Below are 144,179 nucleotides of genomic sequence, written 5' to 3' on the forward strand. Positions count from 1 at the left end.
TTGCTATATCAGAATTGGGACAAAGCTTTCTAAATCGTTCTTAAGGTTGAATTCTAAAGATCTAACGAAAGGAATTCAGAGTTGTATGGGATTTTTTTATGTACTTACAAGCTCAGTATTTTTTATATATTGGAAAAAATCAATTAAGACTTCAATTTTTACCAATGTAGTAATGATAACATCCACAGTTTGATAAAGTATCTGAAAAAATAGGAATAGATAGATACTTTCAATCTATAATAATTCTAGATTTAATTTAGAAACAAGAAACTAGATTTAATATAGACACAGTTGTAATTACGAAGTTTCCTGAAGATAATACTTACCGGTATTTGGAATATATTCTTATACACATCATAACAGCTTAATATTTGTCCATAAGCTCGAAACATCCTATCACAACGCATCTCACGATGATCAGTTTTCGAAGACATTAAAAGCTCCGAATTCCACAAAAACACTTTTTCTGTCAACAGCTTAATTACACCAATCGCATAAATAGGATTTGTGTCACGAGTACATAAGATGAACACATAATACATGACATACCAATTAGGCATATAGTAAACGTAAATATAAATACACGCAAAGATGTTGAAGAAGAAGTAAGAAAAAACACTGATCCAGTTATCAATAATGATCTTACAATTGTCAGTCTTATGAATGAATCTGTGGATCTCTTGAAAAGTTAAAATGAAAGTGATGTTTTGTTTGACCTCAATAATGGGAAGGATAAAGTTCATGATGTAACCAGTACTGTTGAAAGAGGCATCAATGAGAGTGGCGAAGTTAAGAAACTTGATAGGAGTGTATCGTTGCATGTTCTCGTCAGTAACCAGCTCCCAAATTCTGTACATACTCACACCGACATACGAGATCAGTCCACAGAATGATAGAAGAATAATTTTAACATTGTTTGGTTTGATAAAACCGGCTTTGATTTGATATTTCGGATTTAAGGTAAGTTGCTGCATCAGATTTAAAGGTTGGTACATTTTTTGAACATCTTTGTCTATATAAGTGCACATGAACTCTTTTGGATGAGCTGTAGGCTTCATTTTGATAGATATTTTTGAATGATACTAGGCAAGGTGTCATGTTTTACCAATATTAATTATAAGCCTTAATTAATGGATTCTGTAATTGTTTACATTACGTTGGTGTTTTAATTACGAATACGTTATGTGTTTACATTTACTCATATTTGGTATAGAATGTCAATCGGAGTACGTAAAGGTAGTACATAAGAGAGAACATACGAGAGTACATAAGAGAAGCATATAAGAGGAGTATATGAGAGAGTACATTAGATGAGTACATAAGAGGAGTATATTAGAGAAGCATATAAAAGGAGTACATAAGAGGAGTACACAAGAGGAAACCATAAGAGAGTTCATAAGAGGAGTACATAAGAGAGTTCATAAGATGAGTATATAAGAGGAATATACAAGAGGAGTATATAAGAGTACTTTTGCTTTACTTGTTTCAAGGTTATCAATATAACTTTTTTCAGCCCTGAACTTGATGAAACTTACCAACAGACAAGCATGTATACTGTCTTCTATAACCCCATTTCACTTGTCCAAATTCAACCTTTCTTATTAATATACCTTCCACTGATTGTATACATTATAACTCAGAGCAGATTTAAGACGTAGTTATTATTACATTAAACACGTTCTAACTCCCTTAAAACTAACAAATGACAGTAGCACTAATACAAAATAATACTCAACATAAAATTAGCTTTCTATTGATGTATCACTTTCTTAATGCTAGGAGGTAGTAGAGGTAGCCCAAAACGCTCATTCTCCTTTATTTTCTTCTAATGTCATATTTAAAGACGAGTGCTAAAAGCTCAAGATATTATACTTAGAAGATAAAAGAAATCGTTCATGTTGTGCAACAAAGGGGCAGATGCTTATCCATTAGGCCACCGTGACGTATACTTATACTATTGGTTGAAATTGTACCTTGAAATATATCCCATGCTGCATGATTCGGATATACGTAAACATTATAATCTCAAGGATCATCGTCCAGACTCTAACTTTCTATTTTTCCTATCATTATCTTTATCTGAGGTTCTGATCTGTTTCTTTTGTTGAGTCTGACATTGAGACTATTTATCATGTTTAATGACAGGACTCATTATACATTTTATTTTTTCCTCACTCCAAGTCGGATTGAGTCACCGGGCACATTTTGACCTATTTAGGCATATTTTTGTTGACAACTTATTTCGTGTCTTTTAGTCCTAAAGCACAATTGCAATAATTTGATTGCTTTTTTTAAAGAAAATGATAAACGTTCAAAAGATATTTCTTCATGACTGTTTATGGAAAATTTGTTACCCCTTCTACGTAATAAGAACTATCATAGGAGTCAGAAATTACAACATCAACAGAGACTGCATCGAAACAGTTTCTCGCAAGAATCTCATCATCGTTATTTTTGGAAATTGTGTTATGATTTACCTTTTCTTTTATACAATGTTCCATACAACATTTGTCATGAAATCCTTATCCATCTATGCACTTTTGTACTTCCAACGTTTTTTGTCTTTCACCGTTGTCTCGATCGTCAATTTTTGCTACAGTGACTCAAGTGTGCGCTTGCTATCTCTCATGTGTGACATCAAGCAGTATTTGCCTAGTTACAACGATTCTAAGAAATTCGTGCTTATAACCAGAACCATAGTTATTTCAATTGTCTTATGTAGTATCACATTCTTTTGTTTGAAAATTTCTATTGATTCCCGTTGGACGTGGCCAAGGAGTATATTCATGGCTGTTATCCTGCTAGTAGATTTGGAAATAATAGAAATTGTGATATTCGTCTATGTGTTAACAAAAAAGATGAAGAAACTGAACGATTATGTAGAAACAATGAATGTTGCGTGTGATGATGATGAGGTGGAAATTGAAATGGATTCAATTCTGGATGATGTTGTTCATGTATTTTCTAAAGTGATTGAATGTTGGAATCTGGTGGTTGGAGTTTCTGGAGCTAAAGTTCGTAATAATTATTTTATCCTTTAAAACCATTTTTAATTCGACGGAGTCTGAACATAATGAAATATCTATATCTAGTAGACATCTTGGTTCATCAGCGTAGAATTGAAGCAATTGTCATCTTAATAATTAGTGTTTTATTTGTCAAGACTCTGCCAAAATCGAATTATTTCTAAGTAACTGTTATAATTCCAGATCCTGGTACATTTCATCGCTACATTTACGCACAGTTTAAGTTTTGTATCACTTTTCACATTATGGATGAAAAAAGAAATAGTAAGTACATCATTATCATAATCCTTTGTTTCATTCATTATATATTTTAAAGGCTTTAAATATCTTACCTACGAGTACAGAGATCTTTCTCTAGAGCTACAGTCATCATTAACTGACTAATTTAACATCGAGTCTCTTAACATTTTTCAAATCAGTCTTCATATATTTTTTTCTTAATCTTGCCTAAATCCTAAAGTATGTTTTTAGGTTTCCGTACCCAAAGGGTAAAACGGGACCCTACTATTTTCGCTCCTCTGTCCGTCCGTCCGTCACCAGGCTATATCTCATCTCAAAAAATCACGCTTGTTGTACAAGCGTGATTTTTTTGTCCGTTTTATAAATAATTGTACGGAACCCTTCGTGCGCGAGTCCAACTCGCACTTGGCCGGTTTTTACTTTACTTTCTCCAGGTGCGGATCAGCTTTGTAGTCATAATTTTTTTTACTTATTTCAGTCTGGTATCAACCTGGCTATATCTCATTCTCTAGGATTGCTATTAATGATGCCAAAAATGATGTGTGGGGAAGTAGCGCTAAGTAGGATTTGTGAAGAATTTTATTCTGAAGTAGCAAGAGCGAAAACGAACATTATTTGGAAATTATCTCATGATAGTGAGTAATATTTTGTATTAATAGAACAATAACTTTGAAGCTAAGCTTTAACATCGTCATCTGCTTTGTCTTTTCCCAACTATATTCCGGGAGAAAGCAGGAGTCGGCTTCCAGTCCAACTACTACTATGATTCAGATGTGTATGTTTTGCATGGAACAAATGCCTAACTAACCTCCTCAACGCAATTACGGGAAATCTCATACATACCGATAAGACTGGTTGTCAGACTTTCCAATCATCCTAGAGGAAATCATCTATCTATACCATTCCAAAAAATTAATACTCTACAAACAAATAGATTTTGAAGTGCTTATTTTTCATAAACCTAATAAAAATATATATGTTTTAATTTCAGAGATCTCAAAACGGAAATGGAAGAACATCCTGCGGCTTTTGGACACGAATTTCCAAAATATGTCTGCATCTAGAATATTTCCTATCAACGCATCGTTAATAGTACAGTTCTTCAAAACTATTACTACATACACTATTATAGTATTACAGTTTAGGTTCCTTTAGATTTTAGGTTCCTCTGGAAGTTGATGGTTCTTATATTATAACCGCACTAGACGGCATCAAGACCTATATAATGAACAGACATTGATGCACTCTCCATTCCGTGATCCGTCACTCTCCTAGCTCAATGAGACAATTTGACAGATCTCTGTTAACTATTACTCTGATGGTATATTGATTTTAAATAAAACAATGGAAACATAATATAATTTATTTTATTTATCTCAATATACGCTTCATAGATCACCTAGCCAAGCACCTTTCAGCTTCGTTTAACCAAGTTTTATCAGCAACTTTTTACAGATTTTACACATTTTCAAATGTATATGTACTTTATGACACAGGCAATAAAGTTCAAATTTGATTGGTTACAGTAATGCGAATTGTATTAGTACAATGGTATAGTTGCTGAGTAATTCCATGATGCTCAATGGCAATGTAGCGTCTACATAGAACATACAGCAAATATTCAATTTCTTGAACTTCGCTCGACTAAGGCGTTTTGTATTCTTGCATAGTCTCTTTTCAGCATCTGTAATTTTTAAAATAATAATAAACATAACTTGTTAAAAATAAATAATGGGTAACGATTAGTATCTCGCGTCTTCTTAGATGTGGCAGTACCTATTTCTATGTACCATAAGGTTAAAAATAATATTTTTGTTTCATCGGATATCATAAAGTGACGGTTATGGGAGAAGCAAAAGGAGGTGTCAAATTCTTACTACCTAAACACCGTGTCTTTCTGAAGCTGTTCTTTGTCAAAGACCACAGAAACTTTCAAATAGACCTACAGCTCCCGCAGTATTTTTATTTATAAACCTACTAGCTTCCGCCATCAGTTCAGTGAACGCGAAAGCGTAACTGACAGACAGACAGACTGAGTTACTTTCGAATTTATAATATTAGTAGGGATTTTACAAATAACTCAGGCCATCTATCTTCAGGCTTAGGTAGATAGTTTTCCTTGTTATTTTTTATTGGTATTACAATAATTGTTTATTCTTTCAATATTAGAAAAAAATTATAATGATAAGTACCTGTACATGGAAAGTTCAAAGCGTATGCACATGAGTCTTGGATATTATCCATGGCAATATAGAATTTTTCACAGTAAACGCTTAATGTAAGTTCAAGTATAAAACTTTTTGCCACCCATATGAACATTGACAAAAATTGAGCAAAAAACTGAAAAGCAAGAAGTGTTATTATGTACAAAAATTGAGCAAAAAACTGAAAAGCAAGAAGTGTTATTATGTATAAATGAAAATCACAATTATATCATTATCATCTGCTTTGATAAAGAACTATAATTATGAAACGTAGTAACTATAGACTATGGTCATCATCATCATTCTCTAGCTCTCTAGTCTGACGTTATATTATTTCTAGCCGTATCTTCAGTAGCAATCAAGAAAAATGGAAAATTGTTGAGATTGTTTAGGCTTAATTTCATTAGTTATTTTAATTTAGAGCAAAATGTATACTTACAATATCATAATTAAAAGCATTTGATTTCAAAGAATCTAGTATTATTTTTAAGTGATTAAAATTGTTGCATAGCAGCTTTATGACGTGAAATAGAATCTGAAAAGAAAAATACTAAAGGTACAAGAATTCCAAATATTCGTAAGTAAAAATATACTTATAAAAACACCTGATGAAAAGTGAATAGCATTAATCCAAACTAATATCCAAACTAATATTATAAATGCGAAAGTAACTCTGTCTGTCTGTCTGTCTGTCTGTCTGTCTGTCTGTCTGTCTGTCCGTCTGTCTGTCTGTCTTTTCTTCACGCCTAAACTACTGAACCGATTTGTGTGAAATTTGGTACAGACATAGTTTGAAACTTGAGAAAGGACATAGGATAGTTTTTATTACAAAAAAAAAATATTATTTTTATAATTAAAATTATTCCGGACATATAGCGCCATCTATTAGTCAAATCAAAAATCTGCTGGTAGTCACTATTCCACGCGAACGAAGTTGCGGGCAAAAGCTAGTAATGATATAAAATGAAAATGCAGAAGTAGTTTAAACTTACAAGTTGCTGGAAAACAGTCTTGTAAAGATCAAGGCAGTCCAAAATATCTTTGTAGGCTTCCAACATTTTATTACAACAAATTACTTTTTCATCCTGATCCAATTTTTGCAATTGTCCAATTTGAATGTTCCACAAATCAACTTTACTTTTTAATAACTTCATCATTCTGATAGCGTAAACGTAATTTGTATCGAAACATATTAAACTTATAGCACAAATACAATCCATAACAGTTACACTATGCCTTAAAAAACTATAAAGAATAATGCCAGTAAAGAAAATCGGAATAATAACGACACTAATGCGATTGAAAATGATAAAACGTATAAAACCTCTCTTTTCATTCAAAAATCTGTGGAGATTTTGAAATTTCAAGACAAACAAGACGTTGTATTTCATATGAAATATATTGACGATGTGAACGATAAAAAATCCGAAACTGAACAGAACAAAATCGACGTAAGCCATAATGTACTTGATGTTGTTAAAATTCCTAGTGAAATAGTCGAAATGGAGATTATAGATACGGTATAAACGTAAGCTTTCACATATTATGAAACCAATCACTGACACTAAGATACACGTGAGACTGTTGAACTTAATAATGTTATTTTTGATGCAATATTTAGGACACAATAATATATTTTCAATCAAGTTTAGAGGCCACAGCATAGTTTGAACATCTTTATCAACAAAATTATGGATTTCAAAAGTAACATGATTAATTTTATCATTTCTTAAGCCGACTGATGTATCAAGCGTCATGTCGTGAAAGTTAAATGTTTACAAATGGCTTTATCAGGTTCGTAGTAATTAACTAATGGCGACAATGAATGTTCGATTTTATGGAGGTAGACATGTCAATTAAATAATATTGCTAATATTTTTTTTTCTAGGCTTGAATTAAAAAAGTTATCAAAGAGTCAGTTTTAACTTTTTTAATTTGGAACGTTCTCTAGAAAAAGGAGAAGATACAAATAGACAGTAAAACATAATGCTGTCAAATAGTAAAGGATTTAAAGAAAAATTAATCTTTTCAATAATATCAAAATTATAATTAAGTACAAGCGACTATATATATTATAACAATAACATGTTCCCAAATCATGAAAATGCTCTCTCTTCTTGACATGTCATGACACCTGGTACCTGGTCCTTCATATCTTTCGCCACTACATCACCGTCATTTAGTTTTGATGCCAAATTATTTAAAATCATTCCACAAACGCAAATTGCAGTTGAATGATGATGTAACTGGTGATCAACGCTACCAGCTTTAATGGGAAAGTAGCGTCAATGTAAAACATTCCACAGGCATGAATCTTCTCAAAGCTGGCTCGATGCAGACGTTGTATGTTCTTGCAGAAGATTTTTCTTTCATCTGCAATATGTGTATTTACATGTCTTTACATCATACTATGTGCTTTATAACTCAGGTTCATGGTTATGGTTCCTTCCAAAGAAAACGCATTTTTAATCACATATAACTGTATACAAGTGCGAGAGAAAACTTCGATTAGGCAAACGTCATGAGCAGGTCATAAATGAGGTAAAACAAATCTAAAAAAGTTTTGGGCGGTGTAATAAGTAAAACAAGATAGTCTTGCTAATTATAAGAGAAATAGGATTGCAAAATCAGATCTTGGTAATCAAAAACTAACCTGAATAATTTGATTTCAAAATGAGCATGCAAGAGCATAGAATACTATTCATAGAAGCGTAGAACTTCTCACAAGTCACAGTTAATATTACTGCTAACGCCACACTCTTCATTGTCCAGTAAAATGATATTACTGTCAAAGGGATCTGTAACAATAATCATATACATATAAATCATATCAATAAATAAGTTCATTTGTTTTTGATAGACCCAGAAACGCAAGAAAAAATAGAAGGAACATAAAGTCCATGTTGTTTTGAAAAAGAAGAGGATGGAAACAATGAGTTTTTGTGAAAGACGATAAGGCTGAAAAAAAATTTGGGCCAATTAAAGAAAATTGTATGTAACACTTACATGTGTATAGTCGTGAATGAAATCACAAAGTTTGAGAAAGTCTAGAGTCAGTTTTAATCTCATCAGAGTAAGAAAAAATACTTCTATAGTGTGAAATGCGATCTGTAAATAATTGCATAGTAATGTTATCAATAGTTTTAATACACAAATACCTATTACTCTTTGATGATTCAAATGACATACATTTTGCTGAAAATAATCCTTGTACATTTCATAACATTTCAAAATATTGTCGTAAGCTTCAAACATACTTCTGCAAAACGATTCAGCGTTACTTTGACCGGAGAAATTTTTGAGCCGAATATTCCACAATTCGGCTTGGTTTCTCAACAGTTTTAAAAATATGATGGCGTAAATGAAATTAATATCAAAACAGATAACAGAGACACCACAAATTAAATTGTACAACCGAAGTTCAAGTTTAACCCAAGCGTAGATGATGATGGTAAAATCAAAACTGAAGATAAGAATAACACTGATCCAGTTACACACGATAAGGCTTTTGAGATAAATGCCATCGTTGACAAATCTGTGGATATCTTGAACTTTTAAGATAAACAATACGTTTTTGATAGACCGTAACACACTGAAGTAGTTGATGACGAATCCTGTGGAGTATAAGACGAGTTCTATCTTAGATACAATGTAGAGTGAACTGTAGTATTGTTTAATGGCTTCACTAGTCAAGTAGATGCGCAAAAGGAAAGCGAAAATGGATATCATGACGCCACAAAAGGACACCAGAATTGTCGTAAGACTGTTTGTTTTTATTAAATTGTCTTTTATACGGTATTGGGGGCTCAGTAAAATATTTTGCATTAAGTTTATTGGCAAAAGCATCGACTGAAAGTCTTTGTCAATCAGTTTCTTCTTCACGGGTTTAGAAAAATATTTTTTTATGTTATTACAAATAATTTTCATTTTCCAAAATATTTAAAGTATTTTTAAATAAAAAAAATAGACTAGAAGATGTTAAAAGTACTTAAAGTTCTAATGTTTATTTTCATACAGAATTTCAGAAAATGAATCACCCATTATGAATATTAGCCTGTAAGTATACGATTAATCATATTTAACAACAACGCCTATAGGAAGTTATTTATGTTGTTATGGAAGAAGACTGAAGTCTCATAATTAAAGATAAAAGAACACGAATGGGAATGAATAAATGAAACAGTTTATAACTAATACACAGTTTCTCAAAAGCCACTATGTAAGAAATGAAGAAGAATGTCTTGTCTGTTTGTCACGATTTTACACCAATCACGAACAATCGATTTAAAATAAGTTAAGTTTAATTAAGACATTTTAGAGAGGACATAACCTACTTTTTATATAGCAGCGGGAATCAGTTTCGTCAGAACAGGGGTGAACCCACGAAGAAGAGCTAGTTAGATATGCTATCTAAATATATGACAGAACTATTAACATGGACATGTTGACAATAAATGTATAGTGTAAAAAAATGTTTACCATTCATCATACTTTAATGTTTTTGGAATACTTCCATTACTACCTACTTTAATAATGTAATTTTCATAATACACTCGTGGGCGAAAAGACGAATTTTCTTACCAAATGTCGCAAACATGATAGCTAGTCAAAGAATCTTGGTACACGACGATATTTTAAACATTTGTTACCCTTTCCATTTACTAAGGACTATCTTGTGCGTCAGAAACTATCATATTGAAGGCAACTGGGTCCAAAGACTTACTACAAAAGACATTGCTTGCATTATCTTCGTCAACATCGGAATGACTTGCTTGTTCATCATGACTCTCATTTACAGCAATTTTAGAATCATCGAAGCTTACTTTGTGTACTTCTTCATGTACGCTGAATATTATTTGTACTTCGTTTTAATTTCTTTTATTAACGTGTATAAGAGTGACGAGAGCGTTCGTTTGTTGTCTATCCTTCATGATGTTAATAGATGTTTGTCTTCCTATAAAGATGCAAAGAGATTCAGTAGAATAGCTAGAGCATCAGTTTGGATTATAGCTTTCTGTAGTCTTATCTTCTTTCTATTCAAACTAACATATGATAATCACTGGCCATGGATGCGCAGTATATTCACATCTATCACCCTACTACTAGATTTGGAAATAGCTGAAACAACAATATTCATTCATATGTTATGTACGAAAACTAGAAGATGGAATGATGATGTTGAAAAAATGAATTTTGGAAATTACGTAGATGATGTTGCAGTTGATATTGATTGGATTCTAGAAGATTTGTATCGTGTTTTGAATTTGCTGATAAAGGGTTGGATACAAATAAAAAGAGCTTCGGAAGGAAAAGTAAATAGAATTCTTACTGTGGAGATGGATAAATTTTTGCGGTCTTATGTATAATAACTGTGTTTACAGGTTCTGTTGCATTTTATCACGACGTTCTGCATGACTTTAATATACGTTACTGTTATGGCCCACTGGGCGAAGAGAGCAATCGTCAGTACCTACCTATTTTCTTTTATTTGATCTGTTTTTCCTATTACTACTTTGAGATAGTACCCTTGGCTTAATTAAATCAAAATCTACATTTACTTCTCTTCTGGACTTTTCTTTCCCTAATTTCAGAGTCGTCATTTATTTATTTTCGTTTGTTTTCAGTTCAATCAAGATTTGATAATAACTCACTCGGTTGGCTTAATCCTGATTTTACCGAAGATGATCATCATAGAACTTGCGTTATCATTCAACTGTGAAGCATTTTACACTGAAGTAGCAAGAGCTAAGTATAATATTATACTGAAATCTGCACAGAACTGTAAGTTATTTATTGAATAGTCTTTGCTTATATTATAAAACTGAACTACTGGCAGAAACTGGTTATAACAAACGCTAAGAGACCTCTTGAACAATAGTCGCCTTATGCGACCCGTAAACCAACGAGGTATAGGTACTATGGACGAGGCACGATCTATCTGCGACAAAGGAGAAGGGCTGATATTAAAAGAAAATAATTATACACACATTGTTTTAATAACGAACTTTTATTCATTTCAGCACCATCAAAAACAAGATGGAAAAATATAGAACGAATAATTGAATCAGATTTCTACAAAATGACTGCATGCGGGGGATTCCCAATCGACGCTGCGTTAATGGTGCAATTCCTTAAAACTATCACTATGTATACCATCGTTTTGCTGCAGTTTTCTTTTCTTTGAGTGATTATTATCTATCATCGGCTCTCATTTTAACATCTTTCTTCGTGTCAGACTATCAGGCTTATTACTACTGAAACTTCGCCCTATGAAATTATCTTTCACTGTTTAGTATGCTTGTTAAGTTGTAAATAGTGTGTTGTACCTATAGCTTAGTTACTAATATTATCTATATGTACCTGTATCTGTGTATGTTTTTTTACTGTAAAAATTTAAACCAACTGGATTTCTTTTCGACTTTTATTAATTCTCGCTAGCTGATATACTAATTGGTAGGTATACACTTAATTGCGAGTTAATGAAAGTTAATGAAAATAATTATAGAAATACAAAAGTGTATACCTATATATTTTATTCCAAAAGTATGTACATGAGCATGGAGATATAAATTAAAAACAGTTTTGTCAAGTTATTTATCGTAAGAAATCGTTTCATCAATCTATTATTTCTACAGAAACACACACAAATACACTAATAACTATAGGAAAGATCCATTTAGAAATATTACAAAAATGCAAATTGTAGCATTACAATAGTATAAGTGGCTACTAAGTTACAGAAATTCAGTAACGTCGCCGCGTCGACAGAGAAGAGACCACACGCAGACATCTTGTCGAAATCACTGTGTAGCACTCTGAATATGTTCTTCCACACCTTTTTTGATGGCACTGAAATAAAAGGAAGGATAATAATATCACGCCCTAACTTTCACTGAAAATGAAATGATGACTATGGGGGCACAGTAGGTGGATTGGTAGTCAAGTTGGTGGCCAAGACACATATAGTCTATCTGGAGTGTAAAAAGGATATAGACTACTTTTATGCGGTAAATGAAGGAAGTGGTTCTTCCAGGATGCAGGTAAATACCACATTGAACAGCTAGCTTTTTATTAAATCATCTCTATTAATCAAGTGATACTTTTAATGCTCTCTTAACTCCGTTGAGTAATGAAAAGTCGGTGGGGGAGGTAATATACTCACATTCATGAGATAGCTTGATCACTACATTACTCCTAGCTCTCTTAAGTTCTTTATAAAACGCTTCACAAGCTAAACAGAGACCTAGTTCCACGCTCGCCACCTTGGTTAACCAAATCAGAACTCCAATGGAATGACTTATGATGGCGTCGTAATTTTCCTGAAAGATATTTTCATCATTCATCATTATCAACATTGATATAATTCTAGTCAAACTTTTTCTCGTCACATGTCGTCAAATGTAGGTATAGTTTTGCTTGGAATAAATTTACTTTCGGCTGGCTATTGAATTTTGTGTATTCTTATCAATATTTGATACTCACAAAATGCATTTTGGACCATATTATAAGGACTCCTACGTACACCAAAGTTTGTACAAATGTTGTCGTAAAGTGAAAGAAAATCTGCAAAGAAGAAATAACAAATTGTATCATGAAGAAGTCTCTTCCATTACGTCATAACAATGAAATTAAAAAAGTAGTATAATTACAAACAACCCAGAAGTCTTCAGTACTAAATTCCAAGCTTCATTCACAGATTCTATAACATTTTCTACATCATCCAACAACTTTTCTCTATCCACTGTTACATCATCATTATTATTTCCAAAATTAATTTTATTAAGGTATTCATTCCATCGATAAGTATAACAAGTCAACATATAAGTTAAAAGCATGATTTGAACCAATTCTAAATCTAGGAGCGCTGATGTTGATACGTAGAATCCTCTAAAGAATGTCCAGTTTGGATCATAACATATTTTGAAGGTTACCAGGGAAACACAAGCCATTAAGAGCCCAGTGATCCAAAAGTTTGTTAAATATTTGAATTTTTTTACATCACTGGTGTTGTATAAGACTCGGTTGATATTCTGAAGAGTTGATAGTAAACGCACAGCTTCAGCACTGTAGATTATATTAATGATGCACAAGCTAGCTGTGTTGAAAACATATTCAAAATACACAATATTGTATACACATCTATAAGTAACCAAGCTGAAAGCGGTATACTTCATGATCAAGTAATAGTAGCAAAACATAATACAGATGATAATAACAGAGCACACAGTGTTTTTCCTCGAAACGTGTTTGACAAAATTGTAATGAATATTATACTTTCGCATACAGAAAATAGTGTTGATGAAGTAAAAAGGGTAGAAAATGCTTATCAAGGTTTTGCTAATAATTAATTTTCGTTGCATAATGAATAATTTTGTTTTGTTTAACCGCACTGTTATGATATTGTGACTACGAACGACAATATTGTGAATGTAAGTGAAAAATGTGATATCTTAATGAATAAAGTTGATTCGTATTGATATAAGAGTTACCTTGAATGTCATGTTAGAATTAATGTAAAGTAGGGTCATATTTTAATCAATTACTTAATTGAAATTCATTGTTGTAGCACTTTTTGGTCGTACCTTTTTAAAATAACATCTACACCTAATGTACCTACTTGGAAAATTATCGTATTTACTAATTTTATTACGTTTTTGAAATGGGTAAATTCCACGATCAATATTTTAGGTTTATAAATATTGTTTCTTATAACTTTTACATTTACATGGATTATAAAAGAAAATGCATTCTACCTTAAAAGATTTTTTATTATCAACCTTATATCCTATCTTTGCTTTAAACATCTACTTTAGCGGCCTCAATAGCCATCATCTGTTCTCTCTCCATCTTCTTTTCTTTCTTCGTCTTCAAGTCTTCATAGATCTCTTCAAGGATCCTCTGCTTCGTCTCCGGCACTTTAAGGATGACGTAGATGGAAGTCACTATGCAGACTGCCCCGAAGAAGTAGAATGCCACGTGAGCGCCTACTGCGTTCACCAGGGGCTTGAAGAAGAGTGTCTGTACGAAGGCTGCGAATGATGCTGCTGACATTGTTATCGCCATTACTGAGCCTCGGTACTGGAAATGAGATTAGGTTAGGTATTAGTTTTGATTGTATTGAGGATTTTAATAAAGTTACTGACTAGGTTAGGTAGTCAATAGGTTATTCGAATATTTCTAAGAAATTATCGTTCTTTCAAGAGCTTTAGTAAGTGCTGCATTTTGTTTGTAAATGCAATTTGTAGATGCAATAATAAAAATGTTGAAATATAAATACTTTGTTTTACATGTACATTGTTTTGCAATCCCAACTAGTATCATCAAACTATTGTAGAATAAATTATGAACAGCGCATTACCTACATTACTAATTTATAAGCAAAATTCTTTCATATTTCAAAAATCCCATCTATCATAATCATTTTATTGATCAACAGAAAATTATTAATGTTCTCAATATCAATAACTCGAATGCTCACCTTAAACGAAAATATCTCCCCAGTAACAATGACAGACACGGGCTGCAATCCCAGTGCATCACAAAAGATGCACAAACAGAGAGCCACTACCGGTATCCAGGCTGGAGTGAAGACCGCGTACTCTCTAGCCACGAACCAGGATGCTAGGGCGCACATGCTTAGACCTGACACGAATGCTGTACCCACGAAGAGTGGCTGTTGAGGAGAAGAAAGATTTTATAAAAGAAAATGCATTTTTTTTTCTGAAAATGCATATAAAAAACCTTATTCTAGTTAAAACTTAAGCATTTGCCTTTATTTATTTGTGTTGGATAGCAAGATACAGAACCTGCAATCAAATGACTGGTAATAAAATAAATAAAATAAAATAAATCATACTGGTTGTTATAATGTAATGATTAAAAATTCTGGAAGTTGCTGGGTAGAGGAGTCACTATGAGCAACCTAAGCACGGACCTAATTCTTGGGTACCAATTAGGCTTAATAATAATATTTCAAACGCAGGTTCATTCGCTTCAGAACTTTATAAACAAACATAAATGTAGATTAGGATATTGAAGTAATGTCTTCTCTGAGCAATCAAAACTAGACCTCATTACAATACCAGAAGAGTCTTTTATCTATGTCAAATTTTAAAGACACAATAATCTTACCTTTCTACCAGCCTTCTCGACCGGAAAAGACGCCATGGAAGCTCCTATAACCTGCACGGCACCCAAAGCCATGGCTTGCTGGTTAGGAGTCAGGACTAACCCTGAACCTTCTGAGGACATGGAGAATATCTCCCCAGCGAAGTTCAGCACTGGGATGGAACCGCATACTTCTCTTGCTAATGCCAATACTATGGCTATGATGAAAGCTCGGACGAGGATTTTATCTTGACCTGTGAATTAGAAAATAGAACACATAGTAAAAATTGGTTTATTCGTTCGGGAGCTACGATGCCACTTACACATATACAGATGCGTCAAAGAAATGACATAGCTTAGATAAAAAGGAGTCCATGTATAAATTGCTTTCCTAAGCAATGTGTGATTATTTCAAAAACAGCTGTTCCATTGGCTTTCATTTTAAACATAACACAAAAAATGTGAACAAAGAAAAACGTCAATAGGAATATAAACAAATCATTAACAAACGTGATTTCGTCTGTCACATGAATCTTAAAATATTTAAATAAACAATCATAAAATATTTGCACACGCTCACTAATATTTTACACTACTAATTAAACAAATTAAATTACTAGACAAACATTATAAATCGCTTTCTTATACAAACGCAAAAAATAAACACAGGTGCACTCGAATGAGGTATTACAAGATACGCCTAAAATAGTAGTAAGTCAAATAAACTCAGTTTATACTACAGTTGAGATATCATATTTGTGAATGATTTAGATTTTATTACTATAGGAGTAATTTTAATGAGTACCTGCTCACTGGAAACTAAACAGTGGCCGACAGTAATGATCCAATAGTTGACAGTTTTTTTTTTTTTTGAGGAAGATTGATTGCAAATCAAAGTTTTCAATCGGTCAGTGGTACTGGCTGAATACCTGATCTTTGTAATGTGCGTACTACAATTCAATTCAATGTATTTATTTGTGAGCTTAGGTAGGTATACTGAAAGGTCTTAAAATTAAACATGTTAGAGCCCTATTTTCTACCAAATGGAATTGGTGTGCAAATAATTTTAAACCTATTGAGTTTATATAAAAATCATCGTTTCATCTTCGTAAATTGATTTATGAGCCCAAACAAATTATCGACTGACTAAAAGTTTACAGACTGCGGGCACACTTAGTTTATACTACTGTTAAGCTATCTTATTTGTTAATAAATTAGATTTTATTACGAGAAGATTAATCTTGTATAATGGAAAAACCGCAGTTGACGAGTATTTGAATTACTTTATGGTGTGTGCAGTATCAGAAACGTGCTTCAAAGGGGGGTTGGCACCACGTTATGTTTTCTTTCTTTGTTTATTTTTAAACCTCAAAGTGTAGGGGGAAAGAGTGTCTACCTACATTTTTACGACAACTATTAGATAACAGCAGATCCATATTATACCGGAGCCACAAAATACAAGCTGCGCTTAGTTTGTGGTTCAATGACAATGTAAGCTATGTAAGGTTACTTTCTGTCAATAAACATTATTTTATTTATTTATTGAATGTTTAATGGTTAAGTGCGTTTATCATGCTTTCACGGTAAAGCCGCTGATTGAGATAGAAAGTTGGGATCCTCAAGATTTTTGTAGCCTATTTGAACCCCGGTCTATGAATTGTCGCTTGAGACGCAATGTAACAGCAACTAGTAAGCTATTAGATATAAAATAAAGGTAAAATTTGTCCAACCTAATGCTGTTTCTTTATAAAACAGTTCTATAGTCGCAATGAGGAACAATTGGTCAGCGTGTTTGAGTGTTCAGCGCTCAATGAGCTTAATTGCTATTATTAGCGACTGTGACCAAAATAATATCATTGACTGAATCAAGGCAACAGAGATCCATGATTTAGATTTTGCAGATTGTGAACCACAATGTTTTTATATCTCTTACAAGACTGCCAACTCCATAATGAAGTTAAGCCTACGGAGGGATTACTCTTCATCAAGTTGGTTCAATGACGTTCGACAGAGGTATGGTAGAAGAAGACAAACAGATCTGACCCCTAAAAAAATTGGGATCAAGACAGGTGGGTAATGAAGTTATGCAATTTGGTCTATAAAATACTATTTTTGTTGATAAGTGGATCGAAGGATATGATTATGATTTTTCCAATTAAAGAATACCTGACAGTATAATTCAAATAGTCTGGTTAGTTAAGGCTAATAAAAACTTACAAATAGCTTTTAAAACAAAGCCGTTGCTCTCTTCGTCCTTCAGTTGTTCCTTCTTGATCTGGTTCACTTCACTGACAACTAAAGGATCATCTTCTTTCCTGCATCTGAGCCATGCCATTACTCTGATGGCTTCCTGCAAAGAAAGTAAAAGTCTTCTGTAAGTCTCAATAGGATTTACAATACCTAAATAGGCGGAGTTGAAGCTTTCTTGTCATGACACAAAGATTTTTTCATAAGAAATAGTTGTCTTACCAAATTTTTTTTGTTATAAAGGTGTTATTGCTTTTTTGGAGAATTTTTACTTATATTTGTTCCATATCTTATAAAGGTAATACTTAATAAGTATAGGGATAGTACTCAAGTAACAACTATTGATACATACAACAGAGAAACTCTAAATGTAATTTTCCACATTGGTCTCAGTCCAAGCACAACTTACGTCCAGGCTACTATTTACTGCCAACCAAACTACATAGATTGCACAACTTACCTCAGTCTCTCCTCTCTTAATAAGATACGAAGGTGACTCAGGCATCATGAGGAAGAGGATCAGGTGTAACGTCGGCAGCGTCAGACAGATCCACAGGATCGTGCGGTAGCTCAGTATGTCCCCGATGATGTAGAGGAACAGGTTCCCTGATGTGTGGGACATGATTAGCTGGAAAGAGATTGAAAAGAAATTAAGTAGGATACGCCAATGTAAATCTGATCTTAGATGACTAAGGAAAACTGTGACTTAGAATGTTTTAAATGAAACTCGGCAGACTTTAGTACAACAAGCAATTATCCTTTTGTAGCTGTTATTTCCCGCAAAGTTTTTGATTACTTGCAACTTTATCTATTTGGCAGTTGAACCCCAGAAATAATTCCGAGAGATTCATTGATTCAGGTATCTAGCCCAATGATCGGGAAGTGAAAATTTACAATTTTTTGTAGCAAGAGATGCCGTCATATACTATGGAAGAAATAGATACGCTACGAGGACCCCAAATAACTATTTAGGATAATGCCAGGGGAATGACGATGTCTCAAAAATATAATGAAAAACTTACCAAAGTCCCCAACATGCCTCTAACGTTAGCTGAGCTGATCTCCTTCGTGTACAAGGGACATGTGACGTACGCTCCTGCCATCGTTATACCAAACATGGCTCTCGCTAAGATGAAGGCCCAGACTTCCATGGAAGACAGTTTTATTGTCCAGCAAGCCTGTGAATTCGACGACAATTTGTTAAGATGGGTTCATCATGGGGTTTGGAAATGAGTATTTCAATCGAAAAAGCAGTAGAATAACAAATTTTAATACATGGTTAAAGTCACAGCTGTGATTACTAACACAAAATCTGGCCACTCTAAATATTCCATGCATTGTGCTTAAAGAAGCTGCGGCAAAGTTGTATTTGATGAAAACCGTAACTATGGGTGAATTGCATGGTTTAGAGGTTTTCTCCTTTGGAATTTAGGTCTTTGCCAACAGTTTTAAGATTATGTATCGCGTTTTAGTAGCTGTTATTGTAGGTACTTACAAATGATACAGCAGACATGAAGAATAGAGTATGTTTTCTTCCGAACTTGTCACTCAGGATCGCCATGAGATAATCAGCTGGTATACATGTTAAGTACGGCGCCGAAGCTATCCAGGATATCTGACAAGGGAATAAACAATGTGAAAGAAGTGCAGCGAACCTGGAAGGAGGCCTTTGTCCAGCAGTGGAAGTCTTTAACGACAGTCGAAAAAGATCTTTAGGACTGGTGGACTTAGCAATAGATTTTACTTTAGTGAAGATGATGAACAATAAATGAATGAATTTGACTTAACTATTTCACAATAAATTCCAAAATTACGTAACAAAATATGGATGCTTTTGCTCAACAGTGAGACAATTTGGGCTAGGAAAGAAACAGCTTTAGCTTTGAACACAAACCTCGAAATCAGTAAGTGGTGTGCCTCTAGGCGAGTCCTTAGATTGCAACAGGAGCCCCATTGGTGACATCCAGCCGATGCAGGCCCCGTATGCAAACACTGGCAGGTTTACTGCTCCAAACAGAAGAATGTTTTAGATTTTAATAATAACCCTTTTATTCAGAACTCGAAACAATTTACGAGAATTATCATCCCCTGCCTCTAATCACAATTTTTTAGAGGTCGACGTAGAATTCTATCTGCCGTCATCTCACAAGTAACGTTCTTTCTAGCCATGTCAACTTTCACACAATCCATCCATCGTTTCTTTGGTCGTCCCTTTCTACTATATCCTTCCACATTTTTTTATGCTCTTGCCATGTCCATACTATGACATAGAAAAATACTAAATCATAATCATAAAAGCACTTACTTAGCACCGCACAAATTATTTGGTTGATTTTGCTTCCTTCACTAAAGATTAAGTAGTATTTCTTCATTTTGAATTACTATTAAAACTAATAACTACAGCAAAATTTTATAAAACAATGAAAACACTATTTTATAGCAACTTCAAAGTTGCCTAAAAGATCACAACAAAAAATTACATTTTAACATTTATTTCTATATAATTCAGTTTTTGTTGTTAAATAATTGAATTAAATTGAAACTGAAGCTTTTTAATTGAATTGAATTTAACTATTATAAACCCATTATTAATGACAACTTTTAAAAATAAAACACGCGACGCCCGTCATTTGGTTCTCGCGCTCACTTATACACTGAATTCATGGAGCATCGTTATACTCCTTCATATATTATAACAACATACATATGTGTATCAAAGATTAATTAACTTATCTATTCTGCTAATATTATAATGCTGAAGCGTTTGTTTGTTTGATGCGAATAGGCTCTGTATCTACTGAACCTATTTGAATAAGTTTTTCACTGTTAGAAAGTTTGCTTTACCCGTGTAATGGAAGAAGTTTCCTCGGGACGGGGGTGATAAGTCGAAAACCGGCTTACAGAATGCGACTGAACCAAAAAATTGAAGTACTAGGACAGCATAAACCACCAGACTAAATACCAATCACAGAATTTTGATGCAACTGATCTCCCCATATGCCAGGACAGGACGCAACTGCTCACCAAGTACCAGGATAGCATAAGTTACAGGAGCTTACCAGTACTCAAGTATCGCTATTGCTCACCTTGTCCTTCGGGATGCGGGTGAAACTGCGTAGAACAACTAGTCTTGCAATAATTTCTGATGTAAGTTAGCAATTACATGTAAAATTGAGTAAAACAAACACTACTATTTGCTAACAGACCAACTTTTGTTTGATTCCTTCATGTCATAATATAAATTATAGATTAGGATGCTAAGATTTTTATGAGTTAACATGTGACAAGATATACATACTTAGACAGTGGCGTGAGTGAGGTATTAGTTTATAGTTTGTTCATAGTTTGATTAAATAATGTAATTAAAATGGGTGTGTTTTATATTGTACTAACGATTTAATCTGCATCCCCTGGGAACTTTTTCTAGGGACGTGAAACTTTTCCCCCTTGTTACTCAGAGATAGTGTAGCTTTCCAAAAGTGAAAGATTTTTCAAATCACTTCATTAGTTTCAAACAAAGAAACGTTTCCCCTTTATAAATAGGTCTGTATAGCTTTCGCCAGTAGTTTAATAAGTGTCCTGTGAAAACTATTTCGCGCACCGGAATAAAAATCAGGCCAAGTATACATATATAGCCATCCTTTATACATGGGCTACATAAAATATACTGAAATATTTTTTAGTCATAGTTATTAACGAGAACTGACACCCTAAATACCTAAATAGAGTAGATATAATAGACACTCATCAAAAACCCCCGACCCAAAAAAAGTACGCAATAATTATGACAAAAGGTTAAAAACGATAAACCCTATAAAAAGCAAAAAATAACTTTTAACACTACGTAAACTAAATTTTGTCGTGTCGGGGGACCGCTCTAATTCATTACTTTAGATACGTGTTTTTTTTTTAAACGAATGTTGTAATTAGGTAGGTATCATTTGATTTATTTAAGTATATATGAAGGTAAAAAGCGGTCCCCCGACACGTCAAAATTTAGTTTACGTAGTGTTAAAAGTTATTTTTTGCTTTTTATAGGGTTTATCGTTTTTAACCTTTTGTCATAATTATTGCGTACTTTTTTTGGGTCGGGGGTTTTTTTAAATTTATAATTTAATTTTATTTCATGCTTTTTAAAGGAGCTCCTTAATTTTTCCTTCTTTCATTTATTTTATTTTATCTTAAGATGGCGTCGCTATATGCGATCTCGGCCAAAGGAAGCTGTTTAACAATCCTCATGACAAAGTGGCTTTGGGAGAATTGCACAGATTGAGAAACAATAAAGATTAATCTTTGGAAATTCTAGATATTCAGCAAAAATATAAATCGGTTTAACCGTTTCATTCCGGCATTCCAGGGTTTCATCCGCCACATCCCATTTCCAGCATCAGGTTCTCGTCAGTTAGAAACATGAAGAGAACTCGTCAAGACAAATTCAACGAGCCCAAACTCGATGGGTTTACTAAAAGGCAGTTCAGGGTTACGTCTCCTACCTTCGTGCCCTAACAGCAGACCAGCTCAGTGGTTCCAAAAGACATTAGTGTTTCAAATTTCAGATCCCACATATACTTGCAAGTAAACTGAGCGTGTGACATTCCTATCACATCTAGCAAACGACCTGATGACCTTGAAGACCTGAACCGATTTCCACCAAACATAGCTAAGAACACTCCCGACTAACATACCTTTTAAACAAAAAAAACCGCATTACAATCGGATCATCCGTTTGGGAGCTACGATGCCACATACACACACACACACACACACACACACACACACACACACACACACACACACACACACACAGACACGTCAAACTTATAACACCCCGTCGTTTTTGCGTCGGGGGTTAAAAAGGATTAAAAGCATTTATCAAACATGTATTTTTTAATTAAATATTTATAAAGTTTAAATTAAATATTTGTCGATAAGAATATCTTCACTGGTAATAACGGGATTGTCGGAAATGACTTTGTAAATAAATTAAGACTTGCTAATGGTCAAGTGTGAGTCGGGTACCATGAAGTGTAGTGTTACGTAATAAAGATAATGGAAGGTAAACGCCATTAAGTTGAAGTAGTTTTCCATTTAATTTCTTTATGCTAATGTTCTTAATTTATCATATGAAAAGGAACATCACTATCTATACATAATAGATACTATTTTATACTAATTAATAAAGAGGAAACAGTTTTTCGTTTGTATGTGTCACCGTAAGATTACAAACATCGTTAGATTACAATCTATCTCGAGAGATTGTGAACTGTCGAATTATTGTGAAAAGTAACATCTGATTGCAATTTAACGTATTATTTTTCGCTATATTATAATCTATCAATGTAAAGCGGTCAAATTGTCAACTGGCGTAGAACGGAATGCATCTTGCGCGCTGATTGGTAGAACGTAATGTGCCCACGCCGCTCCGGCATTCGCCATTTTTTGTTTGTTTATTTCGTTTGTTGTCGATTGTGTAAACAACTGTGTTTTCGTGATTATAAATTGATTTCCTGTTGAAAATAACTTATATCTTTAGAATTAGTTATACAAAAGTACACGGGAACTCCATGGAAACAGAACGGCTGGTCGTAATTGGTCGATCTTACAAAAAGACTGACCAATCAGGGAGAGCTTTCGGACAGTTGACAATTTGACAATTTCTCATCGATAGATTATAATATAGCGAAAAATAATGCGTTAAATTGCAATCAGATGTTACGGTTCACAATAATTCGACAGTTTACAATCTCTCGAGATAGATTGTAATCTAACGATGTGTTTGATACGCATATATTCGTTTTACTTTAAATCGTTTATTAATCGTTTACAATTTATTGAGACAAATAAAATTGGGAAAAGAAAAATTTTCTTCCATGACAAAAGATGACAGAATGTGACAGACAAAAGTCCCGCGGCGCACGCAGCACGTCGCTGGTTGACATGCCGTCGTTTACATGGCGCTAACATGGCCCCGGCCTTGGAAACAGCCGGTTCCAACATTTTCAGCATTCCGAATTAGCAGACACATCGTCTGCTATGGTGATACTGGCAGGGGGCATATTTTCGAGAATGCCCTACGTGTGATGCCCGATGACGTCAGTAGGTCGGCCACCCTTGAGATCCCATCGGTTCCAGGATACATTCGTATGATTCTCCCTAACTTCCATTTTAGTGGCGGCAGGTTGTCGTCTTTTATCAAAGCCAGTTGATTGATAGCAAGAGAATCTTGACGAGTTTTCCACTTAGTGCGCGTCTGCAACTCCGCCACATATTCCTTCGCCCATCGTTTCCAGAACGTTTGCCTCATCTGCTCAATAACGTCGTAGCGCATTAATCGATGAATCGATATTTCAGTCAGATCTCTGCAGGCTGGAGCAGTCAATGGCCGGCCGATAAGGAAATGGGCTGGTGTGAGGGGTTGGAGGTCGTTAGGGTCGGTGGACAGGGCAGTTAAGGGTCGGGAATTGAGGATGGCTTCAATTTGTGCCAATACCGTACTGAGTTCCTCGTAAGTGAGATTAGCTGAACCGATTACGCGTCGCAGGTGGTGCTTACACGATTTCACCCCTGCTTCCCACAAACCGCCAAAGTGAGGAGCATACGGAGGAATGAAACTAAATTTAATGTTGTTATTTGAAGTAAAATCATCAATATCGCTACTGTTACTTTCAATGAATGAAACAAATTCTCGTTCAGCACCTACAAAATTTGTTGCGTTATCCGACATAATCTCAGCTGGTTTACCCCTACGGGATATAAAACGTTTCAAAGCAAGTATATAATCTTTCGTTGATAGACTAATTCGGGCAATTTTTCATTATCTATGACAACATTATTTGACCATTCAATGTCATGGCTCTGTAAAAAGGCTGGCCCGTGCCACCACAGATCATTGTCTTGGAGTTCGTTTAAGTGGAGGCCCCTCGACACAATGTCTGCAGGATTATCTGTGCCTTTAATATGCAACCAAATCGCGTCTCCCGTAAGACGTTTATTTGGGACACTCGATTTTGGACAAACGTTTTTAAATTATGAGGAGGCATTCTAATCCAGCCCATGACTATGGTGGAATCTGTCCAAAAGCAAACTTTTGTAAACGTAAGCCTTAATGAACTTAAAATTTTACGATATAGCCGCGCGCCGAGCAAAGCACCACAAAGTTCAAGCCGCGGAATAGTACACACTGTTTTTACGGGGGCCACTTTGCTCTTTGCACATAATAATTTGACTGATACCGATGATTGATCCGAGTACGTGCGTATGTACGCACAAGCCCCATACGCATTTTGTGACGCATCAGTGAAAATATGTAATTCGCAATTAAGTACATGTTCACTCATGACGTAACGAGGGACCCGGATGTTCTGTAAAGACGACAGGTTTTGAATAAATCGGTTCCACAAACATTCAATATCGGTTGGAACCGCATCATCCCAATCGATTTTACAAAGCCATAACTTCTGTAGCAATACCTTTGCTATAATAATTGTCGGCGCTAAAAGACCTAACGGATCATAGATTTGTGATATCACAGACATCATTGTTCGTTTCGTGACCTTTGACGTATTTTCTACGTTGGTGGTGAAATAAAGCATATCTTTATCTACTTGCCATCCTAAACCAAGTGTTTTATTCTGACAGTGTTCACCGCTCGATAACTCCTTAAATACTTCTTTGTTAACATTAAAATTGAATGTCCATTTTCGTAACGGAAAGCAAGCAGACTTTAAAATCTCTGACGTTTTTTCGCATATATTCAACAACACTTGAGGGTCGTCTTCTCCTGTTATTAAATCGTCGACGAAGAAATCCTCATTTATTACTCTGGCAATAATTTTATCATCCGTGTCTAGTGCTAGTTGACGCAAACAGCGCATACTTAAGTACGGAGCAGACGCCGTTCCGTATGTCACAGTATTAAGTCTATATACGCTTAATTCATCCGATGCGGTTTCCCGCCATAAAATCAGTTGTAGGTCACGCTGATCGGGCTGAACCAGCACTTGCCTATACATCTTCTCCACGTCAGCACTGGCAACATATTTATACTGCCGAAAACGAAGTAAAATGGAAAAGATGTCGTTTAGGAGAGGAGGGCCTATCATCTGTATGTCATTTAACGAATTATTAGAGGTGGTTGCGGCACTAGCATCAAACACTACACGAAGTTTTGTTGTAGTGCTGTGCTCGCGGAATACCCCATGATGTGGTAGGAAATAATGCGGCCATGCGTATTCGTTTATTTTAGACATATGCCCTAGGTCATTATACTCCCGTAAAAAGTCACTGTATAACCTTTTATACGAAGGGGATTTATCTAATTTCCGCTCTAATGACAAGAAACGTGATTTTGCCCTCTCGTATGAATCACCAAGAACATCAGCTGATTCCTTCAATGGTATTCGAACTGAGAACCTGCCACTATTATCTCGTGTAGTGGTTTTAATAAAATATTCCTCACACTGACGTTCTTCTTCGGTTAATACCGAACCCGAATTTACAACTTCTTCTAGCTCCCAAAATTTACGTAAGTGTGTATCAACATTCGACTGTTGTGTAAAATGACAATGAACCTTATTAGCGCGTAAATTGGTTGTAAATATAGGACCTGAAATTAGCCAACCCACCTTCGAGTTTTGTAGGTATGGACCGTTTGATAATCGAATTCTATCCGCTTCCAATAAATCCCCATAAACGTCAGCACCAATCAGCAAATCGATTTCTGATGGGATGTTGAACGTGGGGTCCGCGAGACATACGTTGTCCGGGATGAGGAGAGTGTCGCAATAAATATGAGATGCCGGCAAACTCGTTGTAATGCTCGGCAAAACATAACATTGCAATTGAATGTTAAAGTTATTCGTTTTTGATCGCATGGTAATATCGCATAATTTATTACAGTGTGAAACCGACTTTCCCACACCTGCAATTTGTATAGTGGACTGTATTAATGATACGTTTAAACGTTGGCAGAGCCTTTCCGAAATGAAAGAATTCTGACTACCACCGTCTATTAATGCGCGAGCCGTATAGTATTTGTTATCACTACCAAGAACCTCAACTATCGCGGTCGACAATAACACTTGTGGTACTGAGACACAAGACGCATTTTCGATTGGCGAGGCACTGGTGTTGTCTACAAAATTCAAAGCACATGAGACGACAGAAACCGGCTCCCTATCAACACTCGCCGTTGAAGCTGCCGGCACCGATGCAATAACATGGCTTTTATCCTTATGTAATAAAGTATTGTGTTTGTCCTTGCATTGCTTGCATGGCCCAAACAAACACTCTGAAATCGTGTGACCTGTACGTAAACAATTACGACACAAATCCCTCGTATTATCAACAAATTTAATTCTGTCAGGAACTGTTAAATTAAGGAATTTAAAACATATAAACAATGCGTGCTTTTCTCCGCACATAACACAAACATTCTTAGATTTTTCGGGTTTAATCGTATTGTTATTGTTACGCGTGGACACAAAACTATGTAACTGCGGTATATGGGCGGCACTAGTATGTTTCTTGACTTCAGACGTATTGCTAGGCTTGTTATTCGTATTTCGAGTATGATTGTTATGAATCATGTCCAACATGTCAGCCCGATTACGTAAGAAATTCAACAAATCATCTAACTTTATTTTAGTTTTGAAATCCGATGATATCGTGCCCTTAAAGTTCTCCCATTCACGCTCAGTAGCCGAATCGAGTTTTGATACAATAATATATATAACTAAAGTATCCCAGGTGTCCGTGGGTTCGTCAAGGGATTTGAGCGCTCGCAAGTTACGTAACACTAAATCGATTAACTTCCTAATTAACAAAGGAGATTCTTTATTGATAGATTGTGCAGTAAACAACGCTTTGACATGGTTGTGAATAAGCAATCGGTTATTATGGTACCTATTTTCTAAAAGCTCCCATGCGTGAGTATAATTGGCTGCAGTGAACTCTAATGCACTTATTATTTGGAGTGCGGAACCCGTAAGCGAAGACTTTAGGTAATGGAACTTCTGAATTGAATCTAAATCGGTCCGCTTATGTATCATAGATAAATATGAATTTTTATACTCGAGCCAGTGATCATACGAACCGTCGAATGAGGGGAGGATAATTTGAGGTAGTTTAATTGAACTTTTATTTTGCATAGACTGTAAATTATCGCATTTACCTGAAACTTTTGCAACATCGGTTAAACATTTGGCAATTGCCATAATACCAAAATATTGGTCCTCAAAAGCTTCTCTATACTCAATTTGTTTGTCTAAGTCAACCTCATCTATTAATTGCTCGATTTTATCTTGAATTCTATTAAAAGACGTAAGAACATTTGTAACCGATTCCATTCGTAAACTAAGCTCAGCTTGCTGTCGTTCGGATAATGTTACATTTTCGTACTTGCTAACATACTTTTCAAATAACGTTAATCGCCTTTTTAAAGAACCCCTTTGTTTTTTGAGATCACCTACATTTGAACAATTACTTTCACCGTATTCCTCGTCACTCATCTTGGCGGTTCACAAAGAGACGGTTACTCACGTATAAACACCAACAGCGAAATACAAGTTGACAGGCACCACGTACTGCACATATTGGTAGGTTTACGAACTGCAATTCTGAAATACAGCACGATATTAGACACAAACGGAAAGGATAGGAAGAACAGGAACGACCGGCCTGACCGTTTCTTGCTGATTCGATGCTCGATTCGATGCGAGGCTTCATGTGGCTCGATGGTCCATGTTTGATACGCATATATTCGTTTTACTTTAAATCGTTTATTAATCGTTTACAATTTATTGAGACAAATAAAATTGGGAAAAGAAAAATTTTCTTCCATGACAAAAGATGACAGAATGTGACAGACAAAAGTCCCGCGGCGCACGCAGCACGTCGCTGGTTGACATGCCGTCGTTTACATGGCGCTAACACGATGTTTGTAATCTAACGGTGACATATGTACACCAAAGGCTCCTAAACTACTAAACCGATTTGAAAAGTTCTTTCACTGGTGGAAAGATGCACACAAAGATATTTTAGAATTTTTACTCAAGTGCGGGACTTAGCTCTCTCGAGAGCAAAATTTAGTACTTAATATACAAAGCCAATGAGAAGTAAAGAATATTCCACCGTCTCGTATCCATCTCAATAAATACTTATTTAATTCCAAACTATTCTTACTTTCTTTTTCATAAATCTGATTGACTGTCACTTCTTTACAAAATTCAAAATTCTGCTGTCAGTAAATTCTAAAATGTAGGCTCAATAAATTTCTTAATCCATAGTTGGGGTAAAAATTAATAGCGTGATGATAGAGTGCAACAAAATGAATCAACACGGACAGGAGACACAGGTGGATCTTTTCTGGGTATGATCATCCATCATCAGCTCTTTTTTTTTACCAACTCCCCAAAGAAAAGGAGCGTTATTTCAGTCCCACTGCAGAGCACAGGCATGAGACATCTCTTCACATACAGACACACTTCACATGGCAGACAGACTCTTCTCATACAGAAGAGGAATGAGCGTTAATCACCACGCTTGCAGATACAGTGACGATTTTAGACTTCATGGTCAAGACGTTTTCCGTCACCTTTGTTCAGTCAATGTTGTCAAAAATATTCTTAGAAAGTACAAACAGCTTAGGAGTTACATTTGTGAAATAGAACCCGCACATGTCCTTTCGAGGCAGTCAGCTACATCTCGTAAGACTGGAGCTAACCCCAATATAAGTCTGAAGTAGACAGATGATTACAATATTTTCACTGATTAGGTACAATATTTTACTATTTTTCCTTCATCAGGACAAAGTCAAGAATTGGTGGCGCAACCTGAAATGGCATGCTGGATGTGGATAGCTACTTATGCTCTGATCACAGGTAATTTGAGACATTTTTTGTTTGCTCTAGTTTGATATTGACCCATTTCAGCTATTCAGTCATATTATTAGCTTAGTTAGAATTTTACTTCGTCGTCATAGCTGAAGAAAGACCACTGCTAGACAAAGGCCTCCCCGCACGCTAGGGATTTTCCTATAGATAATCGTACTCACCTCTCTGCGTTAGCCATGCGTGTTGGTGAACGCAGTTTCATATTTTCAGTTTCATACTTTCGACTATGGAGATCCTAAATTCAACCAGGTTGCTAATAATATAAGTGGCAACTTATACTACTTACCAAAATGTTTTTCCCACAGTCGCGATCCTCGCCTGGCACGACGACCTGAGGTTGGAAGCCCTCGATGAGTTCTCGTCAAATTTCAAGAGTCTGGTGGATGAACTGGCTCTGTACTTCGAACCCGTGGGCTTCCCCATCGAGCTGGTCGCGAGGTTGTGTATGGAAAAATTGCCGAAATTGAATCAATGGTAATCGTTTGTATCGCGGACTTCGGGGCGAAAGAATACGCATGACATGGCCTTGATCAAAGGTCATGGCTGTCTTTTTCTTTAACTTTACCTTTTTGAGGAAGTTTTAAAGGTTTTTTTTTGAAAGATGATATGCCTGGGTTCGAATCCTGGGTTGTCCATCAAAGTTTTAATTGTGAGTTGGTTTTTAGGAGGCACCTTCGCGGCGTCACGGTACTTATGCCTTTTTGTCTTCGATATGAAATGATCTAGTTTTCTGATGTTGAGCTGAGTTTCATTCAAGGCTTTTTTAAAAGAAAGGCGAGACAATGTCGGATTTTTGCTAATAACAGCTACATGCGTATCTAGACAGGTGGAATAATTAATTGCCTTGATGTATAAATCTACTAAATTCGTGACCAATTTTGAATAATTTAGCTGTCCTTTGACACGACTGAGTTATTTTAATTAGTTTATCTTAATAAGTTTGTTTAATTATTGAAATAATTTTGAACTGGTGCATGATGTGGCTCATTCTTGCTTCTATTTGGATTATTGCAAGTTTCTGTGAATGTAGGATACATAAATATATCTAAAAAAGACTCAAACTTATAGCATCGGCTAAAATGCAACAGCATATTTTAACGTTTAGTTTGCGCTATATAAATATTTATTACATAAGAAATTAAACAATTACTGACGTAAACATAAAGATTACTTTGTAAATAATACAATGTTAGGTATGCGACCGTCGATTTAAATCATTGCGATGTTTACTGTGGTCTGAACTTTGAATAACTTTCAAAATTCTGAATAAACAGCTGTAGTGCTTGAATAAATCTTAAAAAATAGGTATATAAATAAAACGCTGTTGCCCATTTTATAAAAAAGTAAGAAAAAATATTGATTGGGAAGTAAAATGCCTACTAAAATGCTACGAAATAATTCATAATTTTGTTCTGGCTTTAGTTCTTTGTTCCTTCGGTGGAAATATTTTTTTCTTCAAATTCATCTCAAGATTGATAATTTTTCATGCATTTTGTTCCGATGCTAAAAGTTTTGTCTGAACAATAAATCATTTTACAACTATTCTATAAGAATGGGCAACAGCATCACCAGGGTATCAGAAGTGATGACAGTTCATTTTATTCACTTTCAATATGTATGGCGTTGTCCTAATGTAAAACAATTGACACATTAATATTGGTCCACGAATGTATTACCTACAAGGCTATAGTCATTAGAGGTCTAGATACCAAAATATTTTTTTTTTCGTCTATCAATTTGTTTCTATGATTCGATTATTCTCAAAAGTGCTATTTTAGAGAAGTTTTAAAGTTCTAAAGTAGGGCACTTTCAAGGTCAGAATGATCACTAGATATCAAATTCTGGTACTAAGCTGCAGCCGGTTAGACGGGAAGCCAACCCCAAAATAGTTCGGAAAAGGCTAGGCACATGATTATTCAATTTTCCATATTTTTAAGAGTATATTTATTTACAGTTTTTATCCGATAGATAGTTGATGAAAATGATTTTTAGACAAAATTTAGCATATGGTACCTAGGCAAGGTACTAAGGCCTCATAAACTATGAAGGACCTGCCAAAATAAGGTTTATCTTTATCAGCAAACCTAGGACAGCGCCATATTATTGCTAAACTTATGAGTAAATTATTATTTTTTAGGTTTGACACCAATAATAGAAGACGGTTGCAAACAATGTGAATGAAAAAAGTTAGAAGACCATAGTGAACTCTTTTGAAGTAAATATCTATTTTATTATTACTTTTACTCTTAGCAGGAGATTTCTTTTATAAATTATCAAGTGTATAGAAACATTTTGATAATATTATTCTTAAAATTTTGACAAAAATCAAAATCAAAAGTCATTTATTCAAAGTAGGCTGAAAATCAGCACTTTTTGAACGTCAAATCTACAAAAGACAGCCCCCAAAACGCCCGCCCTTCACCACTTCCTATGTGTTTTTGCTGGGAAGAAGAAGTGGTGGAACAAACTCCCCAGCAAATAAATAAAATAAATTGTCGTAAATAAAGGTCCATTTCATAGAAAAAGTGGTGCCCACAACCGAAACACCATGGGAGTGTTACTATCGAATTTACTATCGGTTCGTAGTAGACAAAAACTAAAATAATAGCTACAAAATAAATAGGAAAAGTAACAAATAAAATGAAGTAAAATTGTAAAATCTTTTTAATGGTTTGTTATTACACGGTAGACTATGATTATAGAGTATAAAAAACGATATTGAAAATGTAGTACATTAAATATTGAAAAATGTGGTGTCACATGACTAAAAGTACAACTATTTGTTCAGTTATTATTTAAGGCTAAAAATAAATACGTAAATCTATCAAAAATGTTATGGAATGTCATTAATGTTTTTTTATGGGCCAATGAGCAGATTTTTTCAGTTTTATCAAAAAGTTACAAGCTTATTTCCAATTTCCCGTAAATAGGCGGAAAACACATAAAAATGTTTCGCAATTCGATCGATATTTCTTATTGTCATAATCGTTAAATAATAAGTCTTCTTCTAAATGCATCGATTCTTATGAAAAAACAATAAATATGACGAAAATTCACTAATTATTTACAAAAAATAATGATCTTACACTACACACAGATAATAAATAGAATAAATAAAACAGTCAAAAATTAATTCTAAAATCACTAAAAATTATCTAAAAAGGTTTTTAGTAAGGTTGGCCATTTTGTTTCGCCATAGCGAATTGGAATTCGAATGTTTGTACTGATCTATTTTATAAAGTAAAATTCTCGATTTGCATAGTTTAACCGATTCGATAACTCGATATGAGTCGTATAAGAATTACCACACTGACTCGAAGCAGAAAGATCCAAATACCGTTTTTTAAAACCCAATGTGAAGAAGTATTTGCGATTGATTAGTGTGAAACCCTTCTCGATTTTTAATCGATTAAACTATGGACATGAATTAAGTAATACTTAAATATATCGATTACTGGAAGACGAAGATTGGTCGCTTACATTATTTAACAGTATATTTTTACTTAAAAAAAGTTGGCACTAATAAGTGGGACTCCTCCCGAGAGCTTGATTATGGAAAGAAAGCGATATGATTATATCGATATGACTGTTATTCGATTAGTTTATCGATAAAGATAGTTTTTCGGTTCTTCCGCGATGGGCTCCGTGCATGTGCCGAGATGTTTTAGTTGCACCAGGCTCCTGAAAAAAAATTAGTCACTTTTGAAATATTTTTTCCAAAACAATATTAAAATTTTCCTAAGCATGTCGTACAGTCAACTTCAGGTCAGTGGTAACAGTTTTATAGGAAAATCGTACTTATTACTATTGAGTTAAGGTGCATGACAGTTACCACTGACTTGCGGTCTACCGTACTATTGTCAATTTATTTGTATTCATGGAATTATTGAGAGCATAGCTACCTACACACAAACTTATGTTTGTATTAGAATTTTGAATGCCGCATAGCCAATCATTGAAATGCCATTTACAATACTTAAACCTAAATAGATACTACCGTAGTAGGGTAAATACAGTAAAACTACAATGGCTGTGGAAATATCTGAAATTATTTACAAAGTAATCTGTGTTTTACGTCGATTATTAACCGTATCATATTGCAAATAAGTGTCATCAAGATTTAAATTGTTTATTTAAATGATAGTAGAGTTTGAGTCGTAACAGGTGGCAGGAAAAATGCATATTTTTTAACAACAAATATTGATCAGACTACATTTCTGAAGGAAAATACATATTTGAAAACGAAAAAAGTATATTTACGCACCTACGTAATGTTTAGGATACTGCATTATTTAAGGCGAGGAAGTGGTCAACAATAATTCCATAAACGGCACGCGCATCTAAGGCGCCAAAAGGGGTCGGAGCGTCTGAGCGGGGCGAGGATAACAATACGCGCGCTAGCTTATAACTAAAAGTCGTAAGCGACAAAATGGTTTTGTAATTTTAATATTTAGAAATGATAATTTAATAAAAATTCCTACTACCATTTTAAAGAGTATGTATATACTCAACTACTAAAAAAGTTAAGAGGCTTAAATCGGTCCCGTTTGCCCATAATATGTGAATCTCTTTTTAAAAAGAGGTATGTTTGATATATTTTTCTCTGTTATAAAAGTTACCTAATCATGTTTCTACAACTAACAAAATAAGGCTTATATCATGAACTTTCAGGTAACCAAGTTGTATTTTGATCCGTTTTGTATTTACTGAGAAAAATTGACATCCTTGGCGCCAAAAATTCCAATTCGTCCTCTTAAATAGAGACTTTTTTCGGTGTTTATTGTGATTTGTTCCTACAGTCTTACTACAATGATAGATGATAGTCAGATTTTTTCCATGACGTTGTAATTAATCAAAATGAGGAGTCTTTCTTTCTGTATTATTTCACAGTTATTTATTTTTCTTACACTTCTTTGGATTTTATTTGTAGGATCTCCCCTCCCCCCAATGGAAAATTTACTAATGTATTTCAACAAGTACTAGGCTCCCATAATTCTGAAGAGAACTTACCTAGACCGACAGTTCTCCATTTCCAAGAAGCATTCGTTGGATAGGATAATCCCTTGTCCCCCCAATAGAAAATGACTAAAACAATTCTACAAGTACTAGGCTCCCATAATTCCAAAGAGAACTTACCTAGACCGGCAGTTCTCCATCTCCAAGAAGCATTTGTTAGAGTAGGTCTTGTTGTCGGTGCCGCAGACGGGGTCGTACTCAGGCGGACACACGCGAGCGCACCCCGAGTACTGGAAGCGCGCCAGGCAGCGCTTCAGAGGCACCACGAACACGTGCTTGCTGTGAATTGAACTCCTTGTTAGTTATGCACGCCTGGTATCTTGGTTGGTGTTATTAGTGGGATATTAAAAAAAGGATAATTAATTAAATTATGAGAATAATAGCTTGCTGTGAATCTCTTTGCTTGTGATGTGCTCCTGGTATTTTATTCAACTTTATAATTTATCTTTTTCGTAGCAAATAGTTTTTAGGATCGAATGTTCCTAGAAAGCACAGCTTGCTAAGAATTTTTAAATTCTCTTTGCTTGTCATGTGCTCCTGGTAATTTTTGAAACCTTTATTTCCTAATCAAAATTAACCCCCTCCCCCTTTTTAGTTTTTCGTTCCTTTCCTTCTCCAAGGTTCCTCATTTCGCAACTCACCCGCAATTCTCCTTCTTCATGAGACACTCGTTCTTGTAGAACCGGTTGTCTGACCCGCAGATGAAGGCCGGGGTGTCAGGACACTCTTCATGGCAGAGAGCAGTGGTGCGGCAGTGGGAGGCAGCTACTGGGACCACGTGTTGCCCACATGTTGCTAGGCGGAGCTCGCATTCTGATCTGTTGAATACAAAGTTGAGTTGTAAATAGATTTCGATGTCTATGTTGTATATTAGGTCCTATATTGGTCTGGTCGCAAATTGGTCCATATAAACCCTTATTTCGCCTTCAAATGATATTCTGCACAACGAAAATATAATGCTTTATATTTTTTTAAGAGTAAATAAATGATGCAACCAAGGCCACCTAGGCACATAATCAAATAAACTGGTATTGCTTTCTGTTGCTGAACAATTGTTACTCAATTCTATTTACTTGGATTATATTTTTTATAAGAATTGGATAGCAAAATTAAGTAACTAAACAGACGTTATAAAGGTGTAATATGAAATGAAAGTCATGTTACTATTTAATTACCACGTTAGGAGATTCTTCTTGTGTTAGCCTTCTTGTGTAGTTAGGTACCAACCAGGCAACAGAAAAATCTAAATAAATAATTAATAAAAATAACAAAATCTTACTTGTAAACATTTCCATCGGATCCGCAGACGGGTTGCTCGACAACGTTCTCGCAGGTATCAGGACAGTCCTCCTTGAAGCGCGGCAGAAGCGTGCAGTTGCCAAAGTGGGCCAACTGGACTCCCTTGCTGTAATCAATTTCAGAACGATTTACAATGGAGGAAAATTATGTATAAAAAAATCTATGTAAGAAATATGTTTAGCCGAGTGAGTTTGTCGATGTTATTGAGTTGGCCAAGTTTTGCAAACTAAAAATTCAAAAACTATTTTAATTATCCTTAAGCACACATACCAGGATAGCATCAAACTAAGAAACTCTTTTGCCAACAGCGACCAAGATCCCAAAAAGTATGTACCTATCACAAAATATTTTTTTTCAAAAGTGCAAACAAAATCAAAAATCTTCAAACCGAACTACCAGGACAACATAAAACCGAGAAACTTTTTGTTACATGAGACCAAGATTACTACTATAAAGCATTCGAATAAAATAAAAATGTCCTTTAACTTTTTACAAATAAAACAAATAATTCCAAAAAACCTATATCCAAAATCCAAAATATTCAAACCGACCTACCAGGACAGCATTAAAACCAAGATACTCACAGGCACGTAGCGACCTTCAAGAAGCAAGGGTTAGTATACACCTTCTGGTCGGTACCGCAGACTGGGTCTACATCAGCTGGACACTTGACCTTCATGCACCGGTTCATCTTGCCTCGGCATTTCTCCATGTCCACTTTCTTTACTATCTTTCGGTTGCTGACACTTCTGTAGAAAAAAACCAAACTAAAATTAATAAATGTAAAAAAAAAATGTTTACATAAATACTCAATACTCAATTCTCGAAATGTTATTTAGAAGAATCCCCATAAGTCAAGAGAATAATTACATTATGATATCGGTAGTAAATAAATATGTGGATTTGTGGAATGTCATTTATATCTACAACGAATGTTTCTATGTTCTAGATTGCCCTTACATCCTTGTTGCTCAATGCCATATGAGTGGGCTGATCGTAGGTAAGTAACCCCCTATCATTACTGTTTTACAAGAACTACACTAATTAAATCCTAAACACTATCTTCTATCAAAGGTTTCACCCGCATCCCCTAGGTACTACTACGCGCGCCCTATAAAAAGTAGCGTAGTGCTTTCCTCAATAAATAAGCTATTTATAACAATGAAATAATTTTTATTATCAGACCAGTGTAATAGCTGTCCGTTCATACAAACTAACTCTCTCTTTAGCTTTAAAATATAGTATAGATTTCTAGATCCCGCAGTTTTATTCGGATAATCCAAAAAATCTCGCTATCTTTTGGGGCCTGTTCCGTATTGGTATACCATTGAGAAGGTATTGTCTCGGTTTCGGTGTCCTCCTATCTCTACAACTCACCCGCAATTCAGCATCTTCATCTCACACTCGTTCCTGTACACCATCTCGTCGGAGCCGCAGACCAGCTTCTCTTTCTGTCCCAAGCAGTCCTTAGGGCACGACTCGCCTCCAGAAGTTCTCTCTTGTGACACGCAGAACGCCATTGGTACTTCAAATACGTGTTTTCTGAAATCAACAATTGTGGATATTTATTTCGAGTTTCTTTTTTCCTTCATTTTTAAATGTCTTCGAAGCCAGTGTTTATTTGATTTTTCAAGGAACCTTTGTTTCCGGATTGTTTGTCCTATTTAATATTATGTATAATATTTCAATATAATCCTATTGAAACAGAAACAGGTTTACCTGTTTCTTTATAAGTGAGTGTATAGGATTGTATTGAAATATTATACCTGCACCGATCGGTACCTACCCGTACAGATTTGTCTGTACCGGTAACCTGTTTCTTTATGTAAGCACCCTATGTCCCTATGGTCCCTATTTCTAATGTACGTTACAAAATAGTAGCTTCTTAAATTTTCTATCGAACCTTACACTCTTGGTATCAGCTGCATCGTCGATACATTCAGGTGTAATGCATTACTTAACGCCCTAAAGTTACAAATACACATACCCGCAGTTACTGGCCTTCATCCTGCAAGCGTTAGCATACAGCTTGCCGTCAGATCCACAGGTTGGTCTGGCAACCCGCCAGCACGACTCGCGACAGTGCCGGGTAGTCTGACAATGTTTCTTGTTAGTTCGTACTACTCCTTGCCTGAAATGTTTTGATATAGGATTAATTTACCATATTGCGAAGTTAACTTTACAAAACAACAAACAACATTACATTCTCTTTTCATTCATGTAAAATAAGATAAATATTATATTTTGGTTTCTAATATTTATTTGTCAACTCCAATAATCCTTCTTGTTTAAGAAACTATAAGTATTATTTTAGTTCGTGTATCGTACGATACTAGGGGATCATAAAACAAAAGCACACTCACCCACAAGTCAGCAGCTTCATTTGACAGGTGCTCTTATACACGTTTCCATCAGATCCACAGATGGGTCCATCGAGCGGAGCTTGGGAGCAATCGACGGGGCAGTTCTCCCTATGAGCACTGATATTGTTGCACGCTCCCAAGTGGGACAGTCCGATGCCGACCCTAAAACATACGGAGATCAAATAGATATTAAATCCGAAGAAACCAAAGAATTGGCAGAAAACACAGAAGTACCTGAAACCATAATCAAAACTTATCAAGTAACAGACGATGCAGATGATGCTAGGAAAAATAAACTGATTAATGATGATGAAGACGATGAAATTGATTCGGTAACATGTGACTGCTATTGAAGTAAAATAAATTTCATTTAATCTGCAGACATTTTTTTTTCTTACGCATTATTTCAACTCTATTCAGCTATAATTATATAAGCCTGAATTTGATAGCTCTCTTAAAAAATATGGTGAGTTATACTTTATATTTTTTTGCTTTGCTATCGTTACTTGCTCTTTATAAATTACATATTTACTTTAAAAGAGTTTCTTACCTGCAAATTTCGACCTGCAGCATGCATCTATTTAGATAGGTCCTGCCGTTGGTACCGCAAACAGGGTCCCTCTCAGAGGTACACCGATGTTCACACTTAGACCCTTGAGCTCGGGAACATGAGGTCTGATCTTGAGCCAGACGTACTCCTGGAATTATATAGGGTATTTTGTTAATTACGGTAAAATGAAGATGTCGTAGTTTTAGTAGCTATATCTTGAGAGAGTAAGAGAGAAGTCATAGGCACTTTTATGCTGAATACGATGAAGTGTTTCTTCCTTTCTGTTTTAAATTATCCTAGATTTTTTCTCGTAGGTATTTAACACGGACCTCATCTTTGCCCCCAACTTATCGTATTTCTGTTGCATTTGTGTTTTTTTTTCCTTTACAATATCCATCTAGTTCGGGGCAACATCTTAATATAGAATTCCAGCAATTGTAACTGTGAGCAGATTGAAATTACATTCTTACTGTACATCACTTGGAAAAGAGCTATGAACGAACAATTAGAAAGTACTTTTTTAAATCTTTTCATAAACTCTCGTATAGCTAAAAATCCTTCACCCCACCTTTCCCACAAGTCTTCTTCCTCATCTCACAGAGCGAGGGATAGATGTAGCCGTCAGTAGCGCAGACTGGTTCACTCTGCAGCGATGGGCCGCAGATCCTGGGGCAGGTGGCATCACGAGCAGCCTCGCACCATGATGATGCTGGAATGAGAAAAGGAAGGAAGGTTAGCTTGATAATTTGAGCTGGTGCATCTTAAATGGATGATGGTGACCATCGTCTGATCGACAGGATAGTAGTAGGCTAAAAAGGGTATGCTTTTAAACACTACGATTTTTGAAGCTAATCGCTTTGTTGGTAGAATGGTCAATAAGAAAAAGCCTTTGTCCAGGTATATGGCGGTAAACAGGTCTACAATGACTAGGCTATGAACAAAATCCTTATCAGTTATTTGTGTTCTTGGTCTTGATAGTTTTCTTGCTCATTCTACTTTGCTTTTTATACATCCTATTTATTTTAGTTCAAAAGACCTTAGCTGCGCGGTTTCTTCGAGATATTTTTTTTACATAAAAGATCTCCTTGTTAGAAAATCTTAGCATAAAGATTCGTCTAGAAATCTAACAAGACAAAGTTTAGTCTGGAATTTAGTGTTTACAAAATAAAATAAAGGCTCGTTGCGAATTCCGTGGACACTGCGACTAAACTGAATCTCAACAATACAACACTCCGATAAGATGCAGCGAATATAAAATACGCGGTGTCGCGTGGGGCTGTGAAATAAGCGAGATTAAATAGTCACAGAATTTGTTATTATGTAAAAGAGGAAAGATGTATCTTCAGATCATAGTAAATCCTTATCAATATTATAAATGTGAAGGTAATTGTCTGTCTGTAGCGTTTTTACGACAAAACTACTTGAATATCCATGGCCTGTGAAATGACATAGACTAGTATTTACCCGGTTACGAGAAGTGATAATCTCGGGGGGTGGGCGAAACCCTGAGGCCTAGCTAGTTCAATGTAAACCAGTGAATATAAGGGTTTCTTTGTGTTCGAAGCTTAAACTCCATCAAGGAAGTTTTATGAGGTTTTTGTTTTTTTTTTCAAAATATTATTTAACTGTGATTTTCTCAAATACTCGATGCAAATAATTATTTGAGAATGTGAAAAATCATTAAAAACCTAATTTTACACCTACGTTTGTTTTGTCTTTTTTTACAAAAAAAATACATCCAAAAAACCCTAAAAACTCACTCTTCTTCCACAAAACCCGCTAACTTCACAGCCCCAACCACCACTAGCGGGTCGCCGCGGGCTCGCCCGTGACTAGGGAAGTCCATTAGCAGACACCACGGACCGACACCCGCACTTATCTTACTAGATAAACCGCGTGCATAAAAATGTACCGATAAGTTTTTTTTTATTGTTGTTGTGCTAATTTATGTGATACAAAGTGTAATGGGTGATAGATTTTTTCTATTGGTTTAGAGGAGATTTTTTTGTTATATTATGGTTTTGATTTTTAGATTTACCTAAATGTGTTAGGAAATACACAGATATTACATGTAATGACAGCTCTAAAGGCTCATACATTCGCAATTCCGGTGACTTCAATCTTACCTTCGACAAAGAGGTTCCAGACCAATATTTTGACCAGATGTTTTATAAAAGTAACGATTTGTTTTGCTTATAGATTTTGTGTTTATTCTACGAAATCTCATCTCCCTATGTCATTATTTGTAGGAATTTATATATTTATTTTGATTTTGAAACATTTCTTATTATACCGGCAATAGAACACCATTTGTGAATATTTAATGATATATGCGTTAGTGACGGACAGACGAACAAAAAAGTCTCAATAATAGGGTCCCGTTTTAATATTGGACATGGATTGATAGTACAGAACCCTAAAAAAAACCGTTTTAAATACGCAGCTTCAGAACTTATAAGTATAGCCTATACCTAGTGTTGTTCACTTTCTTAGAAAATTCTCAAGAACACAGCCTAGGACAGGTAATAAACAGTTAGATATAGAAAACGGCACCAGTAATAAAGTATAGGAAAATTGGTACAACCATCGTATGGCACAGTTACTTATAGCAAAAGCAAATTATCCTCGATAAAACTGTCATACGGTCCGGTAATGATGAAATATGAAATTACTGTAGAAATCGTGTCAAATCGTTAATTGAGAATAAGTATTGCTTTGATATTTTTCTCACTTTTCTTTCAAATATGGTTTGTTTCAATACTGGAGCGAACTTTCGCCTTTATACATGTAGTGTGTGTACAAGTCGTCGTAACACAAGATCATAACACAAAAATGTACTAGGCGCTCATAGATGATACGGAGTTGTACGCTCGCCCTTGAGTTCGATTTGGGTCACATCCCTATTGGAAGCCTGCAATGTATGCAGCTGCAGTCCAAAGGGAATGATTGGGGTCAAGTTCTTACTGTTGAGCTAGCGTGCTCTACAAACTTCTATATTCTATCTATTGTTGATTTTGACTTGAAGACAAGTTTTATTCTGTGTGTGTACATGGGTACATCTTACTGAATAGTCAAACCTCGAATTGGTAACTGTTAAATTAATCTATGAGCTAATTACAATGATATAAAAATTAACCAGTAAGTAACAATCAATTTAACGATACCAATTTGAGAATACTAATTGCAATTTTATAGTAGCGGCGCTGGCCAAAGAGTGATGCCATAATATTTCCACTCTAAAAGTACTAGGCTATCATGATCGCGAGCAACTCTTTATAGTTTATAATCAAATGAATTGTGAGCAATATCATCGGTCTAATAAATGCACGATTTAATATTTTTATTACCGTCTGGGAAATAGAGCAACTCTTAATTGTGATTGTGTTCTTTGTGCACGGTTTTTGTTTTTTGTACTACTACAAGTTTATGATGCCCTGGTACACGAGATGTTATTAAATTACACGTGAGCTAATAAAAGTCGGATCATTTTACAAAAAAAATCGCAATAAACAAATGATTTTTATGGCAAAACTTTAATGCAGTCATAAGAACATAAAACTTTTAATTAATGCAGTCGATGACTACTCTAATTAGTTTCCATCAGGCTGTTAAAATTCTGTACTTCGGCATCCCTTAGTCGTACTTCTGACAAAATATAATTTGTAGAAATAAAATAATGACTTACACGAGAAATATTTTAATTTATCTTCCCTAAAACAATAAACAGTCCGTAAGAATAATTAAATAAAGAATAGGCTAGTTTCCTAAAAAATAATAATTAGTCCGTCTTGTAGATTGTCCAAAATTAAGCGATACGTATTTTTTCTTTTTTAAATTGGATCAGAACTTGTTATGATATAGCGTGTTAAAGTTGAGTGTGACGTCACAAGTTGCTACAATTTTCAGGACACTGTGACGTAAAAGGCCCCCACTCCTAATTTTTGAAGTGTATTATCTTTGTCATTTTATGTTTAATTAAAAAAAGAAAAAATACGTATCCAATATTTTTTGATTTTCTAAAAAGCGGACTAAATATTATTTCATTATTTCGACCCTGGACACTACCCTATTATTTTCTTCTTAATTATAGTCTTCTAAGTGGTCTTTTTGCGTGACATAATTATCTAGCACACTTACACCCAATCCCCATATTCTATCTATCGTTAATTTCGAAGTCAAAAAAATTCAATCGGCGCCATCAAAAATCTAGGTCAGATCGGTGATTTCAAATGAAATATGGCACTTGACAGTTTTTCATATCTATTAAAGCTATAAAATGGCGTGAAACGAGCCTCTCATCCCAGGCCCTGTCAGGTCCATGAGTTAATAAATCAAAAACGTTGATAAATCGGAATGATTTAATCAAGTTTCGTGAAGGATTTGAGTTTGTGACGTTAATCGGTAACTTTTCGTTGTATAGAAAAAAAGAATCAAGAATTTTGCGGCAATATAATAAAGAATGCTTGTGTGGAAGACGAAATTACTGAAAATAATGTTACATGTGAGATGACCTCAAACAAAGAAGTATGTAAGAAGAAGACATGCTGCGCCAAAGCAAAATTGGTCTAAGGCTACTCGAGGTTGATGATTGAGGGTTATGCGCCTAAAAATATTATCAGAGCTGCCTCATTGTCCAGATTGCGCAACAAAAAATACCAGGCGTCAACCTTATAATTATCAAAAAGCATTTCACAAGTCTTGTTATAAAGTTTACTAGGAAAAGTCTGTTGATTTCTTGACCTTCTTCAGAAGACAAAAGCCAGTAAATATAGGTACTTAATATTGTTAAGTGATTTTTATAATTCTGTACATTGTGACCGCTTTTCTAAATCCACTACCTACTCGTTAAGACGAAAGGACCAAGAACCCGCACAGCAAACAAAAAAGAACCAATGAGAGTCCTTACGGTCACCTGATTGAATCTCATCAACCGGTAAGATATAAATATAACTTACTACGGACAGTAATAAAACTGGATTTACTGATCGTAACAGTTGCAAACCTGAGCCTTAACCCGTTTTATAGAATCGAGTTAAAATTAGAACCATCAATCAGAGATGATGTTTTTTGCTGACTGAAATAGGTTTGCTGTGGTATTTTCTAATTAAGCTTCTAGGAATGAACGTTTAAAATAGGTAATCAACATTCACATACCTATTAAGAAAATACTATTAAAACCTATTTTAAACACTCTTGCGCGTTCTAAATTCATAATATACCAGCTGCATTTTTTTCCACCTATTTACCGTGCCTTCCAAAACGTGGAGCAACCCATCCACGGATCGACCGCGTCAAGCATTATTTAAGACTCGATCAATGAGCTGTGTGGCTGTCTCCTAGTAACAAACTCCACAGCAAAAATATTAATAAGTATGTATCTAATATCAAAATCTTGTGAAAACTACTCATCGTGTCCGGATAAAAATCTACACTACAGCCTTTAGCTTATCTAACACTGATTTATATTTTCAAACCTGGTCATTGGACCTATACCGTCGTACCACAAACACTTTTAAACGTCTGTTGAATACTTGTCTAAAAAAATACAGATTATGACGTTAAAACAAGGTCCGTTTTGCGGCCACACTTTTTTTGACAAGTGTTCAACAGATGTTTAAGTTTTTGTAATAAGGCTTGCCTGTTTTCACCAACAATCTTTTAACGTTTCCCTAACTGTCACTTAGAATAAGGGCTCCCCCAATAAAAAGGCTATAAGGAACACATATGGCCTTGTTACAAAAATTTAAACGCCTGTTTTACACTTGTCTAAAAAAATTGTGGCTGCAAAATGAACCATATGTCAACGTCATAATTTGAATTTTTTTTAGACAAGGCTTAAACTGACGTTTAAAAGTTTTTGTGGTAAGACGGTTATACTTTGGTGAAAATGAAATTCGTATTAAGTGTTCCCTAAATGCTCTTAGGGGATTTTAGGTATGAAGAAAATGGGCATGAGTCTCCTAAGATTAGCGCGTTCAAACAAACTATAAAGTTTCATAGTATTTACATTTGGTTTATCTCACGTGTCCAACGCAGGTTAGGTTAGTGCGTTGACACACTACACGATTTCTAACACTCTCGCGAAGGAAAGTGAGCGTTTGAGGTTGAATACAAATTTTTCTAGAAGCCAAGTGTGGGAACTTGGGCCATTAAGATTTGTTGCTACAGATCTTTTGAATTAAGTAGGACTTGTGGTGTTTCTGCATACTTAAGTTAGTTGACTTAATACTCCATGATGTGATGAGAAAAGTCCTGATTTGAGTTAATTTTCCACGTGATGAGAAAAGTTCACAATCATTTATGTAAGGTACATTTTGATAGTAGAAGGTATTTATTAATTTGTTAACCGCACTGAGTAACTTTCGCATTTATGTCTTCACATTTAACAGCTCTCTTAAAAGGCTGAGAGATCAGATTTTTCGTCATCTTCAAATTGCCTGGTTTTCATAAAAAGAAACGATTCGTTTGCTTACGGATGGTAGGTTTTTGACATAAGCCTCAAGCTATACCAACCGCAACCAAGACGAATCCTTCGTATCGCACTCACTAGCTATTTAGATACCCTTTCCCATTCCTGTTACCCTAGTACCTAAGAGTACCTACATCACATTAACCAATTACCTCCCAATACACACAAACATTTCCAATAACCTTTAAAACCACGCGGAAATTAAACCCCCAGTATTGTTTAGAAAACGAAAAACCGAGACATACAAGTTACCCTCGCGGTTACCAAAAGGACCACTGTTTCTAGAACCTTCGATCCGAATTGGTCCTTTGGATACAGAGGCCAAGCTATACTGGTCTTAGTACTGTGTATTACCCGACCAGTTTAAGTTGAGCCCTGAGTATAAAGGCTGGTGTTTGCAGACAGGTTGCTATCACACTTGGTGCGGACAACCCGTTTAAACTATATCACAAGTAGATACAGGATAAATGTACTGAATAATGAGTGTGTCGCTTAGAATGCTTCGGAATTAGGGCTGTGCTGATTTCAATTACTGTTTTCAGTGCAATTTGCATTTTGAGTGGGATAGTTAATTGACACGATTGGCGATTTTGTTCATATTCGTTTACATATAATTTTATCATTGTTTCTCACATAAAAAAAAAATGTTCGTGTTATTTCTTTAGGCATAAAAACACACAGGATTTAATTTATGCGGTACAAATATTTTTTCTTGAAATTAAATAAAACTTTTTAAAAGTTATTAGTGAATTAAACCACGCTGCACTAGAATAGTAATGATTGTAAAATAATGCCTTCACTACTATAAAAAAATTTATTGTGTATTTTCACTTTAATTGGTCATTCTCATAAAAAAAATGTAATGTCTCACCCAAGACAAGAAGCAAATTCAATTTCGTTTTACGAGACAACTTAAGAACGCACGTTCCATTTTCGAAATCTGCCAACGTCGCACGTTCCGTCAACCCTACACTATCGTCATGCAACGCGCGAGCCGTGGGCGACTACATGCGCGCAAAACCTTCGCTTAAATTCAAATCTGTGCGCGCTTTAAATGTGATGCACGCGTAAGGTGAAAGACCTCGCATTGTCCGCGAAAATGGTAATTTACGCTATTCAGCAATATCCTGACTACTATGCAGCCCTGGTACAACGGGACTTTGTTGTGATGTCATTGCTTGACATAATAGATCTGCGATCTCTTCAGGTACTGCAAGTAAAATGTACTGGGATTGTTTGTACTAGGATAACATGTGATTAAGCAACGTATTGCTTATTCATAAGTTGTGTGCGTAAGTAACTGCATTTATGCAACTAGTAGTGGGTGAAGAAAGTACTAGGATTCCATATTCTATGAGGAGTCAATTTCAATTTGCGAGTCTATTTACATCAGTTCATCTACTACTATAAACATCAGAGACAATCGTCTACTAATAAAATTAAGAACATTATTTTAATTCCTATTAGGAAACATATTTATAATTCGAAGCGCAAGAACCCAACAATACTACCGCACTTACAATCCTTTCAAACATTTATTACATGTAACTTACTTACTGTACTACAACCACTTCACTACGCATTGCCTTTACGGGGTTTTCAGACAGTGCGCGGTTCGCGACAATAGCAATAAAATGTCGAACGATCTCTTCAGTAGTATGCCATCCTGGTACAACGGGACTCTTTATTGTAATATGACGTTGCATTCTTACATAACAAAGTTATATTTTGCTGAATATTCATTGTCAATACCGTTTTGCATTGTTGTCAGTTGTGGTTATTATTATTTAGAAATACTGCATTCCTGCGGAAAATACGTATGTATATTATGATAGTTTACATGGTTTCGTACCCAAAGGGTGGATGGTTATAAAAAAGTACATTAGATGTATTTGACATTTCAACCAAACTAGTTTCAATCATATCAAAACACAATATTTATTTATTTTAACATTAAAAAGATAATTATTTATTTTATTTTAACGTCATTGTGGCAGCACCGGCTATCGCTGAAAACCAGCGCTGGGACTCTGTCTCGTTTCGGGTCGCAGCATTATGCTGAGCGAGGGGCGTATTGCGCGCTTTAAGATGCATATTTTCCCCTTAATTTTTTCTTCTTCATATTTTCCATGTGTGTATATTGCGCAATAAAACTTACTTTCTTTCGTGAAAGCCAGACATTTCTTATATAAACACAAACTAACAGACGAGTTGACAGCACAAAAAAATATCACATTATCAAAACAGGTACCAAAACTTTCTATTCGAAAACAAATTCTTAGTACGTGTGAAATAATGTAGGTACGTAATAAATGTCATATTAACTTTTACATACACATGCTAAATAAAATAAAACATTACACCTTTGTATAGTTGGGCTTATATTACTAGAAATAAGTACTTATGGCACACCCAAAACGAAGTTTCTCTTACGGCAAGATTCCATCAAAATTGTTCGCGAAGAGATGTGCACAAACAATTTGAATCAATAATGTGAAGCGTGGCGTCTAATCTTCTAATTACGAAATGAGACATCCAAGATTTTTTCTTGTCCAATTTCTCTGTCCAAGGATACTACTGAGTAGAAAACCACGTTTGATTTTCCAAAAAAATCCTATCGGTATTTTTTTTGCTTAATTTTATATCTTGTTAATGACTAGCCTTATGCTTGTACCTATTTCCAATTTATTAAGATTCAATCGATCTCATTGTTATGCAAAGCATATGCAGCAGACATGCTTGCATGCTAATCATGTTATAGAACACTTTGTCAAAATTAATTTAAACATGCAGATATGAATTTACAAATTGATTGCTAAAAGGAGCGAAATAACTCGTGTTTCTTTGTGAAAAGGGCTTTCATACACTGCGTTTATACATTTTGTAATCTATAAAAATAATGGGTTTAGGTTTACCTAAATCAAAATCGTATATTGAAATTAGATTGAAAAACACCAATTTTGGAATTATTGCAGAAAAAAATGCCATCCCATACAAAGATCTCAAACATTTTATTTCTTTTAACAATTTATTTAAAGACTCCCAAGAAAATACTCGATAAACAAACAGTCATAAAAGTGAAATTATCGTTTTCGAATGCGGGACATGAGACTTGAGACAAGATCGAAAGTACCATGTCAATTACCATGGCCTTGTACCATGAATAATGTACTAAAATAGGTAGGTCTCCTGCTAAACATAGGGCCCTTTCACTTTTTCCTATTAAGACCAGCTTTCTTAGACTTTGAGTGACATTTTAATTATAGCTTTTGCATTGATTTTGTTCACAGAAAGGTTTTTTAAGTTTATTTTATATACTGATCGATTTCTGAGGGAAGAAGTATTTATCGCACTTGTCATTTTGTTGAATCTATTAATGTGTAATATACCCAATTTTATTTAAATCTGTTCAGTAGTTTTAGCATGATACCGCAAGTCGTGAGAAACAGGGTTATTTTTGCATTTACTTATAGTTAGTACAGTCAACTTCAGGTCAGTGGTAACAGTTTTATAGGAAAATCGTACTTATTACTATTGAGTTAAGGTGCATGACAGTTACCACTGATGTGCAGTCTACTGTACGTATTTGAGGGTTCAGAAGGACCAAATTAAAGCGCAAAATAAACAGAGCTTTGCCACTTAACAATGTGTGTACTAGGAAATCATAACTTGAAAGCGATTTCAAGAAGCTAGTACAAACATTTCGAACCGTTCAAAGTTTATCCCCCGCATCAAATCTTACGTACCTGCGCTTATGCGTTCCTGGTACGTATTTATACAAAATTGTCTTTATTGAGAAAACGTTTTGTGAATCTGGAGCGTACGGTACATCCAGTCCGTGTTTTGTCTCTCTTGTATCATGTTGTCCTTGTTATGCACCAAAGAACGTTGGTATTTTGCTTTCATCAGCTGTTATTTTTAACCGACTTCAAAAAAAGGAGGAGGTTCTTTTCTGTACGGTGTCCATGATTGATGACAGAGCGGGAAAGATCCTGTTTACCGATTTTGAATAACGAGTTGTCTCGTTAAGAATATTTACATTGTAGGCGCACATTAACATTCCGGATTGTGTTGGTGAAGGTATAAATAAATTCAGAGACATTTTATGGGTTTAACCGGAAAGTGTTACTTTGTAACAACAGTTGTTTCATGCAAAAATAATTGGGAGTAAATAATACGCATGAATGAGATGATTGGTATTTATCAAGTTATTTCTATAGTTAAATTATGACTCACCCTAAGTAAGTTGTGCATATGTGGTTTATTATTTTAACCAGACAATAAAAAACATTTTAATAGCCTTGTCCCAAGTCTAGCCAATACTGGGTAAAACAGCATCAAAATCGGTTTAGATAAACATGACATAACCGCGCACAAACATACTTCACATTATTTCACATATAATATGTTCTCAGTTTCACCAGCATGTGAATATGTCACATATTCACATGCTGGTGAAACTGAGAATCTCCTTTTTTTTAATCGGCTAAAAACTTATTAATCTTGGATAATTATATTTAAAAGGATGCTGGCTTCAAGCCTAATATTTGACAACAAAGCGATGTTAGTGCAGTTTTTGGCCCCTTGCCTACAACATCATATAAAAAGGAATTTATTTGACTCTGATGACGGAGCACGTGCTAAGAATGATGATCATCAGGTAGTGGACCTTTATGGAATTTTCTTTGTCTTTCGCAAATACTTATGTTAAGTTTTATCCTGAACTGATGTCAGTTTTACCCGTGTTCTGAAGACACCGCTTTCGGTCCCCGGATGACAGTAAAAATTTCATTAGGTACTCATTTATTTTATGTCCGTCTACTGTTACTAAGCTGAGTTCTTACCAATTTTCAGCCCCATGGATTCAGCGATTCTTGAGGTATAAATAGATTAACAAACTGACTTTCTCTTTTATAATATCGATTTAATTTCGCATTAGAAAAATTTGTAAAGTATAATTAATAAACATTTTTTGTGATACCACCTGTTAAAGACTAAACTCTTGACACGTTCGCAAACATAATTATTATATTAGAAATATGCAAATTGAGAATCGTACAAATTAAAAGACTATTCCTTTAGCATACTAATAGCATGGTCACCGTATTTACAAAATTAGTTTACACTGTGATAGACTGGGGCCGGAATATCAATGAGATAGTTATTTAACATTAATTAAACAGTAATAATTAGCCTTATTCAGAAATACGTGATTAAATGTAAAGGAAAACATCTCGAGAAAACCTGGACTCGTAGTCTGAAATCTCCACCCCGCCTTGAGAAAGCATTTTGGTTACGCTCAATCCTTCTCTGTGTGAGAGGAGGCCTGTGGCCAGCAGTCGGACGATAAAAAGGCTGACAATGGTGACGTGAGAGAAAATCCTTCTTTCTGATTTTCTGTCATAAATGAATGAACTCTGAAGTCCCCTAATATTACAGCGCTTTCATACTAACAGATTTTGTCGCGCGTATATGCACAACACATTCGACGCGGAAAACTGTGTGGCGTGGTTATAGGTATCATCGTTTTTACCAGTTGTTGACAATTGTGTCGCTTATCAAAAATATACGTTTATGGTGTCGTTTTCTGTCTTTCTGTTTTTAAGAAGTTTAGTACCTTCTTTTTGAGGAATAAAGTGCATTAAAACATGACGTCTGACCGAGAGGAATGGAAGAAAAATACATTTTGCGCCGAACCCAATTGACTTGGGAACAGGGCAGGAACAAGAAGAAGAAAACAGACCTCTATAAACATCCGAATTGAGAACCTCCTCCTTTTTTGGAAGTCGGTTAGAACTAACCTTTCTTTAAAAAAACTGAGCTCAGTCTGGCACTGGCCGGAATAATTACCAAAGTTTACGACTTCATAAACTATACTTTATGACAAGACTATTACAAGACTATAATAATCAATTTTGCCTGCAATATGCAATAATTAAGAACTAAATGGGCTGCAATTTATTCATTGCGTTTTCGACTCTATTGTTTACAACATAAAATGCATTAAAGCTTGGAATTTATAACTGGTTCATCACCGACATAGCGTTATTTCGATTCTATAAAATGATTTTAATTAAATAATATTTTTGACTGACTTTTACGTTTATTTAATTTAAAGGTTATCATAAAAACTTGGCAAAGTTCATTCCTCTAATTTATAGTGAACATAATAATTGTAATCGTTTTCAAATATGTAGTTCAGGCAGAGAGATAAACTTGTCAAAGAAAATGATGATCTAAAACTTGGTTCGAAGACATAATTTCATCATTATCATATCAGCCAATTACCGTCCACTGCTGAACGTAAGCCTTCCCCCCAAAGATTTTCAGGAGATATAATTTATTAACTAAATAATTATGAAAAAATTCTTATATTTATTTTGTCAAAAATTCTTATAATCACTAATGAATAATTTTTTGCAACTTTTCAAACTGGGGTCGATAAATATAGTATGCGTTTAAACAGCAAATCACTATGACAAATTGCAAAAGATTACCAGGAGAGCATAACCATCTAAGATGTGACTTATTTATATACTTAATTTATGTATTAACTGACATAAATAAAATAAATAGATCTCAATATGAATGATCTGCGTTTACTCTCTTGATCGATGGGCGTTTTAAATGATTTATTGTGCTGCGTATTAGACGGATATTAATTTAAGAGCTCCTGTGATTTATTTGTTCCTGGTACTACCGGGATAAGTGCATATTTTTGCGTGCAAGTGAAGCTATTCAATGAGAATCAAAGAGATCTTATAGTAATTAAGTGATAGCTAGCTTAAGTGGATAAGCACAGTTTTATGATTATTTTGATAACCATAAAAAAATAATTATTATTCATTATTTTCCAAAAGCAGGATCAAGAATTTCACTACTAGGTATGTATGTATGCAATAATTCCTTAATATGAAAAACAAACCCTCGACTTAATTACTTTTTTGTTTTAATTGACAAACTCATTGTTCTGAAACGAAAGCCCATAAAACCCATACTTATTGGTGATCGGTCCTCAATGCATCAATTGCACGAGCAATTGCAGGTACGCGCCGAGAATGCATTACTATCAGTCTGTATCTCTTCATGTTTTCCTTAATCGATGGTATGCCGCGATACATTTAAATGGTGCATCCTCATGCTAAACGCTTCGAAAGTTCGCTGGGAAATTACGCACGGATCGGTTTTCTTAATTGTCACCTCTTTTGTGTTATGCGAGCCTAGTACCTTTTGGTACGATTTCAGTGTGGAAATTGCAAAATCGTTTTAAGGGAAATCGTAATAAACGCACTTTCATAATATTACAAACAAATATTTATTTGCTCTTTATTTACACAATTGTCCATTTTGATAAATTCAACTAACATCCGAGACAACATAATTACCAAAACTAAATCCAAATGATGATGATGTCAAAACTAAATTAAATAACATTCGGCAAATTATGTTCCCATTCAATTTTATGTTCGAATGAATAATTTATTTCAACTGCATTTCGATAACAGAATGAATGAATCGATGCTTAATCGAATGAGCATTTAAAACCAGTTTTATAAAAATGCTGTTTATTTCCGTGGCGTTCATAAGAAGGGTAATTGACATTGTAAAATAATGGTAATTTTGACGAATTTCAAAGAAATTATGAAGAATACGGAAGCAATATGTCTAAAACTGATCGTAATAAATATACTTTAGAATAAAGAAAGAACCTCATTTCTTGACAAAAACGGTATTTGAGTCAAATCCAAAAACGTCCAACAAAGTACCAGGACAGCATAAGCGATTAAGAGCACACATAGGGCTAAGGTCACCAAAACAGTTACGCGAGCCAAAAGAAAAACAAATGCATGCTACTAAGTCATGTTTATGATAATCTGGTATTCACGTGGCGACAAAAAGTCGCATAGCAGACAAGATCGGCGCAAAAAGTCGTGCGACTATAACGGGAGTGCGGTTAATGTGATGAAATTGTAACTAGTTTGCATATTGCAGTGCTCTAGGGATAAGTAATTTAATTTTGTTGAGTGAATCGGCTCATTGGTCGTTAAGCGAGAAAATTTACAAAATTGCGTCAGTACTTTGAATTTATTTTTAATCTGTCTCAATTTCATCGTCTACTACCTAATTTAACATTTTTGGAGATCCTGATTTTATAAGGATTGATATTCTGCCTATCTCAGTTACTAGGTAGTTAAAACGATACCCCTCTTGAAACTGATAGTCGTTTTAGCTTCTCACTATCCAAAGATATTCAACTGACAGTCAAGCGGGAGTCAAAAAATACGGAGAAACTCATTAGAAGAAGAGAGAAAAAAATGACGTAAATGGTCACCTATCCACAGATTGACCGCCCCAACTAAGGCTACGAATTATAAGCATGGACGACCTTATTATATGGACGACTTGTCCCTCTACCTTTTACTTCTGCTCTCCTAGTACCACTACCATTTAAGATTGTTAAAAAAACTACTCATCTCACATATAAAATGTAATCCTTTACGTCGGCATCACTCAAAGAGTTACCGTTTAAGGTTTAGAGATCACGTCATATAGTACGTGAGGCATAGTTATCTACCTACTCTTTAATAGCCCACTTCTCACACACTGCTTAACCTTTTAAATAGCGGCGAAGTTTTATGAACAAAAAATGTATGCGAGTTACCTATGTATTGTGCATAAAAAGTAGGGGTTTCGAAGTTCGCAAATGTTACTATTAGATTCTTATCTTGTTTACTGCCTCGTTGGTCTAGCTGTCGCAAGTGCGACTGCTGAGCACGAGGTCTCGGGTTCGATTCCCGAGTCGGGCCGAAATCGCTTTGTGGGTTTTAGAAGACTTTCACAAAGCAGCCCGGAGCCTGGAAGTTGGTGATTGATACACCCGTGCATCGGAGAGCACGTAAATGTCGGTCCTGCGCCTGATCTCTCTCCGGTCGTGTCGGATTTGCCGTCCCATCGGGTTATGAGAGTGAAGGAATAGGGAGTGCACTTGTGTCTGCGCAAATGTTTGTGCACTATAATATGTCCTGCGCAATTGGCTGATCTCCTTAAATGGGAACAGCCGCCGTAGCCGATAATCGGCTAGGAGGACATCATCACTGCTGTTTTAGTGTACGTTACGTTATAAATTTTAATTTTGAATCGCTGTGGTCCGTGAAAAGCAATTGCATTATCAGAAACGTAGTTGCTTGAACTTTGTAAAATAAGTAATATCCTGTAAGACGCGAAAACAGAAAACTTATTCAGAATTTAATAATTTAGCCCCCATTTTGTTTCATAAGACACACATTTATAACGATGGCAATTGGCTGATGATGATGATCCTTTAAAACTTATTCTGGTTTCGCTGACCACCCACAAAGACATTCTCGTTTATCAAAACATCGTTCACCCTCATAGCTGGGTGTAGAAATAAATTCAAATACTGAACACACTTCCACTCGAGGCTCTCACCTTGACTGTGACCCAAAATTATTTGCCAATACTGAAAAGTGAAACATCCGAACATCAAATATTTTTTAAACAAGAACTCAGTCTGGCGCCAATTGGTCGTACGTTTCATTAGTGCAGAATTGGCAGCTAATCAAAGTAATTAGTGTATTACTTTCACATGTGAACGTTAGCACGTGATATGTCGGCGCTTGTATAATGTACAGTATGTAGGTACGCCGCGAGTTGTCTGCGTACAGGCTGTTGTTTTTTTGGAAATTCAAATAGATTTTTTTTTTAAAGTGATAGTAAAAATGCATAAATATTACTGTAAATATTCAAAATTTTGATGTTTGTTTAATTTTGTTTCTTTTTAAAATTACTGTCAAAAAATAAAAAAGTGTACCTATTTGAATTATTTTCACAAATAAAAATAACGACTAACAAATGTTATCCATCTAATGATACGTAGTACAAGCTAGCAAAAAATTTAAATAGAAACCCAAACAAAGTAAAACCACAAATTACCTTAATAGTTACTTTCAAAGCAAAAAAAAAAAACAAGTACCTAATACTACCTAACTAATGTACCTATGTCACCCTCTTATTCAACACTGGATAAATAAATTACTCTTTAATTTATATTCATCCTTTTTGACCATAAAATGCTGCTCCCATTTTTCTACATTTCTCTGGAAATGGCTATCGCTTATCAAGTCAAGCAAAGCTACATAAGGCCTGGGATCTGATAAGACTGGTTTTTACATTATTTTTAATTAACGACAGATACTGGGTACTAGGAGTTAACGGATAACTAACCTAATAGAAACAGTCATATCGGGTATCTGTTGAGGAAGAGATGGTTGGTTAGATTAAAATGAACTAGCGTTGTTGAGTTATATCTGAAAGTTATTAATTTGTTCCTTTGGCGGCCATTTTTTTTGTTAAATTTCATGACTCTTAAAAAAAAACTTGCTTAAATATCTTTAAATTAATTAAAGCTTCAGTATCTATATTTGTGTTTAATAAAATATATGTAATAATAAGAGCTACTGACTCCTAATCTAATATCATATAAAATTTAAGTCGATGCGAATAAAAATTAAGTGGTAGCTACATTAGTATTGAAATCAGGCTATAAAAATGTAGTAATAAATAGTAATAGTATATAAAGTCTATTAATGTAGTTAAAATAAACACTAACAAACAAATCTATTAATAACGGTGTCATTAAACTGGTCTAATTTCACAGTTTTTTTCTATTATTTTTAACAAGTAATATCCGGTATATTTCTTGCTACTGTTACTTATAAAATATATTATACCAGTTTCCTGATTTCTTCTCATCGTTGCGAGAAAGTGAAATTATATATACAACAAGTAATTTTGTTTATAGATTTATTGTACCCACTAAGTTAACTATGGCGCTAGAGGCGAAGGCGTAAATAAAAAAAACTTGTTTCATAAATGCGGTAAGTAGAGTAAGTTTTTATAGAAATTAGAACAGTGTTATATTGATTTATTTACTTGCTATTTCTCACGGTTTCTTCTACATTGTCAAGGAAGTACTTACTTAATCTTACTCCGATAAAAATTATGTGTAATGTTTTTATGAATATCAAAAACATCCTTTTTCTCCAAAGGCAAAACAATTTCTGAACTGAGTTTTAAATTAACGTAACAAAATGGGCTATGTAAATTACCTATAAAACCAACTCTTAAGTTATCGTAATAAAATTATCAATGTAATTTATCTTTAAATCTAGAATCTAAAAGAACCGAAAAGACAATGACAATAGCGGATGTTTGAACAGTTAGACTTTTACAATCTGACTGCATATTTGTATGTTAATCGCTGACACTAATTAATAATATATTATTTCCGTAATTAAATAATTGTGTGTGAATCTTGAATTAGTCTATAATTTTTATAATCTAGATTAGTTCCGTTCATTAACAGTAATACTAATCTTAATTTGTTCAATAATATGCAGATTTTATTTTTATAGCAATTTTTCACACAGTTTTAATATTTTACAGTTATAATAAAGTATCCAAATTGTCCTAAAAAAGATATTAAATTAAGTATTGATCGGCTTAAGAAAGACTTTAAGAAATTACAAAGTTCATGACCTACTTATTGTGATGCAAAAAAAAAAAACAATGGTGACGCTGTTTAGATGTGTTTTTTTCCATTCCATAATCTAATTTTGAAAACAATAAATAGAAAACATTTTACGAAAAAATTTAACGAAAAAATAAGAATTTTCCGAAAAAATCTCAAACACAGCCAATAAATGTAAAATTTTTAACAACCAATAAAAAATATTATTAGCTGCATAAAAGAATAAAATGCCTTAAAATAAAATAACTAAAGTAAAAAAATAACAAAACTAATTTTAAACACCCCGTATACGTGGATTTACCGCTAAGTTTTATTCGCTTCGCAAAAAAAACAAGTTCAGTGTAACACTCACATACGTGTAAGCATGCAGGTACTTGCTTTTAGCGGCAAAACGAGCATTTAAGCAGAGTTGAGCATTTTGGCACTATGCTCACTGCACCGCAGCGAAATGTGGTGTCTAGCAGTTTTTTTTGATGAGTAAAAATGGGAGCGGGGAATTTTGCATGCGTGTGTGTACCGGGTTTTTGTGGGTAACTGCAGTTTTTAGGGTTCATATTTTTAAAAAAGGCAAATTAATGAAGTATTTATGTTCCAAAAGTAAATGCGTTGCATTAAAATTATACGAAAATCTTGTTAATCAAAATGAAGCTTTTAATGCAACTTCTTCTACATAATATAAATATCATAACTATTTTCATTCTCACACTCGTTTGACTTCTACCAAAAATAAACGAAATCTTAAAAAAAAACTTCTAAATAAAAATCCACCATTTCATTACCGGTTCCCAAAAGCCTGGGAACTTAGAACGTCCATAAACTTTAGTTCTACAAAGCAAATAAAAAAGCCAAAATCTAGTTTTGAGCCAAATTCCATGAAAATAGAAGAACTAGTTTTTTCGTAAATCTGCACTAAAAGTGCAATTTACGAATTTTACGCCCGAAAGTTTTTTAAGCGGTTTTTATAAGGCTTGAACTTTATGGGAACAAATCTGCCATTGCATCGTAAATAGCCATAATATTAGAGGATTATAATTTGGGAGAAACCTCTCAGCAAAAGAATAATGATTTTCCTGAACCTTTCAATCATAATTATACTTTAATGTATGTCAGATGTGGTTAACACCATCAGACTTTTTATTATTCTACTGCAGGACACAGGCCTCTTCTCATACAGAGAAGGAATGAGCGATAATCCCCACGCTTTATCAAGGCCGATGAGTTTTTTTTCTTCTCACAATAACCTCATATTTTTAGAGCAAAAGGGTGATATTGGTAGTTCTATCCAACGATTTTTTGAAATAAAGGAAAAAACACAGATAAACCGCAAAATGAAGTTACGTACAGTATTTTAAAATTAGTCCAATTTCTTAATACCACAAAAATGTTCCTAGATCATTAATAACAGAAAAAACAACAGCGAATCGAATAATAAATCAAAACAAGTGTCGTATTAACGGTTATAGACGGCTGCGCACGCGTCATCGATCACGATCTATAGATCATTGATCTAACGTCGAATAACATTAGCGCCATGATCTATCATAATGTTGAGGTGTAGAAGTATTGCTTGATACATGATAAGGAAAAAAATGCATTAGGAACTAAACATGTCTAGTTTAATTTTGTTTGTTCTAATTTTTTATCTTCAGCTTATGTCGGTTTTCTTTTTCTTGAGGTGTGTTTAACATCTGTCCCAAGTCCCGAAATCAGTCCCATCACCTTTTTCCAAAGATATTTGGGGTCAGTTTCAGGTATAAACGGATGCTGCCAGTGGAGTATCAGTGTTTACACAAAGCGACTGCCTGTCTAGGCCTCATTATATACTTTTCAAACTATGTACTTATAGGTAAATCTACTTCTGACCATTCATTTTGGTCTAGGCTCATATTTGTAATCGATTTTTAGCGTAGACGTAAAACTTTGCAGTTATAGGAATACTGAATAGAAAGACAATCCTTACTATATTATAAATGTCCGAGAAAGGACGTATAGGTTGTCTTTTTAACCAGATGCAAGTAGTAATTCCCTCGTTACCGGGGGTGAACCGCTAAAGAAAGTATCTCGAACACATTCCTTCTTGTCAGAGCAGATGTAAGCAAAAACTACGTACGTATTTAAATAAAAAATATGTAGGTATTAGACATTAGTTATGCGCAGTGACACTTGTTTAAACAACCCAGTGAATCAAATTAATCTTCGATGCTATCTCCTCATTGGTTTGGTAATGAAGACCGAAACAAATCTAATTATAATATTGTTATTTTGTCTTTGTTTTTTGCCGACCTGTTGAAATGTTAAGTTATATTAACTTACAATCTTAAGGTATAGTTTTGTGCTAAGCAACTGACGCACGGAGCAGGTGCGAAATTAGTCAGCGATTTGGAAAGAATGGCGTTCGTTTTTAAGCAAGTTATGCTATTTTTTACTTTCATAAGCTTTTATTCAATGTAAGGCAAAATCTAAATGGAGCTGTGCCGGGTCATATGAGCCGAATGCATCCAGAAAAGAGGGTCACTATAAGGTATAATCCAAGATTAAAAACCTGTATGACTATCACCCCAAGACGGATACAGACGGGGTAGGCCTCAAAAGAAATGACGCTACGATCTGAAAGCCTACCATCACTGCGTGCGTCTACCATCACCTACATTGTCTACAGCTGCATACAAGACGCGCGTCAGCCACAATCTATCGAAAGCGTGTGGCTGCGATCAGTCACCTGGTACCAAAGTGAACCTTTAAAGCCTAATATTTCTGGGCCAAGTCAGCTTTAAGATAACGTTGATCGATCACAATGTGAAGGCAAGAATGAGGGCGTGCGAATTCTGCTCTTAAATGTAGAATTTTTATTTTTGGCAGCTTTTTTATTTGTTTTACTTTCACCTGAAGATATGTGAGCTCGATATTTATCGTTTTAAGGAAAGCAGGTTTTCAGATTTTGTGGTGTGTTAAAAATAATATTTTTTGACTGTTATGGTTGTCTCATTCGTAATAATTCACTTATATAAGGTCTTTTCAATCTTGGTACGCGATCTAGTTGCTTTTTCTGAACTGTCAAGCATTAGGCCTACCAAATCATGAAGGAGTTCACAAATCCACCATATTACGACAAAATAACCTCCTGAACTATGTGCTACCTGGAGTGGAACACAAAATAACTGTGGATATTTCAAAAAATCAAGACCGCTTTCTCAGATATTCACATTAGAAATTGACATAGTCTACAGAATTTAGACTTAACAATGACAAATATTTGTCATCTACAAATCCCACGTTATAAATTCCTCATTTTTATAAAAATAAAATATGAAAAACACAGCCTCAGACTTTTTTCATTAATTGAAATATTTTACATGCCAATAAAGATACCTCGGGGCATATTAAACGATAAAACGCGACGATAGCAAGGCACTGTTTCGGCGAACTAATTACAGCTTAATTATGTACGGTTATGCTCGCAAACTGTCATGGCGACTGTGTTTTTTTATTAATATGGGATAATTGACGCTTCTCGATTTTTGTATTCAGATAAGGTTATGAGGTTTAATTTTTTAAGATTACGCTGAACTGATTTCGAAATTCTCTCAATTTTCTTCGTCTTTATTTGAAAGAAATGAAATGAAAAAAGTCAATGTTGTGAAGCAGTGAAAAAAAAATAAAAAAACATTGTTGAATAAAATTTTAGTGAGATAACTCAAAACTAGTATTATTTTTTTGTCCATGAAGGTTTTTTGAAAGTAAATAAATGTTGAAATTAAGTAAGCCCACTTATAGTTGGATAAACGAAATATAGTTTTCAATTAACTTATAGTTTTAGAGCTACTGAAATGAGCTCTATATGAATGATCTTAATTACTTTATGTCTCCACTAAGATTATTCAATAGCAGATGTATACTGTAACTTCATTAAGAAAACATTTACTACCAATTTAATTAAAGTCAAGTTTATAATACATAAACCTGTAAATTATTTTTCATACGGATACGTAGGTATATTATTATTTTGTCTGTAGTTCATGCATCTGTCTATCATCTAGCATAAAAACTATATTACGGTAAATGTGATTATGTACCTATGTCTGTTTGTATTTTTTTAATGAAATTGATAGAAACCGCAGGTTCAAAAACTAATAATAAAAAAGACATTAATCTTGATTAATAGAGTTAGCTTTTTACACTTTCGTTATTTAAATAGACTTTTAAACGACGTTATTTATTAAAAAGTTCTTAAGTTATAATCTGACTACTTTCATTACAAAACTGGTTATATTTAATCAATAAATTGCACTCGAATTTTGAGATCCATCAATTAATGAGATAAAGATTTATTTGTAAAGTATCATATCGTTAGTTTTTTCTTCACGTTGTTATTAATCAATGATCATTTTATTTTGGGATGTGAAATTTGATGTTTTTATCATAAGCACTTCATTATAATGATTTATGTTTAGATTCATCTGATTCATTGACTTGTATTTTCTTATGTTTTTTTTTTTTTAATTTGTTATTTATTTTTCATCTCGGTGACTCTCATATTGCATATTATAAATAAAATATTACCTGTGTTAGGTAACTTTAAGCATTAATTTGACAAACGCTACATTTATTATGTTTTTCCAAAACTTCGCTGACAGACCAATTTACTAGAATAAAATCTTCTGAATGGCAAGTGTTACAAAGCTGGTATACCTATTTATTGATCGTCTCTTACTTTTCCTGTCGCCTATTTATAAAAGTATTGTACAAACTTCAGCCTGCGGTCTGACAAAATAGAAAGATTACTTTAACCGCATGACTTGTCAGTTTTGACCGATATTTAACATACAAAGTGTTATATAAGTTTATTTTTTGTTTTTTCAGTAGCTATTTATGTATGTATAATGCAGTAGAACTTTTATCACAGGTACATCACGCCTTGGGCATAGAGACACGTTTCAAGTTCCGAATTTAGGGTAAAAAATCCAAAATATATGTAAGTAAGTAACTACTTAAAACTGCTTACTTTTTACCTTGAAAAACGATAAGTAGGTACTTCTATCGAAAAGGAGAGCACAGCACAGACCAAATAAAAATCCACGGTATGGGTAAAAATAGTAGCATTAAATGCCTACCTTTCATCTTTATTTTTAACGTTTTCAATTTATTGTTCGACCACTGAGTTGAATGTTTTCTACCCAGATTTGATATCAAATGCCCAGTTCATCACGCATTCTCGGGGTAGCGATTATCGGTTTCATAAAATCTGAACTACCTCATTATAATATTTTTTTTATATTAGGTATGTACTCACCAATTATAAGAAGCGCCGCAGCAGCAAGTATGTGTGTCTTGACCTCCATTGTAATACTATTGAACACTTCAACACAGTTAAACACTAGTCAGTCTTTAAAAATAACTATAAATTAATTAACACTGAGCTGCACGGTCAGTCGTCCATTGTGTTGAGATTCTGTAACAAAAAGAAAGAATATGTTAATAAAAAATACAAAAAAATATATATTTTAACCTTTAACGTCACGGGCGGGGTCTAAGCAGACCCCACGCGCTCTTTTTTAACTGTATTTTTTCAAATTGACAAGCTACGATCGCACCATTTTGGCTAATCTCAGTGCGCCGCCGACGCTTTCGACGGGTGGACTTACGTGGCGTTGCAGCTAAGGTAAGTACATTTTTTACTCGTGCGGGGATACCTGTGGACCCCACCCGTGATTATACGTAGTAACTTTTTTCACTTTGCAAATTTTTCAATTTGTTGTTTTTTCAGAATTACTGTTGAGAACTGCAAAAATGAGTCGCCAAATATCAGAAGAAGCCATCGCACAAATCCTACAGGATATTAGTGACTCTGAAAGTGAAGATGTTGATACAAATTGATCAACAAAGAAGAGCCTTTGCCTAGTTCAGATGAGGCTGGTCCTAGTGCTCCAAAAATGAAGCGGTGGTGCTCTATTTGTCCAAGATCTAAGGATAAAAAGAGCACTATTGTTTGTAGATCATGCAAAAAAACTATTTGTAAGCCTCATTCAAAATACAAATACTTATTGTTTACCATGCCAACCAAAATAATTATTTTTTACTTTAGCGCCCGACAGTAATATTGAGGGGTTGTGATTTTTTGTATTAGTATGATTATTGTTTAGTTTTCCTTGGATTACGTTTCTTTGTTTCCTATTTTATTAGAACGTAAGAATATATTAGTCAAAAGTTGATAATTAAAAAAAATTAAGAACATTAGTTAAGTGCCTTAAAAAATTGCTATGTACAAGATGTTATTTCGTTAAATGTTTTTTCACTATGTAAAGACTGATTGTTTTGCTTATAATAAAGACTTTTTATACGTATTAATATGTCTTTTCTTTTAATCTAAAATCATATTTAAGAATTTTTCAAAAATACGGAGCATAAATGTAAAATACTTATGGGGGTACTTCCGGACCCCACGCGTGACGAAACGTTACCATAAACAACGCGTGTACTTAAAGGTTAATAATATACCTGAAACATTCTCCTAAGTCTGACAAATAACCCGCACAAACGTACAGGTTAAATTGAGTTTTTTTTTTTAGTCGGTTAAAAAGAAGTTTCTTATTTATCATCTGATGTAGGATTTTTTGAAAATTATTACTAAGGCTCTCAGCTATTCATTGTTATTGATAAGGTCTGATAAGTACTTATACCAAACTTATCAGTCACATTAATAAACTTAAAGTGCAATCATTTAGAATTTACCCATAAAAAGCACAGAAAACACAGAAAATTACTTAGTTAGAAAACACTAAACACTAAGTGAACAAACAATAATAACAATATAGTATTACAAATAACATGCTTCACCTTAATAACGTGGTAACCAACATTTTCTACACTTCAATAGCTAAAACTTGGAGAACTGAATGACTAGCAGAGGTGCCATAACGGAAAATCGCCATAGAAAGTAGCGCTCCAAAATGCAGGTGATAGGGATACGAGGAACGTAACTATTTTCGCCCTTATACGCTTCTTTGGACCCGACCATTTTTTTGTAATACCAAAATTCGTTGACATCTGTCAACGAATTTCAAAGAACCCAAACGCCTCATTAGTTCACTCGTAACTGTTCGTTTTGGTCATGCCCACCGTACGAATTTGACCTATGTATGTAGGTATTATGTAAGTTAAATTATTTGCATGCCAAGTTAGGCAAAGTATGGATAGAGCTTTTAACCTCTGTAAAAACTGGTACCACCTATGTTACATGCAAATATTTTTTCTTTTTTTCTTTCTAGAAGGCGCCTGACCTACCTGCATTATGGCATCTCCATTCATTTTTCCTACTCCGTAAGCTAGAACAATTTCGAAAGCACTCGAGTGCACTTAACATCGATTACATTGAAGCTTTGTTCGTGTTTCGTTGCGTTTATTCCACTTTCATTGGTTAAATATAACTATTATTGTGTTTTATACTCACTGATAAAAGTGGCTGATAAATGGTGTAAAAGAAAAAGTTGCTTACTTTGTATGTTAGAGATAATCTCTGCACTCTCTTTCAATCGGATTGCAGAAAATTATTTTTAATACTCTTACTTTTGTATGAAAGTGAAATAGTCATGTTTTAATGTAATAGTGAGATCAAAAATTGCATTTATCACTGGCATGCTATTTTGTAAAAATATCGCGATTTTTAATATCAACTGCCTAGCCTTTTCCCAACTACATATGTTGGGGTCGGCTTCCAGTCTAACCGGATGCAGCCGAGTACCAGCGCTTTACAAGGAGTGACTGCCCTATCAGACCTCTTCAACTTTTACCCAGAAATCCGTAGGTAAGACTGGTAAGTTTTGAAAAAAAATCCAATAAAGTAGTGGCATCATCATCATATCGCAGTCCACTGCTGGACATAGGCCTCTCCAAGTGCACGCCACTGATATCGATTTCGGCTATGTCACTATGTCATTGGCTTTTAATACTTTTCGGTATTTTCTTATCTCCCTACATTGTTTTCTAACAAACAAATCCCGACATTTAACAAGCTTTGTCTCACCTTAACCTGCACCATTAGCATTTGTATCTTTCTAAACAATTACTGCACAACAAATATACAAGTTAGCTAAACTTTCTAGTACTTCAGCCCTTTCCTCGCCACGTCTCACGATTGTGACCTTGTGTTTAATGTCGGTTGCCACGTTATGCTTTATAGCTATCCACTTAGTAGCGGACTTTCCCCATTTTAAGGAACGATGTATTGGAAGCTGTTTAATACGAAAATTATAGTGTTTTGTTTATTGTGAGGAAGATGATGAGTATGAATGTGGACGGATATAGTGGAAGAGGAAGACCAAAGAAACGATGGATGGATTGTGTGAAAGTAGATATATGTAGAAAGAAAGAATGTTACTTGTGAGATGACGGCAGGTAGAAGAGTATGGAAGGAGAAAACATGCTGACCCCAAATAAAATTGGGTTAGTGGCAGGAGGATGATGATGATGATAGTGTTTTGTTTAAATTATTTAGGTTTTTTGAAAAGGGAGTTAAGTGGGATCGAAAATTGTCTGAAGTCTACAAGTAAGAGCGCCTACCTATTCAACCACGAGCTATCGTCAGTTTTACTCGCATTCAATGGGCATTACTCTGCACACCGGAATAAAAAGTGTACAATATCCTCCCCCGCGAAATAAGCTATCTAACACTGAACTAATTTATCAAATCGGTCTATTATTTCCTGTGATTACCGCGTTCAAACAAACAAGCTCTTCAGCTTTATTATATCAAGTTGCATTGTCAGATAAGAATCGAATACAAATGCTAAATTACATAAAATGTGCTTAATTTATTTACATACTAAATTGTTAATTAAAATACTTCAAAATTATCTATTTTATAATCAGAGCTTTAGCTCTAACTTTTGAAGGATTTTATTTTAAGATGGGAGCTGATTAATTACTTAAGATAAGCGAATACTCTAATTACAATTAAAATGTGTATAAGTTGCTAAGTAAAATCTGGTTAACTATAAACTCCTCAAAATAAAAACGAACATTCATTTGGTATGTCAGCCAAAAACACATATTAGTTAGATGAACTAAACCCATTGAAATACACCTAAGAGTTAAAGGACAATGGGCACAAATATATGGGACCTGGTATACCCCACCAATAGGAATGTCATATATACCATTGGATAGGTCTTTTTATGTAGAACAATATTTACTATGACAGCTTTGTTGAAATGTTTGTCCGTTCTGAGATATAGATCAAAAATTGTGCAAAAGTTAGAACTAAATAATCTATTGATAACTCAAGTTTTTAAAGGAAAATCTAAGTACTACCAAGTGTAAGTCTTGTAAGTGCTACCTGCTGTGCCCGTTAGGGTCCATAATTGTTACTATTAGGTATGTAGCATTTCAACCTTTTATAACGGACAAACAATAGAACAAAGCTGTCATAGTAAATATTGTTCCAATTAAAAAGACCTATCCAACGATATATATGACTTTGCTATTGGTGCGGTTTCTCATTACGCCCAAAATCCAGTTGATACAATAAAAGGTTGAAATGCTACATAATAGTAACAATTATGGACCCTAACGGGCACCCCTAACAGCAGGTAGCACTTACAAGACTTACACTTGGTAGTACTTAGATTTTCCTTTAAAAACTTGAGTTATCAATAGATTACTTAGTTCTAACTTTTGCACAGTTTTTGATCTATATCTCAGAACGGACAAACATTTCAGCAAAGCTGTCATAGTAAATGTTGTTCTACATAAAAAGGCCTATCCAATGATATATATGACATTGCTATTGGTGGGGTATACCAATCTGCCCATTGTCCTTTAAAGAAAATACAAAACATTCCTTTTGAAACTCATAATCTGAATATTCAAAAATTTCAGCTTCAGCTAACTGTAATTCCACAAAAGCAGTACAATTTCTAATATTTCCCGTATATACGTGTGTGACTGGGCACCACAATACATATTGTTCTGAACCGCAGACCGCGGGTACCTCTAGGAATGTCAGTATTAATCTCATTGTCAACGGTACTTAGGGCTGCCTGTATTTGTAGGTAAAATCTATATTCACTTAAGTTTCATCAACAATAATTTAAGTTTCACTAACTGGACACGCATCAAAATCTTGACGTGTCGAGTTGACGACATGATAAATATTAAAATTTTGAGTTTCACCAAGTGGACACATTCGTAGTGAGTGAAGTGTGTCGAAATGACGAATGACCCGTGGTTTTACACGAGTAGTACCTTGCACATGGGGATAAAAGTTGTGTTTAACCTTTCTTGGTTACATGCTGTTTCTTGGGCTATCTAACACTTTCATTTTTCAAATCAAATCAGTAGTTTCTAAAATAGTGTGTTAAAATAAACAAACGTACTCTTCAGCTTTATACCTAATGTAAAATGTTTTGAATTCAATTCTGAGATAATTTGGTTGCATTGCGATAATCAGAGGTAAAATCAAGACTCGAGATTCGTTGCCTTGTTTTACGACACGGCAACAAAAACTTAAAAAAAAAGTTTCTGATTATATCAGAATTCTCAAAATTAATTTCACAAAAATTATGTTAATTACCTCCGAATATCACAGCATCTCAACTCCTGGTAATTTCGTGTGAAGATAAAAATCTTGACCAATAAAAATCTTCGCGCCTTAGTTCTCAAAATTTCTTAATTTTGTCAGCCCTGATACCCCAGTATGTTACTGTTGCATTTAATCCGAGCTTAACCGTTCTCTGAGACATTCCTTTGAAAGTCCGCCGATGCCACAATTTTTATATTTTGACTGTCCATACCACAGATGTAGAATAGTAGATGGACTGGCCAATCGAATCATTTTAGTGAAGCCAAGAATGTAAAACATCAGTCTAATATAAAAAATAATGATCAAATTATTAAATTAGAGCTGCAGCTTTATTTCATTTACATGTTATGTACAAACTTCAATAACTAACAAAAAATAATTCATTACTGTTAAAATAAATAAACATCAGTTGAGTGACTTTTTCCTTGAATTATGTGCTGCTTTCCTCGACTTTAATTTTGATAAAAAAGAGATTTTCAAAATATCTCGTGTTTTGTTTTTAAAGTTTTTTTTTATACATACGTGGCCGTCTTAAGACCGCTTGTCCGTGTTTTGGACTTACCACATAAAGTTATCTGTCACTTAAGTATTGCCAATCTATCAAACGGTAGTAGGTTCCTAAATCTATGTTCCATACGTATTTACAGAATGAAATTCACGATTGAGGTCAGTGATTTCATCTCAGATTACAGCTTTATGCACACAGAACAATGCTTTCCATAGTTTGCTTAAGATAAACTAGTATTTGTTTTAGAACTTGAATAACTGTTAACCCCGACTAAGGTAATGCGAAAATAATTTCTGGCTGTCTTACTGTCTGTCTGTCAATGTCTGAATTTATTCCTATGAAATGTTACAGTAAGTTTTATGAAGAATATGATTGATATATTTTATTTATTCAGTAAATAATTATTGTTATTTATATGGGTACCAACCCATTGACTTGAGCCAACCCACTGGGTTGAGGAGGTCAGATAGGTAGTCGCTCCGTGTAAAACACTGGTACTCAGCTGCATACGGTAAGAATGGAACACCAAGGCACTGCCAATGATGTCCAAATGATAGCCGGGACCTACAGTTAAACTTGTTTCGAAGGGCAACACGTGTCATCGGTGTCAAAGATGTACTTCAAAAATAAATTAATAATAGAATTATGATACTCTCACCAACTCTTCATTAATTAACCCTTTCAAACGTAATTGAAATTTTCCAATACCTTCGCAAAATGACATTGGTATGTGACCCACCCACAAAACGTTTAATTCAATAATTCTACGGCTTTCTTGAACATCTTATTAAAGTTAATTGAGCAGTTACCATTTAACTATTGTTCTATGGTAATTATATTTTCACCGACCCACATTGGCAATTTTACTAGGATCGCAGAAAACATAAGCGGTGTAACTTTCATCTCGATAGGATTAGATTGCACTAGAGAATCGATGTTACTAGGGAAGCATGCATGTGTAGGAGTTTATCTATTAAGTTTATAACTTTAGTGGGTCAGTAGAGTAGTTCGGTAACAATATAAAGCCGATTATTTCTTAGTGAGCAATTTCGTATTCATAGCGCGGGCAATTATGATCTATATAGTTAAAGCTCTATAAAGTTAAATGTAAGTTGAGATGCTCTTTGCATATTTGCATCGTTCTTATTTTGTACTTGAAAAGTGTTGCATCTTGAAAGTCACCAATGAAGAATGAAACTAAAACTTTAAGTAGGTAATAAAAGATATTTCAAAACATCGTGAGATCGTCAACATACCGACACAAATCTCTCTACATCTATTAATGCCATAAAAAATTAACACCTTCATAAAAGTCATTCAATCATTCATCAATTCAAAGCCGTCAATAGCCTGCTAATCACCTAGTAAGTTTACTACTACAATGTTCGAATGTATGTCAGCGATGCCGTAATATTTTCTAACGGCATTAAGACCTTGACATTGGTTTCGTACGTATAAAAACTACACGTGGGGTGATTCACCTAATTTCCTAGCGGTCAGACGAACGCGTGAATGCGTCTCGCCTTGTGTCGGTTGGGTGATTCCGAGTTCATGGTGTAACGGGTAATCGATTTATTTGGTGTGGGTAAGTATATCGATATATTTTTCTTCGCCTTTCCTCTTTATTTGTTGGTAATTTTCAATTGATTTTTTATCGATGCTGATGTTTAGTGACATGTTTAGTGACATGCTTTCGGAGCCCTTTTGATGTTGTAGATGTGTAGTGTAAACTAAAAATACCGTATGATTTTTTTAAAGAGCGAAAAGGTGAAGGCTTTTTACGGTAACTTCAACCACTAGAACCAAAGCTCACGAAGATAATGTTCTCACGAATTAGTGTCAACCACATCAAGCGTGCACAATGTACTAGGTAATCATAAAATCAAACAGGTCGCTGCATAGACCGATCAACCTTGAGTCCGCGTGACCCATGACCCGGAAGACTGCAACGAAAGTAGTTCTTCGCACAATACCTTGAAAGACTTTCACGAGACTCATGACCGCCTAGTACTCTGGACACATATTTAGAACGGTTTTTGCACAATTTTGCAAGCCTAGCTTACCGTGCCTTTTAACCAATTCATTGGTAATTCAATTTCAGTGTAATTTATTTTGTCAGTGTGGGGGCAAGTTAAGTTAACTCTTGCAAACATTGTAATGCATAAGAGTCTCTACAAAGCATAATAAATATTGTATTTACTGCACGTCAGTGCACGTGTTTGGCAAATCGCACTTTTGTTCCCGCAAAATTATGCTGGTACATTCAACAAGATAAAATTACATTGATACTCAAGGAAAATGCGGGTATATGTATTGGCGATGCATATACTAAATGACTTTACATAAAATGTGCTCACAAGTGCGATGATGATGACGTATTATGGAGGACAAGCTTCTCGGTTGACTAGCTTACTCATGTCTGCGGGCCTGACCCTAACAGCGATTTTGACATCGATTTGAGAAACCTGCAAATAATGACAGCAATTGACACATTTCCTACATCTATTAAGAACACTAGATTAGCAAGAAATGATCGCACTTCTCACGTAAAACCACAAATAAAGCTATTACTCGTCGACCCAAAATGTATATTTGCGCAAAAAACTTCACATTATTCGGATGATGTTCAACTTGATTTCCGTAATATATTAAATAAGATTTGTTTAACGGTTGTAGGATTTTTTCGCCATTCAATTTCGGAACCCGTTTTTGCGCGGACCGATCTAAGTGAGGAATTGTGTGTCAAATTCGTAGCGATTAGCGTCGGTTCGTTTGTAAAAATCTTTAACAAAATCACGCGGTGCTATGAAAAAGTTTGCTAAAAATAATCTGAATTAAAATCAAGGTGAATTGATAGGTTAAGACAAGTATAAAAACTAACGACAGATATGAAGCGTTTAAGGAATGTGATTGATTGATAGATAGAAGTTTAAAGTTTAATGAAATAACTGCAGTTGACCACACATTAGACGGGAACATTAAACCAGTCAACATTGTAGCTAATCAAGATAGTTAAGATGCCAAACACGCCATAATTACTTAAGCTTACTGCAGAGAAGCTTAAGCGGACACCTGTGCTTAATTCACCATAATAAAGGCTTGAGATCGTAGGCCGGATTCCTGAATTGAAAAACAAGAAATACTAACAATATACCTGTAATAGTCTCCTAATTATAACATTAAAGACACAATAAAACATCCTATAAATCTAATCTAAACAAGCTATAAATTAAACACCAATAAAAGAATATAAAGTCATAAACCAATTTGCATCACAAGGAGAAGGAACACAAAAAATATAACAGACGAAATAAATAACCGAATTATTGGCTTATTAAGTATTCATTTGAAGATATATAAAACATATTTCGAAGATCTAATTAGAATGAAGAATTTGAGAGTAATAAAAACGAACATATTCGTACGTTGGCAGGAGATTGAGGTACGTTTAAAGATGCATATATTTGGTCAAATGTTTGTGCAACGATAACTGTATTTGTAACGGCACAAAGCAAAGGATCTTAGTGATCAGAGAGCTTTGAATCAACGCTCATTGAATTTCATTGTTGATGTCATGAGACATCCTTTAAGAATTTGTGACACAAAGGACGACAAATTGGTGGCAGACTGTTATTATTTTGTAACCATTATATCACTATCAGATATTTTAATTCGAAATATATGAGAAGAAATGATGGTAATAAATCTTAAATAAAAAATGAGGTACATAATCTTTAAGCTTTTTGTGGTCAATCTGATGAAGCGGTAACTGATGATACTGTCAATAATATTTGAATTAGCGATACAAAATAAAAGACAGATGATGAATCACAGGGTACTCCTCATTGCAGCTAAACCAAAAATGATGGTACAGGATACGTAAAGATTTAACGAGTAAAAGATTTTTAAATTGCCGGACAATGATGACCTAGTTCGCAAGATGGCGCCCATTAAAATGGTATTACGACATAATGACCGAGTGTGTGGTCGTGGGATCGGGGATACCAGTAATACACAAGTAATATGGGCTGTGGTTTACCCTCTGGAGAAAGCATTGTAAGCACAAATTGCAGTACCTTGTTTGTAATTTTGGGAGGAGTTTTGTTCAGCTAAGGAAAGGTTATCATTATGTTCTCATGGAGATCTTATTCTATTACCAGATATGGTAGGTTTTTCGATTTGAGCGTAGCAAGATTAATAACTTCAATAGCAGAAAAATGGCTTAGACTACTTTTTGGGGTGTTCAATATGGTTGAATTATTCCTTCCTTTCCTATTGCATGGGACTAGATCAGAGTATTCATTAGTTAACCCTGTACTTTGAGTTTATCTGTGAGTGGACGTAAAGCCACAAGCTCTACTATGCTTATTTGTAGCTCAATAGTATGCTATAATATAACTTTAGTTATCACAGTTTCTTAACTTTCTTGATATTTAACTAAAAATATTTATACAATAGTTCCTAAATATTCACGGTGGCATCTATCAACATCAAGACAGCGGTAATGCCATAATCCATGGTTAAATCAATTATCCCGTGAGGTAATAAATTCCTATAAATTCATACTTTAGAGAAGCAAGAATTTATTCCTAGTGAATGCACAACAAAGAAAGAAATAAAGAATTACACAAGCGGAAACATTTAACACTAATTGTACTAGGAGAGCATAAATCCCCAGCGATCTTCAGTGTTATAACAAATGAATTAATTACAATTATTCCTCAATGTTACAGGTAAACTATCTTGTTAGTAATAACTTAACGGTAATCTGAAGCTACGGCACGGTTAACTGAATTTTGACCGTTAATATAACCTTAGACTCACAAACTGTTGTTGTGTATACGTCAGTGTCTTAATGGTTAGTTTTTAGGGTTCCGTACCCCAAGGGTAAAACGGGACCCTATTGTTTTCGCTCCTCTGTCCGTCTGTCACCAGGCTGTATCTCATGAACCGTGATAGTTAGAGAGTTGAAATTTTCACAGATGATGTATTTCTGTTGCCGCTTTAACAACAAATACTGAAAACTAGAATAGAATAAAATTGGGGGCTCCTATACAACAAACGTGATTTATTTGCTCATTTTTGCTCTGTATCGATAACAGCAACAGGTAGATGCGGTTTTATAAATAATGGTACGGAACCCTCGGTGCTCGAGTCCGCCTCGCACTTGGTCGGTTTTTTTGGCGTAAGTTGCTAATTGTAGAGTATTAATCACGATGTTTTAATCTTTAGTAGTTTGGTTTGATGATGAAGAGGTATAATCATTGTTGTTAATATGTTATGAGGGTAAGTCAGTCAACCGTCTAGCCTTTGTAAATTGAGGTCGGCTTCTAGTATAAGTTAGCTTAGTGGGAATATTTTACTGCGAAAAATCATTGTTTGGTCCACAGTTGGATAATGTTCGTTACATATGTTTTTGGTTGATGTGGTCTTCAAAGCATAGAGGAAAGTTAATGTTGTCCTAAGATTACAAATAAATAGATTTTAAGTAACCAGCTGTAAGAAACAAATGATTGAATCCAGGAGACAAAGCGTGAGGTATTACTGGAACAGGGACCAAAGTTTTGGTTTATCTTCAAAACACACTAACAATAATTAACCTCCCAATTTTAACACTAATTGCCATATAGGTATCATCCACAACTACATAATTATCCCATAACGGGAATCCCCACAAACTATATTCACACAAAAGAATTTGAAAAACTGAGACCTCTTCACTTCATTTGCATGCTCTTTTGCAAATCATCACTTCATCAAAATCATTGTGTGCAAAATGGAGGCATTATCATTCAATCAACGATCGAACCTACTAAATTGTTGACTGACCGATAAGTCTAATTTCTTAGCTCATGTACAGTCGAAGACATAAATGATTGAGCCACTTGTCACTTTTTGTATTTTACGTGTACAATGCAATTGGTAGAACAAAATCAAAGGTCTGTCGTTTTCCGCGGTTACTGCTCGTAACTAAAATATAGCCAATGTAACTCGGGAAGACTGTAGCTAGAAGAGTATAGATAACTCTATACTATCAAAATTATGCAGATCACATTACGATAGAAGAGAATGGAAGGAGAAAACATGCTGCGCCGAACCCAAATAAAATCGTTATAAGGGCAGGAGGATGATGATGATGATGGTGACATTACGTAGGTAGGATTAATTGAACGTCATGTATCGCGAATATTTGACAGACGTCCAACCATTTTGTCCGCGACAGTACCAGTACATAGAAAAAGTGTCAAGTACCCTCGAGTTTTTGCATCCATAACTTGAATGTGCGTACACAAAGACAGATTTTTTGCTCAATAATGACTATACAGATCTCGAATAAAGAAGACTGCACAAGATCGATTGAATTGAAACGATTTTGCGACAAACTCTTTTGTAGAAAAACGTGATTGAAAAAAATAATACGATTCTGCCTATTTTTACTTTCTGCTATTTTGGAAATAAATGGACGAGTATTATTTGAAGATGGGCAGTAAAAGTAGAAATTATAGTACTTATTAGATTCTCTTTGTGAACGTTATTTTTGCGGTAGACGAGTCAGTAAAAAGAGTAGAAACTTCAGCTGTGGTTAAATGAAAAGTGGTCTAGCTAGATTCGTTTTCATTTAGAACATTGTAATGGCAATTTAGATGACGTCTTTCGGTAATGTGTTACGTCTAGATGTGTTTAATTTAAAGTGCATTTTAGTCGCTATTTTAACTTCAAAACTACTCAAAATTATCAATTTTAACAGCCTTTTCACACTGGTGAATTTTCCACTTAGAAAAACCTAGCGACTTCGCCCGGACGTACACTAACTGAAAAGTCTATAAAATTCAATTGGCAAACTATCTAAAAAAATAGCAATATTTTTATAAAAAAAATCAGCAAGTCTGCCACCACCCTACAAAAATAAGAATACACCTGATTTGAAAGCGAATTATGAGTGCTTAAAAAAGAAAGTATAAAACAAACGCACATCTCAACATATATGCCAGCCATGGCAGGTACTCATTTGGATACACAGACGAACAGTCAACTTCAGGTCAGTGGTAACAGTTTTATAGGAAAATCGTACTTATTGCTATTGAGTTAAGGTGCATGACACTAACTTGCAGTCTACCGAACAAGCCACTCAGTGAGTTGTCAGTGCTGATGAAATACAAGTCATTTCTAAATTGCTACTTGTGTTAAGACAGAAGATGGTTCAAGCTTACGAATGTGTAATTAGAAAGTTGATGATTTATATTTGTTTTGTTTTTTTAGCTTTGGGTATTGCCATTTTTGTTTTGTTGCGAAATTATCAGAAAATGTATGATTTTATGTCATTTGGAAATGAGCTTCAAAGATTGAGGAAATATGGAAAATAATTTTGGAGGTATGGGCTTTGGTTTGAAAACATCTTGAGGAAACCTGGACTATTAAGTCTGAAATCACCAACCCGCAATGAGCAAACGTGGTGATTAATGCTCAATCCTCCTCCATCTGGGAGGAGGCCTGTGCCCAGCAGTGGGACGATAAAAGGGCTGTAACAGATGGGCTTTGGTGCTTGAAATAAAGGACAAATAAAAAAATGATTCCCAGACTCCACCAGAGAAGAGCGGAGAGGAGAAGTTTTAAAGCAACCAATAGAACTCTCCGCTCAGGGATACTACTGAATGGGTGGAGACTAGATTTTTCAATAACGAAATTATATTGGTTCTTTAAAGACTTCCTCACTCCGATCCGAACTAGTCTGGTGTGGGCTCAAAGTTTCTTTTAAAGCTTCAGTTTAAAACCTGATGATGCAAAAGTACATTTAAAAACTAATGAAACATTCCTTGTATGTTACTAAAAATACATTTATTAGGTACTAAAATGGAATGACACAAAACATGCTCACTATTACTCCATACACGGCCACAACCGTTAAGATATTAATAAAATTAATGCATAAAATTATTGTTGCACTTTTGGTAGATACCTACAGTGAAATTTTACCGGTTTTACAAACAGGTTCTTTGATCGAAACCTTTTAGTTAGTTTGAAGACGGCGTTCATTGGTAAGGTAATTTTTGATTAATGTTTAATTATGGTTTTTGTAGGCCGATAACCTTTGGTTTTCAATTGAATTATGCTAATGGCGGGAATGTCTGTTACATTAATTTTAATAATTAATAAAAAACATATTTAGGTTATTTCAGTTACTTAACCAAGGGTATTGGGTTGCCTGGGTAACCGGGTTGAGGGGGTCAGATAGGGCAGTCGCTCCTTGTAAAACGCTGGTACTCAGCTACATTCGGTTAGACTGGAAGCCTACCCCAACATGGTTGGGAAAAAGGCTCGGAGGATGATGAGTTACTCAACCACGTTTTAAGTTTTTCATGTACACGTGTCTTGTTCCTATTATGTCCCAGTCAGTTGTGGTTTGAACTTCTGAGAAGGGGGAGGTGGCTTTAAAGAATATTCTATCAATCCACTACTTTTCATTCAATGGCTGATAAAAAAAAATTTCGGTAAAAAACTGTACTTTTGACGACAGTTCATCGGACGATGTTCTCCAGATAAACGCTTGTTAAAAAAAAAACCATGCGCCTAATTGATTTATTATTTACAAAATGCATAGAGACAAAATATTTAGTTATTTCACTCTATTAGTTTTTTCACTTCTAACTTCGATAATAATTGATTAATAGTATAGAAAACAAAGATTTTCTATCACATAAACCAATGCTGTTTATTTAAGAAAGTCATAGAAAGTATTGTTTAAATACAACACCAATGTTTATGGCGTTCCACGGCACATTGTTTGTTTAATGTATGTGACAACTGCTGTTTAATATTAACTTATGTCTAACGAAGATTTAAATGCAGTAAGTCATATAAGTAATAAACTTTCGCAAAACTTCGGGATATATTTTAAAGTATATTCTAAAATTATCTTTATTTTTTGCTGAAAACGGGACGAAAATCCGCTACTCTTTGAGTTTGTTGCAAATATGACCCTCAGGGCTTATAAGTAGCCAAACACATTCGATATTTTATTCGTAACAGGTACATTTTTTAATAGAAGAATTTCGTTGCCACGTATTATTTAGAATAAGTGCTAAATAAACTCAACCAGTAACAATATCCTACTTATTCAATCAAATCTCCTAACTTCACAAATAACAAAAAACAATCGCAAGACATTCACGTTTTTTTGCAACCACCATAAGGATGTCCACACGATATTTTTAATAGCTATTTTTTATCACCTAATACTCAAGTTCCAAGTTCCAACGAGTACTGATAGATCACTTTCTCGAAGTGAACTGTTTAAACAGAGGTCAGACTCCGGTCAGTATCATTTAATGGTGTTAGTGGAAGATCGAGTCATCCATCACAGATGTTAAATGCCTTGTTGTAATATTTAAGCGTTTACTAGCAATAAATTACCTTTTATTGATAGATAGTTTAACTCATCTCTGCGTGGTAGTTGAAAGAAATATGTTTGTGTGCCCAAGGAATGCTTTTAGTGTATTCTTGAAGGTTTTTTTAAAGATACGTAAATGCGTTTTGGCCTTTTCACAATAGTTACGAACATTTCTGTTGTATGGTGGGCACATATTGTTTGGTGGGCAGGATAAAATATGAGAAAATAACTTGGTAAAACCCATAATAACTAACTAGCCCGAATACGAAGACAGATAATAACAGTAAACAGAACATCGAAACAAAAACCGCAAGCCGAAACATATCCGCAAATTACTATTTCAACAGTACCCTTAATCACCCTATTGATCAAAACAGACAGAATGAGGTTCTTCAAACTATTGTCGATTATCATGAACAAGTTAGCAAAATCACCCAAACTTGATGACGTATCCTAAGTATTATAACTGTCAAGAAGTATTATCAAGTCAAATAAGCTCATCTTCAATTGTTTTGACAGCTATTGTGGACAAGTGAAAGTATCGGAACGGTTACTTTTAAACTTTCGTTTTCACATCACTACGATATGTGAAATACTTGAATTAGTTCAAGTAGCTTTTTCCTTCTCGACACTTTGTAGTTGAAAAGAATCGAATCGTTGTCAATTTAGAATTCGATTTAAAGAATGAGGAATCGATTTAACAGCCATTTTAATTTTGAAAGACGACCAGTTGATTTTGGTTGGTTGGTTTCATCTTTTGCTTAAATGAGCTATTGAATGTTGCAGCTTTTTGAAAATTCTTCGAAATTATCTAACAGTTTAAATGAGAATTTATTTTTGAAAGTGAAGAAAATCCTTCTTCATTTTGATGGATACATCCGTAAAACAAATCAAACGATCACCAAAAAAGTACCAGGCGAGCATAAAATCCCAACAGTCAACCCGTTGATTAATTGTCAGCGCAAACATCCTCTTCAGTTTAGCACCGAGGTATAATAAAAAAGGCTTTTATCATTACACGCAGACCCCGGAGAGTTATCTACCAATATCACCAATAAGTTCCTCTCCCGACAATAGTACTTTTAAGACTAGATACCAAGGACCAGTTTATTTTGACCCCTCTCACTTCTGTCTACTGACTGGGCGTTGAAGGAAACGAGGGGTCTATTAACCTGGGTGGCTGATATAAATGGTTGGCAGACGCTGTATATTGAAATACGCTACGGCATTCTTGTGACTGCATTGAGTCTGACGTCCTAGTAGATGGGACGATATTATTCTTTATTAAGTATGAATATGTGCATAATTTATAAATTATTATGGCCATGTGCTTTACCTACAAGTGAATGTAAGTTATCTGTTTTCGTGTTCTTACTTTTAAAGGGACACCTGCAATTTCATAACATATTTTAAACGATTTGTTCCTTTATTTATGAAACTGGGTTCGCGAGGGTGTATTTTCTCTGTATACATCGAGGGTATTATTGCAGGTGTCAAGATCTCTACGCCAATCACAATCAAAATAGTTTCGATCAGACCCAAGTTCGTATTCAATAAATAAAAACAAACATATCTACTTTTAGAGGTCTGGATGTGGAATACTAAACTATAGTAGGTATCATCATAAAACTGCAATGTCATCGACATAAAATAAACTTCAATTCGATCGATAAATCGAAAATCAAGTTCAACCTCAAGATTTGATTGCCACCGAGTATAAAAATAAGCCAGTTTTTAAGTGACCAGCGACTGCATTTTAAGAATTTGAATCAATTACGAAGCTACCACATGATTATGTTACAAAACTCCATTACGACAACATTTTAAAAATTCCAGGCCAAATTACGCTGAATATCAATTTCTCACTCCATTTTTGCACCGAAAAAAGGAAGAAATACGTTTTAATGAGCATACCTTTTTCGTGGAATCCTTTATAATTCTTGTTATTTAAAAAATACGCCAGCATAATCGCGCCAAAAGCGAACATTCACGGTCTGGTACAACTATCATTGTCTTTGCCTCCTGCCATTGTCCGCCATGCTGGTTTTTTTAGCCGTTCCCGCCACCCCGCGCTGTCATTAAACTTTTTAATATTTTTATTTGCGGCCAGCGTAGATTACTGGCCGGTTAGTTTTTACTAAAAAGTTCACGTGTGTTTTTCAGCCAGGTATCTCATACGTCCATCCTCAAACGCCTAATGTGCTACTGATCGATTATAGAAATGCTTCTGTAAGGACGTAAATTTTGCCTAGCTACGTTCTTCAACCCACAAATACTCGGAAGCACATTAAATAACATCATTAAGGAAGATATAACCAACACCAGATGCACAAAGGATGTCATTCGTTTAATCTAACTGTAGTTTTACTGCATAAACTGCAAAACTAGATTTAATATCGTAATTAAATTTGCACCTGATTGGTTTGTTTATATAGCTTCTTATAATGGCAGCGTATGTCGTTTGTCTTTAAATAGAAATAATTATTCTAGATGGAGTTATGTCTTCCATACCATATCATATTTTAAATCGAAAGGAGCTTTTACATTTTTATTATCAACTAATCTATCAGATTCTGCTTCAATTATTTATCTAATAACAACTAAAACTGTTACGTTATCAACTATTTTACTAACCCACCTATAAACTGTCAATCGTCCAATGTTAAGTCTAAACACATTACAGCTATCAGTATCTTTTCCATTAAACGCTGTACCCAGATTTAATGTTGCCATAACAAAAAACGAGCTTAAATAATAATAAACAGCTAAGTAGGTTTTAGTGTACTTAGTGCATCTGATTCTATAAACTTTTATGGCAACATTATAGACTTAATGGGTATTGTGATCATTGACATCGAAGCAACAATGTATTAAGATCAAGCCATTAAAGGTACAATAGCAGTATTGAAGTAATGGATACGTAGATATAATCATTATAGGCGCTTATAATGCAATGTCGTATGATGTGAGTGATTTTAAAGTGAATACGTATTTATTTTGACCCATAGTACTTGTAAACATCTTTTGGTTCGGCAGTTATTAATAAGACAATGCTTAATATTGACGACCATTCACCGTGTCTAGTTACTTGTAAGCCTATATGTATGTTTCTGTTCCTGATTGTTTGTTTACAGATATCTATGACTATCCCTTGTAACTCAGTGCTCAATAGGTTCGTGAAGTAAATTAGGGTCTGCGTCACGAAAAGTGATTCTATTAATACTACCTCGTACTTTCTCTGAGAAAGAAGTGCCATCACATTTCCAGACTTCTAAATAACCAAACCCCATATTCATCAATGGCGCTTGCAACCGGTCCTGTATAATAGACAGACTAACTATAACTAGACTTACTTGATCATTCATGTGACTAGAAAAAACTAGTTCTCGACATCTTTCATAATTTATAATAACGCAATCAAGAGCTGAATGAAATAGTCGCCATAAGCTACACGTCGCTTTGTGTTAAGCGTTTTAATTAATTAAGACTTAAATGTAACAGCTAGTTTAAGTTGTCTTGCCGCGGTTTCACCCTTCGTCCGAGGGAACTATTGCACGTACCCGGATAAAATATTAGGCTGTGACTTGGGAGTAGTCTAGCTTCCCAAACAGTTTATGAATTATTTAAATTGGTCCTGTAGTTTCGGATCCTTTAGGATACAAATAAAAAAATGTTTCCGCTTTATTGTATTAAAGTATAGATAGTATAGATGATGGAACGTGCACTACTTCTCAAATTAGATGTAAATAGGCATTTAAAAAACGCATCATTCCTTTCTCTATAAAGCTCTATAAGTAGTTTAAATTCTTTATCAATGACGCAGACTTTAACCTAGTGCTTTTATTCTCTCCTCGTGAATGTTTAGAGGCATTTCCACCAATTTATCTCTCATCCATGCCTAGATTATCAACTTGAACACTTAAAATTTTACTGACACACCGATCCCATTTCGGAATTCAGTGAAATTCTAGAATTTACACGTTTCGAACGTGGAAAGTAACACGTTGATCCTAAAAACTTGGCTGTTGATACATTAACATGCTTTCGACACCGTCGAACTGGGTTTTTTACATTTTATTCGCCATGTTGGAAAGGTCAGAAACGTTTTTATGCACTGATTTTGTTCTGAATGTACTAGGAGAGTATAACGAGGTGGTGTTTGGTATTCAGCACTCGTGTCTGATGAGCGTTGGAGCGGTGTGCCACAAGGAGCGATGTTTGGTCGTACAAATGTATGCAGCTCACACGGTTTGTTTGCTGTGATCATTTGCTAATTATCTCCTTTAGACGTCAGTTATTCGCACTGAGGATCGAATTCTCATGCAAATAAATTGATGGGTCACTAAACTATGCTAATTTTATTTGATATTTGCATATAAGTCGTGGGTGTGTCACTTTACAGAAATAGAAGTAATATATTTTATTTGATCTAATATTTTATATTGCTACTGCGCTACGTATGTAGAGTACCTAGGCATTAAAACTGATAAAGGGAACTTAAGAAACTCATTTACTTTATTTGTTAGAACATTTCTAAATTGCCTATTTATACACATTTAACAAAACCTAATGATAATAATTTACGACTATGTTAACCTAAATACAACTCTCTTTAAATATTGAATCTAATTTCTAATCAATAATCACTATAAAATTCATTTTCATTTACTTTATTTTGATTAGCTTTTTCATGCTTGGTCAGGAAATAAACCTACTAACATGAAATTTCCTATTTTCTTCGCCTTGGTATCCGGCAGTATTAATATTTACTAAATGATCCTTTTATAGTGATTTGAATGAGAGAGTTGAATATCAAAATGTAATATGAGTTATACGGATTGCTGATTATAATAACTTATGAATAACATGAGTACCTCTCGAGTAGGTATGTAGTGAATTATAATTTAGACTCCAACGTATCCTATTCGTACCTGTAGGAAGTAGGTCGTTAATTAGAAGAATTTTTACAATTATTTTATCAAAATAAAAGGCAACAAAAAAAAACACGATCTACTAAACAAAATAGCAAAATAGTTCAACCCATGATTCAAAAGGCAAACTCATTGAAAAGCAAACAAACGCCGATATAGGAACAAACACATTGCCGATGAAAACACCCGCAGTTACTAGCACTGCATACCAGGTTCAGTGCTCTCCACCATAATTGAATTCTAACAAAACTATCGAACCGCTAAATCAGTACCGTAAAGCGCTGGTCGCTGGCATTCAGCAAAACTGTTCATTGTTACGTTTATAAGTAACAAATAATGCAGCGCAACAGCGGATTGATTTACATAAAACATTAAACTGCGATGGTGACCGATTTTGGCCGGATTGTAAGTAGACCTCTGTTTTACTAGCTTGAGGCCAATTTCACCGATAACTTAGGCGAACGTTTCTAACCGACTTCAAAAAATTATGGTTCTCAGTTTGATCTGTATGTATTTCTTCGTCCAATTTTGAAAATTTAAACGTCCGTTTTTAACCAACTTCGAAAAAAGAGGTTCTTAGTTTAACCTGTATTGATCTACATTTGTTCTTCCTCGATTGTATCACGTTTGGCTGAACGGATTTTAATGTGGTTTTCAGCATAGCATTTATCAAAATTAGATTATATTTTATTGGAAAAAGTTTTTTTCTTGAAACAACAATAAATTAACTATGGAATTTTTCAAGTTTCAAACTAAACAGCAGTTTAAAGAATAACCGACGCTCATGTTGTTGGTGAACTTAGGCTTAAAGCTTGGAATCCAGACTAACCAGCTAGTGAGAATTGATCAGGAATTGTTTTCTAAGAGTTGTAACCATAATTTAGTTAGGAGTAATGTGATAACAACGACGGTGTGGCGTAGTCTTACGAATAGGCTTGATAAAATTAGCTTTAAGTTTAGTACGAAAATTCTATTTAGATTTTAAGCAGGTTTTTTGATATTGAGGTCTTATATTTATTAGTAGAGTGGCCAAATAAATCTACAGTGTCCTAATCTGTCACTAAAAAATTGCATGTTCAGCAATATCAAATCATTTCTGTATAATGTCCTAGGTAACATTGACGAGCATTTGGTAACTATGTAAAAAATAAATCTTCCCCAAACACAACAAACAACAAACAGTAAACCAGAAAATGTATTAAACAAAAATATCAAACAGCGCCCATAAATCGCTGCAAAAACTAAAAACGAACGAACAATTCGTATCCCTCGTACATAAAAGTTGGTTCGGTTGAAAACACACTACTATGAATATCTGCCTACTATTGTCGTTGCTCACAACAGCGAAAAAAAAAAACACAAATTACAAAAACAATGCGACATTGTTTTGAAAATCGGTCACCGTGCTATTTTTTTAGGCAAATTAAAATTCTGACCACGGAAAACGCATTTGCGAACAACGTTACGGAAGCCATAGAAATATACAATGCTATAAAGCTTTTGAAAAACGATTTGGTAAATGCTATCAAAGTTTTTTCAAATGTAGCTACCATTATAAAGAGTGCTAATAAGAAAGGACTTAAAAGGAGCTTTTTCTCTGTATAAAATGCGGATGATAACTTTTTTTAACCACTTCTTTTTTTTATGATGTCCTCCTAGCCGATTATCGGCTACGGCGGCTGTTCTCATGTAAGGAGATTAGCCAACTACGCAGGACATATTATAGTGCACGAGTATTTGCGCAGACACAGGTGCACTCACTATTCCTTAACTCTCATAGCCCGATGGGACGGTAATCCGACACGACCGGAGAGAGATCAGGCGCAGGACCGACATTTACGTGCTCTCCGATGCACAGGTGTATCAATCACCAGCTTCCAGGCTCCGGGCTGCTTTGTGAAAGTCTTCTAAAACCCACAAAGCGATTTCGGCCCGACTCGGGAATCGAACCCGAGACCTCGTGCTCAGCAGCCGCACTTGCGACAGCTAGACCAACGAGGCAGTTTTTTATAGGAAATCATCAAATGACCCCTCGGACCCCTCGTCGGTGCAGCGTGAGGTAGTGACAGACTCATATTGACTAAAACCCACCATGTTCCTTCTTAAGCACTTTATGTACCAGGACCAAGGTAACTCTTTCGAACAATCCCGCAGCCCCGAGACAATCCCGCGACCCAGAATGGTAACAATCACTTTGGTGAAAAGACTGATAGTTAATATAAATCAAATGAACGGTCCACAATTGCTATGCTATCAAAATTACAGTAGCTTCTAACCAAACTAGTATTATGAACTATACAGTAATAATATCTTCCTGATAGTATTTCGATATCTTTCAAATCCCTAGTATTACCGTTCACTACAACTTGGATTTACATACTTGCATATCTCATTTACATCGATGATCTTTAAGATCATCTTGTGCAGATCTAGAATCATGTTTTCCTTCACCAAGTTCATTACCTAACAGTGTCATTTTTTGTCTATTCAGAATCTATTAGGAGCAAACTTTTAAGTATTATTCAATTTTGTAGCTATTGTACTACTAAAAATTTTATTGAACGTCTGTCTCACTGGTACTACACAAAAGAATCAAACAATTTTCAATTTAAATATAGCAACAGTTGCTTCCGAAATACTCTAAAAAGTTTTATTAAGTTCGTTAACAGTTCATTGATCTACCAACAACAATATTGATGAGTTACCAAAGCTAATCAATTTGCTAATGGACCAGAAAATTGTCTTTCTAATTCTTTTTGCAAAAAATAGTGTCTGCTGGTTTAATTGGATTAAACATTTTAGATGCAAAAAAGATTACGTTACTTCTTTTCTGATAGTGGATTTTGTGTTTAAGTCAGAGATCGTGTCGGCTTACTTTCATAGATAGAAAGGTTATTTTTTGTCAATAAATGTAAATTAAGTAAAGCTGTTGTAAGTTGTAAGTATATTATTAACTTAACGTTATTTAATCAATGAATATAGAGATTAATATATGATGGAGCTCCAAGTGTCAAGGACAAGAAAAATGGTAAAGATACTCCACTAACACTGGTATACATAACAGAAAAAGAATAAGTTTGACTACTGGCGTTAGAAATCATATTAGCACAAACAATAAAGATCAAAGTTATGAACAGTTTCACTATAAAAATGATAAGGAAACTCATAAACTTAATATGAAAGCACTTAAAACGGAGCTTTTTGTCAATGATTAAAAACTTCACCGGCCGTTGCATATTACTTCGAAAAAAACTCCGCAGATTCATGAATATTTAATCTTATGGTAAGCTTAACGCTTTGTAGTTTCCTGTTGAACTTATTTTTAGACTTATGCACTTCAACCGTTAGATTCGCGTAAGTAACATAGTTAAACACGTTTTTTCTGCCTCTGTATTATGGTCATTCTGCTTGTGCGAGCAAATTTTACCTGTATATAAATTCTTTTTGCGTGTTGCTAAGGCCTAAGTACTGTTAGTTGTGTTTGATGGCTTATATTTGTAACATTTACTTAGCTGGTGTATTCAAGTGTTAAGGATTACGTAATACGAATTTGACCCAGTTTTTGGGTCGAAGGTTTCCCTTGCATCTTTTGATAGAACACATTTTTCTAGTTACGATTACTTTATAAAACGTTTCTACTATTCCGCTGCTGTATCTCGCCCGGGGAAATAAGTTAAAGATGGTGATGGTCAAAGAACAAAAATAACTCTTCACTCGTCTGACTATCAAAAAGTCACGATTTCTCTACACCAAAAGTCTGACAAATCTAAAATACAAATTGAATTGAAAATACACTCTTCAAAAAAACTTTCGATAGAAGGAAACATTGTCAATTCACTAGTCTAACCAGGAATTGTGTAAGCAGGCTGTATGCTCATTTAAAGAATACTGGTTCAATCTGACGGCAAAACTATTTGATTGAACCCAATTTTACGGTCCAAGTGAACAAATTAAGTATGGTTGCTTGAGCACCATTTATATCAAAAGTATTCTTGTAAATGTGTGCTGTGTGTCCATTACACAAGTTACTATTTGAAACAGCTAAAGCTTTTGTTAAAGGATACTTTAATTTCAAGTAGGTAATGATGAAATCTAAAATTGAATCTAGCATCTCGTCCTGTTGGCGAAACCAACTAAAAAAGGTTTGTTTCTGTAGCAATGAATGATTTCTTTGAAGATCATAATTTAGATATGATTCCAGTAAAATCATTTAGTCTATTTCTAAGACTGCTTTTCTTTTTTGTGCTCAAACAAGCTAAGAATCTTCACCGGTAATTAAATCTCGATCACTATCTCAAATCTTGTGAATTCCTCAAAACAAGGCAATGGTGTAGATCTTGTTAGTAAAAATAATAATACAGTGGTCACCATCGAGCATGAAGATTTAGAGGTAACTAACAACACGCAACATGATAGTATTACAGTTAATGCTACCGTCATTATTCCTACTGCGTTGAAATAAGTCGTTAACTTCGAAAGTATATTGATTTGATTTTAATTCGCCCACAAGTAGTGGATGAAAGCTGTGATTACACTAGACAAGGTTCAGACGTTCCAATTCACATACAATTTGCGAGGTGATTAATTGCATGGATCGAACCAATTCCGTTGGCTCAATTAATTATACGATGAAGTATAAATTTACACCGATATCATCAGTGATCACTTGCCTGCATCCATCGCTGGAAGTTTGCATGCTATCTAAACCGGAACCACTAAAGAGATGGACAGCCTCTAGACTTTCTTCAGATAAAAAGATACAATCGCAGTGCTTATTAAAGTAGAAAAAAATATTGTGAATACTCCCGGAACCAAAACCAAATCACATTAAAATTACAGCAAGATAACAAACCTTAATCAAAGATCTTGTCACTGGACGCGATAGATCAAACAAAAAAGCAGAAACCCATCAAAACTAAACAAGAGAATTGAATTAAATCAATTTGGTCAATAAAAAGGTCTGGTAAGAGAATTTCTTGCTCCACATTCATTCAATTGATATCAATAAGTAGATGAATTAATTCTTAACGAGCATCGAGAAATTACTGGGGAGTGACCCCGAGGCCCCAATGATGCGATTAAGGCCATTCACTGTATTCATACACCTTCGTCTTGGTACACCACATTAGGCTGATGATGCATGCTTTCTAGTTTTATTATATTAACTTCTAGAGTAGCAACGTCTTTCCAAGTTAAACGTAAGTATATTTCTGACAGGTTTATTCTTTCGCTCTTCAGTTTATCTTTGTTTCAATAGACAGTGTGCGCATAACTACTTATACTCATTAATTTTAATTTCAGCTTCTTCAAGTAATAAACTTTAATTACACAAAAGATTTATGTTTTTTTTTTATATCTTTCAAGATACCTTCAATCAGTATTAACAGAAATAAGCTATGAAGCCAGTTAAAACTTGGTGTTCTTCCCATTACTTTAATATTTTAGAATTTATTAACAAAAATGTTATTTAAACTTAAAGTATACCGCTTAACCAGTACCACTCTTGTGCAGAAATAATTTGTACGGCAATAATCTTCAAGCTCCTTTTAAAGTAATAGAGACAAAAAATGAAGATTATGATGTACTCGTAAATAATGTCAAAAAGGGAAACGTAATAAAGACCCAAATAAGGCTAACACACAGTTACTCAAACAAACAATAAAATAAACCACGTTTGGGAATTAAATTATTACTTGCAGTTAAACCAGCTGTGTTAGCAATGTGGGAGGTATCATTACAAATCTATCTCCTTATCGCGGTATAACAGAAAAGAAAAACGAAATAGAGCTAAAAGAATATACTGAAAAAAGAAAGACAAATAACAAGAAACATATTGCAATCAACCTAAAGTATAATGAGCCTAATGCATTCGTAGAAACACTTACTAGATCGTCAACCTAAAAACGCTATTCACATCAAACCAAATCCCTATAATTTAAACACACAAGCATGATTCACTTGACCTTTCAATATCAGAGAAAAGGATCATAATATAACAAAAAGAGTTTAACAATATTCCAATTGTGGTTCAACTGCACACCGTTAAGATCACAGCAGGTTTCTAAGACGCCCAAAATATCAAAATCATTTAAAAACTGTGTCAAAAACTGACCCAAATCTTGTGAACAATACTGGTCATTTTTTTGCTTCAGTCGATTGCAGCTTCGAAATTTTTTGAATAGGATATCGATCCTTATTGATCGATGTAACGGATTTTTTGTCTAATATTATGATAGACAGATCTCTTGGATCATTATTAAGTTTATTATGTTTAAGTGATGATATTTAGTTGTGGTTTGTTAAATGGTCAGTTTTTTTTTCGTATTTTATTTCCTGTTCTTTATCTTTCTTTCTGATAGGGTCACTATGCCTCATGTTCTTGCAAATAAGTGTCTTTACTTTCATTCCTTTCTTTGCTACCACCTACCTTAGTCAATTCTGTATATATACTGTAAGAGTGATAGCACTATCCCAACAGTAATTGACTTCCACATATTAAAAGAACTTCATTAAAGGACCAATTAAGAGCCCAAAAAAAACGAAAATCTCCTAAAGAAATACTGAGAAATTTCTCACACGCCAAAACTAGTTACCTTTTTACGATTTAAAGCTTCCATTAACAAACTTGAGATCCCAAGCTAAGATTAGTTCTTAAACACTTGCTATTTCAAAGTATGGATGACTTTGCTCTAAGATTACTCCGACACTACAGACTTTTAGTCGGCCGATTGTCGGTTCAGGCTCATAAACCAATATGAAGATGAATGGTAGTAAGCACATTATAAAGATCAGTTATTTGGCCAGTATCAGACCTACTAAAAACTTTGATTGTCATCAAGATTTCCTTTAAAAAGAATCGAGCCAAGCTTCGGTTTAAGTGTCGACCGACTGTTTAGTCTACAGTTCCAAAGTCTAGACATCTTTGCTCTAAAAGTGATATTTCTAGTTCCAACGTGAAGTTAGATGAGTTTTTTACGACTTCCTTACTGCGAGCATCAGCTGCTGGCTATGACTGCGTTTGGAAACCAGATTCTAGTAGTAATGACTGATGGGCTATAAATTAATAAACCCATTCATCAGGGAACGTAGCTGGCGCAAATCCTGGAAGCAATTTCTAGGCAGGACCGGACAAGAATGGCTTCTAACATGGATTTTGTAAATCAAATTCATTGGTTATACCTTCTTTATTTAATAATACAGTAGCTATTTCTGTATGTATGTAAGAATGTAAAATCTATTTCGAGCAATACTTGTCTTGGTTACTAATTAGAACAATAATTTCAAATTGCTGCAGCTTTATCTATGTATTTATAATGGGAGAAGTTTTTTCTAGGTAACTAAATGTTTGAAATTTTTAGTACTCTGGGCCGACTGTCATCTTCACAAACATTTCTAAGTTAAACTCTGTCTTTACTCAACCACAAATTGACATTGACCTTATAAACCTACACTATCCTTTCATCAAATTCTCCATCATTTTTTCCCCACCATTCCCAGACCAGTGTTGCCATCATCAAATCAACCGCACGCTTATTATATTGTTTCTAATGCTAAAATTGCCGTGTCTAGCCGCACAGAGATACCGTAAGCAGTCTACGGCTAGAGTAATGCTCATAAATGATTTGTTACCAATAAACCACGGTTTGTGATCATAAATTATGAAGGATTGATAGTGTGAATGATTGGGAAGCTATCGGTGTGAATAAAGATAGACTGATAGATATGCTTGCTTGGATGAAGGAATATGTGTGTATATTGTAGATGATTTTAATTTGAAAGATTTTGAAGACAAATAAGACAATTATGTTATAGATGAATTTGTTACTAGGCTTTTGCATCATACATACAATCTTCAAACGGGAGTGAATGTCTGTTACGTACCTGCATCGCTTCATTAAAGAGTTAATTACCAAAGTTACATTACAAAAATAAGTAACTTGATTAACTTATTTGACTAAAGCCAAATTATCCATTCATTAGACTTATGTGATCAACTGCTTCTTTGATTATTTTGTATCAATTAACCATTATTTCATTTAGAACGTCTTTGCTAATATCGATCTCTTTGTCAGTGCAAATTCGACATTACTTTCAAAAGCTCCAACTTAGCAAAAAGTTCAATCAGATCCCTCTTTTGATTTATTTTTGTTATTAGTAAAAAAACAATTTCTAATTTTGTTTCAAAATAAAAAAAAATATTTGACCGCAAAGAAAATAGCAAATTTAAAGCAAGATTAGCGTAATCCATATTCAAATTCAAATGTTTAAAATAAGAATAAAGCTGCCAGTTTTAAAAACAAACTTAGCTTCAAACCTCGTTTTGCGTTAATAACTTTTTTTAATGGGTCGTCTTAGACGACAGTATTCAATGGGTATCATAGATTATCCATGGCTTTCCATGAATACCAATGTGGGTAATGAGCACTACAGAACTCGTTTGAGATTTAAAAAATAGGCCTTTTAAAGCTCAGGTTAACTAGACTAAGATTCATTGCTACTTTTTTTTTTGTTTGGTGCGTTTATTTTTGTCTGTGTGAAAGTGTGTGTAGAATTGTGATAGTTTGAACTTAATTTAATTACTCTTTTGAATTTGCTTTTTAGCTTTTAAAATAACTTATTTACTAATTGACTACCTATTTTTTTTTTATTAAGATTTCATCGTATTTTTGTTAAATACACTATCGGTAACTACACTTATATTTTCTGTTAACCTAAACTTTTTCTGAAAGCGTTAATAAAAATAAAAATTCAAGAGTATGTTTTTCGTATAAATAATTTTTATAATTAAATTCCCTTTCTTTTAATCACACCATTAATTATTTTTCCTTCATCCTTAATCTAAAAAAAAGTATAAACATTACAAACTTACTCAAAATAATTCCCAATACACGCTTGAACACACAAACACAGGCAAGTTCCAGCGAAATTCAAATTTGAAACGCTCAAACGCGATCGGAACTAGAAAGGGCGTGAACACAAGCGGTTCCCTCCGCGGACGCCTCGCGACTGAGTCCGCGGTCGCTTCACCACAAGCTAATATATCTCGTATACTAGTTTTCATCGTCTTTCACTGGTTTAGCTTCGAGTCGACGGCCACCACTTTCTGGGTTAATGAGGAGCCTGACGGAGCCCGCGCTCGCCCGTTTTCTACGTTTTCGAATACGCGTCGGGTGCCGAGTGGTTTTCGAACTGCTGCGTTGCTATGCGCTCCTGGTACATCATTGATTGATTATTTTTTTTTTGAAAAAAAAAAAACTTGAGATGCTCACTGTACTTTTTTCTGTGGTTTTTGGATCACTGTAATTTTTTATCAATATCAAAAATTATCCGAAACAGACAGTCAACAAGACAGTTTAAAATACCTTTCTAACAGAATCAAGAGTCCCACATTACGATTGTCACCTAAAGTTAATTGTATTTGCTATTGTCGTCTCACAATGCACAAAAACGTAATAAAATAGTTTTGAAAGATAGTTATTTTGGAATTGTGAACTTTCATCATCATCTCCCATTGATATGGACCGGTTGGAAGCGTCCCGCAAGAATTCACAAAGACGATGAAGGTATGGGTCACATAATAAATATATTACACGAGTGAATTCATGGGAAACAAATTCGACCAACAACTGCAGGCAATCTAAAACTGCAAGAATTTAACAGGCTTTCAAACATTTAAATGAGATGGACAAACGATCTCAGAATAACAAACACAGAATTAACTGTAATGATCCATAATACTTAGCTTAGATAAATACTTACATACGTCTTACAGTTCTTACTAATATATCTGATACTAGCTTCCTATAGCGGCTTCGTCCATCAATGACAAAAGTACCGATTTTGAAATATTCTTCTTCAAAGTCAAAGTCAAAGCTCTTTATTCTGAGAACATTGTTAGGTTACAAGGTGTTAATATAATTATAATGTTGAGTTTCACTATGCCCTGCTCGTAGAGCGTACAGATATACTTAGGAGGTACCTAATACTAGGTAAAATCTATGTATATAGTTATTTACATTATCTTTAGAGGTATAATATGCTAACACTAACAAATCTTATTAAGACTATAATAAATCTAACTAAACTTATAATAAAACATAACAGAAAATTTAACTAAAACTTATATCATCTAAATACTTCTTCGTTGATGCTCTGCTCCTATTGGTCTTAGCGTGATGATATATAGCCTTCCTCGACAAATAGGATAAATATCTAACACGAAATATGTTTTCAAACCGGACCACTAGTCTTGTAAACTGTCTGTTTGTGAAATTGTACAACAGTGCTACAAAAACCTTAATGAGTATTCTAATACCATAAGTAATTTTGAACTCATAGCATTAATGAAGGTTTTTAATCTTTCGCGATTTGGACACATATTTATAACCGATGGGTTCTTAAACGCGATATTTTACTATCTGCGATAGTAGCACTGATTCCTGAAATCTGATTTTAGAATGTACTATATTAATAGATTCCTAAATGTACCTATCTACAGGTGAAAAATATGGGAAACAATTGGGATTTTGATGAGTACACTCAAGAATAAAGTTTATTATTTCTCTCTGGAATCGAAACGGGTAAATCTCAGTCTAATAAGGTCGACCTCTTCACTTGAGTCGTTTTTTTTCCTGAACCATAAACATTCTTCATTTATAACGTTGTTAGTTTATACTATATTTTTGTCAAGTTTTTAACTAAAGTCAAACTTATTTTCTTTCATTGTGAGACATTTTGTAAGAAATATTAATCTCACATAGCAACCAATAACAAATCTTACAATTGCAGACTTTTTATCATCAGGTGATCTCAACTTTCATAATCATTACTTAAAACTTATCAACGATTTAACCCAACAAAACGTGCTTCAGTTAATTTTATCTCAACCTCACAGTTTATTATCAAAACCGTTAACAGAATAACTTCTAACAGCTAAGGGATTGTAAACTACACCAATCTGATCCCGTGCCAGTTAAACTTAACCAATTAAAGTTAACCAAATATTACATATCGGGTACCAGGCATGCAGAGACTAAAGGAGCGTTAATAACATTTCACAAGTTGTTTTGTTTTATGTGTGTACTTTGATAAAGGATAGAGTTTTGTTTATTTATGTTGTCCTAGTAGTTTGTAAAAAGATTAGAAGGCGTTGTAAATAAAAAAGATTATGTTTTTTAGGCAATAAACAAGAATAGGAGAAAATATTTCAGTGTCATAAAGTATCGTATCTTTTTTATATTTTTCAATACTTTTCATTTTATTTTCATAAATAACTATATTTAAATAACTTTAATTATGACCTCTAAAAAGAACAGAATAATTAAAATATAATTTTAAGAGTAATTCTCTTGCCTTATGTACTCATGCATACAAAACTTTACAATGGCTATAGTTTTTTATCCTTTTGGGATTAAAATATAGCAGACATGACAAAGCAAAAACATACCTTACCTAATATTTGATAACACAAAAGCAATAAATATTTTGGGGTTTTCAAAAGCCGCATCTGAACATCTCTTTATAACTTGACTATCATTTTGTTATCAGTTAACAGTTTTCCCGACAGATTTTATCTCATTTTTTTATTGTTTTTATTGTGGTTGTAAGCAGTTATTACGTTACGAATTTTATTATTTACTCGTATAGTACAGTTTTATAATTTCGTCGGTCTTTATTTTGCGTCTTGTAGCTTTCCAAAAAGGTATTTGAACGCTTACATAGCGAAAAAGTATTGTGATAGGTAATTTTTTTGACCTATCTAACACTTTTAATTATTTTGATAGCTTTTCCTACCTATTTTACTTATCAATTGTGGTTCAAAATGGCAACGCAATTTCCGAATTTTTCACTTAAGTTAAAATTTAGGCCTTCAGCGAACAGTAAACGAACAATTCAAGCGCTATTAGTAGATTGAAAATCTAACGAGAAATTACTCAAAATTCCCATACCCATATGACCCGAAAAATAAAAACATTCGAATCAAAGAACCCCGTTCGTTGAAAAACGCCAAACCCACAAAATAATATTTCACAATAATTCTGGTTAAATATACATATACTTATGTTAGTAAATCTAATAAATTCCAGCCTCGCCTGCCAGTATTTTACTCATCATACATTATAATGATAGTCATGGACTTGTCAACAGTGAAGCAAAAACGGTTAATTTCCTCAAGTATTCAGAATCTGCAACATACAATTTTCACCATGTAGCTGAGTGTGAACTGTCAGTAAAATGATAATTATGATTAGAAGCTCTAAGGGCTTACACATGTTACTGTGGCATTACATAAGGAGCTCCAGAACGAACAGAGTTGAGATTTGTAGTAAAAGTCTTTTTTGTGAGTATTTTGTCAATCCTTTCCGCTGTATCGAGTTATTAGGCGATTTTCTAACTTCAAAAAAACGCTTACCCGAGTCTCAGGCTTACAGAATTGGGATCCGATTGACAGCTAGCTGCTGACTGCGACTGCCGACCGCACTTGCCGTGACTTCCTACCGTCTTTGCATGAAAACGTTTTGATTCGAAGCGGCAACAGCACGTGCAGTCGCCCTCAGATATCGACCGATTTCATGCAGTCGCTGCAAGTGCGGTCAGCAGTTGCAGTCGATAGCTAGCTTTCAAAAAAGCATCTTTAATCAATAGAGGTATCGTGGCTTAAGAACACAAATGATTTATTAGTATAAAAGTCCTTAAATAAAGAATAAAAAAAAATGATTTATTAAAGAAAAACGACAGACATAGCCGAGTTATGTGACAAGTATCACAGTAGTATTTAGAGGTTGTAAAAGAACGTGTATCGTTAGTAAAGAATGAATGGGTTTTTATAATTACACCTGCATTATAACAATTGGTTTCTTTAATACACTGGCTTTAGCTTGCAAATATCTTGTATGCTTTGAATTGTAATTTGTATTATTTAAAGAAACATGACTTATTCATCTAATTGAGTGAGCGACAAGTTTAATCAACTATGAAGCCCTAGTGTCAGAGTTTTCTCAAATCCGCTTGACGGCCTCTGACGTGGAATTGTAACAACAACCGTTAATGTGATAACTTTGTGTAAATCTCCTTTTCGTAATGCTCCTTTTTACAAATATCTAGCTAGCTCGATATAAGTAAAAAGGAGCAAATCTTTTTCAAAGAACATAGGAGAACGTACAAAGTCTAAATATTTTGCTTATCACACTACTTAAGAAGGCGACAACTTTTATCACAGTTTATTTTTATAATACTACAATGTTTTGTGTGAACAAATAACGTGAATGTATATCATTATGTACATATTTTTATTTATATACTAGTATTATTTCAATAATTAACATGTTCTTTCTTGTTTCTCTTCTCGTGGCTAAGTTACAAACATCCAAATCGAAGGTCCAAAAGTTAGTAAGTAGTCAGGCTTTTTCTAACAGGCATGTTTATAATAGTTAGAACTTCTAAGACTTCCTCCGCGTCAAGTTTGGTTATATTGCGTTTCCAAGAGAACTCTTCAAAAGTCCGGGATAAAAACTATCCTATGTTCTTTCTCAAGGTCAACTCTATCTCTGTACCAAGTTTTATTAAAATCAGTTCAGTGGTTTAGACGTGAAAGCGCAACAGACAGACAGACAGAGAGTTACTTTCGCATTTATAATATTAGTAGGGATAGGACTTTGCAGGCTCTTATGAAGAGTTAGTGTTCAAGCACTGGAGAAGAACCAATAAGAATCTCCATGAAGTAACGAAATCGATGCTGAGTATAAAAAAAAAACAGAAAGCATCCTAACATCATAAGGTCCTTTTAATTTAATACTGTCCCATCCATCCTCCGAGCCTTTTTCCCCAACTATGTTGAGATCGGCTTCCAGTCTAACCAGATGTAGCTGAGTACCAGTGCTTTACATGAAGGGACTACCCTATCTGACACCCTCAACCCAGTTACCCGGGCAACCCAATACCCCTTGGTTGGAATTGAATATTGTCCCCTAGCAGATTTTTTGGAAGACTGAAAAAACAGGATAATGATTACTTTAATAATCTTAAAACGGTCGGTAAAATAAAGGAACCGGATTTAACTGGACGTAACGTGTCTCGGTTATCAGATCACAGTCGTGGAATAACAAAATGGCTCCACGAAGATATTTATCGTAGAATCAGCAATTCTAAATCTACTGCTTAGCAATATTGAAAGAAATTGATATGGAAGTGTACCGATGCAGTGAAAAGTAGGCTAAGTTTATTTATTTATGTTAATAACGACTGATTTTAAAAAGTGAAGGAAAACATCTCGAGGAAACCTGGACCATAACGTCTGAAATCATCTATCCGCATTGAGCAAGCGTGGTGGTTAACGCTTAATCCTTCTCTGTGTGAGAGGAGGCCCGTGTCCAGCAGTGGCGCGATAGAAGAATGATGATGATTATTTATGTAATTGTATGTTGATTGGATTTCCTGAAATTTAAACAAGGGCTTTAGGGTTGAGGTAAAATGTGCCCTAAATCTGACAGACTTACAAGCAAGTCATAATAATCATTGTTACTCTCTCCAGGTGTATAGACTGATGTCATTTAAATTGGAGATGCCGTTTACTGAGTACATTACGGCAAAAATATAAGGTTGTCTATCGGAATCCGTAATCTTTGAGTGCATATCATAAGGAATAAGGATTTTTAGTGGGGTCTTTTATGTGTAGCGTCTTCTTTATATAAATTTAACAAAAAATACATAAAAATACCCATAAAAGGAAGTATCTCACCAGAATTTCGATACTAATCTGTCCCATAACCTAGCTTTATGATCGACTCCAGCCACAAATCACGTTGGTGCGTAATCATCTTTACAGTCTAATGGCTAATCCACTCTCATTGTGTTTATGTTTGCCTAGTACATCATATCATTATTGCCCAGAAGATAACGAATGATATAACTAAAAAACGTATTTTATTTACTCGCCAGTTAGTTGTGTGTCTGGCCAAGAATTGGAAAGGTCCTGAAAACAGGAACAAAAGATTTTTTTGTATTTTTTTCGGTTGTGTTTCCGTTGAAGTTTTCAAAATGGGAGTGTTGTATCAGATTCTTGGCACGTTTATGAGTGAGTAATTTACATTTACCTAAAATAAAAGAAACTAGCATTTCTAAGCTATTCAGGCTCCCTTTTAGACCCCAAATACCTAAAATATGTATATAAATAACTGTAACCACTCTATAAACAAAACATCTACCACCAAATCGAAAAAAAAGGAAGAGTAAAAAACCTACATACATAGCGACGTCTCAGAGTGAAAACTTCGTAAATGCAAAAACTTAACTGCTGAAAACTGAACTTAACTTTTTTGGAAGGATGAATTAAAAGTAGAATGTTCTTTGCGACAGTTCGTTCTAAGAAACGCAAAAACAATTATTGAGCAAAACTTTAATTTTTGAGATTTTCAGTATAACACGACGATAAGGGCCCATCAAATCTTTTTTAAAGCTCTGCGACTAAAAAAGTTTTCTACAATAAAATACTATCATAATGCGTTCAATATTTATTGCGATACCTTGTAGATCACTTTCTTCTATTCGGATTAAAGTCACGATACTGCGCTCAATACATTGAGTATCGGGGTTTTCCAGACATCAATCACATGCACATTTTGATCTGGCGTACAGAACTTTTTGTTTCTAAATAATGTAATATTCGTGGGGCAATCTTTATTCTTTCTTTCTTACATTGAAAATGATGTTTAAAACAACGTTTAAATACACACAGATTTGGTTGAAAATGTGTCCAACAGAGTACACTTTATAATCAGGATAAAAGAATGGAATAATCCTCCCCGGAATAGAAGGGAAATAAAAATTAAAGTCTCTGTACATGTATCGGTTCTCATTGTTTTCCAAACAATTGTTGGCGATCTTAGGCCTAGATTCCATCAAAAGTCCTGCGATCGTAACAAATGAAATGAAACATACTAATATCATCATCTCCCGAGCCTGTACCTTCCAGTCTAACTGAGTGCAAGTGATTACTAGTTTTTTTACTAGGAGCGACTGCCCGGGCAACCCAATACCCCTTGGCAAGAATAGTTGTCACTTCCTGGCTTCTAACCGCCCGTAATGGCTGCCAAAAATTATCAATGACAGCAGCAGCATTACTGTTACAAATTATAATTTGAATGTGTATTCCCAGACAGTATAAGTACATGCGCTTAGATAAGTAATGCAGATAAATAAAATTTATTGTATTCATACAAGTGCGTAACACTGATTGTAAAGTTTACAAGCGTGTTTATTTCTCTTCCGAGATAATCTTCAATGTTCTGTCTCTTAAAGAAAAAGCTAAGCTACTTATTTAAAATAGTTGATGACTATAGATTTTTGCTATTATGCGGTAAGTACGTAGTACTTTATCGTATTTAATACAACTTCCTGCTACTTATTACAACAAACCACAATAATTAAAATTATAAAAAGATTGTAATACCGTAATCACGGTATTGGCTCGTCAATACCGGTATTGACAAAAGACCAAAATATATCCGTGATCACGGTATTACGGGATCCCGTAATACCGGTATTGAAAGCCCTAGTAAGTACCTAAAGTTAAAAATATCATATGGAAGTAACTCATGTAAAATCTATTACAATATACGGATGCAACGCAATACGTATACGGCTGAATTCTGAACGCCAAAAATATTCGGTGGCTGATATTTTTAAATAGTAACAAAAGCAGATTTTCATCTGAAATAACTTTGCTCCATAAAAGTCGGCTGCTAGTCACTGCGCAACAAGCAAAATGAGAGTACAAACAAAACCAAATGTTCAAAGAGGCACAATTTACGTGAACTGAAAAAGAACGGTATTCAGTTATCAAAAATCTCAAAAATATGAAACAGACGCCAATTTATCTAAAACCAAACTGTCTTTCCACAGTAAGCACCATGGGTGTGAACATGGGCGTAGTCTTCGCATGGCCAGCCTTCACCATAACCCTGTTCCAATCTCAGAACACCACGCTATCCAGGCCTATGACGGACACAGAAATATCATTGCTGGGCAGCCTGTCTTCGATAGGAGCGCTGATCAGCACGCCAACGGCTGGCTATATGCTGGAGAAGCTTGGCAGAAAGTATTGTTCCGTTATGAATTCTTTGGGGTTGCTTGTGAGTATATTTTCATATTATCCATAATATTGGTAACAGTAGTATGATAATAGCATTTGCGAAGTTAAGTTGTGAACTAAAAAGTACTCACTATAAATGCTAAAACCTTAATCCTTATTATGATGGCATAATTAATGCCTTTCTGTTGGTATTTATGAATATCCATAATTATTAGCTACATGTTTATTTCAAAGAAATTGAAAAATTCTGTTATTCTTTCTTTTCGACATATTCTTTTTTTGTGTTAACTTATTTGAGTCGCCCGAGTCACTTCATTTAAAAGCCTCTACGACATTCGCCGACGACCGACTTTACTTATGTTTATTTTGTCCACAGCTTGTCTGGGTCATATTAGCCTGCACCAAAAACGTAGAAACAGTTCTCGCTGCCGTCTTCCTCTCTGGTATCGCCAGTTCTGTCTTCTTAGTAGCCACGGTGTACATCAGTGAGATCTGCCAAGACTCCATCAGGGGCAGCATGACGGCTTGTAATATGATCTCCTACGGTTTGGGCATGCTGCTCTCCTATTTACTCGGAGGAATCTTGGAGTACCATGTCATGTTATATGTTGGCGTTACGATGGGAGCCCTTGGGACTTGCCTGCTGTTTGTGCTGAAGGAAACCCCTATACATTTGATGAGTAAAGGGAAGGAAAAGGTAAGAATATGTTTTATTTAAGTATAGAGATTTGCTAGGTCTTGAGCATGAATGTGGGATGTAGAGGAAAAAGATGACCAAAGACAGTAGACAGATTACACGAAAGACTACTTGGGAGATAACGTAAAACAGAAAAGTATAGAAGAAGAAAACATGCTGCACCGACCCTAAATAAAATTAGGATAAGGGCAAGAGGATAATGATGATGGAGCTTTTGCCAGGATTAATATAGGTAAATATAATAATATCATCACTGCTATATTCATCAAAAACGTGTTATCTTTTTAGGAAGCAGCAGAATCGTTAGCATTCTACAGAATGTGGAAATTAGATTCGAAAGAGCTCATAGAAGAAATTAACAACATGAAGCGAGCTTTGAACCCAGATCTTAGTGGTGAGTACAAAAAGTTCAGACAACTCGCATAATTAGAAGGTTCCATTTATTGGGTCCTGAACTTTTTTATATAGACTCGATGCTGCAAAGTACCACTATTATGCTTTCATTTAATCTTAATGGAATATTAAGATTAAATGACCTATACAACGCTACTGACAATGCCGTATGCGTAGCGAAATATTGGGCCTCCAAAATTTAAGTTGCCATCGACTCGCCAAGAAGAAGAAGAATGGAATATTGATTGCCAACAATATTTAACCGTTTTATATATTTTTCCCTAAAGATGACACTCCAGAAGAAGAGAAACTACAACCTGAAATGAAATCTGCTGAGAAATTATCACTATGGCAATTCATTAGTAAGTATCCATTTCTTTCGCGATATTTTGACTGTAGCTCTTTAACATTATCTTCTTTTATCTACTAAAATACTATTTCTATTTCCACAGAAAAATCAAAGTCTTCTCGCCGAGCGTTCTTCGTGAGCTTAGTAGTAATGACAGCTGCAATCTTCCAAGGTTTGATTGTAGTACAAATGTATGCTGAACCTCTGTTCGTGGAAGCAGTGCCCACTGCCTCTCCATCATTATGCAGTGTCATGTTGGCAGTGGCTACGGTGGTAGCGGGGATCGTTGCTGCTTACCTCACTGACCGGCTTGGGAGACGGGTGAGGCTCTTTTGTTTTATGAGCTCCTGGTACTTTCACAGAAGTGTTGAAAGATGGAAACGTTTGTATTTGGAGAAAACTAAACTTGTGAAGGATAATTTACTTCAAGTAAAATGAGGCGTGACAATAAACTTTCATTGCTTACGACAAAAATTATACCTCATGGTCTCGAGCTTATATGTATACATAGTTTTTAGGCAAAATGTTCAGTGTCAAAGTATCATCATCATCATCATCATTTCAGCCATAGGACGTCCACTGCTGAACATAGGCCTCCCCCTTTGATCTCCACAGTGTGTCAAAGTATATACGAGCTAAAATCCTAGCTGTCTATACTATAAAATCAAAATAAATATTTTTTAAACTGTGAGTCAGTCCAATCAGTGCATGATTATACAGCTTTCATTTCCGCAGTTCCAACCACGTCCTATACGACACAACTTAATGAGACCTAATAATATGCTTATCTATCTTTACATCAACTTTGATCGGCTCAACAAGTCAGTTCTCCATTCACTTAATTTGTTTATTTATTTTCTTCACAGCCCCTAATGATCTACGCATCCCTAGGCAGCGGTATCAGCTGCGTGCTACTAGGAACGCAGATGCAATTCCACTGGGGTCCCAGTTGGGTTGCAGCAGTGTTTATGTACCTGTTCGCTATATTATACACTTGTGGAGCCGGGACTGTGCCTTTTGTGTTACTGGCTGAACTGTTTTTGCCTGAGGTGGGTAATAACATAATTAAATAATATAGTAAAGAAGTATGTCTAAGATATGTATGAGAGCTACTAGAATTGGTGGCTTAAGAACTGCTCTTCTATATTTGGAGTGGACTATTTAAAAGCTTTTTTTTCCTGAGAACTTTTCACAAGCATTTTTTCATTATTTAATTTGTTGAAACGTTTGTACTTGAATAATGCGTTTATAATCGCTGAATAATCTGAAATAATACGTAATCATAGTCGCAAAAATCTCAATACCTATTTATTTATTTATTTAACACTTTTGTACACATAGAACACAAATAAATAATAGGAAAAAATTGTACAAGGGCACAGCTTATCTCTAATGAAATTTCTTCCAGCAGGCCCGTTATGGGAGAGTTAGAATAGAAGAGATAGGTACAGATAGACAGTGTAAAAAGAATATATTTACATATTAAGGCCTGGTTACACTGGTTACCGATAAAGTGTCAGTTAGTTATCTGCTAGAGAAATGTTGCTAATAATTTCTACTATCTGAGTTCACTGAAACCAAAAGTTTTTTGTCACATACGTTCCCGAAAGGATATTAAACACTTTTTCAGTAACCCAAGAAACTTACAACTAGCCTTAAGGGCCAGTTTCATATATGTATTTTCGTAAAAATTCTTCACTAGCCACTCATAAGATTCTAACTTCAAATTCCTTCTTTCCAGGTAAAAAGCTTATTCTCCATGGTCCTAGTAGAATACGTGTGGCTTTGCAACTTCGTGATCCTCTTCATCTTCAACCCGCTCCTGAAGGCGGTCGGCTGGGGCCCAGTGTTCTACATCTTCGCCATCATCTGCTTCCTCAGTTCTAGCTTCTGTGTGTTCTTCTTGCCGGAGACCAAAGGCTTGGATGTTGAGGCCATACAGGTGCTGTTCACTTCGAAGAGAAAGAGTAGGAGTGTTCGGAGTGTATGTTAGGGTAGGGTTAATAAATTATTGGTTATTTTTAAGGATTTGTGTGTTTTATTTGGGGATTTTTCCAATAATACATACCTGCGTCATGTAACTATACCACTCTGAAGTTAGCAACTTGAAGTCTTTTCTGTTCGTACATTTTGACCGTAGTCACTAGTAGCTTACTTCCGATTGGTAAAGATATATGACAATAACTTGCAGTTGTGTTACACTTTAATGGTAAAACAGGGGCAGTGTATTAGATGAACCGAACTGAGACCACTGGAATAGATGAAGCCGCTCTTAGAAACGACGGGTTCTTCTTAGAAACCGCGGGAACCATGTAGCGTACATAAATAACTACGAAAACGAAACTACAATATCGTTTTCGAAAAGCTCTCGATAGCATATGACCTCTTTAGCTCCTAATAGAACCTGCACTATGGTGCACTCGTCCCATTTACGTAGTCATAAAGATTTACAATGGAACAAAACAATGTAAGCGATGGCTGTATGCCGTTGGCCCACTGCCCCGGTTACGTATAATTTCACCTTTATTGAATGGCTGCATCTTTGTACTACATGTAAGTTATGAGCGCCTAGTACTATCAGGTTTGAGGTATCGGGATTTATTGAAGAGCTTTTTCCTGCATTCAACACTCTGATAATAAAAGCAATTTCTCATTCAATACTCAGTGCCAATTTACACGAAGATTTTAATAATGATTCTGTAATTTTTTATTGGAGTAATAAGGCGTTGAATAAAAATAACAAAACTACGGAGAACTATTCCAATTTGGTCCTTCGACCACGCTTCGGCCGTGCTTTATAAAAAACCGCAAAAAGAGGTTCAATTATAACACTTATTTGTATCTATAGTCTAATCGCATAACTATGTCATATTTATTTAAGCAATACTTATAAAGAAAACCATTCTTCCACACTTTACTATCATCTTTGTACAGGGCTAAATTTTATCAAAACAGCAAACAAACGTGGAAAATTACGTCACAACATTGGGTAAATTACACAATTTTCCCGACCAATATAAACCGACTATCGCAGCCATCTTGCATAATCCCATAATGCTCTCAAAACAAAAAAATTACACTATCCAAACTTCTCAGGTTACACTCGTCAAAAGATCGTTGTACTAGGCAAACATAATAAAAGAGGATATTACTAACATTACGCAGTACGATGTACGCAAGCAATAAAACCTAAGCTTTGTATGTTTTGTGTGAGAGCTCTTTTAACGTCTGATTTCCTGGTACCTAAATGTCAAGTTCATGGTCTATTTCTCTTGTTAAACTTGTTGGAATGTTAAGTTAGTAATTTATTCTATTCTTTTTTATCTTTTATCTCATCTTGTTAAATCATGTGATACAGAGATTTTTCTTTATATCTAAATATTTCAGATTAAATATTTCTCAAAAAAAAATGTACTTACACAAGGTTCGATTTTTGTTTCAGTTTTTGCTCAAATGCAATTTTTTTCAGTAAGATACATTCAGTAGATATTAGACAATTTTATCTTTAATAACGTCACAAATTAAACAAAATTTTTGCTATAAGCAAATAACCTAAATCTTCAATTACTTTATTCACACATGCGATGTGACATTTTTAATTTTATCTCAAATTAGATTTATGATATCACTTTTATTTGCTCTAATTATGATCTAACTTTACCGCTGAAACTAATAAGAATTGAAACCACTTTTGTACGAATACAAAATTGGACAAAAGGATTGTGTTTTGGAGGCCACGTTAAACTTATAGATAGGTCTCTGCTGTCATTGAACATCCTTGCCAGTCGTGACGGGTAGTCAGAAGCCAGTAAGTCTGATACCAGTCTTACCTAGTCTTACGCAGTCGCGCACTCGGTGCGGAAGCAATTAGACGTGTATCTACTATCTATCGCTCATTTACGTGCGCGTACGCTTCCAACTTTTTACTCGTAAACAACTTGCACGTCCCATCGATCTATAAACATGGTGAAATGTGCTAAGTGCGGAAAAATGGTGACGAAAAAAAATCCTGGTATACAGTGTTCAAAGTGCAGTAAATGGTTTCATGCATCATGTGCGTCAATAACTGCAGATCAATTAAACGTACTGTATTCAACGGACGCTGTCGATTGGAAATGTCGACCGTGTATGGGTAACGGCAAACCCAAACGTCTATCCTGCATCCTGCCCGACGTTGATGACGAAGACATCACAGATACGGAGAACCTCATGGATAATAACATAACCCAACGCATCCTTAGCGATATACGGCGAGAGGTACGGGACATAATTAAAGAAGAACTGCAAAGTACCCTACAGTTCTACTCGGACAAAATCGATGAGTACGAATTAAAGATAAATGGATTTGAAAATAAAATAAAATTATTCGATAACCAGAACATGGAGCTAAAACATAAATATAAAAACCTCGAACTTAAATACGAGGTAGTGGAACAAAACTTAACGCATTTGAACAAAGCCAACTAGCCAACAATATTGATATTTGTGGTGTTGAGGAAACAGAGGATGTGGATGGCATGGTGAAGAACTTATGTATTAAACTGAATTTAAAAGCGGAGGATGTCGTCTGCACATATCGCAAGAAAAGTAACCGACCTGAAGCCAAACAAGGGAAACTCCCCCCACCAATTGTCGTGACCCTTAAGGAAGGCCGTCGGGATTCATGGCTGCAAGTCGCTAAGACTCACACCATCTCTGGAAAGGATTTAGGTAGCGGTGAGGATACTAAAATATATCTAAGAGAAAGTCTATCACCCACCACGGCCTACCTACTTTGGGCAACTAAGAATGCTCTAAAAACAACAAACATATGTAAATTCGTTTGGTGTAAAAATGGTCACATTTTAGTCAAAAGGCACGAAAAGGGAAAACATATAACATTCGATCGGAGAAGGACATACATAAACTTGTCTCCGATTTTAAAAATAATCAAGAAACTTGAAGATGTTCCTCATCACATTATCTACCCCCTGCCAATTAAATAACACCTTAAATGGATGACACTCTAGATAATACATTACTTGAAAATACATACAAACATTGGAATGAATTCACAGAAGATATACCATATACATATAACTCAATAACAATGCTTCACGTAAATATCAGATCGATGTTGAAGAATTTCTCTCAACTCGAATACGTCGTTACGAACTGCCCTCAGACTATTCACCTGGTCATTATCACCGAGGCAAACATCTCTGATTGGACGAAATCATTGTTTGAGCTCGACAACTACGACATGGAGACTCAGCTGCGTGATAATAGGAAGGGAGGCGGTGTCATCGTGTATGTGCACAAGAGCATTTGCTTCACCAGACTACCTTCGCGTACACTAAACTTCGAGTCTATAAACGGCGAGCTAAAAACGGACTATGGTGCAACTGTTGGTTTGTGTGTTGTGTATAGACCTCCTGATACAAATAAGAGACTGTTCATCGAAGAGTTAGGTAGGCTAATAAACAAATATTCGCAAAAATAATTTCATCCTGGTAGGTGACATGAACATCGATTTGAAACAAAATCTTCGATAACAAATCATTATTTAAACACACTCTGTGAATTGGGTCTAGAATGTGGAATAAACCAGTTTACCCGAATAGATAAGCGAGGTGAGTGCATAACAAAATCATGTATTGATCATATTTTTATACGTAGTGTCGACTGTCGCACTGCACAAACAGCTGTTATAAAAAATGCCTTAGCCGACCACTTCATAACCGGTTGCGCGCTAGTCGACAATACGTATGTAAACAAAGCCACTCAATACAAAACCATTAGTAAATTAGATAATTGTAAGCTACAAAATGAATTGATTAATATTAATTGGAGTGTGGCCTTGGATTACGACAACCCTAAAGATATTTTATGTTTTATCTTGGATAAATTTTCTGATGTGTACGAGAAATGCAAGTATAATATAAAAATTAAAACTAGTAAAAGACAAACTTGTATATGGAAAAGTACCAGAATAGAAAAAAATGTGAAAAAAGAGATCAATTATTAGATATCTGGCTTAAAGATAAAAGTAATCTGGCAAACAGACTATTATATAATAAGTACAGAAATAAAACAAATAAACATATTAATAATGTAAGAAATAATTACTTTATGAAAGAGGTAAAATCAAATTTTCATAATTCTAAAAAAATTTGGGCAACTATTAATACCCTTTGTGGAAAAATAAATAAATCTATAGATGAAATAATTATAAAACACTTTAAATTATTGCCAAATGTTGTATCCAATAAATTCGCCTCTGAATTCAGAAATAATGTCAAAATACATGCAAATTTCAGTGTAACACACCTATTTTAGACGATAATTGCTATATTAATAAATGTCACTTATCAATGAGACTACAGAAGGCCAAAGAGGAGGTTGTATCTTTTATTATAAAACACCTCAATGAGAGGAAATGTCCAGGTTTCGATGGCATCCGCGTCAAAGATTTAAAATATATTCATGAAAAATTACCCCGTTATAACGCACCTAATTAACAGATGCATTGCCACGTCCTCGTACCCTGATCAATTAAAGATTGGTATAGTAAGACCTATCCATAAGAATGGTTCGTACAAAGATGTAAACAACTACAGGCCTATTACTATTTTATCATGTATCGATAAGATAATTGAGAGGTATCTCGGACTAGAAATTAACAATTACTTGACAAAAAATAATGTTATTAATGATAAACAATACGGATTTCAAAAAAATAAAAATACCTCACAATTATTATCTAATTTTAGTAATGGGGTCAACAAGTGCCTGAACAATCGCGAACATGTACTTGTTGTCCTCATTGACTTTAGTAAAGCTTTCGATTGTTTGGAATATAATACACTATTTAATAAATTAGAGCAAAATGGTATACGGGGTCCATTATTAGATTGGTTCAAAAACTACCACAAGAACCGCTACACGTCGGTGTGTGTCGCGGGTTCGTTAAGTAGCATGGTCTCAACTGATAAAGGCACAGCACAAGGTTCAATTATCGGGCCAACTGAATACTTACTGTACGTGAACGACATGTGTAACATTTTCACAGAAGGCTCCGTGTACCAATTTGCTGACGACACATGTTTGGTTGCTGCACATAAAGACATACGTGAGGCGCAGAGAGTGATGCAGTGTAACTTCGACCTCTTATGCAAGTGGGCCCATGACGTTGGTCTTGTAATTAATACAAAAACTAAGTTAATTTACATACACTCACCTTACCTGACAGCGTCTTGTGTGCCTTCTGTCGTTGCTCATGAGCACCTGTGTCTTCACCGACCGGTCAAAGCGTGTAGTTGCTCCTCATTGGAGCTAGTGACTCAGCATATGTACCTTGGTCTGATAATAGATAGTAACTTCCACTGGAGGCCGCACATCGATCATGTATGCAATAAGCTCAGGTCTATAATAGCAAAACTATCGATACTTAAGTATAAACTACCATATAAAATACTTAGAACATTGTACTTGGCATTGGCTGATTCCGTAATTGATTACGGCCTAAGTAGCTACGGACGAACATACAAGACTTATATTGAAGACATTTACAAGTTACAGTTACGCATTTTAAAACGATAGTACCCAAAAAATAAAACAGCAATTCCAAGATGATGACTCGGGTTTATTTAAGCACTGTCAAATTGTTAATGTATTTGATAAGGTACGTTTACGCGTTATAAGTGAAAATTGTCACAATATTCTCAATATCCGTAAATACGAAAGGCTAAAGTCGTTGCGTTGTTTAACATATTTACCTACATTTATCATACCTAAATCTAATAATATCTATGGAGCAAGGACGTGGGAATGTATGCTACCATCATATTTAAATGACCTGCCCATTGAACTCTGCAGTAAAATAAATCCTAAAAACTGTCAAAAGATACTAAAGAAGTACTTTCTAGACTGCAGTGAGATCTAGAAAGTAACTCCTTATGTATATATAATGTATACCTATGTATAAATGTGTCACCGAGTTGCCGTGGCTGACATACCACTGTTAAACCCGCGATGGTTTGTGTCGGTATATTTACTGTTATGTAACCAAATTGTAAATCTGATATTTTGAATAATAAATAATAAAAAAAAAAAAAAAAACCTAGGGGTATTGGGTTGCTTGAAAAGGCTCGGGAGATGACGATGATGAAACATGGTATAACTTACTTTAGGAGAAATTAAAATAGGAAAAAATACAAGAAAAACAACATTTAAAACAACAACACTGTATTTAGTTAACGTAGACACAGTATAAATCCATTCTCTCTCTTAAACATAAATGAATAAATTCGTCAGTTTTATTATTTAAATACTTAACCTATTTATCCTATTAATTTCATTATGGTATATGGCTATTATTTTAATGATATGTTTTTACATCCTTTTTTCATTTGGACATCCTTCTTTCAACAATGTATTTCATTCTCACTAATTTAATGATCCAAAAAGATCTCTGTTCAGTTAATGTCCAGTTTCTGAGCACCTTACCCAAAAGACCATCCATTGATTTTCCCTTTTAATTAAAAATATAAAATTAATTGATAAATCGCCGATAAGGGTGCTCAGAAACCATCCATCTCTTGCAGATGAATTTAAAAATTCGTCCTGAATGGGTTGTCTGAGCTCATTCGGTCTCAACATCAAAAAAAAAACATAAAATTCATTTTCAGGTATATGTACTTAATCCTTGTAGATATTTCCATATTTCACATATTAAAAATATTACGTCGAAACTGTGAAAGAGCTTTAGAGCACACACGTTTAAAATTTAGTGGAGTATTTATACATAGTGTGTTCCTTCTTTAAGCACAGTCCCGATCATCGATTTATTAATAAGTCCCTGTCTTGGATATAATTTGGTCCACACATTATTTTAATACAAAAATCACAAATATTATGATTGCCACATTCATCACTCTCCAAAAAAGCACCATTAAAACATATCTCTTAAACTATTTCACAGCAAAAATCTTCTTCTCCAGTCTAATTCTTCTTTCTTGATCTAAAAAGGTCCTGAATTTGTGCATTCGAAAGTCCCTTGGTTTCAGGCACTAGTATAAACGCTAATATTGCGTTTAAAAGGCTCATGGCACCAAAGAAATAGAAGGCTCCATGAATTTTGAGAGCACTCAGCATGTATGGGAAGATACCAAGAATGAAGAAGTTGAGGAACCAAACCCATTCTATGACGATCATTGAACCTAGGCCTTGGACCTGTGAACAAAGAAAAATAGTTTACTCATAAGCTTATTTTCCTTTCTTATCAGACTTTCTGAATATAAATATGAAAGGTGTAGAGAAGATGGTCGGTCGACCATATCCTCCTTCAGGAAAATCGTCTGTATATAAATTATAGTTACATGCCATGTAAATCCAGAAATCGCCAGATCTCAATACCATACGGCCCGATCCGTCAAGAGAAGCAATATTAACAACAATATACTTCTGGAGTTTCAGAAACAGAAACTTCATCAACCTGCCTTTTTTCTAACAATTCGGTAGACCTCGTGCTTAGCAAAATGTGCGATAGATTTTTTCCAGGCTGCTCGATAAGTAGTCGTTTCTAAAATTCTACTCTAAAAGGACTTACAGGTCTCCAAGAAAAATATAGGGGTTTCCCTAGTCATATTAAACAAAAAAAAAGTATTCGATAGTATGACATAACACAGTTATGGCATTCCTCACCTGTGACTCAAAAACCTCAGCCAACAGCACGTAGGGTATACTTCCAGCTCCTATGATGAAGCAGAAGCAGTACATCATCAGCAGCACCACCGTCAGCCAGGCTGGAGCCATGCGGGTCTGAAGGAGGAAGCCGAGGGACACCATGCAGAGGAAAACGAGGATTGACGAGATGATTATGAGGATCTGGAAGAGAGAAGAAGAAATATTTAGGTAATTGAAGTTTAGTTAGTTGTGTGAAGAATTATGAAGGTCTTCTAAGTTGGCGTAACTATGACTAGGTTGATATGAGAGAGCCGTAGTTTATGGATAGATCATTCAAATAGTAATTGAGAATGTACATAATATATTCGTAAGCTGCCGTAGCAATGTTATCACAGTCAAGTAAAGTGGATCTCTTAATAAGGTACAGAAGTATTTAGGGTTAAATCACAACTGAGTGACTAGAAACTTCCACATCTTTAACAGAATCAATAATTATATATATCTTAAATCAGGTAATGGTCAAGAGTTTTCAAAAGCCACTTCTAACTTCCTTCACTACAATCAAAAATAGCTTATGCCCTTTTTCTGGCTCTAAACTATTGAAACCAATACGAATCAATTCAAAGAATTAATAACCACTTGCATCAGTTGCTGATAAAGTCTTTGATAGCCGAAATTAAAGCAGCCTGTATCTGGCAGATATCATTAACTATCAGATAACTAACTGACACTTTATAGGTAAGCACTTAAGCAGTGAAAAGGCTTTTTGATCATAAATCCACTCACCCGTCTTCCAGCCTTATCTGCTACAAGCGTAGAAGTGAGAGCTCCAAAGAACAGTATAACTGCAAACACGACTGTATAGAGGTCTGACTTGCTGGGGTCTGTCTCCGTGAACACTGTCTTTGCGTATACTTGTACAGGCACTATGCCCATGAACACCTGCGAAAGAAATAGGGGTTAGTTTAAACTAGCTTCTGGCATCGGTTTTGTCCGTATTCTTAGGGAACTACTTCCCGTATACGGATGAGGGTAAAAGGGATTAGGGATGTTTTGTAATATTTCTTCCCAACTGCGGACTACTTAATGAATTTTAGTATTTTCTCCAAAAATGATGCCCTCATCATTCAAAAGTCTAAAATCAACATATTGATATTGAATAAAGTTGTGTTAGGTACACTATTTTTAACTGAAAAGCGGATGAACCGATTAAGCTGAAAATTGGTCAAAATAATCACCATCCGGGCACAAAAAGTGTAGTTCCCTTGGGATACAGATGGAAACGAGAGTAGATCTACATAAATGTAGATTGGACGAAGGAGTTCATGTTAATTTACCTGCATTGTGATGACTGTCATTACAACTATGAACGCCTGCCGCGATACCGGTGACACGACTGAAAAGTAATAGACAAAAAATATTAATATTAAATATCCATAAAAAAAATAATGAATGCCGAAGAATACATAACAATGTGCATACCGACTACATTACTATAGATATGTGATGCAGAAAAATAAGGATCATGTTGTGAGGAAGGTTTTGAGCATGAACTGAATTTTATATCAACTAAAGAAAAGATGGATGGACTTTCACATAAAGTCGAAAAGATTTGAAAGACGGCAGATTGAAGAGTATGGAAGGAGAAAACATGCTGCACCAAATATGTATTCAAAATATAATTGGGATAAGGGCAGGAGGGAAAAATATTAGGGAAAGTCTTTTATCTACTTACATAATAATTTGATCGGTGACATCGATTTAGGCTGTTCTTGGACGATTTCTTCTTCATTATTCAATTTCTGCTTTTCAGCTTCTTCTGCTTTGGGATCCATATCTGTAAAGTCAAGATCATTTTTTTACATATACAGGGTTAATTTTCAACCACCATCCAAATTTTCAGAAATGATTTAGAATCGGTAACCTAATCAATTAATCAAATAAAAAAATATAAAAAATATTAGATGATTTTCATCATTGTCCGCTACTAAAATCACAACGTGTGGAATACACACAGTTCGGTTGTTGAACATGGCGCGCTTGCCTCAAGATTCGGGAAACGCACACAAAAAACAGCATGCACTACGCCCGACATCGTACTACCGGCACTACGCCCCCCTCCCTCATACCCCGCACCCCGCACAGCCCCCGGTCGGCCAAGCGCCGGTGACTTTTTGTTTAGTTGACCGTGACCTAGTTACGTGCGAACGTGTGCCATATTTTTGTCGCTCTCGCTGCATTTTCGATTCCGAATTCCGGTCGGTTATCATCGCACGACATGGCGACTTTTTATTCTAATGCAGAGTATTTTGAAATGGTCAGGTGCTACATTTTAAGTGGCGAAAGTTTAAATGGTGCGCAAAGAATGTACAGTGCAGAAAGTTTACCGCGTTTACAAAGACGAGGTATTAATTCGCGAGTGCCTAATAGACAAACAATTTTAGCCGCAAACCAAAGGTTGTTAGATTATGGGCAGTTTATCACACCAGCCCATGCAACAAGTCGTGGCGGTCACAACGAAATAACACCAGCAGTCGAAAATTCTGTACTCGAGTTTTCGAACGTGACCCTGCGCTAGCACTAACGACGCTGCTCGGCGCTTCGGTGTCAGTCAGTATTACGTGTGGAAGCTGCTGAATTCATCTGGTTATCACCCATACCATTACCAACCAGTGCAATCTCTTCACGATAACGATGGACCCGCTAGAATCGTGTTTTGTGAATGGCTGTTAAGAAACATTAATTGTAACATTTTGTGGACTGATGAAGCATTATTTACGCGAATCGGAATTTATAACAGCCGAAACGAACATTATTGGGCGTTAAGCAACCCCCACGTTATTAGAAATAACTACCATCAAGTGCGTTTTAGTGCGAATGTTTGGGCAGGTATTATCGGTAATGTTATCGTGGGACCGATTTTTATTGAAGGACGCTTGACGGGTACTAATTATTTAAACATGTTACGTGGTGTTATTGAAGACTTAATAGACGAGGTGCCACTTTCATACTACAACAATCATTATTATCAGCATGACGGTGCACCACCTCATTACACAAGTGCAGTGCGTGAGTTTTTAAATAATAAGTATGGCGATAGATGGATTGGTCGCGGAGGGCCTGTCCTATGGCCTGCCAGGTCACCAGATTTAACGCCACTTGATTTTTTTTTATGGGGTGAAGTTAAAAGACGTGTTTACGTTGAAGAAGCACAAAGTGTTGAGGACCTCCGTAGTAAAATAATAAATGCATTTAATGAAATTAAAAATCAAACAGATACTTTAAACTTATTAAAAAATAGTTTAGAAAAACGTGCACGTTTGTGTATTGAGAGAAACGGACTCCATTTTGAACAATTACTGAAGTACACGTAATTTGTAGGTTAATCGAGTTTATTTGGTAAGTTGAATTATTGTAAATAGCTAGTTGATTCCAATTTTTTAAATACGCCATAATAAAGACCGCGTAGGTACCTACATCAATCGCAGCGAGCGAGCGAGGTCAATAACCTTGCTGCGTGTCTCTACATTCTGTTTATTTTCGGATATTTTCTTTTGGATGTTTTTTTTTGTTTTTGTTATTATTTGATTATAATGTTTCACATATGAAAATAAATTAATTAAAAGTCCTCGATTTTTAAATTTGGATGGTGAATGAAAAATAACCCATGACAAGCGGAGTATTAGATCAAAAACACCTCGCAAACAAAAAAAAAAAAAAAATCTTTTACCTCTCAACATTCAGTGCATGTGGTGAATCCTGTATAGGTAACTATTACCAAATTATTATAGGCCAAAGAAGCATGGAGCGTAGCCTGCTCAACATACGGCTTAGCGACCGGATACGCAACACCATTATCCGGTCCAAGACGGGCATACTCGATGTGGGCAATAAGTCTGCAAAGTTGAAGTGGGATTGGGCGGGTCACATCTGTCGAATGCACCCGGACAAGTGGGCCAATATTACCACAAAGTGGATCCCGGAGGATGGAAGGCGACCGAGAGGGAGACCAAGGAAACGCTGGAGGGAAGACTTGGACAGCTTCCTCTCGGACTGGCCTCAAGCAGAGAAAAAAAAAAAAAAGGTAACTATATAAATGGTCCCAAAGGTAGTCTGTGTATTAGATGATTCTGAGCGTAATAGCTACTGCAACACGCTTAACCTCAATATTCATAACCTCATAATTTAAAAACTTGCTAAGCTCAGAAACTACTGATCCGTTTTCAAATAATATTTTAGTTATATATATATAGCCATCAAGTTTCATTTTTATCTAGTTACACAAAGTAGTACTCACGGGATGCGGGTGAAACCACTGGCTACAGTAAGGTAGTAATTTATCAATAAATTATATAACATACCTGTAATAGACACAAGTTCGACAGCCGGCATGATCTGTTGTTTCATCCGCGTCAGTTCATCGAGCACAACCATTGACGATACCGGAACTCCTCTGTATTTCGCTATCGCTTCTCTTGCATCCTGAAATTAGATTGCATTCCTTTTATTAATTATTTAGATGCTAAAGCATCTTGACTTTTAATAGGTAAGAATTTGTGCGCTAGCCAAATGGTTAAATATTTAAATTGAATCTTATTATTTTTGTATGGAACCGTTTCTTGAAACCACACAGCCGGATTGCGTTGCTGAGGAATTTGGTCCACCATTTCTTTTTCCCAACGAAAACGCATCTTAGGAGGTTATTAAGAGAGGCGTGCTTGGGGGCAGTCTTTTCTAATTTTGACCTTCAATTTTGCTGACTTTTAGCAAACTTGAGAAAACTTTCAATTTATCATTTATATGTAACAGAGGCTATTATTAGGCATAATTTGGGTGTAATAGACAGAAATGACCAATATTTATTTATCAGACCTTTTTTCAAAGAAATAGTTACTACCAAAATAACTACTAACCTCTTCCCTCTTCTGCCTCAGCAGATATACAGGGCTCTCAACCACCAACAGTATGAGTAGAGTACACAACACGCTGAGTAGCAAGTGAAGCCAGATGATAGTCCTATACGTGAGGCACCAGCCCACTATGTACGAGAGTAGTGTTCCCGTGCAGTACAGGAATATTGATGCTGGAAGACGGAGAAAGGTAGTTGTTAGATCAGGGAGGTTTTTGGTCTTGAGGTAAATACTTAGTGACACTATTTAAAAGTGTCCTAACTGATTGTCAGTTAACACAGCTGTTCCTTATAAGGAGATCAGCCAGCTGCGCAGGTCATATTATAGTGCACAAGCTTTTGCGCAGACACAGACGCATTCATTATTTATTCCTTCAGTCGCATAGCCCAATGGGACTTCAATCCGACAGAGATCAGATCAGATCGGAGAGACATTTACGTGCCCTTCGATGCACGAGTGTATCTTTTCAAAGTTTCTAAAACCCAAAAAGTGAGACCCGGGGGAATCGAACCCGAGACCATGTGCACAGCAATCGCGTTATGTGACTGCTAGACCAATAAGCCAGTAATTGTAGAAAAGAAACAAAAAGTTTTTCCTTTTTTTATTGAAGCAAAATTGACTTTAGATATGAATAGTGAGACCCTAAACTGTAAATTCTTACCCTTTTCACCAATTCCAGTTATAAGCTTACCTGAAGCTAAACCTCCGCGAATAGCATCTTCAGCGACTTCAGATATGAAGATAGGCGTCAGTACTAGAAAGCTGCCACCAGTAATACCGGACAAGAATCTTGCCGCTAGAATCAGGTTCATTGAACTTGCTACTCCTATTATTGCCCAGGACATCTGGAAAGTATAGATTGAAGAATTAGTGTTTGATAAACAAAAAAAATGTAATAAAATTAGAATACCTAAAGTATAAGCGATTAGGAAATAGCTAAGTTAGTATTTTTTTTTTGCAGTGTTCTAATTTATTTAACATCTGATTTATGCGGTTTTACCGACTTTGTGGTCCTTTTGCTGCAAAATAAACCATGCACATAATTCTTGATCAAAGAAGCAAACCTCAATAAGTTTGAAATACAATGAAATAAATGCAAAATCTTTCTATACACTGCTCCCTATCGTCGTTTCACAAGTAACACTGAATCACTAGGAATTATAATAAATCCAATAGAAACACAACTTACCACACAAGGCAAAGACAAAATAACACCACCATTCCTTCTCCCGAACATATTGATCAGTGTCCCAGCTACTGCTGAGCCTAGAATCGCTCCTAATGAAGGCAGGCTCCCTAACAAGGCCTCCTCGCCTTTCGTCATAGGCGCAGATAGGGGAGTAGTGGTGTTGGATGCGTAGAGCTCTGAAGTGTAGGAGGGCCAGACGTTGAGAGCGCCCATGACCAGCGACCCGAAGCCGCCTGGAAGACGAAGAGTAGCTTGGTTAAGGGAAATTTAGAAGATAATTCGGTATCAATTTTTTACAGGTAGAATGTTGAATAGGGAAAGAATAAGTTTGTGGTAATTTCTTTTGTGGTAAATTGCTGCACGGAGTACCTAGGTTAAGCCGAGGTAAAGCGCGAACCCATGCCGATGAGTGATAGGAAAGCCTGTAGAGATTTTATGTAGTTGTCAATTAATTGATACTTTCAAAACAGTAATGTAATTTTGATAACGAGTCTCATTGACCCTTTCAACTATGGGCGGTATACTGGAAGTCAGACAGTCAGTCACTCTTCTTTGAATTCGATAGACACCTGTATAGTACTCATAAGATGCAGATGAAAGCCACATAATAATTATTTTGTGGGGCTAGGCAGATGATATGAAGTACTAATGATTCAAGCTGAGAGAATTAATTAGGCCGTTGCTATTACTAGAGCCATTGGCATATTCGTCACAAAATGAAATGCGAAAACTATTTACACAAATTATTATATCTCCTATCAATTTTAAACCTTAAACCGAATGTTTCTAAGGTGATTATTGATTGACAAATGTGATTTGACTATCAAATCGGCCGAACAGACCTCCGGAAATATACTGATAATGCACACTTGTGTTTTATACTTTAATTGTTATCAGTGGTAGGAATTTCAATTTTGCATCGTGTGTGACGACAATCTCATCACAGTTCATATTGATTTCTCTGTTGAACTATTTATGATGCCAATAAATAGGCCAATACTTATATAGTTTATCTGAACTTATATAGGTATAATAAGGAAAGATTTTAATGTTTATTGATTTGAATTGATTAAACGCCCGAACTACTGAACTGATTTAGATAATTCCTTCACTGTTCTGTTACGAGGCTACGAGCTTTGCTTTAATACGGGAAGAAGTTTCCCCGGACGCGGACGAGGGTCAAATCGCGTGAAACAATAAGTTTTCATATTTTTTCCTGCTTTTTTTTCCACCTAAAATATTATTTTTGGAGACACGTACACTGTACCGAATATATAAAGTGGTTTTAAATTATAGTTTGAATTTGTTTTAATTCAAACATTTTATATCCAAATTCTCACAAACTCATTTTAATAGAACTTCTGATGAGACAAAACAATCCTATGGCGTTAGAACGCCATAAAAATATCTCGGAAGCCATTCAACGTGTAAGTACAGTAAACTACACAATGGTTTATCTGTCTACTCATAGTGACACACTACGCCTTCGTCAACACTATTGTCTTCACAAATGTTTCCTAGGAATAAATAGATAAGTACTAAATCATTTTCAATGAAGATCCAAGTTCACCAATATAAAGATCAGTAAAGTTTCTCTTAAAAGAACTGTTGGTAAATTGAAACTTGAACGTGAAAAATTATAAGGTAGAAAATGCATGTTATCAATAAACTTAAGCGTAAGGCAATTTCGAATCTTACAAAGTATGTAACTTTCTTATAATCATAGCTTATTTTTGCAACAATATTGTGTTAAATTTAATACTTTTTGCAAGAAAAACAAAAAAAACTTAGGATGTCGACCATTTTTGTCGCCGATGTTACACGGTACATAAATAGGAATTAATCGTGGTTTGCTAAAGAAATACTTGTACATAAGAAACCGGTTAAGATCTGTGTATATTAGCACGTTTTTTGTGATTTTTTGTTTACGTACAAAATCTATTTATAAAGGACACACCTCTCGATTAACTAATTTCGGTTTTAATTCAGCATTTATGTTTAATCCTATGCTTGATATTTTTGAAAATTCTTGTTTCATCTATTACTTGATTTATCAAAATATTTGTTTTAAAAATACTAGTCTTACATTTGTTTGAGACACTTATTTTAATATTGTAAAGTAAAATATAAGTTGCATTCAGAGCAGACTAAACTTTTATATCAATCTCAAAAGTACCAGGATTATTCAAGCCTAAAAAAAATTATGAGAAATAATGCTTACGTATTTAATTCACCCATTGTTAAACACCGATCAAAATTATGAGACATTTCGATGCAATTTAACACAAACGCTTTCAAAAATACACAAATAAAAAATCAACACATAATTTCACAAATGAACTAATTTCTATTATTTTGTTTTACAAAACTAGTATGAATTTCCCTAAAACAACGCACCTACATTGCACTGATAAACGAAAAATATTGTATTCACACAACGGCCATGATGTTCTAAAATTCAAAGTTCGCGGTAATATTAACTTTTTTTCTTACCAGCCATGGCTGCATGACACTGCCTAAGTCTTCCTTTGTTCATGTTAATTCACAAACTAACGTCTATGGCCACGGAACTTCCAACTAATAGTAACTTTTTGGCAAATACATTATTACATAAATGAATTAGAATACACAAAGATGTGTAAACCAAACTCTGTGAGTAAATATTTTATCTTCTGATAACGGAGATGTCATTCTTATCTGTAGACTATCTGTAACGTACTGATTTTATAATTAAAGATTTTTTTTTTGTTGAATAAATATTTGTATTAATTTTTGTTTGATTTTGTTCTCGTTGCTGGCTTCGGTCTGATAATGTTTCTGATTAAATATTGTAAACTGGAAATGCGTGGGTTGTCCCCCACCTATTTGCCAAATGATTGCGCGAAGGTCATTTGAAACTATGAAAATAAAATATAATCCTGTAGGTATGTGAATTTATTAGCGATGAGACGATCAAAAAATAATATTGATTAAAAAATAATGTCCACGTGCAAATTGTAAGTCAAAGTTAATTTACAGTAGATCGACTCTGTTTTGTGTTTGAAGAGACTGAATGTCTTTTCGCTTGCGTGTCTTACTTTATTTAATATGTTGATTTGTGACCTTAAAATATGAACACAAGATATATCAGCACTAGTGAAGGTTTACATCTAGTATGTAACCCCGTCTGTGATCCTTATAATTCATTGCAAACAACTAAATCATTGGAATTTCAAGAAATTGGACCATTTATCTCTAGTTGTTCCCGCTAGACTGGCTTAGCACATTTTCACAGATTTTTACCATCATCATCATCCTTGTCCTTATCCTAACGTTGTATGAGTGGTACGCGCTGCATCATCTTCTATATTTTTTCTGTTTCGATTAAAATCTATTATTTTTAAGTCATATTTGAAAGTGAAAAAAGGTTTAAAACGTACCTACTTTTTCTTAGTGTCTATCCATATGGTTTATCTGTGACTATCTTGTTCAGTGTAGCCATAAAATAATGCCAACAGACACAGTAGCTATTTGCTCGAGGCGTTTTTTAACATTTGTACATACAAAGCCATTTATAGTCTTTACAACGTGCGATTCCATATTAAATTATGGTTTTATTACTTACTAGACTAGACGCTCCCTTCGATGTTGTCTATAATGCAAAAAAAGTCATAGACATAATATAGGAATTAAGCTGCTCAGTAGGTATAGCATAGTTATTAAGCTACTTATAACTTCAGATTTATGTTAACTTAACTGTGTTGACTGTCTCAATCTGTAGTCTGTCACTGTACTTATTAAATAAATAAAAAAATAAAAAAGCTCTATTCAAATCAGTCAAGACATACAGAGTATTCTTGACCAAACATACCGACAGCACCTGTATGTTTGCATTAGATAAATTGTTAAAACCACTATATAGATTAAGTAATGTAATGAGTTTTATTTCAGTATACAAACATAGACTATAATTTATGTATTTGTCTTGTATTTGAAGGTGTCGTGATGTCTGGAAACTAGAATCTTAATCTTGTTGCTACCTCAAATTTATTCGGTCCCAAGATCATCGACAATATAAACACAAAATACAACAGAAGTCAATCTCATGTATGTACTTCACTTTTCATGCCTAAACTCGGCGGTCGCGCTAGGGTTGTCAACTTTTTTATGCGCATAAAACTAACGTGGTAGTGGTACTCGTATCTAATTATTTGATGTATTGTTGAGAATAAAACAGGAAAAATGAAATATAAACCAATAATAATAAAAAAATTAATGTGGCATACAAGAGGTTAATAAACACTTTCAACGGAAATTCGTTTGAACGAGATACCGAACTTTTTCAGAAACCGCAATTTATTTTTGTTATTCATACGTATATACTTACCCTACTCTTTACTTGTGAAAAAAATATTTTTCTATGTAATGGGCTGGTACAGTCCCCGTAAGCTTGCTTCTACCTACAGAAACCTTGATGTGCGAGTTTTATTTCGTCTACCTTACAACATACTCTCGCTATGGTCACAAAAATTATCAACTCCTACTAGTAATCATCTTTGAGGATAGGTTGGGACTGTTGGGAGATTCGCCTGGGTCGACACTAGCAAAACTTATTACGGCATTGAGCCAGAGGCCGCCGGGGCGCTTACCTACCCACCTAACTGTACCTACCTACTGCGTTTATTAAACGAACCATCGAAATATGAGAAAATAAGTAGGTACATACTATAGGTAATACGGCAGGTTAAAAAAACGACAATTCACTGTTTATTGTTGTATAAAAACAACCGTCCACTGAACAATTATAATACGACTTTTTTGTTGCTCCATTATTACTTTTTCTTTTGTTATTAAAATTAAAAATATTACAGTCAAATTACAGTTAGGTAGGTATCACAACGCGTGCACATTTATCTACCTTGTGTGTGACGCGCTTATCTCAAGAAAGCGGCAGCCGCGCTCGCACTGTTTTGAGTTGTTTTGAGACAGGGCGTCTGTGAACACGCACACATAGACACCTATGTCTGCGTGACTCGAACGCGCTTTCTATGTAGATTGACTTCTGTACCTATGTATTTTGTGATATAAACGTCAGTTTTTAGGGTACCGTACCCAAAGGGTAAAACGGTACCTTATTGTTTTCGTTCCTTTGTGAGTCCGCTTGTCACCAGGCAGTATCTCACGAACCGTGATAGTTAGAGAACTGAAATTTTCACAGATGAGGTATTTTTGCTGCCGCTATAACAACAAATACTGAAAACTTGAATTAAATAAATATTTTGGGGGCTCCCATACAACAAACGTGATTTTTTTGGTACGGAACGGATAATGGTATGGGACCCTTCGTGTTCCATTCCGACAAGCACTTGGCCTTTTTTTATTAAAACAACTATTTAGTTTTAAACTTGAACGTGAAATTAGTTTATATAACAGTGACATTTATGTTTTAGATGAACTTGGGCCCAGTATTTATTAGGTATGAAGTAAGTAGTAGCTTATTGTCGATTTCAAGAATATATTTTTTTTATGTTATAAGAATCTGATAGAAAATTCAAAGGGGTTCGACAGCCATAAAAATTATAAAGAAATAAAACAAAAGAGGATTTAAATCAAATATATTTTTCAGATCCCCTAATTCTAAATCGTATAATTACAGAACTATTACAAATTCAACACTTAAACTAGCCAACTGGTCTTATCTTTCAAAATTCAGCAATCATTAAGTCGAACTTGGCTTTTAAACAACACTAACTTTCAAATTCCGTTTCCGTTTTAAAGCTAGAAGACAAAAGACTAGCACTTTATCGATATCCCACCACCAATAAAAGGGATCTAAAGTTAAACTCTGTATTACTTATTTATTATGCTTCATTTTCTAATCATTCTAAGGACTTAATTGACATACATTTTAAATCAATTTATTAAGATGAACATTCACATTCCCTTATTAAAGCTTAACTACGTTTATATGAGATTTTACATACTATTATGGACTGCACCTTATGTTTAACATAACTATCTCAAGGAAAATTTATTCGTAAATCCTTTGATTTTCATCTCACTACAATATGACGAAATTATTTCGCAACAATCACATATTTCACAAACATGTATTTCACTGTTTAGATAAACCTTATCTTAGACATTTAAAACATTAAATGCTGCCAACTGACATTGAAAAAGTCACCAGACCAAACTCGTAAGTCACCAGACCAACTGTAAGTCACCAGACTGAGAAAAAGTCACCAGATTAAGCGTAATAAGTCACCAGACTACACGTAACGAATTGTGACCGATAAGGCGTATGATCTATAACAAAAATGCTACCTAAAATATCATGAACAACATCAATTTCTAACTTAATTCTAATGCTTTTCTCTTACTCTTCTTCACAAACAAAGCTTGGATGGCATCTACAGATAATCCTTTGGTTTCTGGTAGATAGAAGACGCAGTAACCAGCTCCTATGAAGCCAACTACTGAGAATGCATAGAATAGTGGTGCAAATCCTACTTCTTCGACGACTGGGGTAAATATGACCATAGTGACGAAGTTCATGGCCCATCCGCTAGCCATGACTATGCTGCTGCAGAGCCCTCGGACCTGGAAGAAGGATTTAATCATATTTTAGATGATATCGCCAGTTTCTATAATGATCACGGTGACTTGAAAATATTTGGAAAAGTACGTCTCGTGTTATCGTTTCTTAAGAATATGCAAACTCTTGCACTTGGAGTGCTGTTTGATATAATTTTTGGAATATTTTTTTGCAATGAAATGAATAAATGGTAATGTAAATAATGTTTGGGCCTATTAAATATTTCTGGCGCAGTAGGTTAAGGATAGCAGGATGAGATTCTAGATGAAGATGAATAGATTTGAAAACTCTTCAAAGGGATTCCCGATACAACCGTGACCCAGATTTTTATTCGGAAGTGTACCACGTTCAGATAGAGATAAAATATTAAGATATTGAATCAATAACAAGTACTGATGAGATCATTGATATTATCTAGTATTGTTCGGTGAATTTGATTTGATGTTGCGAAGTGTCCACGTGGAGTTGTGACGATGTTTATAATATCTTTAAAGAAGACACTGATATATTGAGCAAATAGTACTGCTTGCAATAGATAAATTTTTGAACATTTTTTATCGCTAAACAAACCAGTTTCTATGTCTCTTAACATTGAGTGATAAGATTTGAATTTGTGATTATTTTTCCATTCAATCAACGAATGTCATCTTAATTTAAATAAAACATAGATATAATCTAAAACTGCAAGAGTACATGCATTATTATTTAGTAGTTTAGCTTTGAATTTTAAGCAAAGGAAACAGTTGATAAACTCCCAGTCAAAATATTGCTTGTTAAGGTACAACAGGTGTTCTTATTAATAAATAGTAAGTACAGCTTATGTCATTCTATCATTGAGGGCTACTGGCTTCCTAGTAGACTTACTAGTCTGACAACCAGTCTTACCTGGAGGTATTGGGGTGCCCGGGTAACTAGGTTGAGGAGGCCAGATAGGCAGTCGCTCCTTGCAAAATACTGCCGCATCCTGATAGACTGTAGGCTGACTCCGACACGTTGGAAAAAAACTAGGCAGATGATGATGGCTTAACGGCCCTTTTCAGGCGTTGCAAATATACACCCAACAAATGATAATAATGAACAATAGAATGGTAAAGATACTAAGATACTCACTTCAGGCAAGAACAACTCAGCACTGAGGACATAAGGAATCACAGCGACCCCCACGTTGAAGATAAAGCTGTACACATAGATGGTGACGGCCGTGAACCAGTGGGGAGCCCAGTGCCATTGGATCTGAGTTCCTAGTACCATCGTGCAGACGCTTGCGAAGAATGATGTGCTAATCATCAGAAACTGGAACAAGTAATCCAAGAGGTTTATGGTAGCCTGGTACTTTGGGTATTGAATAATGTCGATGGGATATTAGAGATACACTTGAGAAATGTATTTTTTTTATGCAACACCAATTTTGCTCAACTTCAAGACAGTCACCGAACTTCCAGGCTTGCGAAAGCTCATAATTTTGTAATTACAAACATTCAAGTGATAAAGACAAATGGATTATCCACGGTGGCCAAATTACTTCGTTTAAATCTCTAGCACTTAATTGTGTTAGATTCATGACTTTGACGGAAATGCTAAAATAACCCCTATCCTTATCACGAACAGTGCTATCTCCCCATTTCCATTATCTACCATTACTTGATCTTTGAAACATATCCTATGTCCCTTCTACAACAAATCTGTACTCACCTTCCTCCCAAATTTGTCAATAACGAACGAGCACAGCACACTCGCCACCAGCAAGTCTATCGCCAGGAATATGGAGCACTGGTTGGAGTCCATCAGAGGAACTGCCTCCTTGAACAGCGTCTCAGCATACACTTGTAGCGCTATGTTCCCCATGAGAATCATCGTCGCCATGCACGCTAGACTCGTCATTAGTGCATTCATTGAAGTTTGGGATTGTTCTGAAAATATTGTAAAAGTTTTTTACTAGTTTTCTCTGCATTCTGCATATATTATATACTAGCGACCTGTCCCGGCTTCAAATGGGATAACAGTATTTTTATTCTGTTAAAAAACTCACAGGGGACTACTACAAAGGGACAGAAAAAGCGACTTTATTTCATAACTGTTATCTGTTACAGCCTTTTCATCGTCCCACTGCTGAGCACAGGCCTCCTCTCACAAGGAGAAAGATTGAGCATTAATCATTACTACTACTATATTATATACTATATTGTATATTTCATAACTACTTAGTGATATTCTGCTATTTTTTAAGATTATCTTTTTTGATTAATTATTATTTCAGAGTAGACAATAATGTCGTCCACTCAAAAATGTTGCTGTTCTTATTTAGTTTCTAACATAACTAAAATAATAAAGCTATTTTTGCTGTACCTTTACAAATCTATAAAGTACAGAACAATAATCTAGATCTAGACATATTCTTTACGAGCCAGTAAGTAGTAGTTTATTGAATAAGCTGGTGTTTAGCGTTGTATCTTGGCTGAATTATTTGCAGCGACTCGTGCGCCGGTCGGCCCACGATTTTATCGTTGTACTAGCTCTGCTTCATGGTTTCAATCGTTTCGTTTAGTCCTCGAAACACTAACTTGGGTTGGTACTTTATTTGGGCTTAACGTTTTAAGAAAACCACTTCTGTATTTTTTTTACTGCAACGGATCACAACGCCAAAAATATTTGCCATTAAAGACAAAATGTACATACGTATTTGCAAAGCCATATATCATGCATGTGAGGTTGTCAACTTCGTGAAATTTACGTAATGTCCCAATCAAAGTTTACTACTGGTATTAGTACAGATTCTGAACTCAGTATCCCCAAAGCCACTTTGCTCTGAATGTACGAACATACATACGTTTTAGTTTAGTTAAACCAAGTTAAACTTACTCAAGAACTGCCATTCTGAGAGCTTTGGCGCTGGTGGTTGGCTGTCTATCAACTCCTTTGTAATTGTCACATCTGAAACAAAGCATTCCTTCAGTTTTTCAATAAATTCAATGGCCAATGGACCACCGAAGGTAAAAGGAATGTTGGGGCTATCTCCCGAGTAGTTAAATTGGTTCGCATCGCGCTAGAGGCTTTTCATCTAAATTAGTTATCATTCAGCTACCTTGAATGAAAATTCTGTCTTGGTATATTTAGTTCTCTACTTTCTCTTAAAACCCTTTTCAAATCCAATACACAATTACACGCCTACAGAAAATAGGTGTGACAAATTACGCCCATTAAAATATCACTATATTGCATATCAATTAACATATTAACGTCATACACAATTGAATCATTTAAATATATATACTTTATGACAATGCCATACAAGGTGTATCTAGTGTTACTCCGGTTACATAAAGTCACGAGAGACTCATAAAGGACTATTACTTGTATGCCTAATAATAAACTTCGAAATTATATTCACATTCACATATTTGCTGAATTCAATTGTTTTATAAAACTGACTTTAAGTTTGACGTCACGGAAAGTCAATTCCTTGTTTCAAGATAAAATCAAGTCATGAATGAGTTGTGAAAATGTCGTTCCGTATAGTTGAAAATGTCGTGCTATTTCTATTATAATTAACAGCCTATTATAAGTGGATCAGCTTTCATATCGGAATAAATTAATACCAGCGACCATAGATCATTGCCCAATTAATTTTTCACGTAAAGAATATACGTCCATTTTATTTCTGCCTGCCTGTACTATTTCACTACTGTCCAAAGGTCCCCCCTTTTTGACTTCAACCCTACTGATTTCTACTTCTAGTGATCCCACTAATTTCGGAAAACATATCTTTCCTAAATCTCAATGTCACAGCAACATCAGACACACAAAAAAAAGGTTTTGCAATGTCAATTCCTACAGATCCACGTGGAATTCTTAATGGCTGCGAAAATTTCCATAAAGTGTTATCTACTGAATTAGTACAACATAAAGAAAATTGACGTCATTGGGGCGGTAGACAGTTCGACTTATCAACCCTGTGTTTAATATTTGAAAAGCTGACGAAATACAAATACTGAGGACGAGGGTGGAGACGAGATAGGCTAAAATAGATGACGATCTATGCACAGAGCAGAGATTGTCAAACAATATGTACCTAGGTATTAATGATTCAGTGAATGAAACACACACCTACTTTGATGAATAGGCTATTATAAATGTCCTACATTGCGTTGAGACCATACGAACAAAGAATTACTCGAAAGGAGCAAAAGCTCTAGTGCTACGGTGTCAGTCAGTAGCTCCAGAGGTTGTTAGTTCGATTTCCACCCATTGCACTATTGAACGTGAACTGACAGCGTCTTCTTTAATAGCATTACCAGTCAAATTATTTTTCTTTATTTCGTTGTTCTCTTTAATTACTATTTTAACAAGGAACTTGTGCTTTTTTGTGTTATATGTAATTTTCTTTTCTGTCGTTAGGAATTTCATTAGACATAATTCTATCAAGTTCAACTTTACAATGCTTTGTCAATTTCATTAACATGTTCTGTCCTTATTATATACGGCCTAGTACAATGATCTCGCCTGAAAAATACTCAGAACATCGCAATTTTCACTATCATATTATACAAATAATGTATTTAACTTTACATAACTAAAATTAGCAAATACATCGTCCATGTGATTTGAACAAATGTTGTTATCTCATATCGTGTGGTGCTGTTATTATGTCGGCTTATTTTGATGTAATAGTAGCTAGTTACAGCCGTCAACTATGTGAAGGTAAACTAGAACATAGACGCAGAACAATAACGTTATTTAATTTATTCCCTTTCGTCTCAATCCATCCAAAGGTTGTCTGTAAGACCGCCCATTATGTCATCTAAATTCTAAATGTGTAGTTTTTCTTTTTTTAATTTTATATCTATCTAATATCCTTCAAATTGCACTTCGGTCGCAGAAAACACTTAAGAAGAGTCACTCAGGCACTGTTGTAGTCGCAGATACATACAGACACGCTATCAAAATGTAATTGGATTGGACAGCAATCAGATAAGTACGTGAAAGGGCCATCAGGCACTACGTTCTAGCCATCTGTTTTCAGCCATAAGACCGCCTACAATAGGCGGTCATCTAAACTATAAATTATTTCAATCTTTTTTTTGTACTTTTTGTAATTACATTTTTGCTGTGGTGGCCTAGTGGGTAAAGGACCAGCCGCGCGGTTTCGATTCCAGGTCAGGCAAGTACCAATGGAACTTTTCTAAGTTTGTATGTACTTTCTAAGTATATCTTAGACGCCAATGGCTGATAAAAAGGTAAAATAAAACATCTTGAGGAAACCTGGATTAGATAGTCTGAAATCACCAACTCGCATTGAGCATTCGTGGTGGTTAATGCTCAATCCTTCTCCGTGTGAGAGGAGAACTATGCCCAGCAATGGGACGATAAAAAGGCTGTAACAATTTTTTTTTTGTAATTTAAATTGGTCTACATATAGAATATATCTGTCTGTCTACTCTTAAAATTGAGGGTATTTCGATTGTTGATGTTCTCAATTTGTTGGGTTAGTAAATAAGTGTGTGGAATCAATAGTGGAATCTACTTACCATGTTCTCCTTCCAGAATCTTCTCAAGCCTGGGGTCCAACTGGAGCCTGATCTTGGCTATTTCCACCTCAACTTCTTTGGAGGTCACCTTCACTTGCCGGTAGAAAGCTATGGACTCTGCCGCTTCCTAAAACAATGGGCTTTAGATCAGAAGAAAGCTTTTGGAAAGTTGAAGTCAGTTGGGATATTGTCGTGTTTTTAGTTGCATAAAATAAGAGGTAGCTAACTGCTGAAAATATGATAAATCATAATATACCTACATCAAATTTTTCAACGATTATCGATAAATGAACTGTACGAGAATTTTAAAAATTAATCATTACTAGTATAATATTTTTTTGTTAGAAATAATAACAAGGTAACCAACGCCATCTATTGTAACACATAAGAACTACTTAAACAGTAATTATGAATATGTTTATTTTATTTCAGGCCTGTGTGAAGTTGGAATGTTTGGTAGACATTTCTCAAGCTTAGGAATACTGAATTCAGGTTCAAAATCTAGCAAGGTCCATTATGACTTTGAGAACTAGATTATAGCAACAATCTACAAAGATTGAAATTAATCTAAAGACTCTAATATTTATGAGCCTACGGGTGTTTTTTGCACTAATTATCATCATCATAAGCTTATGTACACACGCAGTTTTTTAACTAACTTTATTCAAAAAAATCAAACACATACATACCTTCTCCCTTCCCCTCTGCATCAAAAACACCGGAGACTCCTTCAGAAGCGCCAACATCACCAGATACAGAACCGACATTGACAAATGAAGGTAGACCACCACATCATAGTTCAGATACCCTCCGAAGATATATGATATCAACAATCCGAGGAAATATGAAGATACTATGGTCGACATCATGGCTCCTCGTATGGAGTCTTGAGAGATCTCTGATATGTATATAGAAGAGATTGCCTGTCCGGCTGTGCTGAAGCCTGCTAGAGCCATGGCTGTGAGGATTAAAGGCACTGATGAAGTCACTGAGATTATCGTCCAGGTGAGCTGTGGGAGAGAGAAAATGTCTGTTAGTACTGAAGAAATAACAAGTAGGTACATCTATTTCCTTCTGATTGTTTACATTGTACTGTACATTTGTACAATTATTCGTTTGTTGTGGTTACAGTTAAACGTATAATGAACATTCTCTTTACCATTCAAAGGACACTAGTGCAGAATTAAGGCTGCTTCTGAAAGAATGTCTGAGAATGTGTGTGTAAAATAAATGGTTTTTCTTTCTTTCAGAATAAAAAACTACATTATGGTTTAGTGACACATGCATCAAATACTTGGAACAAAAACAATGGAACGCGAGCCGGCAGTCCAGTAGCCGCGAAACCTCCTACGCTAGTTGTGTTGGACACAACACACAACACGCCAATCAATGAAATTAGTCAAGAAATTCAAAACCACTATAATCCAAAACCAGCTCACCACAAAAGGCAATCCAAAAAGCATAGCACTATACTTCCTCCCCATCCAATTCACAATATACCCGCAGAACGGCGTCCCCAACATGGCGCCAACATTGGTCAAACTGCCCAACAGTGACACGTGGACTGAAGTCATGGGCTCGGAGAGCACTGTGTCATTCGACATGAAGTTCGCCACATTGTAGGAGGGCCAGGAGAAGACTAAGCCTGTGAGGGTTGCGAGGTAGGAGACTGGAAAGAGAAAAAGGTGGGTGAAAATTTGTTACTGGTGTATGTTTTAGCCACTTCACTGACCAAGATGCAGAGCCAACAGTTAAACTATATCCGTCGAACCATTTCTAAACTTCTGTTGAACATGTGTCTAAAAATGACAGATTATGACGTTGAAATAAGGTCCGAGGTCCGATGGTCCGAGGTTTGCAGCCGTGTTCAACAGATGAAGTTTTTTTAGTAAGGCCATATGGCTAGGGAATTTATTAAGACACATATCTAGTTTTAGTGCCTACGTCATGAATGGAATGTTCATAACAGTAATTTGCAGTGTGTTTCTTTCAAGATACTGGTAATTTTTAATTAAATTTTTAACAATTTTGCGATAGTTTCTCATGTGTTAGTTCACAGTGAGGTCGTGTTAAATCTATGATTAAATTTTGATAAAAAATTAAATCGTGTTAAAAACGTAGACACGCATAGAGTTAGCATGTGTTAAGTCTTTCCCTACTTTGATAAAACATAGACGCCTGATCAACTTTTAATGCAAGCACTTCTTTACGCATTGCTATTACATTTTGTGTAGGCGTTTCACATTTTACATATAGCGCATTGTTTATCACGCAGAGTTTATAAGTGTTAGATCTCACAAAGCATCTAGTTTGCTTATCAAAAAGTGTCTATAGATTTGATTAACGATATAGAAATGTAGCTTAACGTAGTTTTGGACCATATTTAAAAGTCTTAGTCTATATTCTTACTCTACGGTATTTACCTAGATATTACTCACATGTTATTGTCGTTTGACATAAAAATAACCGTTCCCTATCTAACTGGGAAATCCTAATCATAGATAACTGAGTTTGTTTTATTTACATAGGTTTTACTCTTATTACTGAATGTAATTGCTAGCTGTTTTTCGTGGTTTTACCTGATACGTAGTCTCAGTTTTAATATTTCGACTAATACTTTCATTCTAGTACATAATTACAAATCTCCTTCTTCCTCCTGCCCTGTTCCCAATTTTACCTAGGATTAGCGCAATATGTCATCCTCTTCCATTTTTCTCTGTCACTCGTCATACTGACACTCACTCCCTTCCTATTCATGTCATCTTTCAGGCAATCCATCATACACAATTACAAATATACACATTTCTGTACAGCAGAAGATGGTGGTATTTTTTTTTCGATCACTTGTTTATTGTTTAAACCTGTCCTTACAAATACGCTTTCATTCATCTTCTTTCACACTCACAGTCGTATCCAAATCTTAGAATCATCATCATCATCATCAGCCTATCGCAGTCCACTGCTGGACATAGGCCTCTCTAAGTGCACGCCACTCTTAGAATATTTTTCCCCAAATAGTCTACTCTGTACTTAACTACGTCATCACAATATGCACTTTAAGCTTTTTCTAGTCACTCAAATCACTGCAAATAATCTCTTGTTTATTAACATTATCGCAATCACCAATTTTATCAACAAAACCTTTGATCACAATAAAACCTTTATCTATTACGATTCCTACATCTATTTCCATCTTCACAATATTGTTATTTACTGCACAAACACTGTCACACATCGTATCAACATCCATTTCTATATTGAACCACTGAATAATGCCATTAACATCAGATACTAACTTGCCAAAGTCGCAACTCCTTGCACTAAAAATCCTCTCACAGTCACTTTGTCACTATCCATGTTGTATCACAAAGAACTCGGATCAAATGAGACTTTAGAAACAGTTACACAATATAAAGAAGTAAGGATTTACTAAGTAAATAACTCATTACTCTTTATTATAGCGTAAATGATAGCGGAGGGTAGGAGGACCAGTTCAAGTCTCACGATAAAAATGACGATTTATTCGTAATAAGTGGTAATAATAGTGTTATCTAAAAGGTTGTTATCACGCATTAATGTTGGTTAATGGGTGATTTATATTTGATTTAGTTTAAGGGTTTTAGTCATGGAGAACAGAATAACTAACGGAGGTGCCGTAACGGAAAATATCCTGATAAAGTAGAGCGCCAAAATGCGAGTGATCAAGGAACGAGGAACGTCACTGTTTTCGCCCTTATACCCCTTCTTTGGACCCGACCTGTTATTGTAATACCAAAAACCGTTGACAGATGTCTCCAAGACCCGAACACCTCGTCAGTTCACTCGTAACTGGTCGTTTTGGTCATGCTCTCCGTCCATAGGTATTTCACCTGCAAGAAGGCATCTAACCTACCTTCACTGTAGCATCTCCGCCATCTTTCCTCACTCCGTGGTTTTAGTTTTGTGCTTGAGAGGGCTTTGTATGTATATTTTGGCAGAAAATATGATAATGTTGCACAATGTTGTTCCATTTGTTGATGGGCGTGGGAACTGTGATTAGTTACTGAGAATCGTTTTAATTTTTAACCACTTCACTGTCCACGAAGCCGACCCCAACATAGTTGGGAAAAGGCTCGGGAGATGATGACTGTCCAAAATGTAGACTCAATAGTTAAACAATCGGACGGGACAGGGAAGTTATTTATATTTATAAGCAGAGATTAAATGTTGAGCTCAGATGACAACTCAGCCAATAAAATAATTTTAGGCTTACCTCTAACTAATTTTAACCACTAGATCAAAGTGAAATGTCTGAATCACTACAAACCAATGTAGGCTTTCATGGTCAAAGTCAAAGTAATAACATACAATTTCTAAGGATTCATTTTGTAGACAATTGGACAATTTCGCGAAGCCATATTTTGGTCAATCAACTATGAGATAATATTGGCAACTTTTTGATCTGACCAAAGCTTTTGACTTTGTTCATCATAGCGAAAACATCGGATAGAACAATATTGATCCTTCACAATGTTTATCATGGGCTTTATGGATAAATAAGTAGACGATAATAACTAGACAAAATAAAATATTTAAATATTTCGAGAATTTGGGGTTTATCCGTACGGAATCCTCGGACCTTAAAATAATTTAACATGCTTAAATCCATTTAATATATAAAAGTTTGTATGATAAAGAGCTTCGTCATCTATTAGTACCGTCAGCTTTTAACTTTTGCGTAAATCACAGAATTTTTACATTCTCTCAGTACTGATAATTGTAGTATTCACCCTACAAGATTACTTTCGCGACGTCAAAATAGAGCAGTATAAATCTAAGATAATATTATATTTGCAGACTAACTTAGATAATTTGTTGTTACCTGATTAGCGCGACGTAGAACTTGCTATTTTAAGTTCTCTTTATCTCAAATGCGAATGCACTGGAGTTGGCATGACTTCAATAGATTTTCAACCTTATCACAATAGTGGAAGGTTAATGTTCGATTGTTGAAATTTGAAAGGTTTAGATAGGTTGACCTGCTGGCGTCTGTACGTTAGCTTGTCTTGATAATTGTGCTAGCTGTTTCATATACTCCTATGTACTGACATTCATGACTTGCATTAACATCGTCACCCTTGTCTCCTTTCTTTTCATTCATAAAATGATAACTAAACAAACCAACAGGTTTCAAAACTTTTGTATATAGTTTTTTATAACACGCATTTTCAATCTCTACACTAATTTTAATGTCCAGCCAAGAGTTTTGTACTAAAAATAACCGATGATACTTTCAGTATAAACTTCCTATCTTTTATAACTTTAGTAAGCTTATTTCAGTTTCATAAAGTCAAATAATAAAACAACTCAAACTATATAACAAAAAACCATTTATTCCAATAAAAAAAATATCACGCGCAAACAAAACATTGCAAACTTAACAAATGTTGGTTCCAACAACCACCAACGATTGCACAATCCCTCATCCTCTTCCCCTACTTCTTAATACTCCTATTACTTTTAATACTCTGTCTTCTTTCTCTCAAGAACAACGCTTGGATGGCATCAGCGGATAACCCTTTGGTCTCAGGGACGCAGAACTGGCTGTAGACTGCTCCAATGAAGCAGATGATAGAGAAGAAGTAGAAGACTGGGCCTAACCCCACGGCTTCCACGAGGGGATTGAAGATGACTAGTGTGATGAAGTTGAACACCCACGTGAATGCCATCACGACACTGTTGCAGAAGCTTCGTACCTGGAATGTCAACAATTTATAAGTCCTAAGGAAGATAAATTATGGAAGGAAAGATTTTACGGAAATCCACGTGGTTTGGAAAATCCACCATCCAAAAAATTGTTAAGAACTAAATGTTTTACCTCAATTTAAAATCATCAGCGAGATAAGTTAAAGACGATTTTATTAAAGGAAAACGCTTTATGATAGTAAAATGTATGAAGGAAAATAATTTTGCAGAAAATTATCTGATGCTAAACTAATATAAAGTTATAACTCAAACTCAAACTCAAAATATTTATTTGCATGTTAAGGTTGTACAGATCTTAGGTTATATCCATTCATATATGAATCAGCACTTATTGTTTTTAATCTTTTATTTAAGAAGATTTACAGTCAGCTTTGCTTTATTTTGTTTTCCTAGCCTGACTAGTCCTTTTGTTAAGCAAAAGACGAGGAGGAAAGGTCTCTCCCTTTTAATTTCAGACCAAGAATTCAGACATACCGTCATTAAATCTATTGCTGACACTTTTTATCTAGTCGACAAAGAAAGAGTCAGCAATAGATTTTAAGAAGTTTTAACTTTAATAGAGCTTTGTGCAACTGACGGTTAGAATTATGATACAAACCTCAGGCAAGAAAACTTCAGCGGTCAACACAAACGGTATGACCGCACAGCCCAGCGTGAACACGAAGCTGAACCCGTATATTAAGAACACAGTGAACCAGGCCGGAGCCCAGTGGTATTGCAGTTGAGCTCCCAGGAGCGCTGTGCAGATCCCAGACCCTGCTGCGGTGAGGATTAGGAGGAACTGTTGGGGGGACAAAAGAAAATAAATATGACTTTATTGATGATGAAAGAGATTGCAGATAAGATGTTATGACAGAATCTGCAGAAAACCTAGTACCATGTAACGAATACGTTGACATCATTTAAGAGCTTCCAAACCTCTGACGTCAGAAATACAACGTTAAACTGTAATCCTCTATGGCTAATTTGCTATGCACAAAATTATGGATGAAATGTTCTTCAAAACAGAATTTACATTTAGAATTTTGAGTAACTCTAAGTAATTCCAGTTTGTTCAATCAATTTTGTTTTAAAATTTTAATGATTTACTAGCTTTAACCAGCGGTTTTATTCATCACTAATCAGCCCAGTAGTTCAACAGATTAGCTTGTTCAAGTAAATGAAATTCTTGCTTACCTTTCTCCCAAACCTGTCAATAGCCAGCACACACAAAATACTGGCCACCAGAAAGTCCAGAGCCAAGAATATGGCGCACTGGTTAGCTGGCATAGTTGGCACAGCTTCTTTGAACAGCGGCTCAGCATACACTTGGAGGACCACGCAACCCATCATGATGGATAGAGCCATGATGATCAGAACTGTTGCTAGAGCACGCTTTGAAGATTTTGATTTTTCTGTTGAAGAAAAATTGGGGTAACTTTAGAAACAATTGGTAAGTTATGAAGATTTTATAAATGGCCCCGAGGGTATCTAAAGTAATCGTTCATGGGTAAGTTTTTGTACTGGCCTTTTAGAGACATTCCATGGGTTTATGAGGATGATTTTGCTCGTGACATAATAAAAATGGAATACTGGTTGGTCGTTGAACTAATTTCACTTGGGTTAAAGATGTTTTGGTTTGGAGGGTTTGGTTAAAGAAAACTAAAGTGTAACTTACTAAAGTGTTTCCATGCTGATTCACTCTTTCTTTCTACTGGAACTTCTAATGTCTTTTCTACTAGTTCACCAAGCACTTCTGGATCTAAAACAAAAAAAGATAAATAAGAACGTCGAGTCTAACAAGGTGTCCCTGTTTAATTATCGTCTGTTTTTACTGTATAACAACATATCTCTGGCTTTCTTTAACTCGATTCATTCAAAAACTTTTTTACAAAAAAAATTAAACCGACCGATTAAACGTCGGTGTCTAATGGATGTTACTAAGTTAATTTTGCCACCGACTTCTAGGCCGATGCACCTAAAAATAGTTTTTTTTTTTACTTTTTAGTGTTTTGGGAAGTCGGTTTAATTTTTTTGTAACAAAGTTTTTTATTTGAAGCTTTTCAGTGATACGTATAGTTGTCACTATCCATACAAGTGGGAAGTTCTCATCAATACAAAGAATATAAGTCCAAATACGAGGTATTTTACATATTCAGTTGTCGAGTTCCCTCGACTTTCTCTGGTCTCCATCATCAGGTCAGCTCCAAACCTTCACTGTTGCAAAGGTCTTGTCAATACAAATAATTTAAGCCCAAACACGAGGTAGTTTACATATTCAGTTGTCGAGTTCCCTCGACCCTCTCTGGTTTCCATCATCAGATCAGCTCCAAATCTTCATTGTTGAATAGTGCTTTTAGGCGTACACCTGAGTATCAAGTTTTTACCCTATGTATGCCTACAACTTTCGAAGGTTGCCCTCGATTTCTCAGGGTTTCCATCATCAGATCCTGACCTGATGACTATGGGACCAACTGGCAGCTATTCCGAGTCGAACAAAAAAAGAATCACGTAAATCGGTCCATAAACCTCGGAGTAATCGATGTACATACATAGAAAAAAAAAAAACATACCGGCCGAATTGATAACCTCCTCCTTTTTGGGAAGTCGGTTAAAAAGGATTGTATTCATATATTTTCATGAATTGTTACTAAGAGGAAAACATGTTTTTCGTCACATTAATGAATTAAATAACCGCGATAAAATATTAAATAATATAATATCATTCTTTTAATAACGCCGAATTATTTGAAACACAAACATTTTTAAGCTAGCCACCCAATATTTTAATTACCGTAGGTTTTCCCCCGCATCAAGTACTAGGCGCCCAGATAATACTAGCAAATATACGATATCTCTTAGTAAATACAGTAATATACAGTTATCTCAGAATTGTGTACGTGTGTTATTTCTTTTTACTCGTTTATGCCGGTAATGATCTTCAAAACTGCCGAGTTATTTTTCATAATGTGTTTATTCAATGCTTACTTAGGCTCTGACGCTTCTAGTCTGACGCACAGATTATAATCCTTATTGTTAAAAAGTCTTTTGGATGTCTTCCTGATAGCGACAGCCACTTTTAGTCTGAATATCAACGTTTCTGTAGATATACTGTCTAAAAGCTTTTTAATAATTTCCAGTTATATAAAAATCCCACCAGTATCACTACACTAAGCTTGACCAAATTTTGACATGCCAAGCTTCTGACCAATGTAAGAACACTAGTAAAGAATTTACTCAGCTTAATGGTACTCAACTGCACCCGGTTAGACTAGAAGCCGACCTGAACATATTTTCGAAAAGACCCACATGGGGCAACTGGGGTTCATAATTGGATTGACGATGACTCATATGCCATGTAATGAGGAGGGATGATACGCATGCAACAAAGTAAGTATGACTGTAGATGGATGGAGAGGGAGAGGAAGACCTAAGAAAAGATGGATGACATGAATAGGTAGGGAGTGAGTGTCAGTATCACAAGTGAGAAGGAAAAATGGAAGAGGATGACATATTGCGCCGACTCCAAATAAAATTGGGAACAGGGCAGGAGGAAGAAGATGACTCATATGCCGTTCAGTGTCTGTGGTTCGCATAACTTGTCTGACATACAAAGTCAACGTCACTGATAGACAAAAATATTAAAAGTCAATCATTCGGCATGACTCACGAAATATTCACAATGAATCAAAACTATTGAAAACACATTAGGCCTTTAATTGACGTAGGTTTATGACATAGATATGATAATAATATGCTGCGTTTTTGTGGGTGAATGAATGCCGTCATTGATTAGGACAGTAGGTGCAATATCGATAATATTATCATGTACGTACTATTTATAAACCTGAATGAACATTAACACAGGTCATTGATGATGGAGCTTATAGAATCAGTACGTATATTGTACCTACGTAAATAGCTTTGACGCATGAGACCATGTATTCAACACAACCACAACCAACACAGATTTCATTCAAGTCACTACTGACTAAAGGTGCATGTGACATGATAGATAAAAGACACGAGGTAGATGAAGAGTCCATGAAATTGCAAAGAAAGTACAAGTTCAAAAATAGCTCTAACACCGATGGACCCTCACGAGCATTTCATTCTAAGTTCACGATCCTACAAGTCTTCTCCTACGGTGAAACATTGGATCCCCGAAGATAAATGCTAACGGGAACCTAACTAGGTTGAGAAAGTCAGATAGGCAGTCGCTCCATGTAAAACACTGGCTTTTAGGTACAGGCAAGGCAGATGAGTTTAAATAAACTACTATCTGAATACTACTGCAATCAGTACTATTACTTGTGTTGGTAACGCCTGACAGATTATTGAACGCAACATATGATCTTCCACTGCTGGGCACTTTGCTCGTTATTTTTCCGTTGTAGCTTTGTTCTTATTATTGCCATGATGAAAAGCAGAATTAAATCTTAGAACATAAGTTAATTTTAGCAGTCGAACTCATTTAGAAAAAGTAAACAGTTCCTAAAATGATATCTCAGTCCCCATTCTCACACACTTTACGTCTAAAATAAGTCGGTGGTTCTAAAATCAGCTATTAAGCATTGACCAAGTCGTCCTCAACACTGCCAATTGGCCAACTACAGTCTTTCACTTTATTTTTTGCATAGTGTGGCAAAGAGTGAGTTGTAAAACTACTAACCATTGTCAGCTTCTAATAAAGTCTCTAGTCTCGGGTCCATCTGCAGTCTTATCTTGGCTATCTCGGCTTCCACTTCTTTGGACTTGACATCCAGGTGTCGGTAGAAAGCTATTGCTTTTGCTGCTTCCTGCAAATAGCATAAACTTTAAAAATATATTATTTACAAATTTTGATGAAAAGGGAGCTCTTAACTAATTAACAGTAATGCGGAACGATTGGCCATAAGAATAAGTAACGCTTGGTGTGTCCATGAATGAGTGAACATCTTGTCATGACGAGTTCCTCCGTGGTTTTGGAAGGCACGTCAAATTGCTGCTTAAAGCATTCGCTTATATCATTTGGACATCTTCTACATTACCTTTTTGGAGAAACCATTCATGATATTTTGTTAGGACTGGCTTATCATGATATTAATAACTTTACCCATGTAACAGAATTGTTGGTATTATGGTTAGCGTAAGGGCCGATTTTTCAATCCCCATATACTTATTATCTGAAGATCAGCTTTTGTTTAAAAATAAGTCTAACTCTAAGGTCAAACTTTTTATTCCTCAGATCGAATCAACTATAACTGATGATTGAAAAATCGGTCCTTAATATTGTAACTAAATAACTTACCTCTTCTCTCCCCACAAGTACTAGGAACACAGGAGACTCAGGGAGTAGCGCGATCAGTAGTATGCATAGTATGGACAGCGTCAGATGTGTGTATATCACTTGCATATACGTTAAGTATCCGCCAAGGGTGTATGTGATGAGAATGCCTGGAAAAGAAAATAAACTTTAAGTCAGAGACATAGAGTTGAAAATGGCATACCTAGTTTCAATAAATGATGACTCGTAAAATTGAGAGTATGGTTCATCGAAATTTTTGACTTATCAATTTCTTGTGAAAAGCTACTGTTGCATGACTACTTGGCAGAATTTCTGGGTTCATTGACAGGTTTTAAATGACGGACAGTTCAGTTTAAAATCCAGTTACTATCATCACGATAGCTCGAGTAGTTTTACTGTGATCTGGGTGATTTTGATTTGCATACCGCTCGACATATTCTTTTTTTGTGGGGAATTGTCAAGTGACTCACAGGGTACAGCGGGAGGAAGTGTCAAATTCTTACTGACAGAAACCCATATTTCTTCTTAAGCCCTTTCTACCATGATCGCGGTGACTCGTGCGAAGAATCCCGCAGCCCATGGTACTGGCTACTTACTTTATGATCCGAGACTTAATTTGCCAAAACCTTTTCTAGTAAAATCTTTTGACTTACCCAAGAAGTATCCAGAAGCGGAGCTAGCAGTGAGCCCGCCTCGGATGGAGTCGTGCGATATCTCCGATATGTAGATGATGGCAACATTCTGACCAGCTCTGCCGACTCCTGCTATACACATCGCTATTAACTTACCCAAGAAGTATCCAGAAGCGGAGCTAGCAGTGAGCCCGCCTCGGATGGAGTCGTGCGATATCTCCGATATGTAGATGATGGCGACGTTCTGACCAGCTATGCCGACTCCGGCCATACACATTGCGGAGAGCACGAGAGGTATGCTTGATGTTAAGGAAATTATTAGCCATGCGAACTGGAATTGAGAAAAAAGAGTTATACTTACATGAGAGTAGGTATGTAAGATTGTGGATACCTACCAATGGTGTATTTGAGTTGTAATTTAGAAGTTTAACGTATTCATTTAGTCTTCGTTTGGCGGCAAGTAGTTGCAGTGTTTGCGCTCTCACAGGAGTAAGCAAATATGTTTTACTAAAAAAATATTCGCTTTATCACACCGATAATCCCGTACATTTTTTAGGTATTTTTAGTGTCAGTTTCCAAAAGTAAATAAGAAAATTATTCAGACTTTCTAGCCTTTGAATTGGGATAGTGAAATACTTTTAAATGTAAACCTTAAAAGTGGTCTGCTATGAGCCATCTAAAAACGACTCCTTCGTCTAAACCTCAGTAGTATCAAAAAAATCAAATCCCAAAAACATACTCACAACATAAGGCAACGTAAACATCATAGTAGCATATTTCCTCCCAAACGTGTTAAAGGCGTACCCACAGAAGGGGCTGATGATCAGCCCTCCAATGTTCGGCAGGCTGCCCAGGAGAGACACGTCCAGAGAAGTCATGGGGCTAGACAGCATCGTGGCGTTGGAGAGGAAGTTCACCACGGTGATCGATGGCCAGGCTGACACGAAGCCCGTTTGACATGCTTGGAAACATACTGGAAAATAAAAAGGTGATTGTAAGCTTATTGAGCAGTTTCTGATCAATCCGTGCAATAAATGAAATTGAAGCGGTGATGCAGTTTTTTAAGCAGTTCCTGAACAATGTACGTAATAAATCAGATTAAACGATTGAATCCATCTCGAGGTTTATCTGCTTAAATAATTTTACCTAGATATAATTACAAATTCATATTCTTTACATATTTATGTTAGACAGTTCTTTCTCGCGGCTTCACCCGCGTCCTGGGAGGATTTTCTAGTTCCTACGGCCGGAAAAAATAGCCTATCATCTACCATTTTTCAAATAAATACTTAACAATCTATAACACTCTCAAACTCTGATCGTTTTTATCATCATATTTATTTCAGTTCTTTTAAATTCTGAAGTTTTCTGAAAATATCTTTGAATGACAATATTAAGTATCCAAGTATATTCAATTACTAAAATCTGTAATAGTATCGTATCAGGAAATGACATTTCTCGTATTTACTTTTGTCTATCATCCGTATTTACTTAAATATTAGTATTATTTACTAGTAAATAGAATAATTGATAAGAAATGCCACGTGTTATAGTTTACTACGAATGCAAGATAAGTGCAAGGTGTATGAATGTAAGCACGTTTTTCTGATCACGAGATATTAAACGATCATGCATTGTCATATGCACATATTGCACAAAGTTCCGAAATGTGGCTAAGTTAGCTATAAAAAAATGCTACTGTATTGAAAGTATTCTAATTGTGATTCTCTCTCTATGAAATTCGTTTTTTTTTTATTTCAAATAGGCCTATGAAAGCTCTTTCGAAACGCCAAAGTAGTTAGTTGCATAGCATGACTACATTATGTATTTTAGCCCTTTACTCGTTACAACCTAATATTTTTGTTAACTAAAGCTGTTGATGTACCTTTACTAATAAATAAATAACTAGTTCGATTTTAGCTTCAACTAGAATAAATGTTAAGCCGTAAAAAATTGTAGGTAGCTTGTTTAAAGGTGTAGGGTTAATTAAATCCTTTTATAATTTGGCAAATTGCAAAACATCTAATAGAGAAACGTTCGCAACAATATAAATTCTACACAACGAAAAATACGCAGGATTACCTAGTAATAATATTATTTTTTAGTTTAAAGTTAAAATTAAGTTTAACAATATTTAAACGTTAACTAACTGACATTAAATGTAACCAGATCCTTCCTAATCAAACCATCTTCAATCATCAAACTGCATATAAAATGAGTCCCATCATTTGAGTGGCTTGCGACAATACCATGTATCATCATCATCATATTTGCTACCCTTATCCCAATTTTATTCACCACATTTACCTAATACTTGATCCTGTAAGACTGGAAGCTGACCCCAACATAGTTGGGAAAAGGCTCAGAAGATGGTAATGATAAAATACCTAACACCTATTTTCAAAAACTTCAAAAACAAAAAAGAACCGTTACTCACTTATAGCGGTAGCCAAACTCTGTATCAAAAACTCCGACGTCCTCACTTTATCCTTTTCCATGTTCACAGACACTTTACAAAACCCTTGCTATTCATCAAATGACACATTTCTATTAATTATAAGCAACTAAATAGGATCATAGTATCTTTATAATTTATCTTTATAATGTAATACTGTTTGCTGCCACGCTGGCAAGCAAATAAGTGTGAGGCGAGCGACTCAATTGTCTTCCTTGTTGTCACTATTATCTTATTATTCAATATAGGTTGCGTTTGGTTAATGTGTAATGGCTGTCTCTTTCTGTATAGGTCGGGAATCGGAAGGATTAACTGTGTTGTTGACCTGTGTTTGGTCAACTGCGTAGTCTTTTCTGCGTGTTGTGTGAGTTTGAAGGTGTGGCGGTACTTACTGCTGCTGTTTTGTTTAGCTTTCTTTTTAGGTATACTTTACTGTTTTACCATATCCATGGATTCGTTCTGCCGGGTCAGCAGGATTGTTCAAAAGAATTACTTCGAAATGGCTACAGAAGGAACAAAAGTATTTCTAAAAGTCTGACACTCCCTCTCACTGTTTCTTCAGTGGAGGGTGTCATCTGATAATTTCCCACATAAAGAAGGTTCTAAAGACAACGTTTTAAAAAGAGTCAAGAATTATTAAAATCTTCCCTTTATGCTCACTAATATGCAACTTTCTGAAGTCACTTTTTTTTTATATTTATTATACGAGCCAATATAATACTTTTCTAGGTCAAAGTTAAACAATAAGTACTTACACTGCATTTCCAGGTTAAAGTGAATGATAAACTTTTAACCTGTGAAGAATTATTGTAGTTAATAATTCGCATGGCCGATAACGAGAGCACTCACCCTATAGTCTCGTTTATATCTGATATAGGTACAAACATACAATACAAGTTTATTGCTTAGGCTATTTTTGTATACCCTAAGATATACATATAGACATAAATATAGGTAATTTAGTCTTTATTGATAGTTTTTCATTGGGTAGGTTTGTTCACTTTGCAATTTTTTTTCTTAGCCCGAACTGTCCCACTGTTGACAAAGGTCTCCCCATTTTGTCTCCACACCTCTCGATCCTTCAATTATTCCCACCAATCAGGGTTGTAGGCGTCCAGGTCTTCCAGCTATTTCTTCTGCGGTGGCTGTCTTGTGGTATCCACTGGGTGACGGGATACGATATATGACGGCCTACCTGTCTGGATGCATTCGGATGATGTGTCCAGCCTAATTCCATTTTAATTTGCAATAAAAACAACTTTTTATTTACCTATCTTCGATTACTTACAAATGCAATATATCCTTGTTTTACAAAATATT

General features: G+C 35.0%; 6 protein-coding genes across 6 annotated transcripts; 1 reads left to right on the forward strand and 5 right to left on the reverse strand.

The window, feature by feature from the left end:
* Positions 1–14,217: 14,217 nt before the first annotated feature.
* On the reverse strand, positions 14,218–20,481 carry LOC110377102 (solute carrier family 2, facilitated glucose transporter member 6). Its single transcript, XM_064041540.1, has 9 exons — positions 20,130–20,481; positions 19,719–19,828; positions 19,320–19,439; positions 18,847–19,002; positions 18,285–18,452; positions 17,795–17,927; positions 15,602–15,831; positions 14,949–15,143; positions 14,218–14,548 (listed from the first exon to the last, which is right to left on the reverse strand). Exons 1-9 carry the CDS (start codon positions 20,194–20,196, stop codon positions 14,267–14,269), a joined length of 1,461 nt encoding a protein of 486 aa, XP_063897610.1. The 5' UTR covers positions 20,197–20,481; the 3' UTR covers positions 14,218–14,266.
* Positions 20,482–32,608: 12,127 nt separating this feature from the next.
* LOC110377103 (serine protease inhibitor dipetalogastin) lies at positions 32,609–91,395 on the reverse strand. The gene is made up of 12 exons (XM_064041504.1): positions 91,236–91,395; positions 62,254–62,412; positions 39,512–39,652; positions 38,944–39,091; positions 38,394–38,555; positions 38,018–38,161; positions 37,408–37,572; positions 36,615–36,779; positions 36,011–36,136; positions 35,373–35,549; positions 34,852–35,010; positions 32,609–33,396 (listed from the first exon to the last, which is right to left on the reverse strand). Exons 2-12 carry the CDS (start codon positions 62,300–62,302, stop codon positions 33,318–33,320), a joined length of 1,515 nt encoding a protein of 504 aa, XP_063897574.1. The 5' UTR covers positions 62,303–62,412; positions 91,236–91,395; the 3' UTR covers positions 32,609–33,317.
* Positions 91,396–97,278: 5,883 nt separating this feature from the next.
* On the forward strand, positions 97,279–102,923 carry LOC110377110 (facilitated trehalose transporter Tret1). The gene is made up of 8 exons (XM_064041439.1): positions 97,279–97,439; positions 99,266–99,495; positions 99,832–100,152; positions 100,441–100,546; positions 100,833–100,907; positions 100,998–101,215; positions 101,761–101,943; positions 102,636–102,923. Exons 1-8 carry the CDS (start codon positions 97,403–97,405, stop codon positions 102,885–102,887), a joined length of 1,422 nt encoding a protein of 473 aa, XP_063897509.1. The 5' UTR covers positions 97,279–97,402; the 3' UTR covers positions 102,888–102,923.
* A 6,180-nt stretch (positions 102,924–109,103) lies between these two features.
* On the reverse strand, positions 109,104–119,361 carry LOC110377111 (probable metabolite transport protein CsbC). The gene is made up of 10 exons (XM_064041408.1): positions 119,153–119,361; positions 116,660–116,892; positions 116,162–116,315; positions 115,474–115,643; positions 114,922–115,042; positions 112,296–112,397; positions 111,898–111,956; positions 111,347–111,502; positions 110,579–110,761; positions 109,104–110,107 (listed from the first exon to the last, which is right to left on the reverse strand). Exons 1-10 carry the CDS (start codon positions 119,193–119,195, stop codon positions 109,877–109,879), a joined length of 1,452 nt encoding a protein of 483 aa, XP_063897478.1. The 5' UTR covers positions 119,196–119,361; the 3' UTR covers positions 109,104–109,876.
* Positions 119,362–122,236: 2,875 nt separating this feature from the next.
* LOC110377100 (facilitated trehalose transporter Tret1) lies at positions 122,237–132,218 on the reverse strand. The gene is made up of 8 exons (XM_021335800.3): positions 132,058–132,218; positions 130,201–130,430; positions 129,451–129,771; positions 128,762–128,888; positions 126,096–126,167; positions 124,929–125,146; positions 124,347–124,529; positions 122,237–123,241 (listed from the first exon to the last, which is right to left on the reverse strand). Exons 1-8 carry the CDS (start codon positions 132,116–132,118, stop codon positions 122,993–122,995), a joined length of 1,461 nt encoding a protein of 486 aa, XP_021191475.3. The 5' UTR covers positions 132,119–132,218; the 3' UTR covers positions 122,237–122,992.
* Positions 132,219–134,112: 1,894 nt separating this feature from the next.
* Positions 134,113–143,000, reverse strand: LOC110377113 (facilitated trehalose transporter Tret1). The gene is made up of 9 exons (XM_064041558.1): positions 142,842–143,000; positions 141,148–141,377; positions 140,426–140,735; positions 139,776–139,921; positions 139,158–139,284; positions 136,164–136,247; positions 135,683–135,900; positions 135,105–135,287; positions 134,113–134,496 (listed from the first exon to the last, which is right to left on the reverse strand). The coding sequence occupies exons 1-9, from the start codon at positions 142,900–142,902 to the stop codon at positions 134,236–134,238; spliced, it is 1,620 nt and encodes a 539-aa protein (XP_063897628.1). The 5' UTR covers positions 142,903–143,000; the 3' UTR covers positions 134,113–134,235.
* Between the last annotated feature and the right edge of the window lie 1,179 nt (positions 143,001–144,179).

This window comes from Helicoverpa armigera, chromosome 25 (assembly GCF_030705265.1).
Source record: "Helicoverpa armigera isolate CAAS_96S chromosome 25, ASM3070526v1, whole genome shotgun sequence".
Lineage (NCBI taxonomy): Eukaryota > Metazoa > Arthropoda > Insecta > Lepidoptera > Noctuidae > Helicoverpa > Helicoverpa armigera.

Excerpts from the sequence above, each read along its gene's own strand:
- LOC110377110 (XM_064041439.1), top strand. The coding sequence starts at position 97,403 with ATGGGAGTGTTGTATCAGATTCTTGGCACGTTTATGA. Across the intron at positions 97,440-99,265 it reads GATTCTTGGCACGTTTATGA|TAAGCACCATGGGTGTGAAC; the intron begins GTGAGTAATTTA and ends GTCTTTCCACAG. Across the intron at positions 100,908-100,997 it reads ATCACTATGGCAATTCATTA|AAAAATCAAAGTCTTCTCGC; the intron begins GTAAGTATCCAT and ends CTATTTCCACAG.
- LOC110377113 (XM_064041558.1), bottom strand. The coding sequence starts at position 142,902 with ATGGAAAAGGATAAAGTGAGGACGTCGGAGTTTTTGATACAGAGTTTG. Across the intron at positions 139,285-139,775 it reads TACTTGTGGGGAGAGAAGAG|GAAGCAGCAAAAGCAATAGC; the intron begins GTAAGTTATTTA and ends TGCTATTTGCAG. Across the intron at positions 134,497-135,104 it reads CTGAAGTTTTCTTGCCTGAG|GTACGAAGCTTCTGCAACAG; the intron begins GTTTGTATCATA and ends TTGACATTCCAG.
- LOC110377100 (XM_021335800.3), bottom strand. The coding sequence starts at position 132,118 with ATGGATAGTGACAAAGTGACTGTGAGAGGATTTTTAGTGCAAGGAGTT. Across the intron at positions 128,889-129,450 it reads TGCAGAGGGGAAGGGAGAAG|GAAGCGGCAGAGTCCATAGC; the intron begins GTATGTATGTGT and ends CCATTGTTTTAG. Across the intron at positions 123,242-124,346 it reads CTGAGTTGTTCTTGCCTGAA|GTCCGAGGGCTCTGCAGCAG; the intron begins GTGAGTATCTTA and ends TCCTTCTTCCAG.
- LOC110377111 (XM_064041408.1), bottom strand. The coding sequence starts at position 119,195 with ATGAACAAAGGAAGACTTAGGCAGTGTCATGCAGCCATGGCTG. Across the intron at positions 116,893-119,152 it reads GTGTCATGCAGCCATGGCTG|GCGGCTTCGGGTCGCTGGTC; the intron begins GTAAGAAAAAAA and ends TTCGTCTTCCAG. Across the intron at positions 116,316-116,659 it reads TTTTGTCTTTGCCTTGTGTG|ATGTCCTGGGCAATAATAGG; the intron begins GTAAGTTGTGTT and ends TATACTTTCCAG.
- LOC110377102 (XM_064041540.1), bottom strand. The coding sequence starts at position 20,196 with ATGAAGAAATACTACTTAATCTTTAGTGAAGGAAGCAAAATCAACCAA. Across the intron at positions 19,440-19,718 it reads CACCACTTACTGATTTCGAG|ATATCCTGGATAGCTTCGGC; the intron begins GTTTGTGTTCAA and ends TTCCCTTGTCAG. Across the intron at positions 17,928-18,284 it reads TTAAGAGAGGAGAGACTGAG|GAAGCCATCAGAGTAATGGC; the intron begins GTAAGTTGTGCA and ends CTTTCTTTGCAG.
- LOC110377103 (XM_064041504.1), bottom strand. The coding sequence starts at position 62,302 with ATGGAGGTCAAGACACACATACTTGCTGCTGCGGCGCTTCTTATAATT. Across the intron at positions 36,780-37,407 it reads ATGAAGATGCTGAATTGCGG|AAGTGTCAGCAACCGAAAGA; the intron begins GTGAGTTGTAGA and ends TTTTTTCTACAG. Across the intron at positions 35,011-35,372 it reads ATGAAGAAGGAGAATTGCGG|CAAGCACGTGTTCGTGGTGC; the intron begins GTGAGTTGCGAA and ends TTCAATTCACAG.